The 117,374-nt window shown below is 38.8% G+C and overlaps 2 protein-coding genes across 2 annotated transcripts in view; both read left to right on the top strand.

The window, feature by feature from the left end:
• Nucleotides 1-9,635: 9,635 nt before the first annotated feature.
• LOC121386621 (von Willebrand factor D and EGF domain-containing protein-like) lies at nucleotides 9,636-77,914 on the top strand. Its single transcript, XM_041517581.1, has 12 exons — nucleotides 9,636-9,733; nucleotides 26,945-27,148; nucleotides 37,646-37,801; nucleotides 42,605-42,619; nucleotides 44,747-44,994; nucleotides 55,657-55,743; nucleotides 57,039-57,389; nucleotides 62,336-62,421; nucleotides 63,877-63,940; nucleotides 71,124-71,303; nucleotides 75,452-75,645; nucleotides 77,893-77,914. Exons 1-12 carry the CDS (start codon nucleotides 9,685-9,687, stop codon nucleotides 77,912-77,914), a joined length of 1,656 nt encoding a protein of 551 aa, XP_041373515.1. The 5' UTR covers nucleotides 9,636-9,684.
• A 15,194-nt stretch (nucleotides 77,915-93,108) lies between these two features.
• The window catches only part of LOC121386879, a 36,540-nt gene continuing 12,274 nt past the window's right edge, over nucleotides 93,109-117,374 (top strand). Inside the window, exons 1-2 of the mRNA XM_041517911.1 lie at nucleotides 93,109-93,283; nucleotides 95,682-95,872. Coding sequence (XP_041373845.1) covers nucleotides 93,145-93,283; nucleotides 95,682-95,872 — 330 coding nt within the window. The 5' untranslated portion in view covers nucleotides 93,109-93,144. The remainder of the gene's footprint in view (nucleotides 93,284-95,681; nucleotides 95,873-117,374) is intronic.

The following is a 117,374-nucleotide window of genomic DNA, read 5'->3' as shown; positions in this document are numbered from 1 at the left end:
GTAACGTGTGGTAATTTAGGAACGCTTGCAGGGGAACTTATTAATAAAGGAAGTACAGCTCTAATTCCTAACGGGTTAATTTTAATTAACCCTTAACTACCTCCGTAATCTTGTAAACAGAATTAATACTTATCACAATAAAGACAATAACCTACAGGGTACCTAGGTCCGCTAGATGACTGGCTAAGCTTTATATATATATATATATAATATATATATATATATAATATATATATATATATATATATATCAGAACGGTGAGCCTACAGAATACTGCGTCAGATGACCGGCAGCACCGTCTAAATAATATTGGTATAATACAGTATTACAATATTTAAAGTCACATCAATCACATCAAGGTTATACACAGAGTAGAAATATATATTTACCAAAGTCCCGTCTGAACTAATATAGATCGTTCAGTGGACGACGACCGTTCCCCTGAATACCTCCAAAATGGTTCTCCCGATATCTCTAAAATCCTAGTTATTTATTCAAAACTCTCAGAGACAGCGAATATCGCCTGAAGGTACAAGGCGGTACCTCACGTATCATGTGGATTTGCCACAACCACCACGCCGGCATATTTTTCTCTGATCGTCAGACTGGCTGTCGCCATACCGCGAGCAATCCCCTGCCATAAACAGCACTACCGGAGATATTACGTAACTGCTAGCCACATGGGGCCTCCACACCTGCTGGGTGTGTATTAGAAGTACAGCTCGATGACCGTCGCGCAAAGGTATCACGTAACAAGTTGCCCACCTGGTCTAAGTGCATTTGGAACTGCACACGGCCTTCTAAAACAATTAATATCGCCACAGGCGAAAAGAAAATTAAGAGCATGTACCGTCACAATATATATACATACATACATATACATACATCAGTATATATCAGTATATTAATATAAAATCGTGGTCGCAAGCAGAGCCAGTTGAAGGAAAATCTTAATGGCCCTTCTCAAATTCACACATTGAAATTTAATTGCGCAGCCAAAATAAAAGCTAGAATGTTCTTTGTTGCATAATAACCATGTGCTCACCATATATAGTCCGTTCAACTTCAAAAGACAGGGCATCAACGATTACTTGGATGTGCCCTTGAAATTCATCCAATGGTAATTGGGAATTTTTGCAGAAGAAGACTCCCTCTCAAACTCTCTGGTTGGAAAGAATCATTAGGATGGTACAGTCCGTCTTCGTCTTCTTGGAACAGCACAGCTCCAGCACCCACGTCACTGGCACCCACAGCTAGCTTGAACGGCATTCGTTAGTCCTGGTGCTGCCATCACGGGAGACGAGTAGCGCCTCGGCTTTAGAGACGGTTGAATGACTTCTCGCATTCACAAGACCAATGGAAACTTCGTTTCATTCTTTCTCAGCGTCGCACGTTTTCCAGGTTTTCTCTGATAGGCATGCTGTCGACGCGGTGTAGCGTTGGGTTCCAAGGCCCACATCTTGGCTTAAGGTATTGGTAACCGTTTTGAATAGTCCCGACAAATGGAAACATTGTCTTGTATCAATGTAGTCAGCTTTGCTCGCTGGGGGTTCAAGTCTGCTAGAATCTGGCTGTTGGCCAACTTGATCTCCGCAGTCTTGACGTCATCACAGGAAATTGAGTGTCTCTCAATTTGGACCGGTCTCTCTGGAACTATCGCAGTCTGTCAAAATAAAGGCGCTTTTAGCAAATTGATGTGACAATACCTACTTTTCCTAACCCTATCAGGAGTGTTTATCACATACCCTGTCTCATTAACCCGTTTGTGCACAACATAGGGCCCGAAATACCTGTTCTGTAATGAACCCCGTTTAATGGGAAGTTACAGCAGCACTTTATCCCCTGGTTTAAATTCCCGACTCTTAGCCTTCCTATCAAACACTGATTTTATTTTGCTCTGAGCATGGCTCAGTTGCTTCCTAGCCTTCCTATCCCTAACTCTCTTATTCATTAATACTCCCTTGTCCACAGTTAACAAGGTAGTGCGAGCTGCCAACAAATTTGGATCAGCCCCCTGCTCTAGTACTAACTCTTGTCTATTACAAGGTAAATCCCCTCTATCAAACACAACTGGTTCAATTCCCCTCTGCGGGAGATCAACAGGTTCCACCACATTTAATTTGTCAGTTGACTTATCTACCATTTTACTGATAACCTCATCCACTCCAATTTCATGGCTCACACACGTATCAGACAAATCACAAATATCCTCTAGGTCCCGTGCTAACCTACTGGCCATAGCCCTAGTCTTTACACACGCAGGATATTTAATCTCATCAACCTCGCACTCTTCTATTGGTAACGTGCTGTCTTTAATTAACAGTTGGTCACATTTCGGCTGACAACACTGACTAGTCAAATCATTACCCAACAAAACTCCTATGTTTTCAACAGGCAAGTCCTTCACAACACCCATAACGACTGGTCCCGTCACAAACTTCGAACACAAGAAAACCTTATGTAACCTGACACCATATTTTCTCCAGTAACCGAGGTTAAAACCAACTACGTCCCTATGTCTGAATTTTCAATACCAGCTAAACACTCTTGCGTTATCAGACTCTGACTACACCCGGTATCTCTATAGATTGATATTGCCTTAGGACACAACTCTTGTTTCACATCACAAACCATACCAGTGGACACATACGGGTTTACTTTCTCTGCCATGGGACTAACCATTAACTCTCTCGCTAACGGAGCTGACCTCACTAAACCGACCACTTGCGCATTATCGCGTTTCCTTTTAAAACAGTCCCCGATAAGATGGTTATCCTTTTTACAGTAACTGCAATGTGGACGAAAAGTTCGTGCATTGGCTGATAATGCAGGCCTATCCTTACTTTTCCCCACCAGGTGCATTCCTTGCCTGACTAGCTGACCAACTAGATGACTCTCCCCGATAGTTACTTTCCCGGGAAAAACCTGGCTGAAATTTCTTCTTATCACCCTGTTGTAAAGAGCTACCCGGTACTGCCTGAGCTTTGTGTATTAACACGTAATCATCTGCCACTATGCCTGCCTCCTCTATCTTTTTGACATCACGATCCTCTAAATGAATACGTAAGCTAACTGGTAATCCATTTTTAATGTCCTGTAAGATCAACAACTCCCGTAACTCGGTATATGACTCTACCTGATGAGAAACCACCCATTTATCAAACATCCCTGCCTTCTTAGCCACAAACTCACTATAAGACTGACCCTGCGTTTTTCTCAACTCGCTATACCGTAAACGATAATCCTCAGGTCGTAATTCATCATAAGCCCTCAACACTGCAGCCTTAACTAAGTCGTACTGACTTGCTCGCTCATCACTCATTGAATTATAAACTATACTAGCCTTCCCCTTAAACTTAGACACGGCTAACAATGTCCACTTAGACTCCGGCCAATTTAGCTGTTTAGCGGCCCGTTCAAAAAGTTGGAAGAACATGTCTACCTCCTGATCGTCAAATACAGGCACTGATCTATAAGCCTCCGACATGTTAAAACCATTTCCTGCCTCACGTCTAACTTCTTCAGTATTCAACTTTAACTCATGTTCCACTTTTAATTTTTCTAACTGGAATTCTCTATTCCTTTCTTCTTTCTCTCTATCCCTATCTTCTCTTTCTCTCTCTCTCTCTATCCCTCTCTTCTCTCTCTCTCTCCCCCTTTCTCTATCTCTCTCTCTCTCTCTCTTCTCTATCTAATGCACGTTCTTCTCTTTCTCTCTCTTTCTCTTCTCTATCTCTATCTCTATCTCTCTCTTCTCTCTCTCTATCTAATGCACGTTCCTCTCTTTCGTACTCAAGCTTTTTAAAAGCTAATTGTTGTTCCACACTTAACTCATTTATCTCTATCTCTGGAACAATCTCACTGTCTTCCATAACAGGACTATCACCAAAAACTTCCTGGATAATAATTGTCCTTATATCTCCTAAGGTTTTAGCTGATGTTAAATCAATTTCTCGCTCACCCGCGATTTCAACTAACTCGGCCTTACGTGCTCGCTTAATCTCCACTACACTGAGCGTAGGCCTATCCAGCAAATTCTTATCCATGTTTAGATATGACACACTTATTATTAATTAATTTTCTAGTGAACAACGTGCTACTTCTGGTAAATTTATAAAAATAATTTATAAAGCCCCCATTTACAAACAATACTTTTTTAAATATGCATGTCCCGTTTCAGATCCGGGACGAGCGCCCCAATTTTCCACTCCTGTCACGGGGATTCTATAATACCCGTAACTGAATAAAACACGATTATCAAAATATCTCTCCTAACTGTATATCTATTAGATCTCTCTGTAACAGGCTGTTAAACCCTAGTATGGCTCGTCTCTAGGTATGATCAGAGATACGATCTTATATAAGTATATATTATTATAGCACGTTAGTTCTCTAGAAACACAACAAAAACACAATACACTTTGGAATCTGTATTAATCTACGCTGACAAATGTACAGCCGTAGTAGTTAATTAATAACAACAATAATAACAACCCAGAACTGATCACTTAATTAGTTAATCTCTAGGTGTCTAGTTACACAATATGCGAATTACTTCACCGTTACACCACACCCACACGTGTGATAATTGAGAAACGTTTCCAGGAGAAGTTAATTAATAACGGAATTACAACACCATTCCTAACTGGTTAATTTTTAATTAACCCTTACTACTCGTTCAGTAACGTGTGATAATTTAGGAACGCTTGCAGGGGAACTTAATTAATAAAGGAATTACAGCTCTATTCCTAACGGGTTAATTTTTAATTAACCCTTAACTACTCTTTCAGTAATCTTGTAACACAGAATTAATACTTATCACAATAAAGACAATAACCTACAGTGTACCTAGGTCCGCTAGGATGACTGGCTAAGCTTTATATTACCAAATACTCATATACTGTTAGAACAAAAAGTCTACGATTTACTTCGTCAGATGACCGAAGACACTGTCTAAAGAATATTGGTATAATACAGTATTAAAATATTTAAAGTCACATCAATCACATCAAGGTTATACACAGAACAGAAATTATATTTACCAAAGTCCAAACGGACTAACGTTCCCTCGGAGCCTTCCTATTCGTTCTCCTCGATATCTCTAAAACACTAGCTATTTATTATAAGTCAGGATTTTGCCTCGGGGTACAAGGCGGTACCTCACGTATCATCTCATATTCCAACTCTACTAGAGTCAGTATTATTTCTCTCTGATCGTCAGACTTACTGACGCCATCGTCGCCAAATCAAATCGGAATATATAACTTAAAGGCGCTCTGTCACGGATGTTGACCTAATTAATGACCTAACAAAGTATTATCTGAAAATATATACATTTGATTTGTCGTTAAAAATACTTTATTTAACCATCTACTTAACTAACATAACCCACTTATTAGTGATATTTTGTAAAAATAATTGAATTATGTCAACGGTTCATAATTCAGGAAAAAATAACGGCTATTTGGAGCGAAGAGATGTGACGTATTATTTTTGTAGTCACGTGATGGGCAACCCCCGAATAACCGCAGTGTCAAAACGATTTACCAAGCTTGTGTAACGAAAACGCTTGACCGTCCTCTGCGACGTAGGGTAAATAGAAAGAAAAAAAAACAATGAAAATAAGTTAATAAAAACATGTAGTGAATGATAATAAGGTTATACATTAATTTATTTTATTAACAGAAGCATGTTAAACGTCGACAATCCCGACTAGTTAGTCCTTTGCATCTATACGTACATTTATTGTTAGTCGTACGCAAAAAATCTAAACATCTAGATCACAAACACCTTCATTTTCCAGCTTATTAAATTCATTAATATGCAAAATATGCCATAACAGCTGACTTGGAATAGGAATTGTTACATTTTTAAAGAATACTCTGACACTTGGTCTAGCCAGTTAGAGAAATGTATATAGGCGATAAATAAGTATTTGATTCATCCATATTACCGAACCTTCTGGAACAGGAGGAATACATACTAAGTACTATACGAACAGTACGTTTTCTGAACGGGGGTGGGGGGGGGGGGGGGGGGGGGGGTGTGAGTATATGAATCTAGCGGACCCTTTTGTAAACGGTTTCCATAGACATATGAATAGCGTAATATTGCCCCTACAGTACTAACAAAAAATCAATAATAAATTTAAAAAATAAAAATCAATAATAATAAAATAATAATAATAACAATAATAAATAAATAAATAAAAATTACAAATTATCAGCTGCTGAGGTAGATTATCTGAAAGAGAAACTAACTGAGGACAGTACACATACTATCAACAGGGCTTGAACTTAGTTTTAAACCGATTTTATTACTACGGACAGTACACATACTATCAACAGGGCTTCAACAGGGCTTGAACTTAATGATTTTAAACCGATTGTAATACTGCGGACAGTACACATACTATCAACAGGGCTTGAACTTAATGATTTTAAACCGATTGTAATACTGCGGACAGTACACATACTATCAACAGGGCTTGAACTTAACGATTTTAAACCGATTGTAATACTGCGGACAGTACACATACTATCAACAGGGCTTGAACTTAATGATTTTAAACCGATTGTAATACTGCGGACAATACACATACTATCAACAGGGCTTGAACTTAACGATTTTAAACCGATTGTAATACTGCGGACAGTACACATACTATCAACAGGGCTTGAACTTAATAATTTTAAACCGATTGTAAGTTTGAGGCTCCTTACGTACATTTTTTTGTAAAGTTAATTTTACCACAAATAAATACACTGTATGACTAAAAGGTTATATTGCTGTATTTAGTCGTATTTCAAATGCGCAAACTTGCAAGGGGCAATAAACTTAAAATACATATTTTTTATACCAGTAACGCTGAGACGACTCCTGGATTCCCTTCTAAATTTATGTAATATATCAAGAGAGAAAATGTTAACGTTAGTTTCATTGATGTACTCGATCGTGCTAATTAAACCTGAAATTGGGTGGATTTTGACCTTTGACCCGTTCTTAAGTGGATTCGGTACAGGGGTTGACACTTAAGAATCACTGATCCTTAGGCAGGGTACCCTACAGAATATTTTGGCATCAGTTTCGTTGTTGTACTCAACCATGCTAATTAAACTTCTAATTAGTGCTAATTAGGTGCGTTCTTAAGTGGACTAAGTACAGGAGTTGACATTTAAGAATGGTGAATCTTAATTAGTACATCAACAGAGAACATTTTGGTGTAGGTTTGATTGGTGTACTCAACCATGCTAACTAAAATTAAAATCTGGGGTATTTTGAGGGGCGGCCCCTCGGATTGGTACAGGAGATGACACTTAAAAATGGCCGTTTGGGAGTCCCACAGCCCACACCTACATATTCCAGGCCTCAGACCTTTTGTACTCGCAATGCTAATTAAACCTCCCTGGGCTCCCGGTTTAATACACAATACCATTACGACGTCCCAGGCTATGACAGCTACGTCTAGCCAATCGGCGAATTACTGGGTCAGCCCTACACAACGTATTACTTCCTAGCATCTAGGCTACATAGAGGATTCGTCACGAGTATTTTTTAATATGGAAAATATCAACCGAGTCTATGTTAATTTGGTATTTGTCGAGGCCCCCCCCCCCCCACCCCTAACTTTACCCTTTCGAAACGAAAGAATATTTATTTGAATTTGTCGATTTTAACACGTAAAATTAAGAAGTGAAAACGTTCATTGTCTACTTTAGTATATTTTATTTTAATAAATATATACATGATTAATGTGTTACTAGTATACAAACTAAACTTTAATTCTGAAATAGGAAAGTACGATTGGCGATAATACGTTGTCAAGATCAAACCGGTTTTAACGAAAGACTCTAGTACCATATCCTCAACCGAACGTTCTTCGTACAGCGCAAGATTTCCCTACAATTTGAAATCGGCAAACGCACGTGTTAACTGAAACTGACAACAGGCTGTCGTTTGTGCTTTGCCGAGCTATAGCGGCACAGGCGAGAAATCAAGCGTATACTTTTGACGATCTCCGTTCATAGCGAACACACACGAGTTTTTTTAAAAGTGCATTTGAGCTTGAATTTCATATTTGTACATGTTATAATATGGTAACCAGAGAATGTAACTTTAAATAAAACATGTCTTTTCTGACATGTACAGTCCTGTATGTAAGAAAGTGCACATGTAGAGAATAACTGCATGGTTACTGTCTTAAAATAACAGATCCTAGTTATATCCAGTGTGTTTCTGGTCGTCTTATTATTTGTGAGAAGCCTAAACTGGATTTTGTCTTCACGAAAAAAAAACAATTTTTGCTTAGGAAATAAAATGAAATTTAAGCTAGTACAACTACTAGAACGATTAGAAACACGTTTAATATACAGCCACTAATATTTTAAGCAGAAAAATATATTTGATATGTAATTACAATCGTTAAAAAGTCTCTGTTAGTCGATAACATGTTCAAAATTGCAGCAAACTCAGGACTGTCCCTTTAAAAATAAACCAGGTATGGAAGTCCAGGTAGGACTACGGTTCCTAAAGAAATGTAGGCCCAATAGGACCCACGGACCTGCGTTCCGTTCACACTGGGTCTCGGCGCGTCTCCTGCATATACGACCACTATTCTATAGGCGTACGGGCCTCCATTTTTTAAGGGAATGGCGTGGGGGTCAGGCTAGTTTTTGCCAGAATTTAAACGAAAATGCTCGAATCTGGATAACAACATTGATTCATATTAGTATTACTGCCAATTAGCTATAGAGGGTTGCAAACGAATCACTACACATTTTGACATTGATTACAACTAATTTTGATGACAGAATGATTGAAATACATGGTAAAAAGACCTCAAGTTAACACATTTTTCTCGAATATCTGTATCGTTTTTGCCCGAATTTGACGATTTTCTCCAGCACTAGGGGTGACATTGGCACCCTGTCTCGTACGCTTATGCCACTATGTTATCTGAAGAAGAAATATTAAAAAATATATAAATCTGTTCTTCACACATCTGGCTTGAACTAAACTCTGAAGGCATTTCCATTCCTCTTCTGTTCTAGATTCCAAAACGTCTTACAAGGAGTTCCATCCAGATTTAATTTTGAATTTTTCTAAAACATTTTCATTTCTACATACAAAGTTTTAAAATATACATACCTTGATTAAGTAATGCGAATCGATTACTTAAAAACAAAACACAACCGTCAACGCTCTCTCCCCCCCCCCCCCCCAAAAAAAACAACAACAACAACCCATCCCCCTCCCCCCCCCCCCCCAAACAAACCCCACCAACAACCACAAAACAAACACAACAACAACAAACAAACAAAAACCAAACAAACAAACAAAAAACAAACACCTACATGAAACCCCAAAACAAAAAACATGTATTGTGATGAAAAATATGGTTTTGTGTCTGTTTGTGGGTTTGTTTGTTTTCCTTGATTTTGTTGTTATTATTATTAAAATAATATTATTATTTTGGTTATTATTAAAGTGCCCACATCCTTGCGGTTCGGGCACACTACTAGGAAGTGTCACACTTCACCAGTCTGTAATTATATGCAAGTCCCGGCTCTCTGACTGGCTAGATCCCACTTTAAGATGCTGTACGATAAAATATGATATTTATACTACGGAATAATCAGAGCGCTGCTAGGCGTGTCGCAAGTAGCTTCAAGTTCTTCACAGATCATGGCGATCACTTTACTTATCGGTTTCATTTGTGTCGTCTGCTATAAAGGTAAGACATGTGCTTTAGTTTCTTGTTTTTTCCCTTTCTTGTGTTGTTTCAACTTATTTTCGTGCTTATATTCAATTAAGGTTGAAGCACACTGTCCTGGGCATACGTCTCAGCCATCTGGGCTGTCTGTGGTTTAGTGGTTTAGTGATTAGTGAGGGTATAGTGGTCTTACACCTACCCACTGAGTCATTAAAACTCGCTCTGGGTGGGAGCCGGTACCGGGCTGCGAACCCACTACCTACCAGCCTTATGTCCGATGGCTTAACCACGACACCACCAAAGCCGGTCGTTTTTTCTCGTGCGTGCGTGAATATTTGTTAATTGTCAGGGCCGGTGCAACCGGGGGAAGGTAAGGGAAAAGAAAGGAAATGTTTTATTTAACGACGCACTCAACACGTTTTATTTACGGTTATATGGCGTCAGACATATGGTTAAGAACCACACAGATATTGAGAGAGGAAACCCGGTGTCGCCACTCTTTTCGATTAGCAGCAAGGGATTTTTTTATATGCACCATCCCACAGACAGGATAGTAAATAAAACGTGTTGAGCGCATCGTTAAATAAATAATTTCCTTTCCTTTCCCTTACCTTCCCCCGATTGCACCGGCCCTGACAATTAACAAACATTCACGCACGCACAAGTAAAACATAAACTAACAGGCAAAAGAAACTTATCACTTTTAAAATAAGTTTATCTGAATTAAAGATACTGCAATAAGTTTGAAAGTAATGAGAAAACATTGGCCAAATCACACCCTGCATAACATGTGAAAACGTTCATTGTCTACTTTAGTATATTTTATTTTAATAAATATATACATGATTAATGTGTTACTAGTATACAAACTAAACTTTGAAAGTTCTACTAACACTTTATAAAACATTAATTCTGAAATAGGAAGGTACGATTGGCGATAATACGTTGTCAAGATCAAACCGGTTTTAACGAAAGACTCTAGTACCGTATCCTCAACCGAACGTTCTTTGTACAGCGCAAGATTTCCCTACAATTTGAAATCGGCAAACGCACGTGTTAACTGAAACTGACAACAGGCTGTCGTTTGTGCTTTGCCGAGCTATGGCGGCACAGGCGAGGAATCAAGCGTATACTTTTGACGATCTCCGTTCATAGCGAACACACACGAGTTTTTTAAAAGTGCATTTGAGCTTGAATTTCACATTTGTACATAATGTTATAGTATGGTAACCAGAGAATGTAACTTTAAATAAAACATGTCTTTCATGTCTTTTCTGACATGTACAGTCCTGTATGTAAGAAAGTGCACATGTAGAGAATAACTGCATGGTTACTGTCTTAAAGTAACAGACCCTAGTTATATCCAGTGTGTTTCTGGTCGTCTTAATATTTGTGAGAAGCCTAAACTGGATTTTCTCTTCACGAAAAAAACAACAATTTTTGCTTAGGAAATAAAATGAAATTTAAGCTAGTACAACTACTAGAACGATTAGAAACACGTTTATTATACAGCCACTAATATTTTAAGCAGAAAAATATATTTGATATGTAATTACAATCGTTAAAAAGTCTCTGTTAGTCGATAACATGTTCAAAATTGCAGCAAACTCAGGAATGTCCCTTTAAAAATAAACCAGGTATGGAAGTCCAGGTAGGACTACGGTTCCTAAAGAAATGTAGGCTCGATAGGACCCACGGACCTGCGTTCCTTTCACACCGGGTCTCGGCGCATCTTCTGCATATAAGACCACTATTCTATAGGCGTATGGGCCTCCATTTTTTAAGGGGATGGGGTGGGGGTCAGGCTAGTTTTTGCCCGAATTTAAACGAAAATGCTCGAATCTGGATAACAACATTGATTCATATTAGTATTACTGCCAATTAGCTATAGAGGGTTGCAAACGAATCACTACACATTTTGACATTGATTACAACTAATTTTGATAACAGAATGATTGAAATACATGGTAAAAAGACCTCAAGTTTACACATTTTGCTCGAATATCTGTATCGTTTTTGCCCCAATTTGACGATTTTCTCCAGCAATAGGGGTGAAATTGGGACCCTGTCTCGCACGCTTATGCCACTATGTTATCTGAAGAAGAAATAGTAAAAATATATAAATCTGTTCTTCACACACCTGGCTTGAACTAAACTCTGAAGACATTTCCATTCCTCTTCTGTTCTAGATTCCAAAACCTCTTACAAGGAGTTCCATCCAGATTTAATTTTGAATTTTTCTAAAACATTTTCATTTCTACATACAAAGTTTTAAAATATACATACCTTGATTAAGTAATGCGAATCGATTACTTAAAAACAAAACAGAACCGTCAACGCTCTGCCCTCCCCCCAAAAAACCCCACCAGAAAACAAACACAACAACAACAAACAAAGAAAAACCAGAAGAAAAAAAAACCTACATGAAACCCCAAAACAAAAAAACATGTATTGTGATGAAAAAGCTGGTTTTTTGTCTGTTTGTTTTCCTTGATTTTGTTGTTGTTATTATTATTATTTTGGTTATTATTATAATTATTTTGTTTTATTTTATTTGTGTTTTTGTTTTGTTGTGGTTTTTGTGGGATTTTGTTTTTAGGTGGGTAGGGGTGTTTCGGGGTTGTGTTTTAAATACCCCTGCATCGTTGCATTGTTCTCATGAGAAATATATTTTTATTTGATTTACTCCATGACGCATGTGATGGTATGAGTAACAGGTTACTAGGAAGTGTCACACTTCACCAGTCTGTAATTATAAGTCCCGGCTCCCTGATTGGCTAGATCCCACTTTTAGATGGTGTACGACAAAAGTATGATATTTATACCACCGAACAACCAGAGCGCCGCTAGGCGTGTCGCAAGTAGATTCAAGTTCTTCACAGATCATGGCGATCTCTTTACTTATCGTTTTCATTTGTGTCGTCTGCTATAAAGGTAAACTGTAATTTCTTGTTTTTTGTCTTTCTTGTGTTGTTTCAACTTATTTTCGTGCTTATATCCAATTAAGGTTCAAGCACACTGTCCTGGGCATACGTCTCAGCCATCTGGGCTGTCTGTGGTTTAGTGGTTTAGTGATTAGTGAGGGTGTAGTGGTCTTACACCTACCCACTGAGTCATTAAAACTCGCTCTGGGTGGGAGCCGGTACCGGGCTGCGAACCCACTACCTACCAGCCTTATATCCGATGGCTTAACCACGACACCATCGAAGCCGGTCGTTTTTTCTCGTGCGTTAACACGTCTCCTCATGGATGTCGTCAGTCGCCGGATGACGTCAGAATTATCCTTCCTTCCATCTGCTGTTGGATGTCTAACATTTGGTAATTTTGACATACAATCTTAGAGAGGAATCGGGTGCATGTGCAGGGGGAGGATATTGGAGGTCGAAACCCTTACTTGCCCAAGCTTAAACAAAAATTGAAATGTATTTTCTGAGGGAGCATGACCACACAGATATTGAGAGAGAAAACCCGCTGTCGCCACTCTTTTCGATTAACAGCAAGGGATTTTTTATATGCACCATCCCACAGACAGGATAGTAAATAAAACGTGTTGAGCGCGTCGTTAAATAAATCATTTCCTTTTCTTTCCCTTGCCTCCCCCCGGTTGCACCGGCCCTGACAATTAAATATTCACGCACACACAAGTAAAACAGAACATGAAATAAAGCTTAACAGAGACAGACATATTTGCTCTACTATGTCACTAGAGCACACTGATTTATTAACCATCCGTTATTGGATGTCAAACGTTTGTTAATTCTGACATATAGTCTCAGAGAGGAAATCTGCTACATTTTATTTCCATTAGTAGCAAGTGATATTTTATGTGCGCCATCCCACAGACAGGATAGCACATACCACGGCAGTTAGGAAAATAAAGTAAAATTTGTTTTGTTTAACCTCACCACTAGAACACATTAATTTATTAATAATCGGTTATCAACTGGGTGTCAAACGTTTGATAATTCTGACAGTTTTAGAGAAGAAACCTGTTACATTCGTCTTCCTTTAGTAGCAAGGGGTCTTTTAGGTCCACCATCCATTGCTGTGTGAAAATAAGGCATAATACAATGGTTTCTTTTTAGCGGTCTTGTGTTTTTGTGACATCTTTTCATACCTGTAACAAACTAAATGAACTATATTGAATTTTGGAGATCGACAAACAGGTCATAAAACCCGGTACAAAAATAAATCTTGAGAGTTATGTCATTTTTAAAAGAGGAAATGATGTTTTTCAAAACGCAAACTGTTTGTTTATTAAAAAGACCGATATGTCGCCTGCAAATCCATGTGCTTATAATGTTTGTATACGCGTCTGCATGTTTAATGCACCAGTAATGTCAGCTACCAGGAGTGTAACACGAATCCTTTGTTTAGGTATCCTTACCTATTTTTATTGTCTGATCTTTCAAGTCTTTCTCTATTTCACTGGAGTGATAGCAGCTTGAGATGGAGGATCATCATAATATATATATATATATATATATATATATATATATATATATATATATATATACATATATGTTACAGTCAGTCTGTGAAATCAGTCATTACGCGTAATGCCTAAAAAATCAGTCACTTCGCGAAGTTCCTGTGACCACCAGGCAATACGCGAAATGACTGAAAATCCAAGGCATTACACGAAATGACTGAAAATCATGACCAGACATTACACAGAATGACTAAAGTGATTCACGTCTTATTACTGACACTTGTATACAGGCTTTTGGTCTTAAAAGTTGATAAGTTGAACAAACAAGGATAACTTTATTGATTGTATGATTTAAAATACTACTTAACATGAATTATTTATTCATACACACACAGGCACGCACACACGCATACATGTATGTATGTATGTATGTATGTATATGTATATACATGTGTATGTGTTTGTTTGTGTGTGTGTGTGTGTATGTATATATATATATATATATATATATATATATATATATATATATATATATATATATATATATACAGACACACACGCACGCATACGCATACATGCATGTATGTATATATATATATATATATATATATATATGTATATATATATATATGTATATGTATATGTATATGTATGTATGTATGTATGTATATCGTTGGCTCGACCTCGGAAGGGTCGATTACACCGGAACGCTCGAACCAAAAACGAAGTCCCGAGTTTTTTGTCCGGTAAACCCTTATATTAACTGATGATGGGTCGAATACGTCCAGAGTCGACTATAAGCCTTCGCTCGAACTAAATTATCGGTCCCGTCTGTGTTAGTAGCTATATGCACCGGCCTCGGTGGCGTCGTGGCAGGCCATCGGTCTACAGGCTGGTAGGTACTGGGTTCGGATCCCAGTCGAGGCATGGGATTTTTAATCCAGATACCGACTCCAAACCCTGAGTGAGTGCTCCGCAAGGCTCAATGGGTAGGTGTAAACCACTTGCACCGACCAGTGATCCATAACTGGTTCAACAAAGGCCATGGTTTGTGCTATCCTGCCAGTGGGAAGCGCAAATAAAAGATCCCTTGCTGCCTATCAGAAGAGTAGCCCATGTAGTGGCGACAGCAGGTTTCCTCTCAAAATCTGTGTGGTCCTGAACCATATGTCTGACACCATATAACCGTAAATAAAATGTGTATAGTGCGTCGTTAAATAAAACACTTCTTTTTTTATTAGCTGTATTTCCCTCGAACGGGTGATACATCAAATATCAAATGGAAAACCACCAAAAAGGACCAACAATTGCCGCACTTGCGCAGTTGGTTATTACAACCTTTGGATTATAATAATTTAGGCGGAACGAGTAATAGATGGATCAGAGAATCGCGACAATAGCCAAGCAATCCTTTCTTTGCCATACCTGTCATGTTGTGTGTTCAGCCAGCAGCTTTCGGTAAAAGTCCTTTAAGTACAGCTAGTGTCTCGGTGCCTTTTCGATGAACCGTGATACCAATCAAACAATTGGCCTCGGCGGGAAGCGTTACTCTGAACACGTCTACCAGACCAGTTTTCAATGAAACTAGGGGCGGGGTACTCAGCTGTCATCACTTCAGCAACCACACATTGAAGTTTGCAGTTACCAAAATAATATGACAATAGGTCGTTTCGCCCTTATTACTAATTCACCCTAGTCGTTTTGAACAGGGTTGATTCGTACCTCTAACCGAGTCGTTTCACCCCATGTTTCGATTCACGTTAATTTTTGTGATTATTATTATTGTTTTTAATTGAACATAATATCCGAGTGTTAAAGAATAAATAAGAGCCAACCAACCAAAACTGTATTTAGCTTTGATAATCCAAAAATGAAAATGAACTGATTTTCTTGTTTGTGTAAATACAATTTAATTAATTGCAATAAATTGTTTTGCGTTTGTTCTACTTAATTATATTTCCATATAGACCCTTCCCATAATAGGGGCGCTTTACATGTGGCTAGAATTGGAACCACTGATGTTTGACGTCAGTAGGGGTTACATGTGTACAGAAATTAAATACGATCACAAAGAATGTTTTCCATGCGGAGCACTCACTCAGGGTTTGGAGTCGGTATCTGGATTAAAAAACCATGCCTCGACTGGGATCCGAACCCAGTACCCACCAGCCTGGAGACCGATGGCTTAACCACTGCGCCACCGAGGCCGGTAGGTAAATTGAAAGTAGCATCATCAAGACATGTTCTAGTTCAGTTCAGTTCAACCAAGCTGTCCTGGGCACACATCTCAGTGTTCTAGCATTTAAAACCCCCCAGCAAAAACACATATGGATGCACAATTCCTGAACCTAGTCTAAGTTGTTTGTGATGGCATCGTGGGTTAGGTAAGTTCTGTCTTGTATCACTCTCTACCGCTTGAATCGTTAGTGAAACAATGTTAAAACGTAATATACAAACATGAAAGTCTAAACATACCAAACGTAAGTTTCACTTCCTTATTTTATCACCATATCATTTATCAGTGATATTCTACATGAACGCGATGACGTACATGTTTATGTGTGTATGTGTGTGCGTGTCACGGTGTATAAATGTATGTAGAACTATTGTATGTGTGCGCGCGCGCGCGCGCGCAATGAATATTATTCGACAAATTAATGTTACAAACTTGTATTTTATTTATATTATTACCGGTGTATGTGACCATCTAAAGTGTTACTACAGCATATATCTGTATACACGAACACTAGATCGCCGTATATTGCATTAGTGACCGAAACGGTTTGGGGCCGAACATGTACTGGGGCCGAAACATCCTGACACCTATCTAATTTAACTTTCTAACTAATGTTACGGAAATATCCGATGTTGGCCAATTCCGGGACAGGAGCGGGAGGATAAGTTTGAGGTGGATGGAATTTGGAAAAATTTTGCAAAGTTGGGAATAACCATGTCCGGATAAAATTAAGGCCAAAAAAAACCTTTGACTGCTCATCCAAAGTTGAAGGTGATTGGAGCAATTTAGACGGACTGCCAAAAATAAAGGGTGCCAGACTGTTTACCAAAAAATAAACAACATTTTTTAAATGGCGGCCAAGTCTGACTAAGTTCATACTCACGGAGGTGAAGGAGGTTGGTAGGTGGGCGCCGCCTAAGGTGTGCCGATGAAGTCTGTGACGTCAAGTTGCGGGTACGCGGAGCCGCTAAAGTTGTGGCGATGGGACGGTAGTCTTTCCCCGAGATGGTCTTCAAGACGCGGTGTAAAGTCGCGTTGTGCATCTCTTGAAGTAGTAGGCCTTGGTGATAAAATCCGGTCCGGCGGATGGTGACGCACACTGTGTTTCGTCCCTCCTGCAGCTTGACGCGGTGAAAAGCAAAGTCCCCCTCAGCACGGCCCGTTGGTAAGTGCTGGTAGGCCTCGTGCTTGGGCATGCTGATGAGTTTGCGGACGTCCTCTATGTTCAGCTTGACAAGTTGAGCGTAGCGCTGTTGGAGACGGCCGGCCTGCAGTGACCACTGCTCAACGTGTTCAATGTCTGGTTTCGGCGGCTGTGACGGTTGGCTTGGTTTGGCTTGGTAGCCACTCGGGGGGAGTGGTTGCTTTCCGCTTCACAACAGCTGTCTGAACGGGCCTGCGTCTGAACGGGTGTCGCCTGTAAAATCGGCGACACAGACGAAAACGCTGAAGTAGGGGCCGGTGGAGTTGGTCGCTGGTACGGCGTGTCACAGATGGCTGTGTTCAAGTCGTCCTGGTCCATTGTGGGTGAAGCTGGAGCATCCGAGGCTGGCGTCTCTTCCGATTCAGTCTTCTTCCTCGGGTGGGCGGCGTTGGGCGACAAAACAGAAGGAGCCGCTGCCGGCAGTTTAGCCACCGGTGTTGCCCCCACCCCCACCCCCTACCCCTGCGTCGCCCCTGGCGCACGTCTCCTCTTCCTCCATTATCCCTTCTTCTGTACTCAGTCGCCGTACAGCAAGGTCACGGTCGCTCGTGACCCGGTGTACGCGATTCGGTACTCCAACAAGACTCCATAAGTTTCGATCAGTCCCCTCCCCCCCAGGTGGGGTGGGTAATTGCAGCGAACAAAGGCGCACGTCCTGACGCATTGCAATACAAAACTAGAGTGGCAAGTGTAGAATGTCAAGCTAGGAACAGAGCAGGTGCGTGCGCAGGGGGGTGGGGGTGGTTTGGGGGTCGACCACCCCCCCCCTCCCCTGCTCAAGGCGAAATTTTTTTTCTCAGAAAGCAGCTCGGCTAGCCAGCAGAAAACACCTCAGAATAGCACTAGAAGGGGTCAATTTTTCAAAATGTTCGGGGGGAGGGCCAGACACCTCGACCCCCCCCCCTGTAAACTTTCCTGCGCACGCCCCTGCAGTTTCTGCAAGAATCGAATGAAATTACCGAGGCCGGTACTGACGTCCATTGACAGCCTTTTATACTTTTTCTTAGTACCGCGTGACGTCATAACAGCCAATCAGAAATTACGTCACGCTAGGAAGAGATCTACCTTTACAAAATAAATATCATTTCATTTAATAATTACGTTATGCACACAATTGCTCAATAAGTAAAGTAATTGCTTTTTATTCCAGCTTCCGTTTGGAATTTACAGTTTGTAAATGCACACTCTAAATCCTGAGAAACTTCAACTTTTATAAATACGTCAGTTTAGCCCATAGCAAAAGCATTACAAACTTGAAATAATTAATACTGGACATTTCTAAAGTGCATAAACATAAAACTAACATTTCTTAATTGCTTTTTTAGTGTAAAATTAGCGTAAAACAATTTCACAGAAAAAGCCTTTAGAATATTTATAAAAATGATATTATTGACCAGACACAGAAACACGGACGAACCACACCCCCATCCCCCACGCTGAAGCAAATGGACCGCTTTCAGAACTAAAACATGCAGGTTTATACATATGGATATAGTTCCTAAAAGCACTAATATTACAGTAATTAGTTTTACAGTTATTATCTCAATTAATAAATAAAATGATTTGCCATAATGTACAAACAATATTAAGACACGTTTAACTAAGAAAATAGCTAATCGATCGTACAAGTTTTGGAAGAAAATAAACTTTACTGAAGGGCAAGGTCAGTCCCGGCAGCCATGTTAAAACAGTCGATTAAACGGAAATGTATCCCAGGTTTATTTATGAGCCCATTGGATGTTTTCAGTGTGTAAGTACACACACTTTGCAATTATGGAAATATTTACATCAATAATATTAATGTCAACGTTGTGTCATAGTTTTTATATGCACAGGAATTTGGGAACTAAAGTCGAAGACCGCAAGTTGTAGCGACCACCAAGCAAAGGGCCGCAACTCTATACGCGTTTTATCATTTCGCCAAAAACGCGACCCCAAATGGCCTCAGACCACAATTAATTTCGCTATATGTTTCTATATAGCCTTAGTGGCTATAACATTTTTATTAATATCAGCAGGCCCGTGAAGTTTTGTATGTACCTTTGCCTGCATGGGGGACACATACCCTGAAAAGGACAACCCCTGTTGTCCAGCTCTTTCTCCCAGCATATTGGTTTAAACAGACACACCCTCTAAACCAGGCCGGAGTACACCCATTTTACACAAAAAGCACTACTTTTGCATGGGCCGGAATTACCACAAACAAGTCTTCAATGTCAACAAGTTACACATGTTTACAAACTACATGCTATCCCCTGTCACTTCAGTCAAACAGTTGCCACTTCATAGCTGTCTGCCATGAAATAATCACAGTCAAACAGCAGACTACTTGCGCGGTCAAACTTCCGGATTTTGGACAACCAAATGGGAAGATAACTGTAATCTGAGGCCAAATACCTACATGTCGATTACGACTTTACGGTCATTAACGACAGACTTAATAGTTAGAAATCGGTAGTTTTCGTAAACTAGAATGATGAATAAATTTGTTTACGTGACTCTAGCGCCTTAGTTGCAAATCAAAAGTGGTAAAATAATGTTCCCAAATATAAGTTATAAATTTGTAACCCTTTATCAGCCATAAACACCGTTTATATGTATATGTTATTATGTGCAATATTTTAAAGAACCGATTTATGTCATTAACATAAATTTAAACCACCGGAAGTAAAATAATTGATTTATTAAAATAATTATGATTTTTATATAAAGGGACATAACTTGAAATTCTCGCCATTAATTTTAAGATTGTTTCTTTCATTAGCGCACACAGAATCTCAAACTTGCATACATATTGCTATTATAAACAAGACTGATTGATGTCCAAAATAAAATAAATAAATTGCAAAAATTATTTAATGAGCATAAATCATTTTCAGTCTAGATTTTGCCTCATACTTGACTATTGTCCGAACCAAATTGTTAACAACTACGAAATATTACTCTCCTACCTTTAATTGCTGTTAGATTTCCTCCAAAGTTTGTCCAGACACAAATCTTGAAAAAACCATTACAATGACACAGATTCCACATACCAGATGATAACCATGTCACCTATATCGACTTCGCTGAGAGCGCATAGGGAAAAAAGCATGTAATTTTGTATCAGCTGCCATTTTGACTTTTTATGGAATATTCTTCAAGAGGGGTGAAAGGATAGGACTTAATCTAATAACGTCATAACATGTTGTAATATAAAAGCAAACGTGATGACGTCATATTATTATTATTTTTTAAAATTATTATTATTATTATTTTAATGATACCACTAGAGATCATCGATTTCATATTAATTGTGTCACATACTTTGGAGGCTTTCACCCCTCTTGAAGAGTATTCCATAAAGAAGCAAGATGGCAGACGGCAGAAAACTGCATGTATTTTTCCCTATGCAATCTCAGCAAAGACAATATCGGCGACATCGTTGCAGTCCCGTGTGTGGAATCTGTATATTTGTAGTGGTTTTTTTGCGATTTGTGTCTGGACAAACTTTGGAGGAAATCTAACGGCAATTAAAGGTAGGACAGTAATTTTTCGTAGTTGTTAACAATTTGGTTCGGACAATAAATACAGTTATGGGCCAAATGTTTTCAGTCTGACAGTTGTAAACCAAAAATATAAATGTAATACATAAACATGACAATTTGGTACATTTACAATGTGAAAATGAAAGACAAATATGTACTTAAGATATACATTAAATAAAGATATTGCAATTTGTTCACATACATGTATGAATATTTATAGTTCACATTTATTTACCTATAATTGTCAAATTAATTTTCTCCAACAGCCCATAACGACTCCATACTAACGTCTCTTGATCTAGTTGGTTTGTTAACGTCATAATAAAACGTTTAACGTTTAGTTAACAATGTTTATCGTCAGTTCAGTATATTGGCATTAAAATTAAAATGCTAACACTTGGCAGGAACAACATATGTACTGTGGCCAGAAGGAATGATGGTTAATTAGTTTTAAAGCTAATGTCCACTATTAAAGCATAATAAAATTGCACTTTTCTGTATGTCATATTAAACATACTCTACACCAAATCATTGTTTACCTTGCCTGGGTTTTTGCCACAGGGTACAGAGGAGGCCCCTGCGCGTGCTGTAACCTGTGATGCAGAGGTGTAACATTCTCTTTGAGAATGGCCAATACAGCACAATTGAAATTTTGAGTAAAAGTCAGTATCTATCTGTGATATTTGTATTTTTGCACAGTTCTTTACACTGTTTTTATTTAAATCTTGAATTTTTATATTGATTTTGATCATCACTTTATTTGTTTGCATTACCATAGTTTGACACCCAGTAGCCGATGTATTTTCGTTCAGGGTACGGAGGGTAAAATTACATGTATGTAATCTCGGAAATTAATGGATATATTTTGTTTTAATTTTTATACAGATTTTAGTAAGTTAATTGCTGCATTAAATAAAATGTCCAATAAAACAGCATTTCAAACCCATAACCACCCAATATATATTTATATATATTTAGTTTTTATTACATACCCTCGTATTATGTTCTGGCAGAAAGGTTGCTACCTTTGGCAGAGGTTGAAACAATTGGTCGTCTAATTTTCGACTGTTACCATAAAATAATATAATTAATCACTTTTGGCATCTAACAATTTAAAGCAAAATTTACAATAGTTACCACTTAGAATAAGCATCATAATATTATTTTGTTTTGTTTTACCTGTAATATATTTTCACCAGGACTTCTTCCTCCATAAATGATTAAAGAAAATAACACTGAATATATTATTTTTGTTTTATTCCAATATATAATAACAAATATAAAAGGAACTGGCTCTTAATATCAGCCTCTACATATTGTCTACATTTGTACAGGCCTGTAGGAACCATATTTTAAGTGTGTGTGTGTGGGGGGGGGGGGGGGGGGGGGATACAGTCTCTAGTGAGGGATACAAACTATCATCTTTATTTATGTGGAGTAGTGAAAATTTAAAACATACATTTTTGTTCTCGTGTGGGATGGAGAACAAGTCCCTAGGCCCGCCCCTCCCCCACCTCACCCCGCCCCAGTTCCTATGGGCCTGATGTATTTTATATTAATAAATACAAAGACTACACAATGATATTGTCTATAGGACATATTAGTTGTAAAGTGATTGTCAGTATGTGACAACATTATAATATTTTCCAACATTTCTGTGTTTCTGTGCCCGGCTGTGGACCGTTTTGGCAGATGGATAACACATTTGCTTAATAATTAAAAATACACGGTTTTACCAAACACATTAAAACTTGATGATAACTAGTTAAGATAACACAGAAAAGTGTGCTAATTTTAGTTTTTTGTTAAATTATTATATCTTGCTTCGGTGAGAAGGGGACGCTTTTTTGCAAATTTGCGAAATTGGCCTCTTGAATATCCATTGACGAGTCATGTTTACATTTACGCTGAACAAGATTTATGATGAAATATTATTACGTTTTGTGTGTTTGTCTTCTAATTAGGTCCATTTGCTTCAGTTTACATTACAAAAGTCATAAAAAAAAGTATGCAAGACCAAAACACGGAGGTCAAGCATTAAATTAACACATTTAGCGATCGTAATATACTAATATCCCATAAATAAATTACGGCAACTATTTAGAAACATAGTTTTTATACACTATACCAGCCTCGGTGGCGTCGTGGTTAGGCCGTCTGTCTACAGGCTGGTAGGTACTGGGTTCGGATCCCGGTCGAGGCATGGGATTTTTAATCCAGATACCGGACTCCAAACCCCGAGTGAGTGCTCCACAAGGCTCAATGGGTAGGTGTAAACCACTTGCAACGACCAGTGATCCATAACTGGTTCAACAAAGGCCATGGTTTGTGCTATCCTGCCTGTGGGAAGCACAAATAAAAGATCCCTTGTTGCTAATCGGAAAGAGTAGTCCATGTAGCGGCCACAGCGGGATTCCTCTCAAAATCTGTTTGGTCCTTAACCATATGACTGACGCCATATAACTGTAAATAAAATGTGTTGAGTGCGTCGTTAAATAAAATATTTCTTTCTTTCATACACTATAAACATATTATTTTGAAATACAACTAAATGTAGATCGCATTGTCCATCCAAACGATCGCTAATAACAATGGTTACGCAATTTCGTTTTTGTCTATAGTGCTCGACACGACAAACTGCACTACTAAGAATTTCATTAAACAATAACTATAATAAATGGCACAGTTCCAGACATTACAGAATACAAGCAAATATGCAAATAATTACTACTAAATGTAAAAATAAATATTCTCTTTTGTCCAATATTAAAATTACTTGAGAAAAGTCCATATCACAGCACACAGTTGAGAAAATTGTTGGGACAGCCATGACAATATATATATATTATATATATATATTTATATATATACAGTCAAACGTCGATAACTCGATCTTAAAGGGGAAGAGGACATAGTTCAAGTTTTCGAAATTAGTATATAAGAATTCAAATTTGAAACTGCATTGCAGCTGCTTTATTTCGCTTAATATTGTAAGAAGCGTGCACTTCGCTGCCTACCTCTGAACTCTAAAAACTATGCATCCCCAGTTATAGGGCGAATTAATATAATATATCAGTCACCTCACCCCACCCCACCCCAGCTGTTGGCATCTTCGACGCCTGTCGCACATTAATTTTGTGTATATTGTAAAAGTAAGTAAATAAAACGAAAAGTATCACCCAGATGAATTTGAAATATATGCTTGGGCATATAGGCTACATGTATTTATTGACAGAACAAAAGTGAAAAAAGAAGGCTTTTAGATACATATATAAATAATAAAAAGTAACGTTGACATATTTTACAGATGTCAAAACATGGCGGAACATAACTAAGAAATAAAACACTGAATGCCGAATAACACTATAAGAACATATGTTTTACAAAAAATTATTTATGCTTCGCACCTCTACTTTCTTTCTCCAATCTGGCCAGCCTCTATCCATTTTTGGGCCCTACGCAAGATTGCTTGGATGACAAAAAAGCAGAACCTTTTAAAACCGATCTGGCAAACCCTACATTACCGGGTCCTATCTTCCCCAGATTGCTCGATCTTTGATGTATCAATTTTTAACGTAACTAAATCACTGGCAATTGATAAACATTAACTGATCCATAAATAGAAAAGCTAAACTTTGACACGATTCACACCTTTGAGAGCAAAAACAAACAGCGCTAACAATTATTACAAATGCTCTGTAATTAAGTATTATACGTAGCGAGGCTCTCCACCACGGACGAACACCGACTACCAAACAGGATCATTTCGTTCCGCTTAGTCGGTGATCTATTATTCTGTAATTATCACCCTAATCCTCGACAGCCAAACCACCCAAGATAGGCGCACTTTTTTGTTTGACATGATTGACAATACATTCGTCTTTAAAATACTATTGACAACGACAGTTTGATCAATCTACACGCATCGAGTTTTAGAGGTGCATACTCTATTAAATCTTTATGGCGGGTCCAAAGAATTAGGTTGAGAGATCGAGGTTATCGAGTTTTCGAAGTTTAAGTTTTCGAAGGTCGTTATTACTAGTTTGTATAGCAACTCGGCCGGGACCGTCGCTTCAGATTGAGAGATCGAAGTTTTTGAGAGATCAAAGGTGGAGTGATCGAAGTTTGACTGTATATAATATATATATATTGTGACGACCGAGCATCTAAATGTCTTGTGAATGGCTAGTAATAAACTCCCAAATAACTATAGACGGTAAAGATGACACAACAAGTTTGTAGGCCTAAAGTTCAATCCTTTATTCTGTACCAACAAGGGTAAATAGTTTTCCAACAGTTTCAATAACATGCTTCTTGCACTTCACTGTATTATTTGTATATCAACCAGTATTTGCTATCAACAAGCACTTTTAGATCATACACATTGACCAATATGTCACTAAATGTTACTAACTACTAAGAACTAACATTGTCTAATGTCTAACTAACATTAATTAAGGTAAGTAGTATTCAGATTACCTATTTTATCATTAAACTACATTATGCTACTACACAAATATTTCCATTGTAACTAAATATCTACTTCTAGATTTACTTGTACTGTAACTTCAGATGTGCTAGTTTAATATATTGCTTTATCTTTAATACTAGGCCTACAGTTCACTACACTATCTCTAGGGGCGAGACGTAGCCCAGTGGTGTGTGTGCACGTGTGTGTGTGTGTGTGTGTGTGTGTGTGCACGTGCTGTGCATGTATAGATATGTATGTATCTTTGTCTTCTTTTTTTTTTTTTTTACATCTATTCACTGTATTAAGAAAAAGGGCCTTTCATGCAGTATTATTTGTATTTTTGTTTGTTACAAGATATTTTTCTTCTCTAGTAATACACATTTGGTAAATGGGGTGGTTGACCGAACACAGCACATATTATGGAGGTGGGATTCGTAACAGAGTGCATCAGTTTGAGAACTGTGTACTACTGCTTAGTATGACGTGTCTGGTGTATTTCGACATGTGGCTCTGTTAGTGTAATGTGTTATCAATATATTTTAATGCGTTCATATATTTAAATAAATTTACTTAGAACTATAAACATCAACAATAAGTATGAGAAATCCACATTGATTAATATATACCTTTTTCTGTTGGTTATTAAGAAAAATAATTGAGTAAGGTTCAAACATTGTACAGCTGCCAGTCTGGCAGTGAGAAAATATAGCACATGTTCTATGTCTTCTGTTGCCAGATCTGTAGTTCACGCCAGCTCAGATGCGGTATGTTTTGCAACATTCGATTCAGTGCGTTTCATTTTTTGACTGGTACCGTACTGGTCAGACCAAGAACCGGTGGTGTTTAGATACCATTTACGAGTTGTTTTAAAATTTATCTAATGAGTGAAAGCAAGTTTGATACGCTTTTAAACAACGAGTTGTGAGATAAATGGTATCTAACAAACACGAATGTATTACTCTATTTCTTATATATCCTCAAAAACCAGGTTTTAAGCCAATTTTAGCATCTTTTTCGACTAAAAGTTATTTACAGCTGTTGCACTTGTAGCTAACTTACGTGTCACAGACACATGATTGTAAGGTTAACTTATACGTCACAGTCTAATCGATTTCCATCGAGCTGTTTTTTTATTGGACGTATGGCATTGCATGGTGACCTGGTCATCACCTAGGAGCAGCCAGTCTTGAAATTGTTCACACATGTACATGTGTTAACAAGTATGTGTAATCATAAATAGCACATGGTGTTCTCACCAACAGGTATGTAATAAATTATAATAAAATACATCTTCTTTGCAAATATATCTATGTTAAACGACAAAATAATTCTATTCACAATTAACAATTGTGTTTTTATTAGTTTCCCTTGCAGGTGATCCTTGTGAAAATTTCAAGGTATTTCCCAACGAAATTCTGCGAAACACGAGCTATGAATCGGGAAGTTCGGGACGTATCAGTGATCAATACATTACAGAAGACTGGTATGGCAGCTTGAAGGAATTTCCAACAGACCCGCCAGGAGTCAACAAATGCGGAACCAGTTTTCCGGTGTGGGCTAAAGAAGGTGAATGTTTGAAATATATCATTCTGTAAATCAAGCAAACAATTATCCACTAGTTTAAAGAGACAGACTCTAGTTTTTAAACACTACAGCATATTGTTCACTATTAGAGCCGTTTATGATCACTGAAATCAAACATTACTTATATTTTATTGTTTAGGATATATATCCATTTCCATACAACCGAAGTGTTTCTGGTCATCCTGATGTTTGTAGTACCAATTTTTTTTTAAACACTACAGCATATTGTTCACTATTCAGTTTTCGCGATTTAAAAGTTTTGGGCAGTATCCCAGTTGGATACTAACATTTTAAAATCTGGTATCCCACCTGAGAATTTAGTATCCCACTTAAATGAAATTCATAAATAACATCGTAACACACTTGGATGACACTGTTTTTGCCCTGCCTATGCTACACTGATATCACAATCGAAATAGCAGAATTCACAGTCAAACGAATTGGGCAAACAGATTTGCTTCATCCATTTTGGTGTAATACTGACATAAATTAGTATTAAGCAGTAATTTATAAGTGTTCTCAACATTACTAATGATGAACCTACGTATTGTATACATTTTCTGCAAACGTGGAATCAATATTTTAAATAAAATTTGAAGGGAGGAAACATCCAACAAAAACAACAGCAACTTAGCGGTTCCCCGTCTATTGCTGCACTTCGAGTAAGATTTAGGGAAAATATTGTTATGGCGTAGCATTAGACTGGGTATGAGCTCGAAAATACTGTTACTTAACTCATTACCACATAGAGCCCTGTTATCTGCTAGCAGCTAAGCCCCATGACCTAATTAGGCTCTGCAGGTAACATCTCCATAGACAATATGCACAATTAGAAGAAATTATCACACAACAAAGGAAATCAATTATAACTTTTTATATATACATCATAGAAAAAAAGTAAAATAATAACTTTTGTGCAGAAAAACATGAATCTTTTTTAAATGTTACTTACATTATCATAAAATTTAAATATCAGGTGAAAATCACAAACAAAGCAGGAAAATCTGTTTCAATGTACATGTATGTTGCATGAAATCTTGAAAGTTATATTTACACATTTAAAACTGGGATTGTTTTCACAATAAAGTATTGCTGTACTTTTTACTGGATATTGTGGTATTTGGCATGACATCCATCTCTACACAAATGAACACTACACAGTTCACATCCAAAAACAGTTTCCTTTCGTTTTCCACTCTGGCTGTGAACTTTACAACGTCGTGTTTTCCCCCATGTCAGGATTTTCCAGCAAGACCAGAGTCAGCAAATGCGGGAACCAGTTTTCATGTGTGTTGTTGTGCAGCCTCACATTTGCATCGGCAACTGGAATGTCCTGCCTGTCACACAAGGCACTTCTTTTTCTTGAAGAAAATCCTCCCAACTAGAGCCCTAGCGAGTTCTCTTCTGAAATCCAAATGTGTAAACCTCTTGTGTGGTGTTTTCCTCTTGGATGCCAAACTGTAGAGAATGAACGCATTGACAATGGCACAGTTCACAAAAAAGAAAAACAAGTATTTCCACCATCTTTTGCTCTCCCGGGAAACATCGTACTTGAGCCGATACTGGTCATGCTTGTCAACCCCGTTCATGTACTTGTACTGGAAAACTGCATGTGGTTGCGAAAGCTGGACACCGTTGTTCCCGATTCTTCTTTCTGCTTGTCTGATGTCGTCCGGAGAACTCATGCTACTAATAACACTCACTTGTTTCTTGTCTTGCCACAAGGTTGCAGTGATGTTCCTTTTTGATGCAGACTGCATAATTTTACTGTCACAACGGTTCATTTTTTTTACATGCTTCAATTGATCTGGAAAGTGTCGTCGGTTCTGTCTCACAGTGCCACAAGCATAAATACCGTCTTTTAACAAATCTTTCAGCAGTTTGACACTAATAAAGAAATTGTCAAAATAAACATGGTGATGTTTTCCTTGCAAGTCATTTGTAAGTTCTGTCACCACACCATGCCCCAAACCATTTTCATACGTCTGGTTGTCTGATTTTCCCAAGTAGAAGTTGAATTTGGTTAGATATGCAGTTTTGGAATCACATCTCATCCAAACCTTCACGCCACGTTTCACAGGTTTAGCTGGCATATATTGTTTCATGGAGTTCCTTCCTGCAAATTTTATCATACCTTCGTCAATTGCTAACTCCCTGTTTGGTTTGAAGAATCTGTAGAAGGTGTCCTTCACAACATTCATGATGGGTCGAATTTTGAAGAGGCGATCATAATTGCGTGATCCATGGCCAGGCTCAGATTGGCGATCAGCCACATGAAAATACTGGAAAAAAATTCATACCGATTACAAGACATTGTCTTTTTAAAAATAGCATTTCCAATGAACTCATCCGTCGACCAGTACATGTTATAGTGCGGTTTCGAGTCGATGCCCATAAAAATATTCAGCCCAATGTATGCCGCCATGTCCTCAAGTGTGGTGTCAATCCATTTGGGGTCATTTTCGCCTGATTGTTCCATTTTCCACATTGCATAATTATTTGTATGGCCAACAATATCAATCAATAATGTCATTGGGAACAATAGGTAGAAATAATCCAACGGCGAAGCTGTGTGTACATCAAAATCAGGTGGAAGTTGCGGTCTGGTCTCTTCACGAAAATTGTTTACATCAAAATTGTTGTCAAACCGATCGGTCCAATTCATGTCGTCATTAGACACTTTGTCGTCGCTAGATTCTATATCACTCACCGATATATCTCCTACATCAATGTCTGAAACATCACCTGGAATATCGCTTTCCATAAAACCTTCGAAACTCGAATCTCCATTGCTATGATCACTATTTTCGTTCGCGGTCGACATTTTGTAAAAATGTTGGTACATGTGCTTCGAAAACCGGATATAACCTGATATCTATATATAACCGGTCATGGCCTGACCAGGTGGAAATTTTCGTTAGACCTTGAACTTGAACCTCTGAAAAATAGCTGGTCTATAGCCGAACATTAACGAAGTTATAGTCGTTCATTTCCGTACTCGTCAAAAGACGTTTGCATGGAAATCGCCCAAGACGTCAAAACACTTTTTGCATGGGGAAACGTAACACACGTCAAAACACGATTCTATGTGGTAACGAGTTAACTTCACTGGCAAATAACGACTTTTAGTTTTAACGAAAAATAAAAACTCAGGATTAAAACCCCCCAACATTATATGGTATCCCGGCGGGATACTGGTTTCTTGAAGACTGGTATCCAAAATTAAAATCTGGTATCCCCGGGATATTGGGATACCGTCAGTCTCGAACTCTGCTATTAGAGCTATTTATGATCACTGAAATCAAACATTACTTATATTTTATTCTTTAGATTATCCATTTCAGTAGAACCGAAGTGTCTGGTCATTCTGGTATTTGTAGTACAAAACAAAAATGCATTTTTCATATTTTTAAAAACGCACGTGCGGTTTATTAATTCGAGTTCTAGTCTATTTTTAAGGATGTTTCCTGTTTTAACGTCACAGACTCTTTCAGTCTATTGTAATTTTATCCAAATGAGTTACAGGTTTTTAAATTAACTAAACTTAGAGTCCATTTCTTTACGGGTTAAAACTAGGGTCTGCACCTTTAATATTGTCAGGCGCAGACTGACGCGGTAGTTGTTGGTTTTTAAAATTTGAATGACGTCACTGCATCTCCCTGCAATAAAATAAACTGGGTGCATGATGTGTCCTTTTCAGGAAACGCCAGAAAACATTAAGCGCAAAATTGCTGAGATTATTAACGTATCTAACCGTGGATGTACAAAATAGTGGGAATTATAATTGCACAATTACGAAATATATTGCCATGAACTGAAATTGCGATGAGATAGGCTGTTATATGTGGACCTATTGTGTATGAAGCCAAAACGATATTGGGCCAGTGTCTGTCGTCAAAATGCTACTAATTTTTATGGCCCTGTGTACAAAATGTCCTCGACAACATAGTCCATATCAGCACTATAAGCTGGATCCTCGACAACATAGTCCATATCAGCTCTATAGGCTGGATCCTCGACAACATAGTCCATATCAGCACTATAAGCTGGATCCTCGACAACATAGTCCATATCAGCACTATAAGCTGGATCCTCGACAACATAGTCCATATCAGCACTATAAGCTGGATCCTCGACAACATAGTCCATATCAGCACTATAAGCTGGATCCTCGACAACATAGTCCATATCAGCTCTTAATTTAGGCTGGATCATCAACACCATAATCCATATCAGCTCTATAGGCTGGATCATCGACAAGATAGCACGGTTGGAAAATTATTTTATAAATGTACTTGCCCTCAGGCAAGTAAAAACTAAAAGGTTACTTGCCCTGAATTGTACAATACTTGCCCTGAATTGTACAATACTTGCCCAGATTTTTATGTGATGATTGTTGAATTTTTAAGTGAATAACATATATAAAGAAACTTTTTTGATTTGCATGATCTTTATTTGTTTACTTTAATCCACTGGTTTTGTTTAAGTTCTGGTCCACCTTCAGCCATATCAGATTTTAAAGACAGGATATGGCGTGTACCCTGGGCACTTTGAATCCACTCCCTTACATCAACTCTAGGGCAGAAATCTCTCAGTGTCTTGGGTCCATGTGTCATTATTGTCAGAGTGTTTTCAAGTGTCTCTTGGTTTAGCTGTGCACGGGCTCATTACGAACATCAGTTATACTAATTTGCAGGTTTTTTTTGCATTAACGCTTGGGAATTTACAGCAAACAGAACATGGGAGACTACTCTAACACTATTGATAGGTGGTTGCAGGTAACTAATTAAAACATGTTATCGATCTTTGGTTATTTTGTTGAGTAAGTTATGCACTTTACTAGTTAAATGTATTTTAAGACATAAATACAGGTGAGCCACAGAAATTTTCCTAGCTTAAGGTAAGTATTAATTTTTTTTTTATAAAAAAAATCCTTACTTGTCCACGGGCAAGTTGGGTTACCAATATTTGTTGCCCGACCATGAAATATTACTGTACATGGGAGTCGGGCAATGGTATTTTTCCACCCCTGGATAGTCAATATCATTTCTACAGGCTGGATCATCGACAACATGCATAGACCATATCAATACTACAGGCTGGATCCTCGACAACATAGTCCGTATCATTTCTACAGACTGGATCCTCGACAACATAGTCCATATCAATACTACAGGCTGGATCATCGACAACATAGTCCATATCATTTCTACAGACTGGATCCTCGACAAAATAGTCCATATCAGCACTACAGGATGGATCCTCGACAACATAGTCCATATCAGCACTATAAGCTGGATCATTGACAACATAGTCCATATCAGCACTATAAGCTGGATCCTCGACAACATAGTCCATATCAGCACTATAAGCTGGATCCTCAACAACATAGTCCATATCAGCTCTTTAGGCTGGATCCTCAACAACATAGTCCATATCAGCACTACAGGATGGATCCTTGACAACATAGTCCATATCAGCACTATAGGCTGGATCCTTGACAACATAGTCCATATCAGCTCTGTAGACTGGATCCTCGACAACATAGTCCATATCAGCTCTGTTGACTGGATCATCGACAACATAATCCATATCAGCTATACAGAATGGATCCTCAACAACATAGTCCATATCAGCTCTATAGACTGGATCCTCGACAACATAGTCCATATCGGCACTATAGAAGCTGGATCATCGACAACATAGTCCATATCAGCTCTATAGACTGGATCCTCGACAACATAGTCCATATCAGCTCTATTGACTGGATCATCGACAACATAATCCATATCAGCTCTACAGGATGGATCCTCAACAATAGTCCATATCAGCTCTATTGACTGGATCCTTGACAACATGGTCCATATCAGTGCTACAGGCTGGATCCTCGACAACATAGTCCATATCAGCTCTATAGACTGCATCCTCGACAACATGGTCCATATAAGCTCTATTGACTGGATCATCGACAACATAATCCATATCAGCTCTACAGGATGGATCCTCAACAATAGTCCATATCATCTCTATTGACTGGATCCTCGACAACATGGTCCATATCAGCTCTATAGACTGGATCCTCGACAACATGGCCCATATCAGCTCTATAGACTGGATCCTCGACAACATAGTCCATATCAGTGTAGTGTGTGTGTGTGTGTGTAGTAGTAGTAGTGTTGGTATAAAGTGCTCCTACTGGCAGTAGCTAGTGGGACTTTCACAATTAGCTCAGTTGGTAGAGCGCTGGACTCTCTCACTTAGAGTCCGTGGTTTGAATCCCCTCAGTGGAGGTTGATTTTTCTGTTACATCAGCACTATAAGCTGGATCCTCGACAACATAGTCCATATCATCACTATAGACTGGATCATCAACAACATAGTCCATATCAATACTACAGGCTGGATCCTCGACAACATAGTCCATATCAGCTCTATAGGCTACATGTAGCTGGATCATTGTGAACATAGTCCATATCAATACTACAGGCTGGATCCACGACAACATAATCCATATCAGCTCTACAGGCTGGATCCGTGACAACATAGTCCATGTCAGCTCTATATAGGCTGGATCCTTGACAACATAGTCCATATCAGCTATATACATGTAGGCTGGATTCTTGACAACATAGTCCATATCAGCTCTTTAGTCTGGATCCTCGACAACAGTCCATATCAGCTCTTTTGTCTGGATCCTTGGTGATACATGTCAGCAGCATGTCCTCTATGTAACGCTACATCTTATATGCTGGTTGTTTGAACCTGTCTGTGACACAGTTGATGGTAAAGTCCAAAGCTTCATAGTATTTCTGACGATATTCGCAGGTGGGGTTCCCCGTTTCAAATATTTTTGGCAGTTTGCAGCGTCTTGGTATTGAATGTTCATTGATGTCAAGGTGCTAAAATTTCTCAGTCATGTCTGTCCAGAGCTTGTCGTATTTTTTCAAGTGTTGTGTTTCTTATCTCGGCGAGTCCCTGGCCCTCTGATGCTGACATATCCTCATGTCTTAACGTCCTACTTGGAATGTCGGTGTGATGCAGCACTTAGTAACCCAGTGAAACGCTGAACAAGAAGTCAAAGCAAAACATCTGTGATGAACGTCCACAAAGAAAATTAAGACTTAAAGGAATGCTAAAGCAAGGCTTTTGGACTGGTATGCATATTCAATGATACATAATGCACATTATTGCTTAATATAAACAAGTATAATCGTATAGTTAATTAATAAAACGGTTAAATGTGACTGCTATTATATATAACGGGCGCAGCTATTTTGTACCATCCCAGTGAATACGCCCACTGGCGAGCTGATGGTTACGTAATACCTAACGTGTCACGTCAGGTATTAGTGTTCGAACTGAAGAAACAAAACATACCTGATCTTTGCAGATGCATCGCAATGTTTTGTAATAATATCCATCCCAGTAACACAGCAACGTGTATATGTGGTTTATTTTTCAATACAAAATAAACCACCATTGTCAAAGTGTTGAAATAACTATTATATTTTGTATATAAATTAACCCACATACTGAAATAATAGTCGGAGTGTTTTCTTGGTTAATTGGTCTTTTCTTTCCATGGCCTGTACCTGTGGTTCTTTATTGGCAGGTGTATATTTAGACGGTCCCTAGACACTGTGTCTAGACACACTATAAAGACATGCCTCTTTTATTAAGATCACAGGGTATTGTGTGATAACCTCAAATCGTAATGGACTTTATGTCTTGCTTTATTACTGTAAGTAATTCTGTAAACTGACCAATTACGTAGTCCCAAAGAAAAGAAAAGTGTCACTTGGGTATCGTGAGTGGTCGTTTTTGCTCGAACATATCCTACCAATAGGCCTAATAATATGCATTTTTTCTTTGGATTTTTTAAAACTCCATTTTGTTATATTGATGCAAACTGAAATATATTTAGTTAAATAGTTTATTATACTATCAAGTCATTTATGTTGTTTTACAAGTCAGGTTGATGAAAGCGAAGCGCCTTGTTGTAAATTAGAGCATTTGTTTACACTGTGCATAGAGGAAATGGATGGAGCTGACGTCACTTCGCCCCAAGCTATACCACCGGACGTCACAAAAACGAAACAAAATGGCTGCCCCCAGTTAGCAGGAATAATCCTGGTTTTTTATTAATTCTAAAATTACGCGTTTTTCATTTGTTAAAGTGTCAGTGTATGTTGGTGGTCCGGGTATGCATCTTTCCAACACATAAGGCTCTTGTTGGAGTTTAGTCTACCTTTAAATAAAAAGAAAATAGTACCAAAATGTTGGGGTGGTCCCATCTCAGACGGCCCTGGAGTCACATGGATTAAAAAATATATAAACTAGACATCCTGACGTGATATTTCCTGATTTCGACAACTAAAATTCATCAAGACAATTTTGCAATGTATTATTTTCAAGTTACTAGGTGGGACTTATTGTTTAAAAGTTGAACTGAACAAGTTTGACTGCCTTGGTAGCGGCCCGCCCATTGGGCTATTTCTCGCTCCAGCCAGTGCACCATGACTGGTATATCAAAGGCCGTGGTATGTGCTATCCTATGGGATGGTGCATATAAAGATCCCTTGCTGCTAATCAAAAGGAGCAGTCCATGAAGCAGCGACAGTGGGTTTCCTCTCTAAATAGCTGTGTGGTCCTTAACCATATGTCTAGACCCAGTGGTTTTCCCCGATCGCGGAAAACGGAAGGAATTCACGGAATTCCCATTGTGAAACGGAATCACGATTTTCTGCGAAGTTAAAAAAATTAATACCATTTTACTATTGCCACACACTGTAAAACTGACGATTGGCCCATGTGCAGTACTATTGGCAAATGCGTAGTGTTGTATTTACCAGTGCTACATTCAGCCAGACCGAGAGGAAAAATGTAAACCAAATGGCCACGTTGGGAACTAAATACTTCGCGAACATTAGCGAAACGTTTGCTGGCTGAACTTGGGACTGGTTCACTGCTTAGTCTGTTGCGCCTGCGCAGACGGGACAGGTTGGTTGTTTTTTTGTTGGCTTTTTTCAGGAGTAAGTTCAGTCAACGGTTTGTCGCTAACGTTTGTCATGGAAGACTGATTTTTACATTTTGTTAACACTAAGCCCCGTTGAATAAAACAGTGCACTCAATTGTTGGACAAATATGCTTTATGTAGTTATTATAACTGTAACCTTTGCTCCGATTTTTCACTACTAATATGAAGGCCTACTTTGATTTAACAACAAATAGCGATGTATGTCGACACCAGTCAATTTTCGGACCCTTGTTTTGGTTTTGTACAAAGTAAATAAAACAGACCCAACTTTTTTCTTTTTTTTATATGATATATTTGACAAAAGGTACTTTTAAATTTTTTTCATCTTTTAAAACTTAAAACTTTAATATTTTGTCAAGAATTATGAAAAAGTAAAAAGTAAACAGCGTTGTCTGCCTGTTATGTTAATTTGTCACAGCTTGTGTTATTTAAATTGTTAATTAGGCCTACACGTTGTATTCTGAAACGGAAATGAAACGGAATTTACAAAAACATGAAACGGAAAACAGGTTTTTTTTAAACGGAAAACCACTGGGTCTATATGTCCAATGCCAGATAACTGTAAATAAAATGTGCTGAGTGCATCATTAAATAAAACATTTCCTTCCTTCCCTTGGTAGCGCGTTTATATCAATTCTAGGTGGTTCGTGTGCATACTTCCCAGGAAAATTTTGAAAACTAGATGTGGGTGAAAAAAATACTCTTTTGTGAGACACAAGTGTTGAAAATTCAGTGGTTCAAATAGCTTCTACGTTGTTTTGTAGTTTTTTCCCCCCCCCATCATTCTACCCACAATATTAGTTGTAATTTATGTAAAAAAAATTAACGTTTCGTTTGAAAACTTACATAGGTGTTTGGCAGTAATGTTAATAATTTGAATAAATGTTGTAGTCCTATTCCGAGTCGGGACCCCAATCTTATCGGAGATCGGACTCGGGATGGGCGTGTTCGAAACCCTAGCTGAACACGTAAATAGAGTTACCTACCTACCAGATTCAGGCATTTTGTTTAATTGGGCAAAAGTCAGCTTGTTCCCCTACAAAAATGGGAGCCTGTACGTCTATCCATAGAAGCAACAGCTGACATTGACCATACATTGGTTTACATATGGTTATATTATACCGATAGCAGGTTTTAAATTTAAAAAACCCACAACGTTGACATCCTTGTAGTTCAGGATTAATCATGAGGAATTTTTAAATGACTTAATGTATTGTTGGCGAACTCAACATTTGTGTTGTAATTTCCCCAACTGCCACCTTAACATCTAATCGGTCGTGGAAGTTGTATACGATGGGAATCGAGCTGTGAGAGCACTCAAACTAGCGACTGGACAGTCCCACAAGTTGTTAGAGTAGAAAATTAATTGGCCACCTTTGTTATGGCAGTTGGTAGTCTGATACTAGCCTAAGAAAACAAAATTTAACCAATTTTCATTTCAGAAGTGATCGCTGACGATGGAAGCATAAATGTAACAATGTGTACGCAGATACCGGGCAATGAGTGTATTGAATCGTTCATAATACATGGCAAAAAGTGTGATAATTTCAAGATTTATTATCTGAAACGAACAGGCACAGATTCGGCATACTGTTTGGGTAAGTAAAAAGTTACTATATTATGTATACGAGGGAATTTGTTCTCATTCAAGACACACTATTGAAATATTTATAATATTGATATTACAAATTATGAATTTTTTTAATAAATGCTTCTAATCCCAACAAAAATTCGAAAATTATATACATACATACATACATATATACATACATACCACGTAGCCTGTAGGCTGCATGCATATTGTTCAGTTAAAGGGCATTCTTCCTAAGGATGACTCAATAGCTGAGAACGTTGAATGGCAAGTCTGCAAGGTGCGGGCATTTCGGTCCCACAGGTTCGAGGCCCAGCAATGGCATGAGACAATCTGTGAAGCCAGAAATGATTCAATTATCCCCTCTGCTAGTGCGTTAATATCTATATATGTGTAATAGTCGAACTCGACATACATACAATATATAGATATTCATACTAGCCAGTGCCAGGTCTGCCCACTGTTTCATGCCCGTAAGCGGGAACGACTGTGCAGCTTGTAGGTCCCATGCATATGGTTGAGTTAAAGAACATCCTTTTCATGGATGTCTCGATAGCTCAGAACATATCGTGGCAAGTCTGCAAGTTGCATGACACACACACACATATATATTTATCATATAATATCTTACATTTTCAGTGCAATCAAAGTATGTGATATTTTTTAAATCACATACTTTAAGAATTTGATAACTTTGCAAATTAGATGTAAATTAGTCGAGGTCTCGGCACTAGGTTTATTGACATTTAAGCAAACGTACTTGGGTGACACTCCATGATTGATGTATGCATTCATAGTCATCAAATAAAAACATTTCAATGGCAATTTGACACTGAAAGCTATCCAACGTTCAGAAAACAAAAAATGTTATAACTTTATTTTGATGTAAAGACATCGAAAATGACGTCATTCGAGTTTGACATCATTTTCATTCAAAAATACACCACGCCACATATTCTTACATCATTTGAATATCTAAGGTCGACGACAGTCACTTTTCGCATACACAATAAATATAGCATATTTTACTGTAATTTCACTTGAAATCCATATTTCGTAAAAGGTACAATTTTTTAATCACAAGATTTTCTTCAAACACATTCAAATGCATTAGTAATGTTCAAACAAAAAAATGTCAATAGCAAGTTTGCATTGGAATTTTTCCAGCATTCTTAAAACGGAAACGTCATGTACCCAGGGCCAGTGTATGGTTATTGTAAGGCGATTCAAAGTGACGTCATTGGAATACTGACATCATTCAAATTCAAAATTAGCTATATTATTACAATGCTTTGCCACATTAAAATAAAAACTGGTCTACTAACCTTGACCCCTGTCAAATTTCTATAACAAGCGAACAACGTTGTTTACAGGTTGGTATTTTGTTATTTTTCATAATTCTGGACAAAATATTAATTTTAAGTTTCAAAAGATGAAAGAAATAAAAAGTACCTTTTGTCAAATATATTATATCAAAACATTACCGTTGGATATGTTTTATTTACTGTGTACAAAGCCAAAAAAAGGGTGCGAAAAGTGACTGTCGTTGACCATAGTAATGGCGGACTGGAATTAAAGTTGCGTGTACAGTTTACAAAAACATGTATTAAGCTTGAGCTTATATGATAAAGAGATTATTACCTTCGTATATTTCGGTATCGTCAATATCATATATTAGGAATAAAAATAATGTATTATGCTCGCCAGAGACTCGCATAATACAATTTTTATTCCTAATATATGATATTGACGATACCAAAAAACACTGGTAATAACATCAATATATAAATATATATATATGTATATATATATATAAATATATATATATATATATATATATATATATTTCTCTCATCCTCAGGGATATGGAACAGAGCTATCCCATGAGAGAAAGCCATGTAAGAAATTTCTCTTACATGGGATATCATGCGCTTGCGTTTAACATGACATCATTGGTAATATATGACATCATATTAATGTGAGGTGGTGTCGTGAGGTCATTAGACAGAGTTTCAAATTAATACAGTGTTATTAAAACTTCATTTTAAAAGCTATCTTGTCAATTTGTAGTGTAAAATAATGGTTTATTTACCGAATGAATGAGAGAAAAAGACTCCATCATATATGGTCATGTGGGATAGAAAAAGTACACCCGAGGTGGTGAAAATTTCGACCTGGGATGAGGCTTGCCACATGACCGCATATGATGGAGTCTGTTTCTCTCATTAATTCAGTAAATAAACCATTATTTTACACGAACAGACAAAGATGGCTGAACAAGTAACTTTTTTATTTGACCATTTTGTCATAAATAAACTACACTGTCGTATTTGCCGTGTTTGTTTCATGTGTTAAATAAAATTTAACACTACAAATTAACAAGATAGTTTTAATAACTAAGGTTTTAATAACAAAATATTAATTTAAAATTGTGTCAAATGACGTCACGTCACCACCATACATTAATATGATGTCATATATTACCAACGACGTCATGTTAAACGCAAGCACGTGATATCCCATGTAAGATAGAAATTTCTTACATATGGCTTTCTTTCATGGGATAGCTCTGTTCCATATACCTGAGGACGAGAGAAAGACCCATTCCATGACATCGGCCAATGCAAAATAAAGCTATCATGCATGGGCGATGACGTCATTGAATTTAACATGGGGATTTTTTCGGCGTTGGTAATATGATGTCATATCAGTGCAAGTTGGTTAGTTTTAGATCGATTTTTTTATTTTTTAACCTTCATTATAAAAGCTGTCTTGTTAATTTGTGGTGTTAAATATAATATATTATTTAACACATGAAACAGATGCGGCAAATATGATAGTGTAGTTTATTTATGATAAAACGGTCAAATAAAGAAGTTACTTTTTCAGCCATTTTTGTTAGTGTAAAATAATAGTTTATATATTGAATGGATGGCAGAAATAGACTCCATCATATGCGGTGATGTGAGATAGAAAAAGTATACCCTCAGTGGTGGAAATTTCGACCCTGGAACTTGGCAAGCCTTGTCTCAAGTCTGAATTTCCACCACCTCGGGTGTACTTTTTCTATCCCACATGACCACATATAGCCTAATGGAGTCTATTAATGTTTTTGTTTAATGACTATGAATGCATACGCCAATTAGTCTGGGAAGTTATGTTCATGGTTTTTAAGGTTGCATTTTTATGGCTCATGTTAATACAATTTTGGACGTATGTTCCCATGACCTACCTGAACCAGAAATCCATTGGTAGCATTTTTTCTGACCATTATCAAGACAGCCATCTTGAAATTCAAACTGGCCGTCATTTTCACATATTTTATTTATATAATTATCTCCACTTCCATTTAACATAGTAACATATTTTTAGGGTCTATTAAAACATTTTAGGTCAGTAAATTCAAAGATTTTTTTTTTTTAAATCTGATCATGGCAACCATCTTGAAATTCAAAATGGACGTCATTTCAATATATTTTCTCTATCTTTGCTCCCATTTAAAAAAGAAAAATAGTTTGGGTTTCAGATTGCATCTATGAGCTCAGATGATTATTTTGTAAAAATGAAAATTGTTGTCTGGATTTGGCAGCCATCTTGAAATTGAATATGGCTACCATTTTAATGTATTTTTCAAATATCTCAACTCCCGTTTATCGTGGAAGCACAATTGGTTTTGTGCATGTACATTTCTGTAGTCCATGAATTAAATGGTTTCATTTATGTAGTCATTCAATCATGGCAACCATCTTGAAATTCAAAATGGCTGCCATTTTAATATATTTTTCTTACATCTCAACTTTTGGTTTACGTAGAAGCAAACTCTTTTGTCTATGTACATTTCAGTAGTCATTGAATCTAATTCTCTAGATTTATAGTCATCCAATTAAAATGTTGCAATACTAAATTATAATAAATTAAATAATAAAGGAACATACCAACTGTAAATTGTAATTCATAATAGCATATTAGGCATCTACTTCATCTGTAATAGTATGCCCATTGCAGTAGTCCTCATCAGCTTCACGCTTGCAGCACTCTGTACATTGAAGGTTGTGTCGCTTATGTTAAGTTACAGGTCCATTAACCTGAACACTTACTGACACCATGCACAGTTGCATCTGATCAGTTCTGCCACAGCTTCTGGTGCAGCTTGCATCTCCAACAGCACTGTCGCAAATATACCTGTATATACTATTTGGTAGTAATGCTAATATGAATAAATGTTGCTATCCAAATTCTGGCATTTCCGTTTAATTCAGGCAGAAATCAGCCTGCCCCCTCCCCCTTGCATTTTATCAGGTTTGGCTCTATTTTGAATGATTATGTTGCACAAGGATGAAATCTCCAGTAAAGGATCTCCTTGGGAGTGGATGTCCTCCTATAGACGAGAAACTAGATAGTGTCATAGAATCAACTACTATTTTCTATTTTGCCAATTGCCAATTCGACTCTGCATTATGCAGAGATACCGGCCTCGGTGGTACAGTGATTAAGCCATCAGACAAGAGGCTGGTAGGTACAGGGTTCGTAGCCCGGTACCGGCTCCAACCCAGAGCGAGTTCTTAAGGGCTCATTGGGTAGGTGTAAGGCCATTACACCGTCTTTGCTCTCACTAACCACTAACCAACTAACCCACTGTCCTGGACAGACAGCCCAGATAGCGGAGGTGTGTGCCCAGGACAGCGTGCTTAAATCTTAATTGGATATTAGCACGAAAATAAGTGAAATGTAATGAAATGTGCAGAGATACGGCCCTGACCATGTATTACGGTTTTGTATTCAGATTTATTCTTGGTGTATTTTTTTTCAGATGCAACAAAGGAAGGTAAGTTACAACTATATTATTTTTGTTTTTGTTTTTGTTGTTGTTGTTGATGTTGTTGTACTACTTCTTCTTATTATTAGTATTATTAATTCAATTTGCGGGGGATATTGAAATGAGCACCTTCCGTCTGTCCGTAATGTTTCCGGAGCAAAACTTCAAAATAGGTCAAGATAACTTCATGAAACTTTGTACACATGTTAATCTAGTGGTCTGGCCTTTTGGTAAGAGGGATTTTTAATTTTTTAACATTATTTTTGTTACCATGGGAACAAATGACCAGACTGAGCATATTCACCGTTTCCGGACCACAGGTCTAAAACCGTTCAAGATAACTTCATGTAACTATGGTATCCAAATTTGTTACAGGTTTGGAAATTAACCACACTTTTATACTAACAACTATTTTTTTCAAATTGTGCAAAATATTGTGTTTTCAAAATGTCTTTATTAGTTAAATGTATAAATATAGCTTTTGATCACTTATTTTGTAAGGTGGTGAATTAGGAGTCCCAATTCTAACACTACCAACGTATTTTGGGGCAATAAAACATTAAAAAAAAAAAAATGTATATGTATTTAATTTGTAGTTTTAGTCTGTTAGTCAAGCAAACTCAGGACAGTCCCTTTGTTTCATATCAAAGAGAATGGCGAGACGTAGCCCAGTGATAAAGCGTTCGCTCGATGCGCGGTTGGTCTAGGATCGATCCCCATCGGTGGACCCATTGGGCTATTTCTCGTTCCAGCCAGTGCTCCACAACTGCAGGTGTAACAAAGGTCATGGTATGTATTATCCTGTCTGTGGGATGGTACATATAAAAGATCCCTTGCTGCTAATCGAAAAGAGTAGCCCATAAAGTGGCCACAGTGAGTTTCCTCTCTCAATACCTGTGTGGTCCTTAACCCAGGGATGTGCCTAGGAAAATTTAGGTGCCGGGCAAAATTCGAAGGTCTGTCCAATAAATTTAGGAGGGCTGAATGCATGCTCCCCATTGACGTTTGTTTTTTACATTGCAGATGCTCTTATCGATCTTTTGGGTTATTTTTAATTAGCTTTTCTAATTTATATTTATATCTCAGGTTTATATTATTTAGCAAATATATGAGCTGCTAAATGAAAATATATAACATATCCCAGAAAATAGTAGCCAATGAATAAATAAGACAGATGAAGCATTCGGAATATCAGTCACTATTCTCCGTTGGAGTGTTTTTCCACCGCTCACGAGAATGGCTGAATGGTTACGAATGTCTTCAGTGCCGAGATATGTGTGCTAACGTTGCCAAACTATTGGACTGGTTCCCAAAGTGGCCGTTTGGTTTAACGTGTAGCGCAAAAAACAGTCTAGCAAGCTTTTTTGTTTTTCGATTGTACTAAGCTTGCTAGACTGGTTTTCTGTCTGCAGTTAAAATTATATTAATACAGTTGTAATGCTAATAGTGTAATTGTGACCGTGCGTCGATAAAAAGGCTGAAGAAGTGAAACAAATGTTTAGTAAAATATTCATAGAAATTTTTGCATATTATTTAAATAACTAAGTTTGGGGTTATTTTTCTGACAAAATATTAGTGCCGGGCAAAAAGCCCAAATTTCTTAAAAGTGCCAGGCGGTAATTTTGAGTGGTGAGTAGCTGCGCTCGGCACCACTTGGCGTGAGCACATCCCTGTTAACCATATGTCTGATGCCATATAACCATAAATAAAATGTGTTGAGTGCATCGTTAAATAAAACATTTCCTTCTTCTTTTCATAACAAAGATTTACAATACTTCAGTTAACTATTTTATGTGTCGTGATGTGGGGTGGGACCTATCCCAGTGGTAAAACACTCGCATGATGCAAGGTTGGTCTGGGATCAATCTCCGTCGGTGGGTCCATTTGGGCTATTTCTCATTCCAGCCAGTGCACCACGACTGGTATATCAAAGGTGTGCTATCCTGTCTGTGGGATGGTGCATATATAAAAAAAATCCTGACTACTAATAAAAATGTACCAGGTTTCCTCTCTAAGACTATGTGTCAAAAGTACCAAATGTTTGACATCCAACAACCGATGATTAATATATGTGCATGCTAGAGTACGTGGTGAAACAAAACTATTTTTTTGTGTCTTGCTGTGTTTTCATTTCAGCTGCGCCAGAACAAGTGATGAAACCAGTCGTAAATCCGGATTTGATACAGCTCACAAACAATGATGCATTAATATTTCGCTGTACTTTTGATAAATCTACTGCGGACGTGTTTTATAAGATCTACTGGTACGTTGAAAATAAGACCTTGCCATCATCGCAGCCACACAAATGGATTGACCGTGAAAAAAATAATGTACTTAATGAGACCACGATAAAAGACCATGGGTGGGATAGAGTTGGCTTCCATGTGAGTACCACAAATCTGTTACTGTAATGTTTCTAATGTGTACCCTGTGAGAGAGAGAGAGAGAGAGAATGAGAGAATGAGAGAGAATGGGAGGCAGAGATAAAAAAGGCACGAAAACAAAGAAATATATATATATATATATAGAGGTTATTACCAGAGTATTTTTCAGTATCGTCAATATCATATATTAGGAATAAAAATTGTATTATGCGAGCCTCTGGCGTCAATATCATATATTAGGAATAAAAATTGTATTATGCGAGCCTCTGGCGAGCATAATACATTATTTTTATTCCTAATATATGATATTGACGATACCGAAAAACAAGAGGGTAATAATCTCTTTATCATGTAAGCTCAAGCTTAATACAACGTATTTTTGTAAACTGTACACGCAACTTTAATTCCGTTCCGCCATTACTAGATATTCAAATGACATATGAATATGTGGCATGGTGTATTTTTGAATGGAAATGACGTCAAACTCGAATGACGTCATTTTGGATGTCCTTACATCAAAATAAAGTTATGCCTAACGTTTTTTGTTTTCTGAACGCTGAACAGCTTTCAATGTCAAATTGCCATTGAAATGTTTTTATTTGATGACTATGAATGCATACATCAATCATGGAGTGTCACCCAAGTACGTTTGCTTAAATGTCAATAAACCTAGTGCCGAGACCTCGATTAATTTACATCTAATTTGCAAAGTTATCAAATTCTTAAAGTATGTGATCTGAAAAATATCACATACTTTGAGTGCACTGAAAATGTAAGATATTATATGATAAATATATATATATACATACACACACACACACACACACACACACACACACACACACACACACACACACACACACACATGTATATATTATACGTCTCAACTTATATAGATAGGAAGTAAACAAAATTTCAAAGAATATTTTTCATCCAGCAAAATGGAAGCTACAGTGGGGGAAAGAACACTTCACTTTATTAGATGTAAAATTTTCGCTTAACTTGGAGAAAATGATTTTGCAAAATATTGACCCAAAAATACTTGAAATGAAAAATACAATAAAACAGTGGTTAACGAGAAAACTTAGTTATGGGCAGTGTTGTTGTGAAAACTCTAATTATTTCCAAAATAAAATATTTATTAATTTCGTTACCAAATCCATCACTGAAAATTGCTAAAATAAATAAGTAAAATCATTTTCAATTTTATATGGCAAAATAAATCAGATAAAATTAAACGTGAAGTTTTAGTGCAAGATTACAAGAGTGGGGTAATTAAAATGTTAAACGTTATAAATTTAAAACATCTCAGAGATTGACTTGAATAAGAAGATTATTTCTATCACATTCCAACTGGACAACTTTCTTTCTATCTGTAACAGGTGTAGCAGGGTTGAAAATTAACATGAAAACTATGGTAGACAGCAGGGCCAGTTGAAGAAAAATCTTACTGGCCCTTCTCAAATTCAACTAGCCCTCCAATTATCACATTGAAAGTTAACTGTGCAGTCAAAATTAAAACTTGTATGCAGCGTGACTTGCGTTGTCTCTGAAGTAAAAAAGATAAATAATAATGCAGTACAAAGTTACTAAAGGTAGAACTTCGTGTGCTTTAGTATACAAATAGTCTATGGTGGTAGTCCTCTTTCTGGCGATGCCAGAGGGATGAAATAAACTGACGATGCAAGAGAGTAAAATCTCCAGTAAAGAATTTTATCGAGAGTGGCTGTCCTATATTGCTTCAATTTGGATATTGTAAATGCTACAATAGTAGGCTACTAATAAAATAAATATTGAAAGAAAAATAAATCAATTTTCTTTTCTACCAAAATATATTATGTACTTGGTTATCATATTACAAAGCATAAACACCGTAGCCTACTTATTGTGTATTACAGTAATATTTGAAGGGTTATGTCATCATGTAAGTCTTGGTGTCAATTTAGGTCTGATCTGTTCTTATTTCATGCAAATCACTTAAACATAAAACAATACCGACAACGACAATCAATTAACTGACATTTGGAATAAACCCTGTAGTAATGGAAATTTCGTTATTTTTATATACTCGCATGCACTCATTTTAGGGTACCATACTCGCCAGACTCTAAAATCGATGGTCGCCAAACGGACTACCTTTGCAAACTTCTTAGTCGGCCTTAGCCAATAAAGGTTGCCATGGGCGACCGGGCGACTGTTAATTTTCAACCCTGGCGTAGCATCTAAACAATGAATAATATATGGAAATAATTTTATTCAAATTAAGAAAAGGAACATAAATAATTTGATTTGGAAACATGTTTTAAATATCTGCCTAATACTTCAACATAAACTTGCCTTTAAAGGGACATTCCTGAGTTTGCTGCCATTTTTAAGATGTTGTTGACTAACAGACTTAAATTTCGAACGATTGTAATTACATATCAGATATATTTTTCTGTATAAAATATTAGTGGCCGTATATTAAACGTGTTTCTGGTCGTTCTAATATTTGCACTAGGTTAAATTTCATTTTATTTCCTAAAATATTTTTTACAAATCCAGTTTGGGCTTCTTACAAATATTAAAGGAGGGGACAATTAAGGCATTTGGCCTGGTATGCATATTCAACGATATATAATGCACATTATTGCTTAATATCAACAAGTGTAATCGTATAGTTAATAAAACGGTTAAATGTGACGGCTATTATATATAATAGGCGCAGCCATTTTGTACCATCCCAGCAAATACGCCCTCTGGCGAACTGGTGGTTACGTAATACCTAACGTGTCACGTCAGGAATTAGTCTTTGAACTGAAGAAACAAAACATACCTGATTTTTGCGAATGCATCGCAATGTTCTGTAATAATAGCCATCCCAGTAAACCAGCAACAATTTAATTATATATTATTTTTCAATACAAAATAAACCACCATTGTCAGAGTGTTGAATTAACTGTATTATGTTTGGTACATAAATTAATCCATGTACTGAAATAATAATCGGAGTGTTTTCTTGGTTAATTGGTCTTTTCTTTCCGTGGCCTGACCTGTGGTTCCTGATTGGCAGGTGTATATTTAGACGGTCCCCAGACACTGTGTCTAGACACACTAAAAAGATGTGCCTCTTTTATTAAGATCACAGGGTATTGTGTGGTAACCGTACAGATACCGCTTTAGTCGTAATGGGCATTATTAGCCGCCCTACTTTATTACTGTAAGTAATTCTGTAAAACGTACCCTTTAAGTAGACTTTCCCCATCTAAAATCACAAAACTGACCAATTACGTCGTCCCAAAGAAAAGAAAAGTATCACTTGGGTATCGTGAGTGGTCGTTTTTACTCGAACGTATCCTACCAATAGTCCTAATAATATGCATTTTCCTTTGGATTTTTTTAAAAAGAAAAATAGTATAACTCCATTTCGTTCTTTTGATGCAAATTGAAATATATTTAGTTAAATAGTTTATTATACTATCAAGTCATTTATGTTGTGTTACAAGTCAGGTTGATGAAAGCGAAGCGCCTTGTTGTAAATTAGAGCGTTTGTTTACACTGTGCATAGAGGAAATGGATGGAGCTGACGTCACTTCGCCCCAAGCTATATCAACGGTCGTCACAAAAACGAAACAAAATGGCTGCCCCCAGTTAGCAGGAATAATCATGTTTTTTTATTAACTCTAAAATTACACGTTTTTCATTTGTTAAAGTGTCAGTATGTGTTGGTGGTCCCGGTATGCATCTTTGCAACACATAAGGCTCTTGTTTGAGTTGACCCTACCTTTAAGATGACCAGAAATACATTGAATATACAGACACTGATATTCTAAACAAGAACATATATTTAATATTTACGTTTAATCATATAACTATTTTATTAGTCAGAAACATGATACGATGCAGCAAACTCAGGAATGTCCCTTTAAAGGGACATATACCCTAGTTTTTAAACACTAACGCATATTTTTTACTATTATAACCGTTTTTGATAACCTAAATCATACTTTACTTAGATTGTATTGTTTAGATTATCAATTTCCGTACATTCGAAGTGTTTTTGGTCATCCTGGTGTTTTTAATATTACTATATGCATTTCTCATATTTTTAAAAACACATGCGTCTGAGAAGTAACAGTTATGGAGCCGAGTTTTAGTCTATTTTAGAGGGTATTTCACCATTTCAAAGTCACAGACTCATGTTTCACTCAATTGTAACTTTATCCAAATGTGTTACAGGTTTGTAGATTAAATAAACTTAGTGTTAATTTTCACGGCTTGAAACTAGGGTATGTCCTTTTAATAATGATGATTTGTTAAGTTCTAATATTTGGTATAGTAACAAATATTAATATACAATATGTAAATATATATAATTGTAAACACTATATTGAAAAAGGCATATTATAAATACAAGATTTATTAGATGACGAAGGATGATATGTGAACTTTGATATCTTTAAAGCAAAATATAACATAAGGTTAAAATGTTTAGAATCTTTTATGTGTGATAAAATAAATATAATTAACCAAACATTCAATTTAGGCAAAAATCCAATATTTCTATCAAAAAAGATATTCTTATAGGACCATGTGGGAAGTAAAATGTTTTTATAAAGTACTAAATAAATTGTCTAGTGTTCCTACATCACAAATGAAATATTCAGTAGAAGGGTGTGATTTTACCTCTTCATTATAACAGGCAAAATTTATATTATAATTTACGATTTTGCTCTTTGAAAGACCCAACACTGTTGTGGTTTCAGTACCAGATTTTACATAGAATGATACCAACAAATAACTTTTTACATCAAATGAAATTGATTGATTCTAGTAGGGTATGTGTAACTTGTGTTCACACGAGCCAGAAACACTGCAACATATATTTTGTGACTATCTTAAAGTCGTTGAACTATGGAGTATTATAGAAGAATGGTTACTACAAAAACGAGATTATATCCAGTTGAATAGGAACAGTTTTATTTGGAATTATAAATAGTAAAAATCAGGGAACATTTTATTCAGTATCGCGTTGCAAATCGCTATGCAAGATTCAGAGATCGAGACACAATTCTAAAAAAGTATCACGTAATTTCGCGATCCATATTTTTAACTTTATTAAATGTTGAAGGTCGTCCTTAACAACACTGAACATGTTAAATATATACTCAACCAAAAAAGAAAGTAGCCATGTTGAAATCTTGAATATTTTGTTAGTGTGCCATTTCACCATAATCGAAAACCACTGTGCGTATGTGACACACTATACCACACATTGCACGTGCATATCGTTTCGGATTGCCGCATGTCACGTGACGGAGTGACGTCACGACCGAAAACATGATTTTCACACTGTGGGCCAGTTGTTGGGCATGCACACACCCGATATTTCACTAGGGTATCCTCATGAGTGCACACCTTCGGAAAACCAATAAATAGAGCTTATAAAATACTGTTTGATAATGCCATGCCTATCACAAAATGATCGTCAGAGAGCAGTTGGGATGATTGATGCTAGGGTCAGTGTCAGTGACATTGCCAGATATTTTGGTGTAACCTGAGTCACGATACAGAGACTGAACAATCGTTTGCAGGCTACTGGATCCACCAATGACCGCCCTCGGAGAGGCCGTCCACAAGTTACGTCGACCGCGCAGGACCGGTATATCCGAACCACCGTTCTCCAGAACTGGTTTCAAGCAGCCACCATAATTGTCTGACAATTCTGCATTCATGCTGAGACAATCAGTCAGTCTGCGAGCCTACAACATCCGGCCACGCTGACCTGCGACAAGACGTATTCTTACCGTGTGCCATTGTCAATTTCGTCTGCAATGGACACGACGACGGATCCAATGGACAAGGAATCAGTGAAGAAATGTCCTCTTTACTGATGAATCACGATTCAACTTGAGAGCTGCTGATGGGCGTATCAGAGTGTATCACAGACGAGGCGAGAGGCACCGGGACTGTTGTGTGATGGAGGTTGACAGATACGGGGGAGGCAGTGTCATGGTGTGGGCGGGGATATCCGAGCGAGGTGTAACTGATCTCCATGTCATTGATGGAAACCTCACAGGTGTTCGCTACTGGAACAAATCCTTGCTCCCGTCTTAATTCCATACATGGCACAGCATCGATCCACACATGATGTTCCAACAAAACAACGCTCGATCGCATGTTGCCAAAATGTGTACTGCGTTTCTGACCCTACACCATGTAAACTTGTTGCCTTCGCCAGTAGTGTCACCAGAACTCAATCCCATAGAGCACTTGTGGGATGAACTAGAGAGACGCGTCCACAGGAGAGACCCACAGCCATTGAACCTTCAACAGCTGCAGCAGGCCCTTGAGCAGGAGTGGAGAAACATTCCCGCTGAGTTCGTGAACAGGGCCATTCATTCCATGAGACGCCGATGTCAAGCCTGGGCGAGCACAAGTCCTACTGATCTGCAGGAGCAGTCACGATGTTGGAGACTTTCATTCTAAGCCTTCTTTAATTGTTGACATTTTTCTTTCATGGGGTGGTCACTGTAATAGTCCGCTAGCAGCAAACACCTGCGCAACTTGTGAAATTACTGCTAAATGGTGTGGTTATCTAACAACATAATTTCTGCCATGAATGGCATCTGGTTTATGAAATAAATAAATATTGATTACATGCATACTTTCTTTGTTGGTTGAGTCTATCTGGGAATAGATATCCCCACACTGCCAAAGTCTCTTTCTCTAAGTTTTGCTCGGCATATTTTCTTTCTTGCTAAGTTCCTCTTCCGTTTAGGACCACCACTTACAGTTGTCATACAGCTGTTCAGATAACCACCCGCCATTACACACAATGATAATGAGTAATGAATGTTGGAAACTGGTTATGTTTATGTAGGGGCTGTGGAAAAATCCTATTCATGAAATGAAAACGTATTTTGTCTTTTGGGATATTATATAAAAATTGTATCAGTCGTTCTTATAAATTAAAGTTTCAAAATGTTTACATTTTATAATATACTCTGAAATAAAAAGAAGTTTTGCAATCGAATTCACTTGACTGATTCCCATCATTGAAATAACTTCTGCAATTCTGCAGCATAGTTAATAAATTATTATCAAGATCCAAACGGTACTGATATTACGTCCCACATTGGATCCCTCCAACGAACATTGTCCGTACAGTGCGATGTTTTGGGAAGTTTGAATGACCCTTAATTAATCATTTATGGTTTTAAATACCCAAGCCAAAGTTTAAAAAAAAGAGTTGATAACCATCTCCAAATGCGGGGTGTGAGTAGAGATTGCTGTGGATCAATACAGTACAGATACCCCCCAAAAATAATAACAATAAAAATAATGATAAACATTATAACAATCTAATCCCAAAATCTCAACATATTAATTAAATATAATAGGATAGTTCTGAAACATGGTACTATGATTCTCTCGGGCAGTCTTCACAAAATAATAAAAATATATTTTGGAAATAGTAAATTTGTGATTTTTATGTCTTCTCTAATTAGTAGAGAAATATTTTTAAAAGTGTGAATTGTTTTTAATTTTTATTAAATTAAAAACAATTAAATAAAAATTTAATATTACATTTTTTCCAAGTCTATCTTCTTCTAAAGTTTTTAATTAAAAAGACAACTAAAAATTTAACATTCAAAATTTGAAAGTCTAACTTGTTGTAGTTTTATCTAAGAGTTCTAAAACTTGGTACTATAAGATAACATATAAATAGTTCTATACTTTGTAAAAATGTTGGCTTTGGGAACCAGATTGTTCATGTACACTGGTGGCACCTAAGTCTGCGTACCTAAGCATTTGTGTTATATTTTTAAGTTAAAATCTTTCTTTAAAAATATTTGTTTCACCGTCACACTACAGTGGAACAATAAACGTGTTACTACTGAAAGTTATTTTAATTTTAATGTTTTTTAAACTCAAGTAATGAGCGCATTTTTAGTGGGACCCCCTTGTATTTACTGGCCTGCATGACGGCACATACGTCTGCGCAGAAAACATTAAAACAACACTTCTGTCGCTAATATTTACAAAAATAGCAAACAAATAATGAATCCGACTTTTTGTAAGTTCTAAACAGCAAACACTTCCTGTTATAGTCTGTTTCAGAAAAATTTAGATTATGCAAATGGAATAAATATAAATGGTGTTCCGTGATCCTTAGTTTGGAAATGACAATATATAAAAAGCCGATGTCAAAAAATTTGATCATTATTCAACAAAAGTTGTCTGTTATTAACTGCAAATGAGCACAAATAGTGTTTGTTAGACATATATAGGACAATCAATAATAATTTTGAAACAGACTATAGCTAAAATAGGCCATGCTGTAAGTGCAGGCTTTAAATCTGTGTGCAGCCATTTTGCATTATATGTCACTCGGAGGGAAATTCAAAGTATGTTTGAATGTGTATGTTAACAGATAAAATAAAACACTTATTTCATTTATGGATTCATAAATTACAATAAGATATGTATTGAAGCTTCTATGTAAACCTGTGTAAGTTGATATACAAGGTTGATCATTACATCGGTGGCAGACACGTGAAGTGTTGACAGGTGATACAAAAACACGTTGATCGAGGCTGCCAAAAGTATACTTTTAGTGCATTAATTCAGTTTTTTTCAATAAAAGTGTTATCGACCAGTTTTATACATATATTCGCAATCAAGATGTGTTGTTTTAACCATTGTTTTATGAATTAAATTAACGTTGTTTGTTTGTTTACAAACATACCCCAACTCTTATTTCAAGGCATAATGTAATGTAATTGACATGAGTGTACATGGGTATATACCACTGAGTAATTAAGATTTTATATTACTTGTCTTCAAGCTGAATCTAATAAACTGTATAAAGACTTTGAGACAACCCTATTTCCAAATAATAGAAATCAGTATGTAAACTCTGAACAGATGCCAAATAAAATTCCTCTACAGTGGCCATGATTTTTTTTACAAGGATATTCTAAGGTGGTCTTTATAAATTAATGGATTATCATTTACTATCGTGACAAAATTGAAAATTAAAGAGTGCAGGTCTCTAGGCCGATTGCTTTTAAGTAGCCTAATTATTGTGTAACTACGGGCACATCAAAACGACTTGCCAGTAACTATTTTGTTTTAATCTGGTCAGCTATTTTATAGTATTTATTGAAATTTGATAGATAAATAAATACATTTTATACTGTACGGTAGTTGATTTATTTGTTGAACGTTGATGTCACATACAAGCTAAGTTCAAGCCAGTTTATTTTTAAAAATGGTGACAAGAGAATACCGATTATGACTTACCACATTATGTACATGTACATCAAGCATGACTGTACCTGAATTTATTTGTTCTTTGTGGCTACTAAATAAAATTGCAATAAATAAATAATATAAAAGTTATTTAAAAATCGTCTGTTCTTATTTAATATACATTAAAAAAAAATGTTACACAAAATTAGTAATCGCTAATAAATTTTTAGATTGATTAGCGACTGTCACTAATCAAAATTTTTGAAACAAAATATTCCCTGTAAAATACATTTATAAATTAGTTAATTGTTAGCATAAACTATTGCATAATTACTATACAAATCAAAATTATAAAAGAGTACACTAAATGAAACTGGTATCAAAACTTTTATTGCAGATAAGTTACAAATAGAAAAATACATATATTACAAAAACTGTTTACATACAGAATTTGACCACAATTGGGACCCTGGTTAAAGTTCTAGAATGTTACAACTGAGACACTTAGTACTTTTGTTATATTATTATTAGTAGTAGTAGTATTTTATATATATATTAAAGTATACAAGATGCCAGTTTGGAAGTATGTCTATCATTTTATTTTTATTTTTTCCTTTCAATCTTCTTTTTATTTCCACTTTTGTCACTGCTCCTTTTTTATATATTAGTATGTACATTATTTATAGATTAACATTTTGTAATAATTGTTTACTATGTTCTTTGTAAGGTAGTGAATTCAGGAACCTAACATATTTCTTGGACAATAAACTATTTATTTTTAAAAAAGAGGGAGGGAGAGAAACAGGGAGAGAGAATAAGAAATAAAAAAAGAAGAAAGAAACCAAGAAAGAAAGAAAGAACGACAGAACAGTTTAATTGACTGACTGCATGGCTGTTTGGCCGACTAATAGGAATTGCTATATAGATTTGTACCTTTTACATATAGAGCTATTTTCGTTCGTTTAAACATTTGGATTTTAAAATAAAAGTATTAAGAATTGTAATTTTGATTCGAATCAAGTGGTGCAATGAGTGAGAAGGGCCCAGGACCACTGCATTTTCAATAACACGGTTTTACCTTGAATTTTTTTTCATTGTTTTGATTTTCACATCTTCATTTAAGGATGTGCGATCAGTTTAGGATCGATCACCGTCAGTGGACCCATTGGGCTATTTCTCACTCCAGCCAATGTACCACGACTGGTACATCAAAGGCCGTGGTATGTGCTATCCAGTCTGTTGGATGGTGCATATAGAAGATCCATTGCTGCTAATCGAAAAGAGTAGCCCATGAAGTGGCGACAGCGGGTTTCCTCTCTCAATATCTGTGTGGTCCTTAACCATATGTCTGACGCCATATAACCGTAAATAAAATGTGTTGAGTGCGTCGTTAAATAAAACATTTCCTTCCTTCCTTCATTTAAGGTTTACTGTAGTGTCAGATCAAGTTATAAAGAACAGTCAGCAGAGAGCTTGCCCATTTTCAGCGATGCAAAATATGTAGGAATAAAGGTAAGTATGTCCACATTTTCAATTATCACGATTGGGTGTAGATTAACAATTATTAACATTTAATTTTGCAATCTAATTAAAATTAGCTCCACTATTACATGTGGATCTAACAGCAGCCAGTTGGAGCTCATGTCCACCAATCAAAACCTTACTTGCAGAATCATGCCAGTGATTTAAAAATAATTTGAAAACATTCCGAATTATCCTGAGGGTATACGACATGTTTCATGTGAATTACGAATGCCTTATTTAGACCAGTAGAACTAATTTTAATCAGATTGCTAACAACACTGTGTAGTCTCCAATGTCCAAGTAACATTTTGTCTGTAAATAATAATTTAAATATTGACCAATCACATTTCGCCTTTTATAACGTTATTTGGGAGCATACAAATTCTAAAAATATCGGGCAAGTCTATTTCAGTGGCCGCAGTACAGCGAACCATACCAATACGTACAGGATGGGTTATCAGTCTTCAATTTTACATTACAAATTATTTATTTATTAAAAAAACCTAAAAACTAAATCAGTCTTCAGTTTTAAATTACAAATTATTTATTTTATAAAATAAAACATGTTTTAAGGCATTTGTAATTCACACGAAACATGTCGTATACCCTCAGGATAATTCGGAATGTTTTCAAATTATTTTTAAATCACTGGCATGATTCTGCAAGTAAGGTTTTGATTGGTGGACATGAGCTCCAACTGGCTGCTGTTAGATCCACATGTAATAGTGGAGCTAATTTTAATTAGATTGTAAATTTTGTAGCTCTAAAATATTCAACATTTTGAAATATTTTTGTAACGTTAGCATATTTCTCTTTTCAGCCAGTGCACCACGACTGGTATATCAAAGGCTGTGGCATATGATATCCTGTCTTTGGAATGGTGCATATAAACGATCGCTATAGATCCTTTTTGGAAAAATTTAGTGGGTGACTATATGTCAGAATTACCATTTGTTTGACATCCAATATCAATTGAACATCAACGTGCTTTAGTGGTGTCATATTAAACAAAACAAACTTTTAACTTTATTATTATTATTATTATTATTATTATTATTATTTCCTATAGAGCGAGTTTTCTGTTTAAGACTATATGTCAGAATTACCATTTGTTTGACATCCAATATCCATTGAACATCAACGTGCTTTAGTGGTGTCATATTAAACAAAACAAACTTTTATTATTATTGTTATTATTATTAGTAGTAGTAGTAGTAGTAGTAGTAGTATGATTATTATTGTTATTATTATTATTATTATTATTATTTCTATTATTATTTCAGCTGTACAATACAACAGTCCATTTGCACAGTGAGGCAATAAAGATATTTTTTAAGCTGACTGCTCCCTTTGGGTGCCTAGGCGGTACGGAGTGTTCACTGCATATTCAGCTTTTGGAAACAGAATCCAATCCTGACAAAACTTGCACACGACAGAATCTTGTAGCATCTGACTGTGGTATTAAAGTGAAGAAAGGCGATTGGGACAATATCCAAAGTATTACAATCAAGGGCCGAAATAATGTAGATAAATATAAGGATAAAACATTGGAAACAGTAATGAAGCTCACAACATCACCTAGCAATTGGAATCACGGAATTTGGGCTAATTACACAGATTTTGGATATGTTGTGGTATGTTGAATAATATCAAATTAAAATTATGAAGCAAAATAATTTTATATTAGCAGTTAACATTTTGTAGAAATATAACCATTATATTAAGCTCAGCATACAAACCATGAATATTTTATAGTAATTAATAAACAACATTTTGTAGAAATATAACCAAATATTATAAGCTCATAGTACAAAACCATGAACATTGTATAGTAATAGACAACATTTTGTAGAACTATAACCAAATATTAAGCTCTTAATACAAAATCATGAACATTTTATAGTAATAGACAACATTTTGTAGAAATATAACCAAATATTTAAGGTCAGCATACAAAACCATGAACATTTTAAAGGCATATTTCTGCACAAGGCAGCATCAAAATGATGTTTTACCAACAGCATTACTGCTCCTGTATCGAGCAATATCTAGACCAAAAGGGATGTTCCTCGATAATAAAGGTAAAATTGACTATTGAAAAGTTTCGATGCACCACGACTGGTATATCAAAGGCCGTGATATGTGCTATCCTGTCTGTGGGATGGTGCATATAAAAGATCCCTTAATTGCTACCAATGGAAAAATGTAGTAGCTGTCATCTCTAAGACTATTTTCCCAAATTACCAAAGGTTTGACATCAAATAGCTGATGACTAATAAAGCAAGGTGCTCTAGCGGTATCGTTAAACAAAACATATCAACTTCAACTATCATAACATATTTTGGAATCCATCTTGTGCAGAGATATGGTGTTAAATATAATATTTCTTTTTAACATTACCTGTCCTCAATCAAGTGCACCCCCCCCCCCCCCCCCCCCCCCCATGGCTAGTAGTCTGGTCCGAACATCCCAAAAGCCAATGGGATGGCCTAAATTCTTCTACTGTATGCTCTCTCTAGTTCCAGTCACATGACTGTAGCGTCCTTCTTTTTTCCTTTGCTGTTTGGTTCAGATGTCTTTTTATTTGGCTCTGATTTATTCTATCGGTTTTTTTCTTATCTTTATTGCTTGTATTTTGTGGGGAATTCTTCCTACATATTATTACAACCTTATAATGTATTTAGTTTGGCGTAATTCACTTGGTTAACGAGTTTTTTTTGAAAATTTTACTTGTTGTGTGTGCCGGTTAACAAGGTGTGGCCGCCATTTGCAATATGGCAACTTTTGTTTACCAGAATTGTTCAGACTTGTAGTTTTTTCTTTCTATTTCACAGTTTGATATTATCATGTCAGATTCTAGCTTGGTGAGACTTATCAAGTCATGTCTTCAAAGAGGGGGGAGACCCCCATGAACTTTGTCCGGAATGTCGAATCCCTTGGCAAGAAAACACGAGCTGTGAAATGTTTGGGTCTTTCATCAACGGAGTTTGCTGCTTACCTGTGAGTGGTGGCTACCTGCGAGGAGAAAGCATAGATGTTGATGGCGCCGGTTTCAGCAATTCCACCATCCATTGCTGACTCAGTTGCGGAAATCCTGAAGACAATGTTACCAACGATGTTGCAGACGGTCACCATGGCTCCAGTCCAGTGGCGGTCCCAGTGACACCTGTTCAGTCACAGCCCAGCCTTCACTTGCTCCTTTGGTTCTTGATTGGCGACTTTGCTGTCAACGGTGCGGTTCGATGCTATTCCTATTCGTCTTGTGATAACAGATGGTCATCACGGCCTCCGCTTAGAGGGAAGACACTGCTCACGCAGTCTTGACAATTAGTCTTCACAGGGACCGATGGGACCATCCACGGTTTGATGCATCACGGCTGTTCAGCACTGATTGAAAATTTTATGATGTCGGATGTTAGACTCTTACGATGTGTCAGTTGCTCTGGCCTTTCCTCACTGAGTTTGCCACTTACTTGAAGGTCATGGCTCCATGAGTGAAGAAGGCAGAGACGTTGACAGCTCCGGTCTCTGCCTTTTCATCATTGATTTCTGACTCTGTTGCTGACATCCTCAAGACGTTGCTACCGACGATGTTGCAGGAGACGATTGCTTTCATGGCTGCCGCTACGGTTCCCGCAACTCCAGGGTTGGTCCAGTGGTGGTTCCAGCGACACCTGTTTCCGGCCCTGTCCAGACTTCACCCGCCTCACTCCAGCACTCCAGCTGGTTCAAGAATCTTGTTGTTGACTGCTCCTTATCGCTCCGATGTGGACAGGCAACCTCTGGTATCCTGAACTCATACGTCTCGCGGATCCAGATTCTCTACCACTACCTGATTGGGTTCACCTCCTGCTTCATCCCATATCGAGACAGCACCATTCCATGTTGTTACACTCCATGCGTGGACCTTATTTCCGAGGGTTTAAAGTGCAACAGTTTCACTTCTACGACCACGGTGGCGATACTGAAAGTGCTACGGGCATCCACTGCTGCTGCATAGAGTATCCGGTGGTTGTGCTTTCACCGATGGTATGTTGGGCAAAACCTAAAACCTCAGACTATTCGTGTGGAGAAGTTCGCAGACTTCTTGCTGTATCTCCGGTCGCTTTTGAAACTCTAGGGCGCCACCACAGCCGACGGTTCATGACCCAGCCACTGGTACCAAGCTGGCAACGCTGCCTGAGTTTCACATGATGCACATGGGTTTCAAACACGCCGACCAGGTCCAACTTTTTTCGTCCACGGAAATGGGACCTGATCCTTGTTCTCAGGGCCTTGTCCAAAGCGCCTTACAAACCCATAGCCGAGACGTCCTTCGAGGTTTTGACAGGGATAATGGTGTTCTTGCTGGGCTTTGCTACGTCTGCGAGAGTGTCAGAGATCCATGCTCTGGAGATAGACATGATGCAGTTGAAGTCCAGTATCCTGATCAAGCACCGCATACTTGCCATCCAAGCACACTTTCCATTGTGGGTTTCCACGATGTCGTGGACTTGTCATTATGTCCTCTTCGAGCCCTCAGGCACTACACTGAGAGAAGAAGGTCTTTCCGACACCTTCGAAAGCGACTGTTATTCTCATGCAACCAGAGCCACTTGACTGACCTCACTCAGCACATGGTGTTTACCTGGATTCGGTCTATGATCCTGTGCTCTTCCCATTTTGAGGGATTAATGTCACTGTCGGCAGCTAACACACCAGACCTATGTGTTCTTGCTGCCATGATGTCACTGCACTGCAACACACCTGTTACCAGTATTGTTTTCAGTATCTGAACAGGGTGTTTTGGGGCCACTGCCTCGATCTTCGTCAACTACTATCTGGCTATCCAGAAACGGGACCCAAGAATGACATGCTCAAAACCTTCGTAGTATATGAGCATGACAAAATTATCTACTCCGCTTCTTAGAGAGAAGTCCTTAGACTCCTTAAATATTATAATTATATTGTTTGAGGTTTTGTTGTGTTCCCTGACAATGTAATTGTTATATTCAACGAATAATGAAAAAATAAAACTTGTGTTGCTACGGTTAGACCAATGGGTGTCTTTAAATTGTAATGAACGTACAGAGGCTATTTCATGGGGTGGGTTTTTTTCAAATACAATTTATATGTCACGAGTGATGTATGAAAATCATATTTATATGAATTAAGAAGCAATGAGTAAAAAATATGGTTTTCGCGCATCAATTTTTAAAAGAATTGCCATGCATGAGTGAAACTCCAAACTGACGGCAATTTTGAGCCTGCCTATGGCATTTGCAGGTTATGTTGTTGCATGTAAATATTTCAAACATGCAAATGTTAAATATTGACAGTTAATGTACATTAGGTGTATACATTTTGCCATTGTTGAGTAGCTTTACCAATGGCACAAAAATGCTCTCTACCTACAGTAATTTATATCTCAACGACGGCAATTGCTGTCAGTGCTGTCGTTGCCGTCATTAACTTCGAGCCCTGCACATCACGAGTTGATATAAAAATTGTATTTAAAAAAAACAAAAACACCATGCAATGGTCTATTTAGTTTATATATCATTCCTAATTTTTTATATCTTTCGCTTTTTAAAATTTCTTTTGCTTATCCTATCAAAACCATGTAACGCCTATGATATATTTATTCTGGTGGAAGTTTTACTGAAAATTTACTTAACCACGTACTTTTAAAAAGAAATATGAATAAAAATTACCATTATTGAATTATTAAATTAATGTAATATGAAAGCATAGCTGACAAAGCAATCGTCCCAAAAAACAAAACACGAATCACTGACTGGGTCTGTTTTTCATTATTAATAAACATTATATTATAGTATGCATACTACTAATATACTAAGACAGTTTCTGTGTGACACGGTTTTATCACCAATGTTTCTAGACTGATATAATCGGCATCATGGTATGTCATTTTGTATTGCCACCGGCCTTGGTGGCGTCGTGGTTAGGCCATCGGTCTACAGGCTGGTACATGTAGGTACTGGGTTCGGATCCCAGTCAAGTCATGGGATTTTTAATCCAGATACCAACTCCAAACCCTGAGTGAGTGCTCCGCAAGGCTCAATGGGTAGGTGTAAACCACTTGCACCGACCAGTGATCCATAACTGGTTCAACAAAGGCCATGGTTTGTGCTGTCCTGCCTGTGGGAAGCGCAAATAAAAGATCCCTTGCTGTTAATCGGAAAGAGTAGCCCATGTAGTGGCGACAGCGGGTTTCCTCTCAAAATCTGTGTGGTCCTTAACCATATGTGTGACGCCATATAACCGTAAATAAAATGTGTTGAGTGCGTCGTTAAATAAAACATTTCTTTCTTTCTTTCTTTTTATTGCCAATTTCAGACTAAAAAATTCCAAATGTGAATGTAAATATTCCTTTTCTTTATTATTATTATTTTTTTTAAAAAGGAAACCAACAATTAACATACACAGCTTCACTCGCCCAAAACATTTCATAAAGCAAAATAGATTATTAATTTGAATAAATAAAAGTATATGTATTGTATTACTCTTTTGAAAATCCAACTTGGCTTAATTAGATGTTTTTGGAATAAAACCCTGTATAATTTGTGTCTTAAAACAGATTGTAACGACGACAAACACGTCAAAGATAGAGGGTAAAATGTGTCGCGCGGTCTGTGACCCTCATATGACAACACTGGATGGCAAGTATGTTAATTAATGATATTAACACATTTTATTTCAACTTATTTTCATGCTTATATCCAATTAAGGTTCAAGCACGCTGTCCTGGGCACATGCCTCAGCTATCAGGACAGTGGGTTAGTTGTTAGTTGGTTAGTGGTTAGTGAGAGAGAAGAGGATGTACACCTACCCATTGAGCCCTTAAGAACTCGCTCTGGGTTGGAGCTGGTCTCGGGCTGCGAACCCTGTACCTACCAGCCTGTAGTCCGATGGCTTACCCACTGTGCCCCATAGCTGGTTATTAACACAGTGTAAATTTTCCATGTGTTGTTTTACCTCAGTGTTAAATGAATAACAGAAGTCACAAGATGGCTTGTAATTTCTAACCAACCTGTTTATGTCTGTCTGAAATTACTTGGATATATTTGGGGTGGGGGGGTGGGGGGCGGGGGACATGTAATGCAAGGTATAATCGTTACATTTCACTACAATAAGGAGTAAATAAATTTTTTGGGGGTGGGGGGGGACATGTAATGCAAGGTATAATCGTGACATTTCACTACAATAAGGAGTAAAAAAAAATTGGGGGGGTGGGGGGACATGTAATGCAAGGTATAATCGTTACATTTCACTACAATAAGGAATACATATTTTTGGGGGGGGTGGGGGGACATGTAATGCAAGGTATAATCGTTGCATTTCACTACAATAAGGAGTACATATTTGGGGGGGGGGGGACATGTAATGCAAGGTATATCGTTACATTTCACTACAATAAGGAATACATATTTTTTGGGGTGGGTGGGGGGGACATGTAATGCAAGGTATAATCGTTACATTTCACTACAATAAGGAATACATATTTTTTTGGGGGGTGGGGGGGACATGTAATGCAAGGTATAATCGTTACATTTCACTACAATAAGGAATACATATTTTTTTGGGGGTGGGTGGGGGGGGGGGACATGTAATGCAAGGTATAATCGTTACATTTCACTACAATAAGGAATACATATTTTTTGGGGGGTGGGGGGGACATGTAATGCAAGGTATAATCGTTACATTTCACACAATAAGGAATAAAAAAAATTGGGGGGGGGGGGACATGTAATGCAAGGTATAATCGTTACATTTCACTACAATAAGGAGTAAATATTTGTTGGTCATTGTGCGATTCTGAGGGTGGGATGTAGCCCATTGGTACAGCGCTTGCTTGATGCACGATGCATCTAGGATCGATCCCCATCGGTGTGCCCATTGGGCTATTTCTCGTTCTAGCCAGTGCACCATATGACTGGTATATCAACAGTTGTGGTATGTGCTCTCCTGTCTGTGGGATGGTGCATGTAAAAGATCATGTGATCTAGTGGTGTTGTTAAACAAAACAAACGTCAACTTTGTACAGTTGTGAGGTAGCCTTTTTAGTGTTGGTCAGTTTTGGAACAAACTGTAACAATGTATACACTTTAATAATTTCAGATGGTACGAACACCAGTATGAAGGGATTTTCACACTGTATGCCAACGTGAAGCTTGAAGCTGAGGTAAAAATCTCTCTCTCTCTCTCTCTCTCTCTCTCTCTCTCTCTCTCTCTCTCTCTCTCTCTCTCTCTCTCTCTCTCTCTCGGTCTGTCTCCCTCTCTCCCTCCCTCCCTCCCCCTGCTCTCTGTCTCTCTCTCTCACTCGCTCTCTCTCTCCCTCCCTCTCTCCCCCCTCTCTCTCCCTCTCTCTTTCCCTCTCTTTTTCTCTATCTTTCCCTCCCTCTCTCCCCCCTCTCTCTCCCTCTCTCTTTCCCTCTCTTTTTCTCTATCTCTCCCTCCCTCCCTCTGTCTGTCTCTCCCTCTCCCCTCTCTCTCTCTCCTACCCTCTCTCTGTCTCTCTTACTCTCTCCCCCTCTCTCTCCCTCTCCCCATCTCTCTCTCTCTCTCTCTCTCTCTTTTTACCCCTCTCCTCCTCTCTCTTTCTCTCTCTTTCTCTCTCTCTCTCTCTCTCTCTCTCTCTCTCTCTCTCTCTCTCTCTCTCTCTCTCTCTCTCTCTCTCTCTCTCTCTCTCTCTCTCTCTCTTGTTTTTAAATGAGTTGTAAGATAAATCGTATCTAACGGACACAAGATTTGTATAATATTTGCTTTTAACACCTCAAAAACCAGGGGTTTTGTCCAACTAATAGGTCATATATTGTTAAAATAGCAACATTCAAAATTTTTAAGATGCCAAAAGCTATGTGAAATTTTATAAATTTTTGTTTACTTGAAAATGTGGTCAGTGTCTGCAGTGTTTTGCTCACAGACTGTTCTCAAACCTTTTAGGGTTATTGTTTGTTGTTTTGTTGGGTTTTTGGGAGGACCCAATATATAATATATAATACTTTTTATTATCTTTGGCACATTAAACGATTACTATGCAATATAAGTAACCTCAGTTTTCATGTAGGCCTATATTTTTCCTAATGCAGCAAGGGATCCTTTCTATATGCACTTTCCCCACATACAGGAAAGCACATACCACAGCCTTTTACCAACTCTCTTTTTTTAAACTTTGCCTTGGGTATTTAAAATTATAAATGATTAATAAAGGGGTCATTTCAAACTTCCCAAAACATCGCACTGCATGGACAATGTTCGTGGGAGGGATCCGATATGGGACATAATATCAGTACCGTTTGGATCTTGATAATAATTTGTTAATTAAAAAACCCTCGCGATTGCGCTCGTACAGCACACAAAATTTCAATCTGGTGAGTGTGAAAAATAATGCACGTTACACTTAACAAATAGCGTACGTAAAGTAATTGTGTATATTGATTGTAAGATAATAGATCACAATGCCTGATAAGGATAACTAACTTATACTGTTCATATAGTAATTGAAAAAAAGGAATTAATTAAATAGTGGCTTCTGTAATCTATACACAATAACTCGTTACAGAAATCAGCGAAGTTGATAAAATTGTCTCGAATTAGTTCATAACTGTTAGCCTACAAAGCTTACGTAGGCCCCAAAAATGGCAAATGTGTAACGTTCTACTTTCTTTTTAAAATAATTAAATTTAGACAAAGACAATTTAAAGTAGACAAAATAATAAAAAGAAGGAAACTAAATGATAATAGGTATGTAGGAATAGACCTAGTTCTCGTTCACAAAAAAGTCTAATTTTATACGTCTATTATTTTTCTTCTTTTTTATGTTTAAAAAAATCGAATAAAAGTTCATTTAAAAAATTGTATTTCAACCAGAGGTTAATGAATATATATCTGTTATTTATATATATAATCATTGATCACTGTTACTTTATTTTGTAAGAAAGTCACAGACTATGTGACTGGAACATGATTTGATGCACAGTACTCTGTAGCATATTGACCAATCAGAGCTATCGAGGTCTGATTATTTTTGGTCTTGGAACTCTAGCTGCACGCACACGCTGGTCTACTTAACAACATGTTTCGCATTTCTGACTGTGTCTAAAATTATGTTTGTTTTTAGATTATATTTATTATGGCATTCCACGTTTAGAATAAAAAAAATTGTAATGACGGATTTTGTCGGAGTTTGTATATTTTTTAGCAACAACGTTAGGACCGTTCTACATCAATAACGTAACGCTGACTTAAAATATATGTCAGAGCCGTTCGTAACTGGTAGTGGTAGGTCAAATGACGTTTTACAAAATTTTGAGGGAGGGAGACTGGTTGCGTAATTGCTGAATTAAAAATACCAGTTGAATTCCAGTGCCAACACTATTAATTGTAGGCCTACATTTTATGAGTTATTAATTTTTTTTAATAATATGAGGGATCTACATGTAATTCAGTCGGTAGTGCACACCTGAGTTGCTTGAACCACCTCCTCAGTATTAGTGGGTTTTTCCCATCCGAACTATCCTAATCATGTTCGTTGTACATAATAATGAAATTCAAGATAAGTTGATTCCTACACATGTTTAGCTGCACGTTCACCAAACCATCTAACACTGAAAAGGTATATATAAATGTGTGCATCAAATTATATAAATAGTACATATTGTAATTAAAAAATGAAATTGTCTGCATCAGTGTATGTCATAATTATATTTCTATGGCACGTGTACTGCTACTAACATTTTTGAATAACTCCATCCCTAAAATTGAAAATAAGTCGGACTACACTAATGAACCAAACAACATAAAATTAGAATACATTATTGGTTTATTGGTTCATTTTTGCAACATTATTATGTCTCTACATTTACAGGTACCAATTTTTGCATAAATTAATAATGCTGTTTTCACTCGCTTAAGCAGTTTGAGGTGTGCGATTTTTCACTCGCCATGGTTTTTCAAAAGCCAAGGACTGCTTATATCCAATTAAGGTTCAGGCACGCTGTCCTGGGCACACACCTCAGCTATCTGGGCTGTTTGTCCAGGACATGCAGTGGGTTAGTTGTTAGTTGGTTAGTGGTTAGTGAGAGAGAAGAGAGAGTAGTGACCTTACACCTACCCATTGAGCCCTTAAGAGCTTGCTCTGGGTTGGAGCCGGTACCGGTCTGCGAACCCTGTACCTGACAGCCTGCAGTCCGATGGCTTAACCACTGCGCCACCAAGGCCGGCATACTTATTTCAAAGGAATATTCACCTTTGTAACAACACTGGCTGACAATTAGAACGATCATAAGCCCCTATGCCATAGAATCACAGAAGTTATTTCAATGATGGGAATCAATCAACTGTATTCAATTACTAAACTTCTTTTTATTTCAGAGTATATTCTGAAATGTAAGCATTTTGAAACTTTAATTTATAAGAACGACTGATATAACTTTAATAAAAAATATTTCAATAGACAATACGTTTTCACTTCATGAATAGGATTTTTACACAGCCGTTAAATAAAATATATAAGCTGCAAACAGCCGTTACTCATTATCATTAGGCCTATGTCTAACGGCGGGTGGTTAATTGAAAAGCAGTATAACACCTGTAAGTGGTGATCCTAATTGGAGAAGGAACTTAGCAAGAAAGAAAAGATGCCGAGCAAAACTTAGAGAAAGGGACTTTGGCAGTACGGGGATATCTATTCCCAGATATACTCAACCAAAAAAGAAAGTATGCATGTAATCAATATTCAATGAATGGCCGTTAAATACCATTTATCTCACAACGAGTGGTTTTAAAATGTATCTAACGAGCGAAAGCAAGTTTGATATGTTTTTAAACAACGGTTGCAGGCCATCGGATTTCACGGTAACAATCGTTACCGGTAGCATGTCGGCAAAACCACGGAACCGAAATTTCGTTTCCCATGATAATTATGTCGATTAAAAAAATCAAATATTTATCTATACATACATTTATATATATATATTATACAAATAATAATGTTTCTCATATAAAACTACTGGAGATAGTTTTCAACACAATCACGACACCCGATTCGGATTTTAGTGTTCGCCATACTTCTCAGTGTTCGAGTAAACCCAAATCAGAGTCGACACCACCGCGCTAAATCCCGAATATTGGGGAATCTGGAAGAAAAAGTCGCGAAAACTTTTAAAAATGGCCATTTAGTTTTTGAAAAGTATGCAGTCGAGTTTGATATCTGTTAACGTAAGTTTGCAGTGTCTTATGAAATTGCCCAAATAATTTTTTTTAAGGGGCCATTCGGTACGATACAAAAAAAGTTGTGCGTTGGTATAATCGAATAAGTAGTCTTGGGCGGATTGTAAACTGTTTATTTATGTAGGTGTCAGCCCATGCGTATATAATGTGGAGGGGAGGGGAAGGGGCCGTAAAATGCAGACAACGATCGGTTTGTGCGTTGGATCTTTGGACGGACTCAACTTTTTCAGCAGAACTCGCCGTAATGCAGACTCGGTGTATCTCGGTGATGGTGCAAACGGCCAGTTGGGGACTTGGTGATTTTCAGAACTACTGGGCATCATTAAACTTATTAACATATATAATAATCGACAATGATGAATCTCCACATTTAGTTATTCAAGGACAGACACAAAGCCTCAGAACGATGCTTACACATACGTCACCGCAGCAGGTGGAATTAAAGGTGCATCATAATCATCATATAACATTACACTAATCTGACAGAAAAGTCAGTGATAGAGATCGAACAGTTATAAATATATTGAACAATAAAGATTACTGCTGGCTTTATAAAAAATAAAAAATAAATATATATATATTAAACATATTTGATGTAAAAAAACCAGTCAGTTGGCTGGATTGGAACCTTTATTTGATGTAAAATAACAGTCAGTTGGCTGGATTGGAACCTTTATTTGTTGTCATTTAAAATAATAAGTCAGTTGGCAAGATTCGAACATATTACCCAACCTGCATAGCATTTTGACAATCCATTGCATTATGGTATAAGAAATGGGTTCCCATAACTTGTTTTCATGGAACCTAAAAACAGCTTCCGATGGGTTCCCATGATCTCAGGGCACGGAACCCAAAAAGTGTTTCCCATGAAATTTGAAATCCTCTGGCTTGCGGTTGTGAGATAAATAGTATCTTAACTGACACGAATGTAGTATTCTATTTTTTACATATCCTCAAAAACCAGGTTTTTAGCTAATTTTAATATCTTTTTCGATTAAAAAGTATTTACAGACGTTGTACTTGTAGCTAACTTACGTGTCACAGACCCATGATTGTCAGGTTAACAATACATCACAGTGAAATCGATTTCAATTGTGTAGGTTTTCATTGGATATATGGCATTGTTGACCTGGTCCTCACCTTGGAGCAGCCAGTCGTATGTCTTGAAATTAACACACGTACATATGGTGTTCTCACCAACGGGTGTGTAAGAAAAATAAAAAATTGTGTAATACAAACCATAGTAAGAAAACAATGTTTAAAGCGTTGTTGGCCACCATTTTGTTTTATGGACTGGTATAGTCTTGCTTTATGAGATAACGCTTGATTATTTCCTTGTTGCTCCATCTGTAGTGAAATTAATCAAATAGTTATCTCGTATCAACACTACCGGTCCATAAAACCAAAATGGCGACCACAACGCTGTAGGTAGTACTAAACCAAATAACTTACAGCTGGGTCAAAGTTCGAGGTGCACCAAACTTTTGCTAGAGAACCAGGGTGTGCACTTTACGGTCACCCGATTGCCCATGGCGAGTCAAAATAGCGTCAGGCAAGTCAAAACTGTATCACGCAAGTCAAAACTGTATCACGTGTCGCCCGCCTGGCGACCGAAAATTTCCGCATATTGTATTATGTATCAAAATGCAAATAACTAATGTTTGTAAGAGATCGAAAAGTTATTTTTTATTTATTATTTTCAACTGGTCTCCTATTAATATCTGCGCAACCAAACCCATGCATATAGGACATAATAGTGACCACTTCCCCAGTATATCGAACAGTCTAAAACCATTCGGAATGCCTCGGCCAGTTTTGATTATGTATTCGGCCTCGTAAATGTATTGGTAGGTTCAATCGGAACACCTGGGCCATGTCTGTCTTTCCTTTCTATTTGGTTACAATCGAAACAACTCGTCACATTCCGCTATACTATGTTTCGCAAAAAGATTTTGTGTAGGTTGCATAGTACCAAAGAAGAGAGCTCCGTGTCAAAGTTTGAGGTGCACCATGAAATATTTACAGAGTAAAAGCAGCTGTGGGTGTGATTGGTAGTAATATGTGACATTGCTTATTTTTGTAAATATTATTATCCATTGACAATAAATAAATACACTTTTATTTGTTATACAGTTGTTGTGCAGTATATACCAGAGGTTGAAACTAATGTGGAACTGCAATTTTCAGCAAAAATGACGGTTGCTATTAAAAACATTAATTAAATCTCTTAAATGGTATGTGACCCCCCATTTTCTTGCAGGTAGATTAGATGCCACACTTTCTATTCCTGTACTTCCTGGGTGTGTTGATTTGGTCTATTAGAACATTTTCGTTTCTTATGAGGTTTTTTAGCTAGGTGTTATGGGGGGAGTCCATGCAACTGGGAAACCCCCCATAATCCGGCCTGGCACGAGTTAGCTTGGAGGAGGAGTTTTGACACATCCTGTCACAATCCACACTATCTTAAAGGCTGGCGTTTTCATGTTATCCAAAGATGTTTTTAATTTTAAATACATGTACATGTACATACAATATATTTTCCATAATCACTGGGCAGGATGTAGCCCATTGGTACAGCGCTCGCCTGATGCGTGATCGATCTAGGATCGATTTCCACCGGTGGGCCCATTGGGCTATTTCTCGTTCCAGCCAGTGCTCCATAACTGGTGTAACAAAGGCCGTGGTATGTACTATCCTGTTTGTGAGATAGTGCATATAAAAGATCCCTTGCTGCTAATTGAAAAGAGTAGCCCATGAAGTGGCAACAGCGGGTTTCCTCACTCAATATCTGTGTGGTCCGACACCATATAACCATAAATAAAATGTGTTGAGTGCATCGTTAAATAAAACATTTCCTTCCTTCTATAATCACTACCTAAAAATATCACTGTTCACATCATCCACAGTGTGGCCACTCTTAACATGGGTGACCACCATCAGTGTTTCCCTTAGAGGCCAGACAGACCCCGCACCGATCCTGAGAATGTCTTTACCGGGACCATATATGGGAATGTTTCAGTGCAATCGTCTCCATGAAATTTTCCAATGTCATCTGTGAGTTAACTGTGTTTGATTAAGAAACAAAAAGTGATAACGAATCTGTTTTTGTGAACAATTTACAACACTATTTACAGGTACAAGTGGAGACTGCACCTTGTGGCTTGGCATTCTGTATATGTGGTCTCGTAGTCAGAGCTGGCAGGACTGTGTTCGCTATTGAACAGTGTCATAGGCAGCGAAATATAGATTTCCTGTTTTGTGATGATGAAGACGATGTTTTGGATGTCAGGAGAAGATCTTCAACACAATACGAGGTAATACAATTAAATAATTACTCACATCTTATTAATCCCAGTTTGCTGTATGTCACATCTTATTAATCCCAGTTTGCTGTTTGCCACATCTTATTAATCCCAATTTGCTTGTTTGCCACATCTTATTAATCCCAGTTTGCTGTTTGTCACATCTTATTAATCCCAGTTTGCTGTTTGTCACATCTTATTAATCCCAATTTGTTGTATGTCACATCTTATTAATCCTAGTTTGCTGTTTGTCACATCTTATTAATCCCAGTTTGCTGTTTGTCACATCTTATTAGTCCCAGTTTTCTTGTTTGCCACATCTTATTAATCCCAGTTTGCTGTTTGCACATCTTATTAGTTCTAGTTTGCTGTTTGCCACATCTTATTAATCCCAATTTGCTTGTTTGCCACATCTTATTAATCCCAGTTTGCTGTATGTCACATCTTATTAATCCCAGTTTGCTGTTTGTCACATCTTATTAGTCCCAGTTTGCTGTTTGTCACATCTTATTAGTCCCAGTTTGCTGTTTGTCACATCTTATTAATTCCAGTTTGCTGTTTGTCACATCTCATTAATCCCAGTTTACTGGTTGTCACATCTCACTAATCCCAGTTTGCTGTTTCTCACATCTTATTAATCCCAGTTTGCTGGTTGTCACATCTTATTAATCCCAGTTTGTTGTTTGTCACATCTTATTAATCCCATTTTGCTGTTTATCCAAGTTTGCTGTTTGCCCCATCTTATTAATCCCAGTTTGCTTGTTTGTCACATCTTATTAATCCCAGTTTGCCTGTTTGTCACATCTTATTAATCCCAGTTTGCCTGTTTGTCACATCTTATTAATCCCAGTTTGCTGTTTAATTGTCACATCTTATTAATCCCAGTTTGCTTGTTTATTACATCTTATTAATCCCAATTTGCTGTTTGTCACATCTTATGAATCCCAGTTTGCTGGTTGTCACATATTATTAATCCCAGTTTGCTTATTTGTTACAACTTATTAATCCCAATTTGCTGTTTATCACATCTTATTAATCCCATTTTGCTGTTTGTCACATCTTATTAATCCCAGTTTGCTGTTTAATTGTCACATCTTTTTAATCCCAGTTTGCTTGTCTGTTACATCTTATTAATCCCAATTTGCTGTTTGTCACATCTTATTAATCCCAGTTTGCTGGTTGTCACATCTTATTAATCCCAATTTGCTGGTTGTCACATCTTATTAATCCCAGTTTGCTGGTTGTCAGATCTTATTAATCCCAGTTTGCTGTTTGTCACATCTTATTAATCCCAGTTTGCTGTTTGTCACATCTTAATTCCATTTTGCTGTTTATCCAAGTTTGCTGTTTGCCACATCTTATTAATCCCAGTTTGCCTGTTTGTCACATCTTATTAATCCCAGGTTGCGTGTTTGTCACATCTTATTAATCCCAGTTTGTTGTTTAATTGTCACATCTTATTAATCCCAGTTTGCTTGTTTGTTACATCTTATTAATCCCAATTTGCTGTTTGTCACATCTTATTAATACCAGTTTGCTGGTTGTCACATTTTATGAATCCCATTTTGCTTGTTTGTTACAACTTATTAATCCCAGTTTGCTGTTTGTCACATCTTATTCATCCCAGTTTGCTGTTTGTCACATCTTATTAATCCCAGTTTAATGTACTATATATAATTACTGTTTGTCACATCTTATTAATCCCAGTTTTCTTGTTTGTCACATCTTATTAATCCCATTTTGTTGTTTGTCACATGTTATTAATCCCAGTTTGTTGTTTGTCACATCTTATTAGTCCCAATTTGCTGTTCAGTTTCGCCTAAAAAAGTAAAATATATATAATTTTGATTTGTCCCTAAATGTGCTTTATTCAACCATCTACATAGCCACCATACTCCACTTATTAATGATATTTCGTAAAAATAATTGAATTATGGCAATGGTCTATAATTCAAAAACTAATGTTGTCAACAGGGTTGACATAGATTTCACTCCATCGTGGTTCAGTTAAGGTGATGTGATATCTATTTATTATCCATTTTTAGAGAAATAAGGTTCTTAAATCTGTGACAGTATTCCTTTAAACTGTCATAATGCATGCAAGAAAAGCTCAATTTCTTACCATGGCCAGCAACATAAACGAACTGATTTGGTATTTTTCCCACATTAAAATGTCTTTGACCACTGTATAAGTCTTTGAAAGTGGTAGGTAAAATCTTTGAATTTATTTGGTCTTTAAGACTATGTACCCTGCGGAGCCATTTACATATTTCTAATATACAATGTAGTTCTTTATCGTATGTTGGCAATAAACAGTTATAAATGCATAGGAATGATTGTACTTATATATCAGGTGATCACCCTACTAAATATTTTGATATTTTAACAATATTTGACCTTGGGCCTACAATTTTCATTGAATGTGGCAAATATTCATGTATTAATAACGGGTGTGCAAATTACAGTTACAGTCCCCATACTTTTCAGACAATTCCATATTTAGTAGGGTTATCGATTTTTTTTTGTATGGTTGGGGGGATACTTAACATTTTGCGTCACTTTTTTTTTTGTACTTACATTTATTAATCTGCTCATAATATACGAGACAGTGGGCAGTGCTGGAACCAAACCTCAAATTAGGGCAAAAACAATACAGATATTCGTTTGGGTAAAATGTGCTAACCTGAGACATTTTTACCATGTATTTCCATTATTCTACCTTCAGAATTAGTTGTAATCTATGTAAAAATGTGTAGTGATTAGTTTGGAACCCTGTTTAGCTGTTTGGCAGTAATGCAGTAATGCCAATATGTATAAATGTTGTTATCCAGATTCATGCATTTTTGTTTAATTCGGGAAACAAACAGCCTGCTCCCCCCCTACTAAAATGGGGGCCATATGCCTACATGTATGAATTTGATGCTATTTTAACAATATTTAACCTGTACACTATTTGTTTGTTTCTGTTGCTATGCATGTACATAGAGTTAATGATGTGGGGTATCTGATTTATCTTGTGAAGGTAAAAAGTAAACATTTCCCATTCGACCTGAACAGGATAAAGCCGATATCCGACGTCAGTAACTAGTTATTATTTTTATCCTGCAGACCATACAAATTAAATCACTGGTGTAGCAAGCGAGTGGGGGTTGGGCAAATGGGGCATATGCCCCCCCCCCCCCCCCCCCACCACCACCACTTTTCAGATATTTTGCTTTATATTTGCTTTATAATAGTGTGAAAGTGTGTAAATATAAAAGTGTGCCCCACACACTTTTTGGCACCTTCCTACGCCACTGTAAGTGGAAAAGCTATTCTGTTATTTCAGCCACAATGTACGATGACCTAGAGGTCAAATGAGCGATTTTGTAATGTAGTTATGCGTGTGACGTCACATGAATGACGTCAAAAGTCACATCCTATTACCCGAGCTTCCATTTCGTATCATGTTTATGTCCCGAGTGAAATAATTATTTCACTCGGGACATAAACATGATACGAAATGGTGAAATAATTATTTCACTCGGGACATAAACATGATACGAAATGGTAGCGAGTTTAATATCCTATTTATTACCCATAATCGATCTTAATTTACATCACTCATCTCATTTTGGTTGTAAGGTTGTAGTGCACTAATCGACGACATCATCATATGATGTCAAAAGTGTTACGTCCCACTTGACATTCTAGTGGGACGTATCACTTTGATATGTACCAAGATATTTTTAACCGTATGGGTAATAATATACCATATGACTTTGTTTTATCTGTCATCATATTCTGTCAATAGAAACAGTGGTTGTAGGATAAATGAATGTAACAAACCAAAACCTGCTGGTTTCACGAAATCCAAGTACTTCTCAGGCGCGGATGCAGGATTTCTGAACAGGGGGGTGGGGGGTGTCCAAATGTGATGACTGATCTCTCCTTTTACACAGAAGAGTTAATATAATCATGTTTTCCCTTAAAGGTTATGTTTGGTTTTCAAAAGGGAAGAAGGGTCCGGACCCCTGGACCCACCCCCCACCCCCACCCCCACCAACTACCCCCACCCCACCCACCCACCCCCGGGATCCACTGCTGCTTCTAATTACGTAATTGTTATCTGACAGTGTGTCATATAACTGAATGGGTTTACCCCTTATTTTTCTTTACAGATACTATTTCCATCTGGCACGATTGTAAAAGCGAATTTGCTGAATTATGGAAGTTATTTTATGGATATCTATGTTGTTCCTTCCGTCCACGATGTTGACAACAGTAGAGGACTTTGTGGCAAACTTTCCGACACAGACACAGATGACTTTGTAAAGAGAAATGGATCAGTTAGCGAATTCTCGGAATCATGGAGGTATCACATTTTATACTGTTACAGATCTAGAATGTGGTCAATAAGCAGTTTAAACAACTGCTGTATATTAATTAGGGCTTGTCGAATTTGTTTAACATTTACTAGACATTTACTAGATCAGTTATTTAAAACATTTACTAGCCACAATTAAAAATTCACTAGCCCTACTTTATTTTAAGTTAATAGACTTTTAGTAAATAATAGTAATAATCAGACATGTCACCTAGACAGGGAGATATGGAGCTTAAAAACTAACATTGGGGGATTGGGGTGGGGAAAGGATATTCATATTTACAAAATAGACTTAACTAAAACATTTGACCAAAACATATTCACTAGCCGTCTGGCATGGCAATTACTAGTATTTATTTACTAGCCCAACATTGAATATCACTAGCCATGGGAGTGGGGATAGCATAATCTAGAAACCCTGAATAATACAAACTGTTACATTAGTCTTGAACCGATTTTGTAAAGAGAGATTGTACACTGTCTGGTCCAGGTAGTGAATTTTCGGAATCGTGGAGGTATCACTGTTATACTATTACAAGTATTTTCTCTAGCTTATTTTAGCATGGTGCTCAACCATGCCATTTTGCCTTAATCAGCGCAATGGGTTTTTTCCCGTTCCAACCAGTGCACCACAACTGGTCAAAGGCCGTGGTATGTGTTTTCCTGTCTGTGGGAAAATGCATAAAAAAAGATCCCTTGCTAGTAATGGAAAAAATGTTGCGGGTTTCCTCTGATGACTTCGTCACAATTACCAAATGTTTGACATCCAATAGCCGATGATTAATTAATCAATGTGCTCTTTAACTTTTTAATTCCACTAAGGCCTAATAAAATATATTTCTGGTCTCTGGTCAGCGTGCCCGTCGATTTTGACCCTTGCACGGTAACACATCTTGGGTTTGTTTTGTTTTTAATTTCCTGTGGTATGACATCGGTTTTTGCCTGGCTTTTCTTGCTATGACATAAAACCGCATTTGGAGCCAAAATACCATTGTGCATAAACTAGGATGTGCATTCTGATTTCAGTTTAAATATGCCCCTTATTTCGGTATCAAATATACCAACCTTTCATGTGCAATCCATTTTTTTTTTTTTTAAACACTCAGCCGCATCAGTTCTCTTCTCTCATGCTCCACTTGTCCCAGTCCCCGTTGAATACACCTCTAACCGCACTTACAAATATCAACCTTTATTACCCATATGGGCAGAGAGATGTGGGTGAATATATTTTCTATCTTTCCCAGCTGATGTCATGACGTTAGTTTGGTGACATCATCGGTTTCCTCGACTGTCGTCTCTCGTTGATGAGATTTTACAAAACATTTAGCTCCACCAGTGTTCAGTTTTTGTTGAAATCGTTTAAGCAATTTGTTCTTGTTAACAATTAAACATGCTCTAAACTAATTTCTTTGCAGTTCATTCACTTCCCACTAGAAACATCAGTTCATTACGAATGTGACCTCTCTTGCTTCCATTTGATTTGTGTACCTAAAGATAGCTTTTGACGTCATTGCTTTTCATTCGTGATGTCATCAGTTTCCTCATATTTTCACGTCTTGTATATTATATAGTTTGTGTCATGTAAGAAGTTTAAAGTTTAAGTTTCTAAACTATTTACACTATGGGTAATAAATACAATAAACCACTCAATACTCGGAATTACGGATTATCTGTCCCTCGTGAAATTAATGTTGTCAGACACTCACTAAAGCTCGTGACTGACAACATTAATTTCACTCAGGACAGATAATCTGTAATTCCTCATAACTCGTAAGTTATTGTCTATATATTGAACCTATTATAATTGATAGTGTTGCTGTGCCGTATTGTTTAACTGAACGTATTACAATAATACCATCTTATAATACGCCTCGATGACAAAATTATTTGGAGAATGTGGTATTTTATCTTGTTTTATCGGTATTCATTTTGTTATAATTAAATTTTCTTTGCGTCTTTACACTTTACGGCAATCTATTGGTCCATGCTTTTTTTTTTACTCAATGAACCGAAAAAAGCCCATTTAAGCCAAGCCTACGGGCTCATACAATAACATCGTTTTTTCGGTTCAATGTGTATTGCGGTCAATAAATACATAAACAAATTAATGCGTATTCGATGTACGAAACAAAAACAATTGTTTTAATGATTGAGATTCGCATGCATATAGGTATATATTTAATATAACAATAATGTGTATGAAAATAGCCAAATTCTCAATATGTGTCATTTTAGTTGCATTTGGGGAGCGGTGTAACGTAGCTCAGTGGTAAAGCGTTTGCTTGATGCACGGTCAGTCTGTGATCGATCCCCATCGGTGGGCCCATTGGGCTATTTCTCGTTCTAACCAGTGCACCACGACTGGTATATCAAAGGCCGTAGTATGTGCTTTCATGTCTGTGGAGTGGTGCATGCCATATAAAAGATCCCCTCCTATTGATGGAAAAAAGACTAAATGTTAAAACTACCAATTGTTTGACATATATCCAATAGCCGATAATTATTAAATCATTGTGCTCTAGTGGTGTCATTAAACAAAACAAACTTTCACTTTAGACTCAAGTGAAAGTTTCTTACTACAGTATAATTAAAAAAATTTAACTTCAAGTTTTCTATAATTTAATACATACATGTATATTACATTAAATACAATTCGTAGGACACTAATTAATCAAGTTTTCTATAATTTAATACATACATGTATATTACATTAAATACAATTCGTAGGACACTAATTAATCAAGTTTTCTACAATTTAATACATACATGTATATTACATTAAATACAATTCGTAGGACACTAATTAATCAAGTTTTCTACAATTTAATACATACATGTATAGTACATTAAATACAATTCGTAGGACACTAATTAATCAAGTTTTCTACAATTTAATACATACATGTATATTACATTAAATACAATTTGTAGGACACTAATTAATCAAGTTTTCTATAATTTAATACATACATGTATATTACATTAAATACAATTCGTAGGACACTAATTAAATAATTAATATTAAATATATTTGGGGGCGGGACGTAGCCCAGTGGTAAAGTGCTAGCTTGATGCGCGGACGGTTTAGGATCGATCCCTGTCAGTGAGCCCATTGGGCTATTTCTCATTCCAACCAGTGCACCACAACTGGTGTATCAAAGGCTGTAGTATGTGCTATCCTGTTAATGGGATGGTGCATATAAAAGATCCTTTATGGGAAACTGAAGCGGGTTTCATCTCTAAGACTATATTTCAACATTACCAAATGTATGACATCCAATAGCCGATGATTAATAAATCAATGTGATCTAGTGGTGTTGTTAAACAAAAACAAACTTTTAAAATTATGTTTTATTCTAGTGTTACAGAAAACAACCTTTTTGACAGGCGCACCCATGATGGCTTAAAACGTTGGGATTTATCACGGAGTTATTGCAGCTGTCCGGCCTGTGAAAATCCTCCTTGTCCTAAAGTAAAATGTGGACCGACGCAGGAGGCAAAATCTTGCCAAAAACGGAGACCGTCTGAGGAAAATAAAGTTACACCCCACAAGGGAAGATGCTCCATCCACGCCAGGAGAAAAAAGCGCTCGGTGGTTGGACCAGATCCAAACTCTCGCCGGATGATGTCAATACATAAACGGGTATGTTTCTGATATTTCAATACGACCAAAAATGTAAGTAAAGATGAGGTGCATTGGTACAACACAATATAACTTTTGAATAATACCTAACCAACCGGCCTCGGTGGCACAGTAGTTAAGCCATCTGACTACAGACTGGTAGGTACAGGGTTCGCAGTCCGGTACTGGCTCCAACCCAGAGTGAGTTCTTAAGGGCCCAATGGGTAGGTGTAAGCTAGGCCACTATACACCCTCTTCTCTCTTGCTAACCACTAAGGTGACGTTCAAATATTACGTAACGCTATTTTGGTCAAAATTAGACACCCACCCACCCCCTTGTAACACCCCGTAACGCTCCAAGATACACCACCACCCCCCCACCCCCCCACCCCACCCCACCCCCACTCCCCCACCCCAACACACAGACAAAGCAACGTGGCAATGTTTATTTATACCCATGTGTACTACGATGACGTTATTAAAGTGACGTATTGCTGTATGATGGAGAAAAAAATGTGGGTTTTCAGTTGTGCCATTTTAAAAAATCTGGTGTATAAAAGCATTTCAGCTTGATTTATAATTGTTTTGGGTTTACATTTACCTCTAAAAACCTACATTATATATTGTTATAATGGCATGGCATGTTTAAGAGAAAACAAAATTGTGTTACGTAATGCTGTTCAATACACCCCCACCCCTTGTAACACCATAAATTCTAATAATTGAGAATTGGTCTTTGCAATATATTGTGGTAGGTATATCACAATTCAGGTTTCTGTATCACAATATTTAAAGATTGTTATACGAGCTTGTGTGTCGTACTGATTTTACGAAACGAGTGTCTGGATTTTTGTATTGCCTGAGCGAGAGCAAGGGTAATACATGAATCCTGGCACAAGTTTCGTAAAATCAGTACGATTCACACGCGAGTGTAATAATTTCTTTATTAACCACGTTATCCAAACTATTATTTTTGTGAATAACAAGCTACGACCATGTCAAAACGTTTCAAACTTAACTAAACAGAGACGATGAAACAACATCATTTTCCGAAAAGACATCATTTTGATAAGTATTTACACTGGGGAAGCCGCATTAAGTTATGACGTCGCTTCACAAAATTACATCATTCGTTGTGCACGAGAAATCATTACGACACACATGGGTCATATTGGTTATATTTCCCTGAATATCTTGAACTATGTGGATAATGAATTGCAATACGAACATTTTGGAAATACAGTCAAACCCGCTTATTTGCATACCCTCGGGGCTGCTCGATTTTGTGCAATTAACCGGGTTAGTCGATTAACCGATAGAGTACCGACTTTCACTTTGTAACAGCCATCCAACTACAAAGTGGCATGGGAGACAGTTTAGCATAATGCGGTACTTCATACCGCAACTATTACAGTTAACACATGTCACATGCAGTTGGATATATATAAATGTTAAAAAATATATCGATCGATATATATATAATTAGCATGACGTTTTTGTTTTAATCTGCCAGACCAGAAATCATTTTTTAAAAAACAACCCAACAACGTCCGTCACTGGGCGTCGTTTTCTAAAAACACAAACTTTGTGCATTAAAAAAACCCCACTGACCATCCACTAGTGTAAACAAAGTGTATTAGCCATGTAGTTAATGAGATAAACTTGAAACAACAGAACCATCAAAAAGTTCACGTTTCATCGGTGCACGTGTTTACAAAATGACGTCAGTTTCCGGAATTACCGGGCTGTTGATTGACCGAATGCGCCTTACCATAGAATTACGTGAACTTGTATGAATTTGCTGGTATGGTGTTCATTCCCTCCCAAAAGATATGGCAAGCTTTGGTATTATTTGTGATCCCCAAATAATGACTTTGCTATTGTTAAGCAATTAAAGTTAAGCTCGGCTAGTGAGTCGTTATCAATTCCAGCAATCTGCATTGCATGCATGACTTGTCTAACACAACTGACTGACCTTCATGGTGCGGTCCGACTGACTGGTGTCTAACAATATAGCAGAAACTTAGGGACGATCCATAAATAACGGTCTTTGTTATGTGTTTTTTTTTGACGACCTCCCCCACCAGTCTTTTTTTTTCCGCTACATTTTCTGGGAAGCAAGTGATAAATCGTTTCTTTTGCGTTTAACAGATATAGCGTACACTGCATCTAATGAATAAGTGAACAACAACCCTTTCTCGGTCACATTTATTAAAAACATAACCGCCTAGGACGATTGATCTGTAATCTTTTAATTACTAACAAGGCTTCTCAACATAACGTAATTGACACAGAACAATGATTGCCCTGAACACGTCAATCGAATAGGGCCTCAATAGTTGAGTGTGCATGCGTACAAGCGCACATGCAGGCGGTACTTCTAAAAATAATAGTCGGAGAGTTACCTGTTATTGAGATGGCCTCTGATTAACAGCAATATATTGCAAACAAAACATTAGGTCTTAGGTTTATTCAACTTATTTATGTCATTCTTAAATCTTGTAGTCGGGTATTGTGATTCACCAGTAGTAACGTGCACACCATCTCATTTGCATGTCACACGTCGACTCTGTAAACAGCGATTACAGTCGGCTTGCCACACAATGAGCTCAAACAAAACAGATTAATCGGTGATTTATTTGAGTTTTTTTGCCAAAGTTTGATAGACTTTCTCAGTCATTTGTGACATTAATTTAGCACAAACAAAAATAAACAACGTTATTTATATGTGCAAATAACCGATATATAGCCTGTAGTCTGTGCAATTAACCGGATGTTTTGTAGTGTTATACGGGCAAATGGTTCCGTGTTGGGTGAAAATAGTCGATTAACCGAATTATGCTATAAACCGATGTGCAAATAAGTGGAGATGACTGTACCTATCACTAAACATAAGTACCGGTATATTAGTATGTTGGGGCAGGATGTATCCCAGTGGTAAAGCGTTCTCCTGATGCATGGTCAGTCTAGGATCAATCCTCGTCGGTGGACCCATTGGGCGATTTGTTGTTTCAGCCAGTGTACCTTGACTGGTATATCAAAGGCTGTGGTATGCACTATCCTGTCTTTAGTATGATGGATATAAAAGATCACTTGCTACTAAAAATGCAGTGGGGTTTCCACTCTAAGACTAAATGTCGAAATTATCAAATATTTAACATCAAATAGCCAAAGATTATTGAATCAATGTGTACTAGTGGTGTTGTTGAATAAAATAAACTTTAACTTTCATTAATATGTGTAACAAATGGTTACGATATGTGTGACAAATGGTTACGATATGTGTGACAAATGGTTGCGATATGTGTGACAAATGGTTACGATATTAGTAGGTAGGGTAGGTTAGAAAAAAGTTTGTTTTGTTTAATGACACCGCTAGAGCGTATTTATTAATTAATCATTGGCTATTGGATGTCAAACATATGGTCGTTTTGACACAGTCTTAGAGAGGAAACAGGCTACATTTTTTCATTAGTAATAAGGGATATTTTTTATGCACCATCCCACAGACAGGATAGCACATACCACACAGACTTTGAAAGAGAAATAAGTGAGGGATCGTTTTACCAGGTGAGTGGGCTATGTCCCACCCTCGGGAGGGGAGAAAACACACAAAGTTAACGTCCCTTCCTTCCACTTCTTGTGTTGGGTGCAAACTCTGGCTTTGTCAACCTTAATTGGATGTACGTAACTAAAAGCAGTTCTACCTACCTACCTACCTGCCTATACCTACCTTAATTATGGTTAAACATGGGTAAAGATAACAGATTTAATATCTACCCTGCATTTTTACCCATGTTTGGCCATAATTACGGTAGGTAGGTACAACCCTCCACATTGCGACCGATTTGGCAACTAAAATATGTCATACTATCTAGTACATGTATATAAAAATACAAGTAGGTGTCATCTGGCTCCTAGGTGGAACAGTTAATGTAGAGGTCTGAGGTAGGTAGGTAGGTAGGTAGGTACAACCCTCCACATTGCGACCGATTTGGCAACTAAAATATGTCATACTATCCGGTACATGTATTTAAAAATACAAGTAGGTGCCATCTGGCTCCTAGGTGCAACAGTTAATGTAGAGTGTCATACTGGTTATATTTCCTTGAATATCTTGAACTATGTGGATAATAATAGACAATATTTACAATATTGTTTATGTGAATATGTGTATCATTTGGCAGGATACACAGGACTGGTTTAATGGCTGGACAAAGGAAAATGCAACAGAGTTCTGTAAAAACCATTTTAACGCGTCACGTTCTGCACAGATGTGTCGAGACATTCCGACAGTAAATATAACCAAGAACATTGAAGACTGTGTCTTTGACATTTGGGTGAGTTTCTGTTTCTTATCCCGACAGTAAATATAACCAAGAACATTGACGACTGTGTCTTTGACATTTGGGTGAGTTTCTGTTTCTTATTCCGACAGTAAATATAACCAAGAACATTGAAGACTGTGTCTTTGACATTTGGGTGAGTTTCTGTTTCTTATTCCGAATGGGTTTTCAAATTTTATTTTTAACATTTTGTATTTACGTTTTTTTTTAAAAACCCCACTGCCCTCTTCCTAACTCTCCATCTTATTGCTTCCCGATCCTATCTTTCAACTGCTTTTGCTGTTCACCTCCACATCCCAGTCCTTGTCTCTCCAACCACGATAGGTGCCTGTCTCTTGTGGTTATCCATGTCACACACCTGTCATTTCCCATCGGACAACGGGCAACTCTATTAACGTGCCCCTATCCACAAGGGTTCAGGCACGCCCACTTCGGATTTAGCCTCTGACTTCGCCAGTGACCAACTCCGGAGCAGGGGGGGGGGGGGGGGGGGTGGATTGAGTTTGAAGTGGGCAGAATTTGGAAAAAAGCCATTTAGTAAGGTCAAACGCGAGCGCAGACCGACTAGCAGACACTTAGCAGACCTCAAGTAACACCGAGTGGGAGCCGTGCTCTGATTGGCTAAGTTTCAATTCCTCTGTAAAACCTGTCAAAAACCTAAGTCTAAATAGAGTAACTGCATCCAAAAGCATGTCTGGAATCTAAAATTAAACCCAAAAATAGTTAAGACTGCTCGGCCGAAAAGTTTTTAGGGTGATTTTGAGCAATTGATCGGGCGCCAAAGTAAAATGCGTCAGACTATTTATAAAAAAATAAACATAAGAATTTTGAAGTTGATCGCAAAAGTTTTAAAGTCCAACTAGCCCAAAAAGGAGGTTGATACCTGTCCTAGCAAAGGTTGGCTTCTAGGGCGATCCGATGAAGTCGGTGGTGTCCAAATGTGGCAGATCAGGCCGGTAGGGGGAGGCCGCTAAACTCTTGGTGATGTGTCTGTAATCTTTCCCCGCTATGGTTTTCAGGACGCGATGTAATGTCGGGTTGTCCATCTCCTTGAGTAGCAGCGCTTGGTTGTATCTTCCCCCCCGGCGGATGGTGACGCAAACTGCGTTGATATCCACATCCACTTGGACTCGGTGGACGGCGAAGTCCCCTTCATCGGGATTGGCTGGTAATGGGTGATACGCCTTAAGTTTGGGCTCGCTGATGAGCAGGCGCATGTCCTCTAAGTTGCTCTTAATCAGTTGGTGGAACCGCTGATGGAGTTTGCTGGCCTGAAGTGTCCACTGTCCCGCTGGTTGTTTCTCTGGCTTCGGCGGTTGAGAGGGGCGACTTGGCTTGGCTGGAGTGGCACTCGGAGAAGTGGTCGCCTTCCTCTTAACCACATCCGTCTTCCGGGCCTGGGTCTCTACGGGTGTCACCGGTTTAATCGGCGACACATCCGGAAACTCTGAAGTAGAGACCGGTGGAGCGGGTCTATTGAACGGTGAATCACAGATCGCTGTGTCCAACACGTTCAACTCCTCGTCTTCCGTTGAAGAGACTGCGATGATTGGAGCCGGGGCCACTTCCATCTTCGTCTTCTTCTTCAGGTGAGCGGCGTTGGGCGGTCTAACAGACGGAGCCGCTGCCGGCGGTTTAGCCACTGGGTTTGGCTCCCCCTGCGCCGCCGCTGGCGCACGTCTCCTCTTTCTCCACCTTCCTTTCTTCAGAATCCGGTCTCCGTACACCAAGGTCACGGTTGCCCATACTCAATCAACGTTCCATACGTTGCAATTAATCCCCCCAGGTGGGGGGGTAATTGCACAGCACACTCGACAATGTCTGGTTGGATCGGCTGCATTTTGAAACTCGAAAGTATAGAATGCAAGAATCGAATGCATTTCCCATCAGTTTTGTCTATGGGCTTAATCTGACTACCAGTAGTTATTTCTGGCATTGTTAAGAGGCACTCGTAACCACCTACTATACTCCCCTACACTCCCCTACTACCGGCTGTCATAATGTGTTAAGAAATTGAGAAATACAAAATGTGTCAATGATTTAATAAACATAAGAAGCAAGGTGCACAAAATTTGATCTAAAGTCAAATGCATATAGGCAGAAGAAGTCTGCTTTAAAACAATTCAGGTTTTGCTGTGAAAAAGTATTTAATTCCTTAGTCATGGGAAGTGGAAGTGAACCCTTCACCTCCAGAATCAACGTCTTGTTTCCTTGTGAATAGATACCAACAGTGCTAGTCTCACACTACCAACTGCCAGCACAAAGTTGGCCAACTTTCTCTTCTCACGACTTCTACGACTGTCCAGTTGCTAGTCTGAGAACTCGATTGTCATCGTATATCCCATTAGTTGTTAATCTGAGCACACCCATCCTAAGTCGGGGACATTACAACGCAACCGTCAAGTTGGTCAACTTCGTCATCCCAGTTGACAGTTTGACCCTAGCATTACTAAGGGGACAAAAACCCAACCTTTAATATCTGTTTGAAATATTCTTGTTACTTCCAGTGGAATGTTGTCTTCTACCTTTATCACCAATATGTTATACCAGCATACAGATTTTATATTTTATAGTTTCTTGTTACTTAGTGTTGTCTTCTACCTTTATCACCAATATGTTATACCAGCATACAGATTATATATTTTATAGTTTCTTGTTACTTAGTGTTGTCTTCTACCTTTATCACCAATATGTTATACCAGCATACAGATTTTATATTTTATAGTTTCTTGTTACTTAGTGTTGTCTTCTACCTTTATCACCAATATGTTATACCAGCATACAGATTATATATTTTATAGTTTCTTGTTACTTAGTGTTGTCTTCTACCTTTATCACCAATATGTTATACCAGCATACAGATTATATATTTTATGGTTTCTTGTTACTTAGTGTTGTCTTCTACCTTTATCACCAATATGAATACCAGCATACAGATTATATATTTTATGGTTTCTTGTTACTTAGTGTTGTCTTCTACCTTTATCACCAATATGTTATACCAGCATACAGATTTTATATTTTATGTTTCTTGTTACTTAGTGTTGTCTTCTACCTTTATCACCAATATGTTATACCAGCATACAGATTATAATATTTTATAGTTTCTTGTTACTTAGTGTTGTCTTCTACCTTTATCACCAATATGTTATACCAGCATACAGATTTTATATTTTATAGTTTCTTGTTACTTAGTGTTGTCTTCTACCTTTATCACCAATATGTTATACCAGCATACAGATTTTATATTTTATAGTTTCTTGTTACTTAGTGTTGTCTTCTACCTTTATCACCAATATGTTATACCAGCATACAGATTATATATTTTATAGTTTCTTGTTACTTAGTGTTGTCTTCTACCTTTATCACCAATATGTTATACCAGCATACAGATTATATATTTTATAGTTTCTTGTTACTTAGTGTTGTCTTCTACCTTTATCACCAATATGTTATACCAGCATACAGATTTTATATTTTATAGTTTCTTGTTACTTAGTGTTGTCTTCTACCTTTATCACCAATATGTTATACCAGCATACAGATTATATATTTTATAGTTTTTTGTGTTTAGTGTTGTCTTCTACCTTTATCACCAATATGTTATACCAGCATACAGATTTTATATTTTATAGTTTCTTGTTACTTAGTGTTGTCTTCTACCTTTATCACCAATATGTTATACCAGCATACAGATTATATATTTTATAGTTTCTTGTTACTTAGTGTTGTCTTCTACCTTTATCACCAATATGTTATACCAGCATACAGATTATATATTTTATAGTTTCTTGTTACTTAGTGTTGTCTTCTACCTTTATCACCAATATGTTATACCAGCATACAGATTATATATTTTATAGTTTCTTGTTACTTAGTGTTGTCTTCTACCTTTATCACCAATATGTTATACCAGCATACAGATTTTAATATTTATGGTTCTTGTTACTTAGTGTTGTCTTCTACCTTTATCACCAATATGTTATACCAGCATACAGATTATATATTTTATAGTTTCTTGTTACTTAGTGTTGTCTTCTACCTTTATCACCAATATGTTATACCAGCATACAGATTTTATATTTTATAGTTTCTTGTTACTTAGTGTTGTCTTCTACCTTTATCACCAATATGTTATACCAGCATACAGATTATATATTTTATAGTTTCTTGTTACTTAGTGTTGTCTTCTACCTTTATCACCAATATGTTATACCAGCATACAGATTTTATATTTTATGGTTTCTTGTTACTTAGTGTTGTCTTCTACCTTTATCACCAATATGTTATACCAGCATACAGATTTTATATTTTATGGTTTCTTGTTACTTAGTGTTGTCTTCTACCTTCAATATGTTATACCAGCATACAGATTTTATATTTTATAGTTTCTTGTTACTTAGTGTTGTCTTCTACCTTTATCACCAATATGTTATACCAGCATACAGATTTTATATTTTATAGTTTCTTGTTACTTAGTGTTGTCTTCTACCTTTCGTCACCAATATGTTATACCAGCATACAGATTATATATTTTATAGTTTCTTGTTACTTAGTGTTGTCTTCTACCTTTATCACCAATATGTTATACCAGCATACAGATTATATATTTTATAGTTTCTTGTTACTTAGTGTTGTCTTCTACCTTTATCACCAATATGTTATACCAGCATACAGATTTTATATTTTCATAGTTTCTTGTTACTTAGTGTTGTCTTCTACCTTTATCACCAATATGTTATACCAGCATACAGATTATGATATTTATAGTTTCTTGTTACTTAGTGTTGTCTTCTACCTTTATCACCAATATGTTATACCAGCATACAGATTTTATATTTATGGTTTCTTGTTACTTAGTGTTGTCTTCTACCTTTATCACCAATATGTTATACCAGCATACAGATTATATATTTATAGTTTCTTGTTACTTAGTGTTGTCTTCTACCTTTATCACCAATATGTTATACCAGCATACAGATTTTATATTTTATAGTTTCTTGTTACTTAGTGTTGTCTTCTACCTTTGATCACCAATATGTTATACCAGCATACAGATTTTATATTTTATAGTTTCTTGTTACTTAGTGTTGTCTTCTACCTTTATCACCAATATGTTATACCAGCATACAGATTTTATATTTTATAGTTTCTTGTTACTTAGTGTTGTCTTCTACCTTTATCACCAATATGTTATACCAGCATACAGATTTTATATTTTATAGTTTCTTGTTACTTAGTGTTGTCTTCTACCTTTATCACCAATATGTTATACCAGCATACAGATTATATATTTTATAGTTTCAATTACTATTAAAGGGACAGACCCTAGCTAGTTTCAGCCCATGAAAATGCACACTAAGTTTAGTTAATCTACAAACTAAGTTTAGTTAATCTACAAAATAGACTAAAACTCGACTGTTACTTCTCAGAAGCATGTGCGTTTTTAATGCATTTTGTGATATTAAAAACACCAGGATGATAAAAACCACTTCAAATATACAGAACTGCATAAATCTAAACACTAAACTCTAAGTAAAGTATGATTTTATTTATGCTCTTAGACGTCCAAAATATGCATTAGTGTTTAAAAACTAGGGAATGTCCCTTTAAAGAGGATGAATATTCATAGTGTTTTGTGTTTAGACGCCCATCTTTGATTGGTCGTAGGGGTGGGATGTAGCCCAGTGATAAAACGCTTGCTTGATGTGCGGTCAGTTTGGGATCAATCCCCATCAGTGGGCCCATTGCGCTATTTCTCACTCCAGCCAGTGCACCACAACTGGTACATCAAAGGCCGTCGTATGTGCCATTCTGTCTGTGGGATGGTGCAGATAAAAGATCCCTTGCTACTAATGGAATAAATGTAGCGGGTTTCCTCTGTAAGACTTTGTCAAATTTACCAAATGTTTGACACGCAATAGCCGATGTTTAATAAATCAATGTGCTCCAGTGGTGTCCTTCAACCAAATAAACTTTAACTTTGATGGGTCGTATTTTAGTATGGTTTTGCGTGTCCATCCATCCGTTAACTTTTAGTTTCCGGAGAATCGTATCTTTCTAGGGCTCGAACGTAAGAATATATCTCCTACAGCAATTGTTTTTAATAATTGCAATGGGTGAAACAGTCCACCGACGGCGATTTTGAGCCTGCCTATTGCAATTTTTTTTTTAAAGTGACATTTGCAGCAAATAAACCTGACTGAAATTCTATCTTGTTTTATGTAGACATCCTTTAAATGTGCAAATGTTAAATATTGGCAGATAACGTACATAATGTACATTTCGTCATTGTTGAGGATTTTACCGACGGCATAAAAGTGCCATCGATAATGCTGTCTACTTACGGCAATTTATATCTCGACGACGACAATTGCCGTCGGTGCCGCCGTTATGTTCGAGCCCTGAAGTCTTTCTTAGCAATTCATATAGGATCATCAACGCTTGCTTGCAATTACAGCTGGGGATGGTGGTGTGTCCCACAACATGACTGACTAGGTCACATCGACCTACCTTTTACACACTAATTCATATAGGATCATCAACGCTTGCTTGCAATTACAGCTGGGGATGGTGGTGTGTCCCACAACATGACTGACTAGGTCACCTCGACCTACCTTTTACACACTAATGCATATAGGATCATCAACGCTTGCTTGCAATTACAGCTGGGGATGGTGGTGTGTCCCACAACATGACTGACTAGGTCACCTCGACCTACCTTTTACGCACTAATTCATATAAGGATCATCAACGCTTGCTTGCAATTACAGCTGGGGATGGTGGTGTGTCCCACAACATGACTGACTAGGTCACCTCGACCTACCTTTTACACACTAATTCATATAGGATCATCAACGCTTGCTTGCAATTACAGCTGGGGATGGTGGTGTGTCCCACAACATGACTGACTAGGTCACCTCGACCTACCTTTTACACACTAATTCATATAGGATCATCAACGCTTGCTTGCAATTACAGCTGGGGATGGTGGTGTGTCCCACAACATGACTGACTAGGTCACCTCGACCTACCTTTTACGCACTAATTCATATAGGATCATCAACGCTTGCTTGCAATTACAGCTGGGGATGGTGGTGTGTCCCACAACATGACTGACTAGGTCACCTCGACCTACCTTTTACACACTAATTCATATAGGATCATCAACGCTTGCTTGCAATTACAGCTGGGGATGGTGGTGTGTCCCACAACATGACTGACTAGGTCACCTCGACCTACCTTTTACACACTAATTCATATAGGATCATCAAGGCTTGCTTGCAATTACAGCTGGGGATGGTGGTGTGTCCCACAACATGACTGACTAGGTCACCTCGACCTACCTTTTACACACTAATTCATATAGGATCATCAAGGCTTGCTTGCAATTACAGCTGGGGATGGTGGTGTGTCCCACAACATGACTGACTAGGTCACCTCGACCTACCTTTTACACACTAATTCATATAGGATCATCAAGGCTTGCTTGCAATTACAGCTGGGGATGGTGGTGTGTCCCACAACATGACTGACTAGGTCACCTCGACCTACCTTTTACACACTAATGCATATAGGATCATCAACGCTTGCTTGCAATTACAGCTGGGGATGGTGGTGTGTCCCACAACATGACTGACTAGGTCACCTCGACCTACCTTTTACACACTAATTCATATAGGATCATCAACGCTTGCTTGCAATTACAGCTGGGGATGGTGGTGTGTCCCACAACATGACTGACTAGGTCACCTCGACCTACCTTTTACACACTAATTCATATAGGATCGGCAACGCTTGCTTGCAATTACAGCTGGGGATGGTGGTGTGTCTCACAACATGACTGACTGGGTCACATCGACCTACCTTTTACACACTAATGCATATAGGATCATCAACGCTTGCTTGCAATTACAGCTGGGGATGGTGGTGTGTCCCACAACATGACTGACTAGGTCACATCGACCTACCTTTTACACACTAATGCATATAGGATCATCAACGCTTGCTTGCAATTACAGCTGGGGATGGTGGTGTGTCCCACAACATGACTGACTAGGTCACCTCGACCTACCTTTTACACACTAATTCATATAGGATCATCAACGCTTGCTTGCAATTACAGCTGGGGATGGTGGTGGTCCCACAACATGACTGACTAGGTCACCTCGACCTACCTTTTACACACTAATGCATATAGGATCATCAACGCTTGCTTGCAATTACAGCTGGGGATGGTGGTGTGTCCCACAACATGACTGACTAGGTCACATCGACCTACCTTTTACACACTAATGCATATAGGATCATCAACGCTTGCTTGCAATTACAGCTGGGGATGGTGGTGTGTCCCACAACATGACTGACTAGGTCACCTCGACCTACCTTTTACACACTAATTCATATAGGATCATCAACGCTTGCTTGCAATTACAGCTGGGGATGGTGGTGTGTCCCACAACATGACTGACTAGGTCACCTCGACCTACCTTTTACACACTAATTCATATAGGATCATCAACGCTTGCTTGCAATTACAGCTGGGGATGGTGGTGTGTCCCACAACATGACTGACTAGGTCACCTCGACCTACCTTTTACACACTAATTCATATAGGATCATCAACGCTTGCTTGCAATTACAGCTGGGGATGGTGGTGTGTCCCACAACATGACTGACTAGGTCACCTCGACCTACCTTTTACGCACTAATGCATATTAAAAAAAAGGAAATGTTTTATTTAACGACTCACTTAACACATTTTATTTACAGTTATATGGCATCAGACATATGGTTAAGGACCACACTGATATTGAGAGAAAGAAGTGTTTTATTTAACGACGCACTCAACACATTTTATTTACGGTTATATAGCGTCAGACATATGGTTCAGGACCACGCAGATTAGCAGCAAGTGATCTTTTATATGCACCATCCCATAGACAGGATAGCACATACCACAGCCTTTGATGTACCAGTCGTGGTGCACTGGCTGGAGTGAGAAATAGTAATGCACATTAAAGGAAATCATTATCCAGGTCATATTTTCCTTTTCAATTCATACATAGGATCATCAAAATGTCTATGCAGGTACAACTTGTTATAGGGCCTACATGTAACAGAAAAATCAACCTCCACTGAGGGGATTCGAACCACGGACCTTCAGAGTCCAACGCTCTACCAACTGAGCTAATAGGGAAATTCCCACTAGCTACTGCCAGTAGGAGCACTTTATACCTACACTACTACATACACATGTAGCACCATTGTGTAATGTTGTTGGGGTTTTTTTTGGGGGGGAGGTGTCTTTTTTTGGGGGGGGGGGTTTGTTTGTTTTGGGGGGTTTTCATTGCTACAGAATTGATGTTTGTTTTACCATTGTGTAACTTGACTAACGTTATAACATTTGCTAATTGTTATAATAGTTACATTGGCAAAGTTGACATAAAACTTCATAATAATTGTGTATGTTTAAAGGCATCTGGCAGCACAGAATTCTTTGACGCTGCATTGGACAACATGCAGACTGGCTGTATGCAGGAAGTGGTGATGAACAGTTCATTCCACGAGGCAACCATGGGAGGACAATCAGTGATAGACAAAGTCTTCAAGGTCGCGTGTCCAAACGGCTGTCGTAGGAAAGGAGACTGTGTCGATGGTTTGTTTTTACATTATTCATACAGGGCTCATATATATTTTCAAAGCGCATCTTAGTGCTACGAAATCGTAAAATCATCGTAGGTTGTGACGTCACTACAGCACACGCCATGGTGATGTCACTGGTTTGGGGTTAGGGTTAGGGTCTGACTATTTATAATTTATTACCCACATGGTTCAACATAACCGGGTAAATAATAATCATAGGAAGGACACGTGTAATAACAAGTAATCATGTACCGTAATTTTGGGAAGCAATGTCATTTTAGCCTAGACTTCTAGTTGTGGTTGAAACATTTTGAGAATGCCCTTGTTATTCATAAAAAAATTTACAATAATAATATGGATAATAAAGAAATTATTACACTCGTGTATGTGTGTCATACTGTAGTGTTTTCCCTAGCTTGTTTTAGCATGGTGTGGCACCATGCCTCTATAGTCTAGCACCATCTTGCCTCAATCAGCATCATGCTGCCCTGAGATTAAACAAGCCTTTTTCACTAATTAATTCTAAAATTGCCTTTATAAAACACCCAAAAAGGTATTATTAAATAATAAAATATGCCTTTTATATCTTTTGCCATTCATTTATTAAAGCAAGCACATAAATTACATTAATGTTTATTTCAATTAATTTTTGTGTATTTTAAATGAAATAAAAGTGCCCAAAAAATGGTGAAAATGCCCCAAAAGTGTTAGGTCTACCATGCCTTGCCAAATTTCTAGGGAAATCACTATACGGTACTGATTTTACGAAACTCGTGTCAGGCAATACAAAATCCTGATACTCGTTTCGTAAAATCAGTACGACACACAAGCTTGTATAATAATCTCTACATGAACATTGGGGTTGTTTTTTTTGTAAATAATTTCAGTTTGGTTTGACATACGAACAAAAGTTTTGAAAATAACAAAAACTATTTTTCATCATCATTTGGTGATTTAGAGGTGGGATGTAGCCCAGTAGTACAGCGCTCGCTTGATGCACGGTTGGTTTGGGATTTATCCATGTCCGTGGGCCCATTGGGCTATTTCTCATTCCAGCCAGTGCACCATGACTGGTATATCAAAGGTTGTGGTACAGTATATCAAAATTTTTAATATGTATATATATCAAAGGCTGTGGTATGTGCTGTCCTGTCTACGGGATGGTGCAAGTAGAAGATACATTGCTACTAATGGAAAAATGTAGCAGGTTTCCTCTCTAATTAAGATTATATGTCAAAATTACCAACTGTTTGACATCCAATAGCCAATGGTTAATAAATCAAGCAAGTCAAGTAATTCTACAAACAGGATAGCACACACCATGGCATTTTAATGGTAAATTAAGGATGGTGTGAATTCTAGTTTTATTATCCACATAGTAAGATATACAGGGAAATATAACTAGTATGACACACGTGACAGGGAAATATAACTAGTATGACACGTGACAGGGAAATATAACTAGTATGACACATGTGACAGGGAAATATAACTAGTATGACACACGTACGTGACAGGGAAATATAACTAGTAATACACGTGACAGGGAAATATAACTAGTATGACACACGTGACAAGGAAATATAACTAGTATGACACATGTGACAGGGAAATATAACTAGTATGACACACGTGACAGGGAAATATAACTAGTATATGGCACACGTGACATACTCAGTCTTAGCTCTCCATATGAAATAAAGTAATGGCTTGCCAAAATGACGTAATTTCGTCTTTCTCATCTTCTAGTTGCGTTTGAAACATTTTGACACTGTTCTTGTTATTCATATAAAATTATATTATGGATAATAAAACAATTATTACACTCGTGTAGAAATCATATGCACAGATTTATTTATAATATCTGTATAGAGAATACTACATGAGTGGCTGTTAGAAACCATTTATCTTACGAGTTGTTGTAAAGTGTATCTAACGAGTGAAAGCGAGTTTGATAGTTTTTAAAGAACGAGTTGTAAAATAACAAACACGAATGTATTATTCTATTTCTTACATATCCTCAGAAACCAGGTTTTAAGAAAATGTTAACATCTTTTTCAACTAAATGTTATTTACAGCCCTTGTACTTGTACCTGTAGCTAACTTATGCATCACAGACAAATGATTGTCTGGTTAACTATATGTCACAGTATAATCGATTTCAATCATGCTGTTTTTTCATTGGATATATGGCATTGGTGACCTGGTCATCACCTAGGAGCAGCCAGTCGTATGTCTTGAAATTGTTAACACACATACATGTACGTGTGTAAACAAGTATGTGTTATTAAAAATAAAATATTTCTCATCAACGGGTGTGTAAGAAGTATTTTTGATCAAAGTTAGTTCTGTTAGTATAAATGTGAGTGTGACGATAATGTTATCACATTGCGGTTTGTCTAATTTAACAGGTGTATGTAGATGCCATACAAACTACACAGGCTCTGACTGTTCCATTGACAGCAATTCTCCTCCATTATTAACGGAGGTTGACTTCGAAGGTCTGTGTGACGTCAACGACGACTTGTGCACGGCTGTGTCTGTTTTTGGAGGCACGTTCGTCGACAGTTCCAGCACCACCTGCAAGTTTAGAGACATTGATGTAAGTAAACAGTACCTGTTTAAAATCTTCATCAGCTGTAGTAAATAACCATGGATGTCAACCTACGAGGCATGTTTGTAGTTCCAGCATCACATACAGGTTGAGAGACATTGATGTAAGTAAACAGTACCTGTTTAAAATCTTCATCAGCTGTAGTAAATAACCATGGATGTCAACCTACGAGGCATGTTCGTAGTTCCAGCACCACATACAAGTTGAGAGACATTGATGTAAGTAAACAGTACCTGTTTAAAATCTTCATCAGCTGTAGTAAATAACCATGGATGTCAACCTACGAGGCATGTTTGTAGTTCCAGCATCACATACAGGTTGAGAGACATTGATGTAAGTAAACAGTACCTGTTTAAAATCTTCATCAGCTGTAGTAAATAACCATGGATGTCAACCTACGAGGCATGTTCGTAGTTCCAACACCACATACAGGTTGAGAGACATTGATGTAAGTAAACAGTACCTGTTTAAAAGCTTCATCAGCTGTAGTAAATAACCAAGGATGTCAACCTACGAGGCATGTTTGTAGTTCCAGCACCACATACAGGTTGAGAGACATTGATGTAAGTAAACAGTACCTGTTTAAAATCTTCATCAGCTGTAGTAAATAACCATGGATGTCAACCTACGAGGCATGTTTGTAGTTCCAGCATCACATACAGGTTGAGAGACATTGATGTAAGTAAACAGTACCTGTTTAAAATCTTCATCAGCTGTAGTAAATAACCATGGATGTCAACCTACGAGGCATGTTTGTAGTTCCAACACCACATACAGGTTGAGAGACATTGATGTAAGTAACAAATACCTGTTTAAACTCTCCTTCAGCTGTAGTAAATAACCATGGATGTCAACCTACGAGGCATGTTTGTAGTTCCAGCACCACATACAGGCTGAGAGACACTGATGTAAGTAAAAAGTACCTGTTTAAAATCTTCATCAGCTGTAGTAAATAACCATGGATGTCAACCTACGAGGCATGTTTGTAGTTCCAGCATCACATACAGGTTGAGAGACATTGATGTAAGTTGAAAGTACATATTTACTTATTTAAAATCTTCATCAGCTGTAGTAAATGACGTCCAGATAAATACTTGATTGTTCCATGCCCTGGGAAGACATTTGAGTTTTGTGACAAATTTGTTGCATGCACCTGTACCATATGACCTTATGTGTTTGGTAGTGAATCACTACAGAATTGGGCCATTTTTAGAACATTATAAAAGAATGCCTTTCATTAAAATCTTAATGTTCACAAACGGTGTCTGTACAATTGAAGAACTAAGTAACATTGAATCTATAAACATACAAGGCGGGGGGGGGGGGGGGGGGGGGGGGGGATTGGCAACTGCTCCAGTGTTGGAGAAAATCCTTAAATTTGGGCAAAAACAACAGAGATATTCAGTCAAAATGAGCTGGCCTGAAACCTTTTCACAATGTTTTTCCATCATTTTACCCATAATTATATTAGTTGTAGTCCATGTAAAAATAAAATGGATAGTGATTCATTTGCAACCTTATATAGGTGTTTGGTAATAATGCTAATATGAATAAACGTTGATATCCAGATTCGTGCATTTTCGTTTCATTCAGGCAAAAACCAGGACCTCGTACGCCTATGATTGAATCATTGTTTCTGTTGTATTTCTGTTCTGATTTACTTTGGTTTCTTGCTATTGTTTCAATTAAAGGGATTTCTCCCTCCCATAGGGGTTCGGGCTCCCATTTTTTTAGGGGGGGGGGGGGGGGGGGGCAGGCTGGCTTTTGTCCGAATTAAACGAAAATGCCCAAATCTGGGAAAAAATCATTTTATCATATTAGCATCTAATTGGGGGTCTAGACAGTGGAGACAAAAGTTTGTAGAGGATCGAGTGAAACTCCCCGGAAAATATATTGGGGGAAGATGTTTCGAACTTTCGACTCCCAGAAACCCTTCCCATGTACATTGCCAATTGTTTTGTTTATAGAAGAGCTGGTCGATATAGAATTTGCAGCATCCTAAAAGGGACTGTACATATTCAGATCCATTTGCTTCTACGGTCTCCACAAGTACTCGGGCACAGGAAGTGTCTAGAAAGACTCGAGTCCGTTCACAGGACTGAATTACTCATGCAAAGAAGCGCACTCTCATTTAATTACATGTTTTCCATCATTTTGTCAGATGCTTGCCGCCGGTTACATTACAGGGCTATGAGACATGGAGGGAAAACAAAAGTCGAATGTGTGGAATGCAATACCAGTACAATGGCATGAATTTGCATCCATGTTTAGTGCTCGAATTAAGATGCATAAATTATAATGCTATTTTACTTTATTCCTTAGTCTCGTTCTCATCTAGTACTCGAGGGTTAAACCTCGACCCGGACCAGAGTACGCGAGTGCAATATTTTGGACTCATAGAGGCCATATTTGCTTCCTTTTGGACAAAACGTATTCATTAAACAACTGTCTGGTTGAGTTTATTTTTGCTTATTATTTCCCTACCTGTCCAACTGAATGGGACTATAGGTTTCATCTTCATTTTTCTATCTGTCTGTCCATCCATCAGGCTCACATATAATGCTTTTCAGGAATTCCTTTTTGCAATGCCTCAAAATACTGAGTTAAAATGTTGTGTATTTATCATATTTATCTATCGTGTACTATTGCATATCAAGATGGACTTTCATTGCGATTTATGTATAGGAGAATGTCCGAGTAACTCTCCATTACTGAAAAATAATGTAGACTTTGAGACAATACTGTAACATCACAGGTGTATTTTAAGGCCCTTGAACTTAGGAGTTAGGAAAATCAGTTGAGCCCTGCAGTAGGGGACATTTATTGTTTTAGCAGTACGGTCAAAATATAGTTGATATTATTATTTCAGGAGAATGGAAATATTGTGGACAGTTTTGCCGAGCGTGTTCTTGCTGCACAATTCGAAAGCCTGTACGAAGTTGCCTGTCCTATACCAGTGCACAGATCGAAGCAGTTGGCGCTGGGAGCTACAGCTGAAGAGAAACCCCGCGCTTACTATGTGTCAGTGTCCAACAACGGGGTCACGTACAGTGAGGAGAAGGTTGTCGTCATCTACAACTCAACCTGTCAGACGTGTACCCTCTCTGACACGTCAGTCAGTTGCGTCATTTCGGTAAGCAGTTTCAGTGGAGAATCCAGGGTGGGGGATCAGACATGTACATATGTTAATTGCGTCATTTTGGTAAGCAGTTTCAGTGGAGAATCCAGGGTGGGGGGATGGGGGATCAGACATGTACATATGTTAATTGCGTCATTTCGGTAAGCAGTTTCATTAATGAATCCAGAGTGGGGGGTGGGGGATCAGACATGTACATATGTTAATTGCGTCATTTCGGTAAGCAGTTTTAGTGGAGAATCCAGGGTGTGGGGGATTGGGATTCAGACATGTACATATGTTAATTGCGTCATTTCGGTAAGCAGTTTCATTAATGAATCCAGAGTTGGGGGTGGGAGATCAGACATGTACATATGTTAATTGCGTCATTTTGGTAAGCAGTTTCAGTGGAGAATCCAGGGTGGGGGGATGGGGGATCAGACATGTACATATGTTAATTGCGTCATTTCGGTAAGCAGTTTCATTAATGAATCCAGGGTGGGGAGTGGAGGGTGGGGGATCAGACATGTACATATGTTAATTGCGTCATTTCGGTAAGCAGTTTCATTAATGAATCCAGGGTGGGGAGTGGAGGGTGGGGGATCAGACATGTACATATGTTAATTGCATCATTTCGGTAAGCAGTTTCATTAATGAATCCAGAGTGGGGAGTGGAGGGTGGGGGATGAGACATGTACATATGCTAATTGCATCATTTCGGTAAGCAGTTTCATTAATGAATCCAGGGTGGGGAGTGGAGGGTGGGGGATCAGACATGTACATATGTTAATTGCATCATTTCGGTAAGCAGTTTCATTAATGAATCCAGAGTGGGGAGTGGAGGGTGGGGGATTAGACATGTACATATGTTAATTGCGTCATTTCGGTAAGCAGTTTCATTAATGATACCAGGGTGGGGGTGGGGGTGGGGGATCAGACATGTACATATGTTAATTGCATCATTTCGGTAAGCAGTTTCATTAATGAATCCAGAGTGGGGAGTGGAGGGTGGGGGATTAGACATGTACATATGCTAATTGCGTCATTTCGGTAAGCAGTTTCATTAATGAATCCAGAGTGGGGAGTGGAGGGTGGGGGATTAGACATGTACATATGCTAATTGCATCATTTCGGTAAGCAGTTTCATTAATGAATCCGGAGTGGGGAGTGGAGGGTGAGGGATCAGACATGTACATATGTTAATTGCATCATTTCGGTAAGCAGTTTCATTAATGAATCCATGGTGGGGGTAGTGGGTGGGGGATTAGACACGTACATATGCTAATTGCATCATTTTGGTAAGCAGTTTCATTAATGAATCCATGGTGGGGGTAGTGGGTGGGGGATTAGACATGTACATATGTTAATTGCGTCATTTCGGTAAGCAGTTTCATTAATGAATCCAGGGTGGGGAGTGGAGGGTGGGGGATTAGACACGTACATTTGCTAATTGCATCATTTCGGTAAGCAGTTTCATTAATGAATCCAGAGTGGGGAGTGGAGGGTGGGGGATTAGACATGTACATATGCTAATTGCATCATTTCGGTAAGCAGTTTCATTAATGAATCCAGAGTGGGGAGTGGAGGTTGGGGGATTAGACATGTACATATGTTAATTGCATCATTTCGGTAAGCAGTTTCATTAATGAATCCAGGGTGGGGAGTGGAGGGTGGGGGATTAGACACGTACATATGCTAATTGCATCATTTTGGTAAGCAGTTTCATTAATGAATCTAGAGTGGGGGTAGTGGGTGGGGGATTAGACATGTACATATGCTAATTGCATCATTTCGGTAAGCAGTTTCATTAATGAATCCATGGTGGGGGTAGTGGGTGGGGGATTAGACACGTACATATGCTAATTGCATCATTTTGGTAAGCAGTTTCATTAATGAATCCAGAGTGGGGGTAGTGGGTGGGGGATTAGACACGTACATATGCTAATTGCATCATTTCGGTAAGCAGTTTCATTAATGAATCCATGGTGGGGGTAGTGGGTGGGGGATTAGACACGTACATATGCTAATTGCATCATTTCGGTAAGCAGTTTCATTAATGAATCCATGGTGGGGGTAGTGGGTGGGGGATTAGACACGTACATATGCTAATTGCATCATTTCGGTAAGCAGTTTCATTAATGAATCCATAGAGGATGGAGGGTCACACGTGTACACTGTCTGGCACGTCTGTCAATTGTGGCATTTTAGTAAGTATGCAGGGTAAACTTAATGCATACATTTTTGTAAATTTTAGAAAGATTATACAGTAAATCCCTACTAATGATGTAATGTGGTAAAATCTGGCGTAGTTGTCCACGCTATGGTGTTAAAGTTAAATGCAGGTATACACGTATGTGTTACTCAAACTAGTAAATAAATAGTCTTATATTTATTTAGTTGGAAAGACAAATGTATTACTTCCGAACTAGGAAGTCATTTAGAGAATACTCAACAAGCTACGCGCAATACCGTTTATATTGCACGAGTGAACTGATGTTGTCCTTCATGAGCTTTTAGTGAGAGAATGACAACATCAATTTATGAGTGCAAGATAAACGCTATTGCGGAGTAGCGAGTTGGTATTCTGTTTATTACCCATTTTCAATATTTATAATTTTATGGATGATTTTCGAACGATTACATTTGTTGAAAATACGTTAGCAAGTTGAGAACAAGAGGCAGCGTTGCATCATAGCTATGACCTACATGTATGTATCGCTGATGACGTAAGTTATTTGTTGACATGACTTCCACTATGGATTGGAAACTATTCTTACACACAATTAACTGCCAATAGGGAAGCACTGTTTATGACATCAAAACGTATCTAGGGTATAAAAAAAACCCCAACAAACATTAATTTCTCTAGGGAAAGATCACTTTTGTTTCTCCACTTCTCTCTGCCCATATGGGTAATAAAGTTAATTTCTGGAATGTACAGCGCACATTTGTTTTATTGTATAACTTGCACACATGTAACATGTTTTTATGAAAGCAAATGCCATACTATCCTAGTACTTTATTTTTCACACAAATTGACAGCGATTAGCTGCAATCAGTCAAGTTTGTTTTACCTTTGCTGCAGAAGATCCGATTAAGGTTCAAGCATGCTGTCCTGGACACACACCTCAGCTATCTGGGCTGTCTGTCCTGGACAGTGGGTTAGTTGTTAGTAGTTAATGGTTAGTAAGAGAGAAGAGGGTGTAGTGGTCTTACACCTACTCATAGAGTCCTTAAAACTCGCTCTGGGTAGGAGCCGGTACCGGGCTGTCTGTCCAGGACAGTGGGTTAGTTGTTAGTAGTCAGTGGTTAGTAAGAGAGAAGAGGGTGTAGTGGTCTCACACCTACCCATAGAGTTGTTAAAACTCGCTCTGGGTAGGAGCCGGTACCGGGCTGTCTGTCCAGAACAGTGGGTTAGTTGTTAGTAGTCAGTGGTTAGTAAGAGAGAAGAGGGTGTAGTGGTCTTACACCTACCCATAGAGTCGTTAAAACTTGCTCTGGGTAGGAGCCGGTACCGGGCTGTCTGTCCAGGACAGTGGGTTAGTTGTTAGTAGTCAGTGGTTAGTAAGAGAGAAGATGGTTGAGTGGTCTTACACCTACCCATAGAGTCGTTAAAACTCGCTCTGGGTAGGAGCCGGTACCGGGCTGTCTGTCCAGGACAGTGGGTTAGTTGTTGGTAGTCAGTGGTTAGTAAGAGAGAAGATGGTTGAGTGGTCTTACACCTACCCATAGAGTCGTTAAAACTCGCTCTGGGTGGGAGCCGGTACCAGGTTGCGAACCCTGTACCTACCAGCCTTATGTCCGATGGCTTGTCAGTGGTTAGTAAGTGAGAAGAGGGTGTAGTGGTCTTACACCTACCCATAGAGTCGTTAAAACTTGGTCTAGGTGGGAGCCGGTACCAGGTTGCGAACCCTGTACCTACCAGCCTTATACATGTGTGTGATAACCACGACACCGCCGAGGCCGGTAAAACAGTGATAAATCAGTGCTTTGATTATTGTCTTTGCAGGAGGATTATTGCACGCTAGGTACTATGTGCATTCCAAAGGGTGGCAGGTATCCATATGAGGCTTCTCTGGTGTGTGACATTAACGGGAAGACAAAAACTTGGCAGGACGATCCTAGTAAGTTTCCAGTCCAGAGGGACGTAGTTAGTGTGGTCCTAACTGCAATAATATGTGTTGGCAATACTAGTGTTTTTCATTTAAAATTCGAAGGAATGTAGGAAGTCTGCTTCTTTCGACGTCCGAATATTTTTGCATACCCTATATTATATCCTATAACTTGTGTCATCATATGTTTCAACTGTTTCTCAACGGAAATAGTGCAACAAATGGATACACAAACCAAAATTGTATAACCTACCGTACTCACTAAATCCTGATTGAAGTACTTGCATCATTATTAACAAAATAAATCTTTCAACAACCTTAAAAAAATATCCCCGCCATGTCAAAGGGACATTCCTTAGTTTGCTGCATTGTAAGATGTTTCCGACTTATAAAATATTTCTACGATTAAACTTACATATTAAATATATTTTCTTGTTTAGAATATCAGTGTCTGTATATTCAATGTGTTTCTGGTCATCTTAATATTTGTAAGAAGCCCAAACTGGATTTTATCTGTACAAGAGAATTTTTTTTTTTAGTAAATAAAATGAAATATAACCTAGTACAAATATTTGAATGATCAGAAACACGTTTAATATACAGTCACTAATATTTTATGCAGAAAAATATATTTGATATATAATTACAATCGTTAAAACGTCTCTGTTAGTTGATAACATCTTAAAATTGCAGCAAACTCAGGAATGTCCCTTTAAATTTGCTAAGTAGAGGGAAGCAACTCGCTGTGCATATTAAGAAAAATATTGACTTAGTGTGCCCCGTGCACTAGTAAGTTGCCAGTAATATGAGATCGCACATTTTATTTTGCGCACAATAGTAAAATTAAAGGGACATTCCTGAGTTTGCTGCAATTTTTAAGATGTTATCGACCAACAGAGACTTTTTAACGACTAATTACATATCTGCATAAAATATTAGTGGCTGTATATTAAACGAGTTTCTGATTGTTCCAGTATTTGTACTAGGTTAAATTTCATTTTACATGTATTTCCTAACACATTTTTCTTTTTCTTTTTGTACATACAAAATTATTTGAAGACGAAATCCTTTACTGGATATTTCATCCCTCTTGTACTACCGTAAAGAGGACTGCCACTCCCAGACTAGCATACATGGCGCCAGATAGACTGCCACTCCCAGACTAGCTTACATGGCGCCAGATAGACTGCCACTCCCAGACTACCATACATGGCGCCAGATAGACTGCCACTCCCAGACTAGCATACATGGCGCCAGATAGACTGCCACTCCCAGACTAGCATACATGGCGCCAGATAGACTGCCACTCCCAGACTAGCTTACATGGTGCCAGATAGACTGCCACTCCCAGACTAGCTTACATAGCGCCAGATAGACTGCCACTCCAAGACTAGCTTACATAGCGCCAGATAGACTGCCACTCCCAGACTAGGATACATAGCGCCAGTTAGACTGCCACTCCCAGATAGACTGCCACTCCCAGACTAGACTGCCACTCCCAGACTAGTATAGATAGCGCCAGATAGACTGCCACTCCCAGACTAGCATACATAGCGCCAGATCGACTGCCACTCCCAGACTAGTTTACATAGCACCAGATAGACTGCCACTCCCAGACTAGTTTACATAGCACCAGATAGACTGCCACTCCCAGACTAGTATACATAGCACCAGATAGACTGCCACTCCCAGATTAGAATACAAAATCTAACATAGCACCAGATAGACTGCCACTCCCAGACTAGTTTACATAGCACCAGATAGACTGCCACTCCCAGACTAGCATACATGGCGCCGGATAGACTGCCACTCCCAGACTAGCTTACATGGCGCCAGATAGACTGCCACTCCCAGACTAGCTTACATGGCGCCAGATAGACTGCCACTCCCAGACTAGCATACATGGCGCCAGATAGACTGCCACTCCAATACTAGCATACATGGCGCCACATAGACTGCCACTCCAAGACTAGCTTACATGGCGCCAGATAGACTGCCACTCCAAGACTAGCTTACATGGCGCCAGATAGACTGCCACTCCAAGACTAGCTTACATAACGCCAGATAGACTGCCACTCCCAGACTAGGATACATAGCGCCAGATAGACTGCCACTCCCAGATAGACTGCCACTCCCAGACTAGACTGCCACTCCCAGACTAGTATAGATAGCGCCAGATAGACTGCCACTCCCAGACTAGCATACATAGCGCCAGATAGACTGCCACTCCCAGACTAGTTTACATAGCACCAGATAGACTGCCACTCCCAGACTAGTTTACATAGCACCAGATAGACTGCCACTCCCAGACTAGTATACATAGCACCAGATAGACTGCCACTCCCAGACTAGCATACATGGCGCCAGATAGACTGCCACTCCCAGACTAGCATACATGGCGCCAGATAGACTGCCACTCCAAGACTAGCATACATGGAGCCAGATAGACTGCCACTCCAAGACTAGCATACATGGCGCCAGATAGACTGCCACTCCAAGACTAGCATACATGGCGCCAGATAGACTGCCACTCCAAGACTAGCTTACATAGCGCCAGATAGACTGCCACTCCAAGACTAGCTTACATAGCGTACATAGCGCCAGATAGACTGCCACTCCAAGACTAGGATACATAGTGCCAGATAGACTGCCACTCCCAGATAGACTGCCACTCCCAGACTAGACTACCACTGCCAGACTAGCTTACATACCGCCAGATAGACTGCCACTCCCAGACTAGGATACATAGCGCCAGATAGACTGCCACTCCCAGATAGACTGCCACTCCCAGACTAGACTACCACTCCCAGACTAGTATAGATAGCACCAGATAGACTGCCACTCCCAGACTAGCATACATAGCGCCAGATAGACTGCCACTCCCAGACTAGTTTACATAGCACCAGATAGACTGCCACTCCCAGACTAGTTTACATGGCGCCAGATAGACTGCCACTCCCAGACTAGTATACATGGCGCCAGATAGACTGCCACTCCCAGACTAGTATACATGGCGCCAGATAGACTGCCACTCCCAGACTAGCATACATGGCGCCAGATAGACTGCCACTCCCAGACTAGCTTACATAGCGCCAGATAGACTGCCACTCCCAGACTAACTTACATAGCGCCAGATAGACTGCCACTCCCAGACTAGGATACATAGTACCAGATAGACTGCCACTCCCAGATAGACTGCCACTCCCAGACTAGTTTACATAGCACCAGATAGACTGCCACTCCTAGACTAGTTTACATAGCACCAGATAGACTGCCACTCCCAGACTAGTATACATAGCACCAGATAGACTGCCACTCCCAGGCTAGTATACAAAATCTAACATAGCACCAGATAGACTGCCACTCCCAGACTAGTTTACATGGCACCAGATAGACTGCCACTCCCAGACTAGCATACATGGCACCAGATAGACTGCCACTCCCAGACTAGCATACATGGCACCAGATAGACTGCCACTCCCAGACAAGCTTACATAGCGCCAGATAGACTGCCACTCCCAGATAGACTGCCACTCCCAGACTAGTATAGATAGCGCCAGATAGACTGCCACTCCCAGACTAGCATACATAGCGCCAGATAGACTGCCACTCCCAGACTAGTTTACATGGCACCAGATAGACTGCCACTCCCAGACTAGCATACATGGCACCAGATAGACTGCCACTCCCAGACTAGCATACATGGCACCAGATAGACTGCCACTCCCAGACAAGCTTACATAGCACCAGATAGACTGCCACTCCCAGACTAGTTTACATGGCGCCAGATAGACTGCCACTCCCAGACTAGTATACATGGCGCCAGATAGACTGCCACTCCCAGACTAGTATACATGGCGCCAGATATACTGCCACTCCCAGACTAGCATACATAGCGCCAGATAGACTGCCACTCCCAGACTAGGATACATAGTACCAGATAGACTGCCACTCCCAGATAGACTGCCACTCCCAGACTAGTTTACATAGCACCAGATAGACTGCCACTCCTAGACTAGTTTACATAGCACCAGATAGACTGCCACTCCCAGACTAGTATACATAGCACCAGATAGACTGCCACTCCCAGGCTAGTATACAAAATCTAACATAGCACCAGATAGACTGCCACTCCCAGACTAGTTTACATGGCACCAGATAGACTGCCACTCCCAGACTAGCATACATGGCACCAGATAGACTGCCACTCCCAGACTAGCATACATGGCACCAGATAGACTGCCACTCCCAGACAAGCTTACATAGCGCCAGATAGACTGCCACTCCCAGATAGACTGCCACTCCCAGACTAGTATAGATAGCGCCAGATAGACTGCCACTCCCAGACTAGCATACATAGCGCCAGATAGACTGCCACTCCCAGACTAGTTTACATGGCACCAGATAGACTGCCACTCCCAGACTAGCATACATGGCACCAGATAGACTGCCACTCCCAGACTAGCATACATGGCACCAGATAGACTGCCACTCCCAGACTAGCTTACATAGCGCCAGATAGACTGCCACTCCCAGATAGACTGCCACTCCCAGACTAGTATAGATAGCGCCAGATAGACTGCCACTCCCAGACTAGCATACATAGCGCCAGATAGACTGCCACTCCCAGACTAGTTTACATAGCACCAGATAGACTGCCACTCCCAGACTAGTTTACATAGCACCAGATAGACTGCCACTCCCAGACTAGTATACATAGCACTAGATAGACTGCCACTCCCAGACTAGTATACAAAATCCAACATAGCACCAGATAGACTGCCACTCCCAGACTAGTTTACATAGCACCAGATAGACTGCCACTCCCAGACTAGCATACATAGCGCCAGATAGACTGCCACTCCCAGACTAGCTTACATGGTGCCAGATAGACTGCCACTCCCAGACTAGCTTACATGGCGCCAGATAGACTGCCACTCCCAGACTAGCATATATGGCGCCAGATAGACTGCCACTCCAAGACTAGCATACATGGCGCCAGATAGACTGCCACTCCAAGACTAGCTTACATGGCGTCAGATAGACTGCCACTCCAAGACTAGCTTACATGGCGCCAGATAGACTGCCACTCCAAGACTAGCATACATAGCGCCAGATAGACTGCCACTCCCAGACTAGCTTACATAGCGCCGGATAGATTGCCACTCCCAGACTAGGATACATAGCGCCAGATAGACTGGCACTCCCAGATAGACTGCCACTCCCAGACTAGACTGCCACTCCCAGAGTAGTATAGATAGCGCCAGATAGACTGCCACTCCCAGACTAGCATACATAGCGCCAGATAGACTGCCACTCCCAGACTAGTTTACATAGCACCAGATAGACTGCCACTCCCAGACTAGTTTACATAGCACCAGATAGACTGCCACTCCCAGACTAGTATACAAAATCTAACATAGCACCAGATAGACAGCCACTCCCAGACTAGCATACATAGCACCAGATAGACTGCCACTCCCAGACTAGTTTACATGGCGCCAGATAGACTGCCACTCCCAGACTAGGATACATAGCGCCAGTTAGACTGCCACTCCCAGATAGACTGCCACTCCCAGACTAGACTGCCACTCCCAGACTAGTATAGATAGTGCCAGATAGACTGCCATTCCCAGACTAGCATACATAGCGCCAGATCGACTGCCACTCCCAGACTAGTTTACATAGCACCAGATAGACTGCCACTCCCAGACTAGTTTACATAGCACCAGATAGACTGCCACTCCCAGACTAGTATACATAGCACCAGATAGACTGCCACTCCCAGATTAGTATACAAAATCTAACATAGCACCAGATAGACTGCCACTCCCAGACTAGCATACATGGCGCCGGATAGACTGCCACTCCCAGACTAGCTTACATGGCGCCAGATAGACTGCCACTCCCAGACTAGCTTACATGGCGCCAGATAGACTGCCACTCCCAGACTAGCATACATGGCGCCAGATAGACTGCCACTCCAATACTAGCATACATGGCGCCACATAGACTGCCACTCCAAGACTAGCTTACATGGCGCCAGATAGACTGCCACTCCAAGAATAGCTTACATGGCGCCAGATAGACTGCCACTCCAAGACTAGCATACATAGCGCCAGATAGACTGCCACTCCCAGACTAGCTTACATAGCGCCGGATAGACTGCCACTCCCAGACTAGGATACATAGCGCCAGATAGACTGCCACTCCCAGATAGACTGCCACTCCCAGACTAGACTGCCACTCCCAGACTAGCATACATGGCGCCAGATAGACTGCCACTCCCAGACTAGTTTACATGGCACCAGATAGACTGCCACTCCCAGACTAGCATACATGGCACCAGATAGACTGCCACTCCCAGACTAGCATACATGGCACCAGATAGACTGCCACTCCCAGACAAGCTTACATAGCGCCAGATAGACTGCCACTCCAAGACTAGCTTACATAGCACCAGATAGACTGCCACTCCCAGACTAGGATACATAGCGCCAGATAGACTGCCACTCCCAGACTAGCTTACATAGCGCCAGATAGACTGCCACTCCCAGACTAGCTTACATAGCGCCAGATAGACTGCCACTCCCAGATAGACTGCCACTCCCAGACTAGTATAGATAGCGCCAGATAGACTGCCACTCCCAGACTAGCATACATAGCGCCAGATAGACTGCCACTCCCAGACTAGTTTACATAGCACCAGATAGACTGCCACTCCCAGACTAGCTTACATAGCGCCAGATAGACTGCCACTCCCAGACTAGCTTACATAGCGCCAGATAGACTGCCACTCCCAGATAGACTGCCACTCCCAGACTAGTATAGATAGCGCCAGATAGACTGCCACTCCCAGACTAGCATACATAGCGCCAGATAGACTGCCACTCCCAGACTAGTTTACATATCACCAGATAGACTGCCACTCCCAGACTAGTTTACATAGCACCAGATAGACTGCCACTCCCAGACTAGTATACATAGCACTAGATAGACTGCCACTCCCAGACTAGCATACATGGCACCAGATAGACTGCCACTCCCAGACAAGCTTACATAGCGCCAGATAGACTGCCACTCCAAGACTAGCTTACATAGCACCAGATAGACTGCCACTCCCAGACTAGGATACATAGCGCCAGATAGACTGCCACTCCCAGACTAGCTTACATAGCGCCAGATAGACTGCCACTCCCAGACTAGCTTACATAGCGCCAGATAGACTGCCACTCCCAGATAGACTGCCACTCCCAGACTAGTATAGATAGCGCCAGATAGACTGCCACTCCCAGACTAGCATACATAGCGCCAGATAGACTGCCACTCCCAGACTAGTTTACATAGCACCAGATAGACTGCCACTCCCAGACTAGTTTACATAGCACCAGATAGACTGCCACTCCCAGACTAGTATACATAGCATTAGATAGACTGCCACTCCCAGACTAGTATACAAAATCCAACATAGCACCAGATAGACTGCCACTCCCAGACTAGTTTACATAGCACCAGATAGACTGCCACTCCCAGACTAGCATACATAGCGCCAGATAGACTGCCACTCCCAGACTAGCTTACATGGTGCCAGATAGACTGCCACTCCCAGACTAGCTTACATGGTGCCAGATAGACTGCCACTCCCAGACTAGCTTACATGGCGCCAGATAGACTGCCACTCCCAGACTAGCATATATGGCGCCAGATAGACTGCCACTCCAAGACTAGCATACATGGCGCCAGATAGACTGCCACTCCAAGACTAGCTTACATAGCGCCGGATAGATTGCCACTCCCAGACTAGGATACATAGCGCCAGATAGACTGGCACTCCCAGATAGACTGCCACTCCCAGACTAGACTGCCACTCCCAGAGTAGTATAGATAGCGCCAGATAGACTGCCACTCCCAGACTAGCATACATAGCGCCAGATAGACTGCCACTCCCAGACTAGTTTACATAGCACCAGATAGACTGCCACTCCCAGACTAGTTTACATAGCACCAGATAGACTGCCACTCCCAGACTAGTATACAAAATCTAACATAGCACCAGATAGACAGCCACTCCCAGACTAGCATACATAGCACCAGATAGACTGCCACTCCCAGACTAGTTTACATGGCGCCAGATAGACTGCCACTCCCAGACTAGCATACATGGCGCCAGATAGACTGCCACTCCCAGACTAGCATACATGGCGCCAGATAGACTGCCACTCCCAGACTAGCATACATAGCGCCAGATAGACTGCCACTCCCAGACTAGCATACATAGCGCCAGATAGACTGCCACTCCCAGACTAGTTTACATAGCACCAGATAGACTGCCACTCCCAGACTAGTTTACATAGCACCAGATAGACTGCCACTCCCAGACTAGTATTCATAGCACCAGATAGACTGCCACTATCAGACTAGTATACAAAATCTAACATAGCACCAGATAGACTGCCACTCCCAGACTAGTTTACATAGCACCAGATAGACTGCCACTCCCAGACTAGCATACATGGCGCCAGATAGACTGCCACTCCCAGACTAGCATACATGGCGCCAGATAGACTGCCACTCCCAGACTAGCATACATGGCGCCAGATAGACTGCCACTCCCAGACTAGCATACATGGCGCCAGATAGACTGCCACTCCCAGACTAGCTTACATGGCGCCAGATAGACTGCCACTCCCAGACTAGTTTACATAGCACCAGATAGACTGCCACTCCCAGACTAGTATTCATAGCACCAGATAGACTGCCACTATCAGACTAGTATACAAAATCTAACATAGCACCAGATAGACTGCCACTCCCAGACTAGTTTACATAGCACCAGATAGACTGCCACTCCCAGACTAGCATACATGGCGCCAGATAGACTGCCACTCCCAGACTAGCATACATGGCGCCAGATAGACTGCCACTCCCAGACTAGCATACATGGCGCCAGATAGACTGCCACTCCCAGACTAGCATACATGGCGCCAGATAGACTGCCACTCCCAGACTAGCTTACATGGCGCCAGATAGACTGCCACTCCCAGACTAGCTTACATGGCGCCAGATAGACTGCCACTCCCAGACTAGTATACAAAATCTAACATAGCACCAGATAGACAGCCACTCCCAGACTAGCATACATAGCACCAGATAGACTGCCACTCCCAGACTAGTTTACATGGCGCCAGATAGACTGCCACTCCCAGACTAGCATACATGGCGCCAGATAGACTGCCACTCCCAGACTAGCATACATGGCGCCAGATAGACTGCCACTCCCAGACTAGCATACATAGCGCCAGATAGACTGCCACTCCCAGACTAGCATACATAGCGCCAGATAGACTGCCACTCCCAGACTAGTTTACATAGCACCAGATAGACTGCCACTCCCAGACTAGTTTACATAGCACCAGATAGACTGCCACTCCCAGACTAGTATTCATAGCACCAGATAGACTGCCACTATCAGACTAGTATACAAAATCTAACATAGCACCAGATAGACTGCCACTCCCAGACTAGTTTACATAGCACCAGATAGACTGCCACTCCCAGACTAGCATACATGGCGCCAGATAGACTGCCACTCCCAGACTAGCATACATGGCGCCAGATAGACTGCCACTCCCAGACTAGCATACATGGCGCCAGATAGACTGCCACTCCCAGACTAGCATACATGGCGCCAGATAGACTGCCACTCCCAGACTAGCTTACATGGCGCCAGATAGACTGCCACTCCCAGACTAGCTTACATGGCGCCAGATAGACTGCCACTCCCAGACTAGCTTACATGGCGCCAGATAGACTGCCACTCCCAGACTAGTTTACATAGCACCAGATAGACTGCCACTCCCAGACTAGTTTACATAGCACCAGATAGACTGCCACTCCCAGATTAGTATACATAGCACCAGATAGACTGCCACTCCCAGACTAGTATACAAAATCCAACATAGCACCAGATAGACTGCCACTCCCAGACTAGTTTACATAGCGCCAGATAGACTGCCACTCCCAGACTAGCTTACATAGCGCCGGATAGATTGCCACTCCCAGACTAGGATACATAGCGCCAGATAGACTGGCACTCCCAGATAGACTGCCACTCCCAGACTAGACTGCCACTCCCAGAGTAGTATAGATAGCGCCAGATAGACTGCCACTCCCAGACTAGCATACATAGCGCCAGATAGACTGCCACTCCCAGACTAGTTTACATAGCACCAGATAGACTGCCACTCCCAGACTAGTTTACATAGCACCAGATAGACTGCCACTCCCAGACTAGTATACAAAATCTAACATAGCACCAGATAGACAGCCACTCCCAGACTAGCATACATAGCACCAGATAGACTGCCACTCCCAGACTAGTTTACATGGCGCCAGATAGACTGCCACTCCCAGACTAGCATACATGGCGCCAGATAGACTGCCACTCCCAGACTAGCATACATGGCGCCAGATAGACTGCCACTCCCAGACTAGCATACATAGCGCCAGATAGACTGCCACTCCCAGACTAGCATACATAGCGCCAGATAGACTGCCACTCCCAGACTAGTTTACATAGCACCAGATAGACTGCCACTCCCAGACTAGTTTACATAGCACCAGATAGACTGCCACTCCCAGACTAGTATTCATAGCACCAGATAGACTGCCACTATCAGACTAGTATACAAAATCTAACATAGCACCAGATAGACTGCTACTCCCAGACTAGTTTACATAGCACCAGATAGACTGCCACTCCCAGACTAGCATACATGGCGCCAGATAGACTGCCACTCCCAGACTAGCATACATGGCGCCAGATAGACTGCCACTCCCAGACTAGCATACATGGCGCCAGATAGACTGCCACTCCCAGACTAGCATACATGGCGCCAGATAGACTGCCACTCCCAGACTAGCATACATGGCGCCAGATAGACTGCCACTCCCAGACTAGCTTACATGGCGCCAGATAGACTGCCACTCCCAGACTAGCTTACATGGCGCCAGATAGACTGCCACTCCCAGACTAGCTTACATGGCGCCAGATAGACTGCCACTCCCAGACTAGCTTACATAGCGCCAGATAGACTGCCACTCCCAGACTAGCATAGATAGCGCCAGATAGACTGCCACTCCCAGACTAGCATACATAGCGCCAGATAGACTGCCACTCCCAGACTAGCTTACATCGCGCCAGATAGACTGCCACTCCCAGACTAGTTTACATAGCGCCAGATAGACTGCCACTCCCAGACTAGTATAGATAGCGCCAGATAGAGTGCCACTCCCAGACTAGCATACATCGCGCCAGATAGACTGCCACTCCCAGACTAGGATACATAGCGCCAGATAGACTGCCACTCCCAGACTAGGATACATAGTGCCAGATAGACTGCCACTCCCAGACTAGGATACATAGCGCCAGATAGACTGCCACTCCCAGACTAGGATACATAGCGCCAGATAGACTGCCACTCCCAGACTAGTATAGATAGCGCCAGATAGACTGCCACTCCCAGACTAGCATACATCGCGCCAGATAGACTGCCACTCCCAGACTAGTTTACATAGCGCCAGATAGACTGCCACTCCCAGACTAGACTGCCACTCCCAGACTAGTATAGATAGCGCCAGATAGACTGCCACTCCCAGACTAGCATACATAGCGCCAGATAGACTGCCACTCCCAGACTACTTTACATAGCACCAGATAGACTGCCACTCCCAGACTAGTTTACATAGCACCAGATAGACTGCCACTCCCAGACTAGGATACATAGCGCCAGATAGACTGCCACTCCCAGACTAGACTGCCACTCCCAGACTAGTATAGATAGCGCCAGATAGACTGCCACTCCCAGACTAGCATACAATGTCAAATTAGCAATCACCAACGGGTCATCTGTGATAAACAAATATTGACAGTCTACATAGAGAGTTATCGCTAAGTCCAAGCTGAGCATATCATTAATATATCAAACACTGTGTACAATTACAAAGCAATAGAACTAACTATACACTAACAAATGGTGCATGTCAAGTCACAAGGCAATGGCAGTGTGTGTGAGTGTTTTCTGTATACTGCTGAGGGTTTTTTAATAGTATACTGCTTTTAGAAGCTGTAACAACAGACCTCACTAGACATGACAAAGTCATAACACATTTTTATTTGAACTGCTCGACTTCATCTTCTCATTGGCTTTGAGGCAAAATCGATGTCAGCTTGTAAAAATAGTTACAGCTTGCATTGTGCGCATTCATCAATGAATGGAGAATAACTAAAAAAACACCTACTCATAGATAAAATTAAGTGTTATTTATCTTTGAGTTTGAAGTGACACCGGTATCTCAAAATATTGCCAGGGACTCAGAGACAGGCTGTCTAGCCCAGACCTGAGCAGAATCATTGAATGAATTAATGAACGTTTCTTGCGCTAAAAGTAAATTGTGCTACTAACTGTTGAAACCTAACTTTTAGTAATCATTTTGTTTATATTGTGTACATCTAACACATTTTCATTATTAAAATTAATTTGCCCTTTGAATTATTTGTCAAAATACGCTTATTTAACAGTAAAATAATATTGTCACTTGATCACAAACGCAAAGTAGGCTTACCTTGTTCGTGACTCATATGCTTTTGCTATTTTACTTCTGTCAATGACGTACATAGAAGTGCTATTTTATTACTACCATGGATTTTTTTTCGTGTTAATAAGAATGAAAATGATGAGACATGTGTCAGTTTGTGAGATATCACATCTCATGAGAACAATGGATATGGATGTATTCTTTGTTACAATTTTAATATGATACTATTTTGTATTTACATTGTGTAATAACGAAGCTTACTATCAGCCATGAGGAAGACATATATCAATTTAAATCATAATGTTGAATATCGATTTAGAACACCAAAAGGTATCCCTAAACAAATATTGCTACAAATCACTGTTGAGAGGTATAGTTAAATACCAGGCGAGCCATTCAGGCCCCATGGGCCTCTTGTTTATATTACAGTGAATGGACAGTGGTCAGCATGGACCAGGCAGACTGTTGGCTTTTGTCAATCAACTTGTAAGAGGACTGTGTCCTTGACAAGATCTTGTACAAACCCCGCCCCCTCAGGAGGCGGACAACAGTGTATGGGATCCTCTAGTAACACCATCACAGAAGATTGTACAGGAGGCGGCTGTAGTGGAGGTAATCATACAGTTCGTACAAGTAGAGTGTGTCTAGAAGCTTTACTTTTTGATGTAGAGCACTCATTTACCAGTGGGCCAGCATCAACTAGAATAGCTGAATATTGCTTTTGGTAGATGTAAAAGACTAAGTAATGGTCCTGTCGTGCACATTGCAGTACTCTACCCGTAGGAGAGTGAATAGATGTTGATATGCATGACAAAGCAGTGCTTCTGACTAATATATCAAACACCATAAAGAGTTAGAAACATTGACAGTCTCCATACATATTTATTGTTATGTCCAAGATGAGAGTATGCTCAATATATCAAACACACTGTACAATTGCAAGAAGAAGGAAATGGGCTTTTTTAACGACGCACTCAAAATATTTTATTTTACGGTTATATGGCGTCAGAAATTTGCTTAAGGACCACACATGTATTGAAAGAAGAAACTGCTGTCGCCACTTTATGGGCTACTCTTTTTGATTGGCAGCAAGGTATCTTTTATATGCACCATCCTACAGACAGGGTAGTACATACCACGGCCTTTGATATACCAGTCGTGGTGCACTGCCTTGGACGAGAAATATTGCCCAATGGGCCCACCAACAGGGATCGATCACAGACCGACCGCACATGGAGCGGGTGCTTTACCACTGGGCTACATCCCGCCCTTGTACAATTACAAAGTACTAGAACTAACTATACACTAACAAATGGTGTACGTGCAGTCATAAAACAATAACAGTGTGTATATTGAGTTATGTCTAAGCATTGTCACTGATGATTCATCACTAACTACAGTTACAAGACATTGACAGTGTACACACAGAGCTATTGCTATGTCCAAACTGTGCCTGTGATATTTATATTAAATACTGTCTACATTTACAAACTAATATCTACATTTCCAAACTACTAGTACACACTTCTATTAAAAAAAAGTCTCCTCCTTCAGTGTTAAAATACTAACAAAGTGTATCCTGAGGCAATCCCATGTCCAACCACTGACCTCTTGTTTCTCACAGTGGACGGACAGTGGTCAGTCTGGATGAGACAGACTGTTAGCC

The sequence above is a fragment of the Gigantopelta aegis genome, chromosome 12, assembly GCF_016097555.1.
Source record: "Gigantopelta aegis isolate Gae_Host chromosome 12, Gae_host_genome, whole genome shotgun sequence".
Classification (NCBI taxonomy): domain Eukaryota; kingdom Metazoa; phylum Mollusca; class Gastropoda; order Neomphalida; family Peltospiridae; genus Gigantopelta; species Gigantopelta aegis.
Note: the sequence above shows the minus strand (reverse complement) of the source record. Positions and strands in the feature narration are given on the sequence as shown.

Coding starts and splice junctions, on each gene's coding strand:
- LOC121386621 (XM_041517581.1), top strand. CDS start 9,685: ATGGCGATCACTTTACTTATCGGTTTCATTTGTGTCGTCTGCTATAAA. Junction 55,744..57,038: donor CAAAATATGTAGGAATAAAG/GTAAGTATGTCC, acceptor TTATTATTTCAG/CTGTACAATACAACAGTCCA. Junction 75,646..77,892: donor GAATTCTCGGAATCATGGAG/GTATCACATTTT, acceptor GTGTCATTTTAG/TTGCATTTGGGGAGCGGTGT.